Here is a 144,179-nt window from a genome sequence, read left to right as displayed (position 1 = left end):
TTGCATTGACTCTGTATATTGTTTTGGGTAGGAGGGCTATTTTGACAGTGTTCATTCTTCCAATCCATGAGCAGGGACTATTTGTCCACTCATTGTATCTTCTATTTCTTTCAACAATGTCTTATAGTTTCTTTGTATAGATCTTTTAACTCCTATGTTAGGTTTACTCCTAGGTATTTATTTATTTTTTTTTTGGTGTAAATATAAATGGGATAAGTTTCTTAATTCATTCCACTTCCATGTCATTGTTTGTGTATAGGAAGGCAACTAATTTATGTGTGTTGATTTTATACCCTGCTACTTTAACCGATTAACTGTTTCAATTAGCTTTTCCATCAAATCTTGAGAGTTCTTTATGTATATTATCATGTCACTTGCAAATAATTATATCTTTACTTCTTTGTTCCCAATTTGGATTCCTTTTGTATCTTTCTCTTGTCTAATTGCTCTAGCTAAACCTTCCAGTACTATGTTGAATAGCAGTGGTGAGAGTGGACATCTTTGTTTTGTACCAGGTCTTTGTGGAAAAAATTTTCAGTTTTTCACCATTGAGGATGATATTAACTGTGAAGTTGTTGTAAATGGCTTTTACTATGTTAAGGTATCTTCAGTATAGCCTCAGATTTTTTGTGGGTTTTCATCATAAATGGATATTGGATATTTTCAAATGCTTTCATAACATCCATTGATATTATTATATGATTTTGTATTTCTTTTTGTTGATGTAGTAAATTATGTTGATTGATTTTTGGATATTTGAACCACCATTTTATTCCACTAAATAAAAATAGGGAAGGCTCACTATTTCTGGTATGAATCCCATTTGGTCATGGTGTAGGATCCTTTTAATACATTCTTGGATTTGGTTTGCTAGATTTTTATTAAGGAATTTTGGCACTGTGTTAATTAGGGTTGTTAGTCTCTACTTTGTGTGTGTGTGTGTGGTCTTTGTTTGGGCTTGGTGTTAAGTAATGTTAGCCTCATAAAATGTATTTGGAAGTGTTCCTTCCTTTTCAACTTTTTGAAAGAGTTTGAGCAATATCAATATACTTCATTTTTGTAGGTTTGGTATAATTCATTTGTGAAGCCATCTGGCTCTGGACTCTTATTTTTTTGGGAGAGCTTTGATTACTGTTTCAGTTTCCGTGTTCAAGGTTTCCATTACTCCACTATTCAGCCTCAGAGGATTATATAATCTAAGAATTTTTCTATCTCTTTCAGGCTTTTGAATTTGTTCTCACATAGTTGTTCACAGTAGTCTGTAATTATCCTTTGAATTTCTGAAGTATCTGTTGTGCTTTCTCCTCTTTCATTTTTAATTCTATTTACTTGAGATTTCTTCCCTATTTTTCTTTGGTGAGCCTTGCTAGAGGTTTGTCCATTTTGTTTATATTTTCAAAGAACCAGCTTTTGATTTCATTGACTTTTATATTGTCTTTTAATTTTTATTTCATTTACTTATGCCGTGTTTTATTTTTTATTATTATCTCTGTCCTACTGGCTTTGAGATTCATTTTTTATTCTTTTGCTAAGTCTTTGAATTTAGAAAGAAGGTTATTTTTTTGAGCTCCCTCTTGTTTCTTGATGTGGGCCTGTATTGCTATATATATTCCCTCTGAGTGCTCATCCCATAAGTTTTGGATAGTTGTATTCTTGTTCTCATTTGTATTAAGGTATTTTTAAATTTTTCTTTGATTTCCTTGTTCATCCAGCAATCTTTCAGTAATGTGTCATTCATTCTTCATGTATTAGAGGATTTCCCTACTTTCTTTTGATAGTTGATTTCTAGTTTGATGCCTTTATGGTCTGAGAAGATACTGAGTATAATTTCAATATTTGTGAATTTGTTGATGTTTGTTTCATGTTTCAGATTGTGGCCTATTCTGAAAAATGCCCCACGTGTGTTTGAGAAAAAAATATAATTCTTCTTTTTGATGGTGCAGTATCCTGTTAATGTCTATGAAGTCCGTAAAGTCTAATTCTCTATTTGAGTCTATTGTACTCTTGTTTATTTTCTGTCTAGTTGATCTTTTCATTGGTGAGAGTGGGATATTAAAGTTTCCTACTACAAATATGTTTTCTTCCAGTGTTTGTTTTCAGAATTGATAGTAGTTGCCTAATATATTTTGGTGCTCCTTCATTTGGTGCATATACATTGATGAATGCTATGTCTTGATGTATCATTTTCTTAATGGTTATATTGTGCATTTCCCTATCACTTGTTACCTTTTTTAAACTGGAAATCTATTTTGCCTGATAGATGTAGTTTGTCTAATATATGTGCCTGCCTTGTGTCCCATTTACTTGTGGGATTGTTTTTCAGCCCTTCACTTTGAGCCTCTGTTTGTCTTGGAGTTTAGTGTGTCTCCTGGAGATAGTAAAAGGTTTGATTCTGTTTCCTTATCCAACTAGTCACTCTGTGCCTTTTTAATTGATGAGTTCTGTCCATTTATGTTTCAAGTAATTATTGATATGTGATTGTCTGTTGCTGTCATTTTATCTTTATTTTTTGTGAGTTAATTTAATTTATTCCATTCTTCATGTATCTGCCTCTCTTTGGTTTAGATGTGTAACCTCCTTTTAATAATTCTTGGAGGGTTAGTTTAGTGTTTGCAAACTCCTTGAGTTTCTTTATATCTGAAAAGTCTTTAATTTCCCCTTCAGATCTGAAGGAAGAGTTTTGTAGGGTAGGTATTCTTGGCTGATAGTTTTTACCTTTCACTTTTAATTATTTGGAACTATTCAGAACATGTGTTTTGCTCATTGTTCCGTCAGAGAAATCTAATGTTAACCTGAGTGGGATACTTTCATAGGTTATCTGTTCTTGCTCCTTCCCAGCTTCAACATTGTTTCCTAGTCCTGGAGTTTTGCAAGTAGTTTCACTACTTTATATTTTTTAATATGAAAAGCACCATGCTTGGCACTTAGTAGGTTATTGAATAGTATTTGAATGGATAAAGCTTTATAAATTCAGTAATGAATTTAGGGATAATAGAAAAAAATTATTGGATTAAGCCAAATGTACTAAAGAAGGAATACTTACAGTTAATTAAATTAAATATTTACAGTTAATTGTTGCACTGAGAGATGCTCTTCAATTTGGGTACATTGTAACAAAAAACAAAAAGACTGTAATTAATGTATACCCCAGTTCTTTACAAGTAGATTAAAAGTGTCAAAAATGAAAGTGGAAGCTTTCACTTTATAGGTAAAATAAAAGGAAATTTTTCATGTTAATTTTGTATGTCTCACATACATGTGTTTAGACTCAATGCTTTTGAAAAGAAACACAAATCTGTTTTATCTAAAGAGAACATTGGAGCCTCCCTGGTGGTGCTGGTGGTTGAGCACAGAGCAGTGAAACTGTCTGCAGCCTCTGCAGTGCAGGTTCCATCCTGGCTGGCTGCAGAGATACCCACATGGCACAGCAGACCTCTTCTGTCTCGCTTGCTGCTCCCCTTAGCAGTGTATTTCGGACAGTCTGCCTGTTCTGTTCTCCCCTCTGTCTCTGGTGAATCCTCTCACCGTCCCACTCATCTGGCCCACTTCTTGTATGCATGAATAATTAAAATCTTTAAAAAAAAATAGAGGGCCTCCCTGGTGGCTCAGGCGGTTGAGCGCAGCACTGTGAAGCTGTCTGCAGCCTCTGCAGTGCCAGTTCGGTCCTGGCCGGCTGGCAAGAATTCCACGTGGTGAAGCAGACCTCTCCTGTCTCGCCCACTGTTCCCCTCAGCAGTGTATTTCATCAGTATGTCTGTTCTGTTCCCCGCTCTGTCTCCAGTGAATCCTCCCGCACACCTGGCCTGTACCCCGGTTCTTGTATAAAAATAAATAAATCTTTAAAAATAAATAAAAAATAAACAAAGAGAACATTTTATTTTATTTTTTCTAATAAATTTTATTTTTATATTCCCCATACAATTGCAACCCCCTTATTTTGACCCCAATCCCTCCCCTCCTGCCCTCTACCCCCCATAGAGTGTCTCTGGTTCATAGTTTTTTGTTGATTTTGATTTTCACTTTCTTATAGTTATTCATTTTCCTGGTCCCTTATTTAAGTTTTCTAGGTTCCTGCTATGAGTGAGACCATCCGATATTTTTCTTTTTCTTTCTGCCTTATTTCGCTGAGCCTGATCCCTTCCAGCGCCATCCATGTTGCTGCAAATTGCATGTGTTTATCTTTTTTGAATGCTGAGTAATATTCCATGGTATATATGTACCACATTGTCTTGATCCAGTCATCTATTTTTGGGCATTTGGGTTGTTTCCAAAGCTTAGCTATTGTAAATAGTGCTGCTATAAACATAGGGGTGCAGGTGCTCTTTGAAATTGATGTTTCTGTGTCCTTTGGGTAAATACCTAGGAGTGGAATTGCTGGATCATATGGAAGCTCTATGTTTAGTAGGTCAAGAAATCTCCACACAGCTCTCCATAGTGGCTGAACCAGTTTGCACTCCCACCAACAGTGCAGAAGAGTTCCTTTTTCTCCACACCCTCGCCAACATTTGTTGTTGCTAGTTTTTTTAATATGTGCCATTCTCACTGGTGTTAGATGGCATCTCATGGTAGTTTTGATTTGCATTTCCCTGATGACAAGTGATGTTGAACATTTTTTCATATGCCTGTTGGCCATTTGCATTTCTTCTTCAGAGAAGTTTCTTTTTAGCTCTTCTGACCATTTTTGGACTGGATTATTTTCTTTGTTGTTGTTGAGTCTCATCAGCTCTTTGCAGATTTTTGTGATCAGTCCTTTATCATTAGTGTTGTGTGCAAAAATGTTCTCCCAGTTGGTGGGGTTACCAAAGAGAACATTTTAATTTTTCACTCATTTCAAATGCCCATGATATTGTTCTTTTGGGACTGAAGTTATAATGATGACATTTTAATATTTTCAAGAACCTTTTCATTTCTATTCATCAACTTTCTTAATAAAGACATAAAAATAGAAATTCCAGTATTGTTGCTGCAGGCGATCACTCCAGTATTTTTATAATGTCTCTGCACTCACAGTGTCATAGAGAGTAGGCTTGTTGCCCTAAAAATCCTATGTGCTCTATCTATTTATCTCTCCTTCCTACCTCTGGCAGCCACTGATATTTTTACTACTTGCATAGTTTTGCCTTGTCCAGAGTGTCATAAAGCTGCAATGACATAGCATATAGCTTTTTCTGATTAGCTTCTTTCACATAGTATTATGCCTTTAACTTTCCTCCCTTTGTTTCCATTTCTTTTTAAGCCTCAATAATATTCTGTTATATGGAAATATCACAGTTTATCCACATACCTAATGAGAAGCATCTTGGTTGCTTCCACATTTTGGCAATTCTGAATAAAACTGCCGTAATTAACCATGTGATACATGTGCAAATATTTGTGAAGAAAAAAATGTTGAATTAATTTTGGCAAATGCCAAGGAGCATGATTCCTGGATCATGTGGTAAGAGTAAGTTTAGCTTGTAAGAAACTACAAACCTTCTTCCAGAAAGGCTGAAGAAACTTGCATTCCTACCAGTAATGAATGCAGATCTCTGCTGGTCCACATTCTTGCCTGCATGTGGTGGTGTTTTGGTTGTGGATTTTCTGTTCTATGATAGGTATGCAGTGGTGTCTCATTTTATATTAAACATTTTGTTTAAATTCTTGAACATTTGGCAGGTCAGAATTTAAGGGGTTTCCCCCCCCCCCCAAGGAGATTGCTAATAACTCCAAGGCTGGAGGATATTGGGAAGAGGCATTTTGCTCTAGACCAGCAGGGTCAGTAGCTGGAATATAGAGGAGAAACTACTGAAATAGTCACCTACCCTCTCTCTTCCTTTCAGCTTCCAATTGTCCTATAGTAGCTCTTAGAGTTTGCAAACACTAAGAAGATATTGTGGGAAATAGTTTCCAGTGGTTAACTGAGAGGGGAGAAAAGGCAGGGAAAGGAAATGGAACTGAGAATAGGTAGGTATCACTGGCATAATCATATAAATAGTTCCCCAAATGAAAACATGTAAAAATGCAAAAAAGTCTCTGTCATTATGCATTTATAACCTTTATTTTAAGATTCTGCATATTAGTGATACTATGCAGAATTTGAAGGCACTCATCTCAAGTTATATAAAGTGATGTCAAGCTCGTGCAAAATAGTTTCCAGTTAATGGACAATCAAATGATCAGACATTATTTCTTAAATTATAGGAGTATCCTGATTTATTTTACTTAGCATATGTCTCTAGGTCTGTCTATATAGTAGCAAATGAAAAGATTTCATTTTTTTCTCAAGGCTGAATAATATATCATTGTATAATATATCTTTATTCATCTGATGATGAACATTTAGGTTGTTTCCATATTTTGACTACTGTGAATAATGCTGCAATGAATATGGGAGTGCAGTTAAATCTTTAACATCCTGTTCTCATCTCATTTGGATCTATACCCAGAAATAGGATTACTGGATCATATGGTGCTAAAGGGAAAATAGAGGTGATTGGTAAAAGGTTATAAACTTTCAGTTACAAGTTGAGTAACATCTGAGGATCTAATGTAAAACATGGATAACATTGTATTGTATAACAGAAATGTGCTAAGAGGGTAGTATTGATATATTCTCATCAAAACAACAACAACAACAGCAACAGCAACAACAACATGTGAAATGAAGGATGTGTTAATTAACTAGGTGAAAGGAATACTCTCAAAATACATACATATATCAGATAATCATGATGTACACTTGAAATAACTTATAATTTTATTTGTCAACTATACTGCAACAAAACTGAGAAGATAGTTCTTTTTTTTAAGATTCTTTTTTTTGGGTAAAGATTTATTTTATTTATTTATACAAGCACAGAGTACAGTCAGAAGTGTGGGAGGGTGAGAGAATTCACCAGAGCAGGGAGCAGAACAGGCAGACTGACGAAATACACTGCTGAGGGGAGCAGCGGGTGGCAGGAGAGATCTGTGCACCATGTGGGACCCTCACCCATGGCCAGGGATCAAACCGGCACTGCAGAGGCTGCAGGCAGCCTCGTAGCCCAGTGCTCAACTGCTGTGCCACCAGGGAGGCCCTGAAAAGATAGTTCTTATAAATGTAAGTGCTTATTAAAACCAAAGTAAGAGTATTCAATTCTCATAGCCAGGTTGAGTGTTTGTTAGGATTTTAATATATTAGATTTGAACTAATTACCTTGAATTGCCTAATTCTTTTAATCTTCAACAAAGATTTAAGCACTATTATTCATATAATACAGGAAAAATAAAGATTGGTGAGATAAAGTAATTTTCCCAAAATTGTTCAAAATTAATTAGGCAACAGAAATCATATCTGAACAAACTGCAAGATTTATATCTTTTCACAATATCATGATATAAACACAATCAAATAGCTACTAAATAAATATCAGTTAATATAAATATTTATGTTGAGAATTTTGGCTATATTACTTAAAAATAATAATTTACTTAATCTATGCCAAAAATAATAAGAACACAAAAATAATAAGAACACTTTGGTCTCAGGTTCATGTACTTTTACTAACCCAATATTTCTTAGCATGTTCTATGAATCACTTGGGGAACTCATTACAAATTTAGATTTGGGGCCCTTTCTTTAGATATTCTAAATCAGATTCTCTGGGAGCAATGCCTAGGCATCTGCATTTGAAATAAGCTCCAAAGTAAATTCCATGTCACAGTAACTCTGGCATAATGTGTGTTTCGTCATTCTAACTCCCTTATCATGACTTATTTTTATACGATTTCCCTTAAAAAGAGAAAAAAATTGAACAAAGGTATAAAAAAACCCACAAGCTGCCTCAACCTCAAACCAAACAATGCACTGTCTTCCATATAGACCCTTAATTCAAAGATGATAAGCTTATAGAGGTAGGTAGTTTATTTAAAGAATAATGTGTCATACAAAATTTTGGCATTTGACTTGTAAAATATTTGATTAAGTTACAAATATTCCAACCTACTTAGTAATTTTAAAATTCAATGATCTAAATTTGTTACAAAAAAAGAAACCTCAAGATAACAATATTTTAGTGGACAACTTAAACTCTTCCCAGGAAATCATAACTACCAAACAATTATTTCCAGGACAGTTATTACTATCAGAAATAAATGATACAAAGTTCACTCACATTAGAATTCATTTCGTTATCTAAGTCAAATTTGCTCTTATTTGAATCTTGTATTATAATTATATTTAATTTATGAAAAATTGAGACTTTGCCCTAAATTACATATATTTTATTTTTATCCTTCTCATAAAGCTTTCTTAGTATTCCATATTCTGAGAAAATATCAATCACCAAATAAATTAGCTTAATAATATAGAATCAGTCATATAAGACATGATGAATCTTGAGCAATTAACATATAAGATATAATGTCATCTAATCCAACCCACAAATCATTCAGTAATTCAGTCATTCCATAAATACTTATGTATTTATACATGTACACACACACATATATATATATAAAGCTCAAAATTAAATTAATTTAATAATAAATTGTACAAAGATCACGAACTTTGTAGCAGTTCTTAACTAATGGTAATTTTGAACTCATTTTCTTTGTCTTTCTATTTGCTACATTATTTAAAGATATATATGGGTTCAGGTTGGAAACAGCTGAATATGACAGTCCCAGTTTTCTTACTCATACCTGGGAGTTCAACTGTCCTTAGAATATTGCCTCTAAAAGCTGTATTGTTGGCATGTTATATATTTTATAAGTATTTATTAAAAAACTTAGTGTAAATATCCTCAACCTAGGTGTCCAACACAACAGACAATATCAGACCCCAAAAATCCTTTTTCAAAGGGTAAGTTATTATTACTAATTCATTTCTTGCCATAAATCTGGGCGTTAGTCCAAGTGTACTCTTTAAAGTTAGCAAGGACTCATGGAACATTTTGTACTTGTTTTCCATCTGTGAGAATCCTGAAAACAAAATTAAAATTTAAAAGGTGCTATGGAAGTTTCTAGGCACTCTTGTATAAATGCGACATGGAATCAAGAGGAACCAATTTCACCTTCTAGATGTGTTTGAAACATGCAATGAATCTGATACAGCAACTTTTGGTATTTGTATTGAGAATTTCTGAGAAATTGGCTGATAAATTATCTCAGGAAGACTTGTAAATTACTAATGATTCCAGTTTTTGCTCACCAATCAGGGACAGTCATTGAAATGATAAACCATTTCCAAGGCTACCTGGAACTCAAGGCCTCAGTTAAACCAAAAGGAGCAAAAATTTTCTTGACCAGACTTGAGCAAAGTTTATGGAAAGGAGTAACAACCCAAGGTCAGCATACACTGGTGTTATTTACTGACTTGCTTCCTAGGGAACAAGATGAACAGAAAATTCAAAGCACAGTTATCTATTTTTCTATTTCATCTTTATCTTTTTTAATATATAAAATCATCAAGTTTCCTGCTATAAGTGAAACCACCTGATATATTTCTTTTCCTTCAGGCTTATTTCACTGAGCATAATTCCTTCTAGCTCCATCCATGTTGCTGCAAATGGCATGAGTTTATCTTTTTTGATTGTTGAATAATATTCCATTGTGTAGATATACCATATCTTCCTGATCCAGTCATTCATTTTTGGGCATTTGCGTTGTTTCCAGGTTTTGCCTATTGTAAATAGTGCTGCAATAAACATAGGGGTACAGGTGCTCTTTTGAATTAATATTTTTGTGTCCTTTGGGTAGATCCTTAGTAGTGGAATTACCGGGTCATATGGTAGCTCCATTTTTAGTAGACTGAGGAGCCTCCAGACAGCTTTCCGTAGTGGTTAGACCAGTTTGCACTCCCACCAGCAATGTAGGAGACTTCCTTTTTCACCACATCACTTACAGCAGGAATATAGGGAAACCAAATAAGACATCAGTGTAAAAAAAATAATAACAGTACAAAACACAACAAAGCAAAAACTGACAATTATAAATCAGAGACATCCTGCAGGGGAGGAGGAGGGAGAGGCATCAGAGGGTGGGAGGGAGGAGCACAGGGGACTGAGGTGATGGTGCACAGGTGCATTGGTCAAGGAAATTCTGAGGGGGTGGAGGGAAGCAAATATTGTTTAAAAATGAACAACGATGTAAAAAATAAAATAAAATAAAATCATCAAGTTTCATTTTAACCTTTTCAAAAGATGAGCACTTGTTATATACAAAGGAGAATAAAAGAAACAGCTACCAACTGTCGGAAACCACTCCATATCTTTTTCTCTCCTATGAATACAAAACAAAAGCATACCTTATTACATAATGCATAAACATAGCTTTGAACCAAATTCTGCTTCTATTCTGCCCAGTCTGTGCAGTGACCTTTGGCAAATATTTTTTTGTACTCCTTTTAGCAGCTAAAAATGTCAAACTTTTGACCCTTAGTTGACCATCCAGCATTTTTAGCCCTTAGTTGACCCTTAGTTGACCATTCAGCACTGCTTGGATTTCAGAAAAAGGTGTGTTATATAAGTTTTATTCTGTCAGGTTGTTCTTTGACAAAATATTATTTAGAATACACTCTTATTGGGAGTCATATTAAGAGCTAACACATTTTAGGAGAAATAAAACCGTGTTAAAAAAAACTTGTTTACTTATTCCTGAATTGGCTTATATTTATTGAGTAACTTGTATGAGCTGAGCATTTAAATCATTATATGATATTTATTTATTTAAATCATTATATGATATATCTGCTAAAAGGGCCATATTCTTTGTGGATACCACCCACACTCCATCAAGACACTGGGAACTACAAATCCCAGGATCCCCAAAGGGAAGTGGCGAGGACCTAAAGGTGGAGTTAAGCAGCCATTTTTCTCTGTTTATAAATACAAACCAGCCATGGTAGTGGGGTTGGGCACACTTAGCTCATGCTCTTGGCCAGGCAGTTTTGGTCTCCGCGGGTCATTTGGGATTCTAGGTCGGTGGAACGGGTAGGACACATTTAAGAATTTATCTCCCTCTTTTCTCCCTGAGTTGTACATTTCCTCATTCCTCTTCCCTTGTAAATAAACTTTTGTTAATCCTTAAAAAATAAAAAATTTAAAAAAAATTTAAAAAATACAGATTGCTAGTGAAAAAAAAAATAAAAACAAAAGGGCCGTATTTGTGGTGGTTGATAATGTGGGTTCTAGAATTAGATGTATCTGATTTCAATTCAGGTTTCATTATTTACTAGGTGTATGCCCTTGAGCTGCATATTTAAACTGCCTCTAAAGTGAGAATAAAAATTGTACCTACTTCATAGGGTTATTGTGAAGTCTAAATGAGATGATGTATGTGATATAGATAGTAGCTTATATTTCATTTTCTTTAATGTATAAAAATCATCAGAAATGGAATACTACTTTTTTATTCACCTTTTTCCTTATCTTTCTTCCTCTTCTTCCTCTCCAAGGTAGTCTGATAAAATTCCTTTACATCCAAGTAGAGATTGGGATGAGGTATGAAGACCATTTTCTTTCAAGGTGATGGGACGCAGACATGCTGTCCCCCTTATGGCACCTTAACGTTAAAATAAAAGTGTTTGAGAAAATGGCAGAAGGTCTCTTTGAACTTCCTTTGTTATTTTTTCTGAAAAAAGTGATAAAACCCTCATGTGAGAGACGTCCTCCCTATACCTAGAAAAAGAGAGCATTTTTATCTTCCAAGACAAAGGGGCTCAGAGAAGATTTTAAAAAGGGCAACAGCAGGCTTTGCTGTATTTCTGCCAGTTACTACACTTACCACATACTCCCTAACCCACCATATTCATCCACAACTGTCCACTCTTCATCAAACCTAACATAAAATAGCTAGGTCTAATCTAGGCTTCATTCCCTTAAGAAGACTCCAGGGTCATGTATAATTTATTTTAAGTAAATTTGTTGCCTTTTCTCCTGTGAATCTGTTTTTGTCAGTTTAATTTTCAGACCCTGAGAAGAAAATAGTTTTGACTATTTTCTTTGTGTTCATCATGGGAAATACACCAAAGGAAGGAAAAGCAAAAGTAGCAAGAAGGAGGAGAGAGAACTTTCTTTGGTTAGGAAGGGCCCAGAGATCTTTGGGCCCTGAGGAGGAGCAAGGCGCAGAGCCCAGATCCATGGTGACGGTCATGGCCCCAGGTGGCATGGCCCTGGGAGGAGGCATTTACAATGTGCTACTTGGGGGTGCACCTGGACCCCTGACCCTACAACTTGGCACAGAAATGTAAGATCTGCTTGTTTTCAAAGAACCAAAGTGTTTCAGCAGTCTTATGAGAATTTATGATAGCAGCAACAAAGTGGACCAGAGAAAATGGAGGATGTTGTCCATTTTCTGAAAGTATGAAATCCTTACATAGTTTTAGGTGACTGCAGGAAGTAGTGCTCCTTGATAATGATTGAGCTTGAAATTCCTAGTCAGTTTGGTAGGATTGGATTTAGCATATAATTGAATTTATTTATTTATTTATTTTTTTAAAGATTTATTTATTTATACAAGCACTGGGTACAGTCAGAAGCGCGGGAGGGTGAGAGAATTCACCAGAGCCAGAGCGGGAAGCAGAGCAGGCAGAAGGACCGAAGTACACTGCTGAGGGGAGCAGCGGGCGGCAGGAGAGGTCTGCACGCCATGTGGGACCCTCCTCCGGTGGCCGGGGAGCAGCCGGGGATTGAACCGGCGCTGCACAGACTGCTGCGGGCAGCTTCGCAACCCAGCGCTCAACCGCTGCGCCACCGGGGAGTCCCATATAATTGAATTTAATTTAAAGACTACAAAGCTATGGGCCTCCCTGGTGGCGCAGCGGGTTGAGCGCAGAGCTGTGAAGCTGTCCGCAGCCTCTGCAGTGTCAGCTCGATCCCGGCCAGCCGCGAGAATCCCACAACGCACAGCAGACCTCTCCTGTCTCACCCGCTGCTCACCTCAGCTGTGCATTTTGGTTGTCTGCCTGTTCTGCTCCCCGCTGTCTCTGGTGAATCCTCTCACCCTCCCGTGACTCTGACCTGTACCCCAGCTCTTGTATAAAAATAAATAAATCTTAAAAAAATAAATAAAGACTACAAAGATAGATAAATTTTTTATACCAGATCCATGTTTTAACATGGTGCTTAAATGATACCCACTATTATGGCTTCTTGAATTTCTGTAGAAATATTTTTATTACTTTAATCCTTCTAAATTATTGGCTGCAGGCCTCCCTGGTGGCACAAGGGGTTAAGAACTGCACTTCAAAGCAATCCGCACCATAAAGCAATCTGCAGCCTCTGCAGCAAGAGTTCGATCCCTGGCCAGAGAGCAACCCACATGGCCATGCAGACCTCTCCTGTCTCGCCCGCTGTTCCCCTCAGCAGTGTGTTTCAGTCAGTCTGCCTGTTCTGTTCTCCACTCTGTCTCTGGTGAATCCTCTCACCCTCCCACATCTCTGGCCTGTGCCCCAGCTCTTGTATGCATGAATGAATAAATCTTCAAAAATAAATAAATTATTAGCTGCGTGGAAAAAATGTTGAGCTTTCTGGGCTATGTAGCCACCAATATCTGAGTAGTCCATATGCTTTGATGAATTGTAGTATGGGTGCAACATCCACATTGTAGCATAGCAACAGTGTAAAAATATCATATCTAGTTTAAATGGAATATTTTAAGTACATAAAAATACAAAATGAGAATTAACATGTAATGAGCTATCACCCTATTGCTGGCTAAGATTCTTATTCTAATGTTCATAAGCCCAAAATCTGATGCAGCCAGTATAAGACAGCTAAGAGACCCATCAGTCCCTCCCTTCTTTCTGGCTGTGCAGCTGAGCTTTCAGGCCTCATGCTGGAACAGAAGTTGTGAACTGTGATCTGCCGGGGACTGGTATAAACCACTGGGGGTTCTAACCAAGTCCAAGTCTAACCTAGCTTCGGGAAAGCTCAATGTATTTGCTTCTGACAAGTTCCTCCTTCTCAAGGGTTGTGCTGTTACTCCTCATTTCTTGCTCTGACCTGTGGGGCAGTACTCTGATGGTATCCAAGAAGCAAAGACAAACACAGAAGGAAATTGTGGGGTGCTGGCACAGTTAAAATGGAATCGCCAATAGTCCAAACAGCTCTTCCTGTTATTCAAATTACTCTTTGAACAGTTATCATTATATTCGATATAAAGTATCAAATATCATTTTATCAGCAATTTCCAAGTGCCCTGAAATCACCATTCAAGAAGCTTTTTGTTAAAGTAAAATCTTTTGTATTTCTTTTGTAGAATTGCTACATAAGTTAAGCAAGTCTAGCAAAGGTTCATGTGAACTGAACAAACAGATGAGAAAAAGAGACAAAGGCCAATAAGGTGCTCCAGATCATGGTTACACACAACAAAGACTGGTAGCTGTCTGCTCTAGGTCTCTGCCTACATCATTGTGCTAAACTTTCAGTTAATTGTTATTCACATTTCATCGTTCCTTATTTATTTATTTTTTAAAAAGATTTATTTATTTATTTGTACAAGCACTGGGTACAGTCAGAAGCGCAGGAGGGTGAGAGAATTCACCAGAGCCAGAGCGGGGAACAGAACAGGCAGACTGACGAAATATACTGCTGAGGGGAGCAGCAGGCGTGTCAGGAGAGGTCTGCGTGCCATGTGGGACCCTCGCCCGGTGGCCGGGTATCGAACCTGTGCTGCAAAGGCTGCAGGCAGCTTCTCAACCTAGCGCTCAACCGCTGCGCCACCAGGGAGGCCCGGGTGTACATTTTTTTAATTAAAAAAATATTTTGCATCAACATGTATTAGCCTTTTGACACATTGAGAGAATTTATGGTCAGATTATAAAAAAAAAATATTTATTTCCCTTATAAGTTGCTTTGCTCCCACCTTCTTTTTCCTTTTGTCGCCTCTACCCCTCTCTCTTTTGATTCTCAAATCCGTCTGGAATTCATTTAGTACAAGACAAACTCAACTGGATTTTTTGTTTTATCCCAAGAGGTTATGCAGTTATCTACCAGTAAATGTTGGTCAATAAATCTGTTAACACTTTTTCAAACTGCAGCTTTTAATCATATTAAATCCTCATACATAACTTTTTTTTCCCCCAACATTGGCTCTTTCACTAAAACTTTACCAATATTGCATTGCTTTATAATTCTATTTTTTATACTTTGTAATATCTAGTATGAAAAGTTCTTATTTCACTACTTCATTTTTCTTTTTAGAAATAAATGATTTTCTGCAAGTTTATCATTTCAGAGGAACTTAATAATTTTACCAATAATTTCTATTCCCCTCCCCCCAATATCCCTCAAATCCCACTGGAACTGTTCCAACATTGTAAATGAATTTGATGAAATTGAAATTTTTATTTAAGTTTTGCTCACAAAGATGGACCTCTGTATCCACTCAAGTCTTAATAAAATTTTAATCATATTTGTTGCATATTAAATTTATTCAGATTTTGTTTTTTTTTATTTTTTATTTTTTTATAAATTTTATTGTTATATTCCCCATACAATTGCAGCCCCCCCCATTCTGACCCCAATCCCTCCCCTCCCGCCCCCGCCGCCCTAAAAGTGTCTCTGGTTCATAGTTTTTTGTTGATTTTGATTTTCACTTTCTTATAGTTATTCATTTTCCTAAAACTTTACCAATATTGCATTGCTTTATAATTCTATTTTTTATACTTTGTAATATCTAGTATGAAAAGTTCTTATTTCACTAATTCATTATTCCTGGTCCCTTATTTAAGTTTTCTAGATTCCTGCTATGAGTGAGACCATCCGGTATTTTTCTTTTTCTTTTTGGCTTATTTCGCTGAGCATGATCCCTTCCAGCGCCATCCATGTTGCTGCAAATTGCATGTGTTTATCTTTTTTGAATGCTGAGTAATATTCCATGGTATATATGTACCACATCTTCTTGATCCAGTCATCTATTTTTGGGCATTTGGGTTGATTCCAAAGCTTAGCTATTGTAAACAGTGCTGCTATAAACATAGGGGTGCAGGTGTTCTTTGGAATTGATGTTTCTGTGTCCTTTGGGTAAATACCTAGGAGTGGAAGCGCTGGATCATATGGAAGTTCTATGTTTAGTAGGTCCAGAAATGTCCACACAGCTTTCCACAGTGGTTGGACCAGTTTGCACTCCCACCAACAGTGCAGAAGAGTTCCTTTTTCTCTACACCCTCGCCAACATTTGTTGTTGCTAGTTTTTTTAATATGTGCCATTCTCACTGGTGTAAGATGGTATCTCATGGTAGTTTTGACTTGCATTTCCCTGATGACAAGTGATGTTGAACATTTTTTCATATGCCTGTTGGCCATTTGCATTTCCTCTTCAGAGAAGTTTCTTTTTAGCTCTTCTGCCCATTTTTTGACTGGATTATTTTCTTTGTTGTTGTTGAGTCTCATCAGCTCTTTGCAGATTTTTGTGATCAGTCCTTTATCATTAGTGTTGGGTGCAAAAATTTTCTCCCAGTCGGTGGGGTTTCTCTTTGTTTTTGTTATTGTCTCTTTTGCTGTGCAAAAGCTCTTTAATTTGATGTAGCCCCAGCTGTTTATCTTTGCCTTCACTATCACTGCTTTGGGTGATGTGTCTGTAAAGATGTCTTTGATGTGCAAATCACGTAGTGTTTTGCCTATATTTCCTTCTATATATTTTATGGTTTCAAGTCTTATGTCTAGTTCTTTAATCCATTTTGAGTTGATTTTTGTGTATGGTGTGAGGTAGTGGTCAAGCTTCATTCTTTTGCATGTAGCGACCCAGTTTTCCCAGCACCATTTATTGAACAAACTTTCTTTGCTCCAATGCATATTCTTTGCTCCTTTGTCAAAGATTAGTTGACCATAAATCTGTGGGTTTATTTCTGGATTTTCTATTCGATTCCATTAGTCTGTATGTCTGTTCTTGTTCCAATACCATGCAGTTTTGATGATTATGGCTTTGTAGTATAGTTTGAAGTCTGGGAGTGTGATGCCTCCATTCCCTTCTTTTTTTTTCAGGAGAGCTTTGGCTATTCGGGGTTTTTTGTGATTCCATATGAATTTCATCAATAATTGTTCTATTTCTTTGAAGAATGACATTGAAATTTTGATTGGAATAGCATTGAATCTGTATATTGCTTTTGGAAGGATGGCCATTTTAATAATGTTTATTCTTCCAATCCATGAGCAGGGGATGTCTCTCCATTTCTTTGTGTCTTCTTCTATTTCTTTTAACAGTGTTTTATAGTTTTCTTTGTATAGGTCCTTTACCTCTTTCGTTAGATTTATTCCCAAATATTTGATTTTTTTTGTTTCAAAACAAAAGGGATGGTTTTTTTGATTTCTTCTTCTTCAGATTTATTGTTTGTGTATAGGAAGGCTACTGACTTTTGCGTGTTGATTTTGTATCCTGCCACTTTACTGAACTGATTGATGAGTTGAATTAGCTTTTCTGTGGAGTTTTTGGGGTTCTCTATGTATAATATCATATCGTCTGCAAATAGTGATAGTTTGACTTCTTCTTTTCCTATTTGGATTCCTTGGATGTCTTTCTCTTGTCTTATTGCCCTGGCTAGGACTTCCAGTATTATATTGAAAAGCAGTGGTGAGAGTGGACATCCTTGTCTTGTTCCAGATCTTAATGGAATTGCTTTCAGCTTTTCACCATTGAGAATGATACTGGCTGTTGGCTTGTCATAGATGGCCTTTATGATGTTGAGGTATGTTCCTTGTATCCCAAGAATTTCAAGGGCTTTTATCATGAATGGGTGTTGCACTTTGTCGAAAGCTTTCTCGGCATCTATTGATATTATCATATGGTTTTTATATTTCTTTTTGTTGATGTGTTGGATAACGTTGATTGATTTTCGGATGTTAAACCATCCTTGTGTCCCTGGAATGAATCCTACTTGGTCGTGGTGCATTATCTTATGGATACATTGTTGGATTCTGATAGCTAAAATTTTATTGAGGATTTTTGCATCAGTGTTCATTAGGGAGATTGGCCTGTAGTTTTCCTTTTTTGTGTTGTCCTTGTTCAGTTTTGGTATTAGTGTAATGTTGGCTTCATAAAACGTGTTTGGTATTGTCCCTTCCTTCTCAATTTTTTGGAAGAGTTTGTGAAGGATAGGCACTAATTCGTCTCTGAATGTTTGGTAGAATTCATTTGTAAATCCATCAGGTCCTGGGCTTTTGTTTTTGGGGAGGTTTTTGATTACCATTTCAATTTCGCTAATTGTAATTGGTCTGTTTTGGTGTTCTATTTCTTCTTTATCTAGCTTTGGGTGATTGTAGAGTTGTAGGAATTTGTCCATCTCCTCTAGATTGTTAAACTTGTTTCCATATAACTGTTCATAGTAGTTACTGATTATTCTTTTGATTTCTGCTGTGTCCGTTGTGATTTCTCCTCTTTCATTGATGATCCTGTTTATTTGTGCTTTCTCCCTTTTTTCCTTTGTGAGCCTGGCTAGGGGTTTGTCTATTTTATTGATTTTTTCAAAGAACCAGCTCTTGGTTTCATTGATCTTTTGGATTGTTTTTTTAGTTTCAATTTCATTTATTTCTGCTTTGGTTTTTATTATTTCTTTTCTTCTACTGGTTTTGGGGGTTTTTTGTTGTTCTTTTTCTAGATCTTTGAGCTTCGAGATTAGGTTGTTTCTTTGAGTTCTTTCTTGTTTCTTGATGTGAGCTTCTATTGCTATATATTTTCCTCTTATTACTGCTTTTGCTGCATCCCATACATTTAGGATATTGGTGTCCTCCTTGTCGTTCAATTCAAAAAATTTTTTAATTTCTTCTTTGATCTCCTCATTAGTCCAATGGTCTTCCAGTAGTGTGGTTTTTAATCTGCATGAGGTAGGAAAGTTCTTTGCCTTCTTTTTATGGTTTATTTCTAGTTTGATGCCTTCATGGTCAGAAAAGATGGTTGATATGATTTCAATCTTGGTGTATCTGTTGATGTTTGTCTTGTGCCCCAGTATGTGATCGATCCTGGAGAATGATCCGTGTGCGCTTGAGAAAAATGTGTACTCCGTTTTTTTGGGGTTTAGTGTTCTATAGATGTCTGTTAAGCCCAATTGCTCTAGGTCCTTATTTAGAGCTTTGGTTTCTTTACTTATTTTTTGTCTTGTTGATCTATCCATTGTTGATAGTGGTGTGTTGAAGTCTTCCACTACGTATGTGTTTTCTCTGATGTCTGTTTTCAGAGAGGACAACAGTTTTCTGATATATTTTGGTGCTCCTTCGTTTGGTGAGTATATGTTAATGAGTGTTATTTCTTCTTGAAGTATTGTCCCCTTGATCATAATGTAGTGACCATTGGGGTCTCTTTTTATCTTTTTGAGTTTGAAATCTGTTTTATCTGATATAAGTATAGCTGTTCCTGCTTTCTTTTTTGGTCCGTTTGCTTGTAGGATTGTTTTCCATCCTTTAACTTTGAGCCTATTTTTATCTTTTGTAGCTAAATGTGTTTCCTGGAGACAGCAAAAGGTTGGGTTTTGTTTCTTAATCCAGGCTGCAACTCTGTGTCTTTTTATTGAAGAGTTTAGTCCATTTACATTTAGAGTTAATATTGATATGTTAACATCTGTATTTGCCATTGTGTTTGTCTTTCCTTTGATTTTATTTATTTATTCTTTTAATAACTTTTTTTTTTTTTGGCCTTCTTTCATTGTTATTCGTCCCTCTGAGGTTCTGGCTTTAGGACTCCTTGTAGTATTTTTTGGAGTGGGGGTTTAGTTGCAATGAAATTCCGGAGTTTCTGTTTGTCTGGGAAGGTCCATATTCTTTCTTCAAAGAGGAAGGAGAGCTTTGCGGGATAGAGTATTCTTGGTTGGCATCTGTTTTCTTGGAGTCTGTTGACTATGTCCCTCCACTCTCTCCTTGCCCGTAGTGTTTCTTCGGAGAAGTCTGATGTCAGCCTGATTGGTTTTCCTTTGAATGTTATCTGTTTCTTCCCTCTTGCCAGCTTCATTATTTTTTCCTTGTCCTGGATTCTTGGGAGCTTTACTATTATGTGTCTTGCTGTATTTTTCCTTTCGTCGTGGAAGTTTGGTGTTCTTCTTGCTTCTTGTATATCAATTTTCAGCTCCTTCTTCACATTTGGGAAGTTCTCTTCAATTATCTCTTTGAATATTTTCTCTGTTCCTACATCTCTCTCCTCTCCTTCTGGTATTCCTATAACTCTTATATTTCCTTTCCTCATAGAGTCAGATAGTTCCCGAAGTCTTTCCTCGTTCTTTTTCCTTCGTACTTCTCTTTCCTTTTCTGTTTTGGTTCTTTTTATTTCTGTGTCTTCAAGATTACTTATTCGTTCTTCCATTTCATCTATTCTGCTTTCATTGCTTTCCCCAGAATTCTTTAGTTCTTCCATTAATTCTTTGATCTCCTGCATTTCTTTTATTTCCCTTTTTAGGGACTCAATTTCTTTCTTCTGACCATTGTTTTCCTTCTCTAGGGACTCAATTGCATTCTTCTGATCGTTGATTATTTTTCCCTTATCATTGTTTTCCTTTATGACTTCTGTCAGTTTTTTAATCATGGCAATTTTAAATTCTCTTTCTGGAAGGCTCAGAAATTCTTCCAAGTTATTGTCGTTGCAATCTGGGGGCTGGTTTTCTTTTTGTGGTGTGCTTTTTCTCTGGAGAGTTGCTAGGTTGCGTGTGGTTCTTCTCCTCCCTACTGTCTGTTTTCTAATTTGCCGTATGCGTTGGGACACTGTGTTGTTGGGACTGGCCGGCATCTTGGGTGGGCTTCTCTGCTCCCCTCTGGTTCCTCCAGGAGTCATCTGTCAGTTTCAAGCAGTCTTTACTGGAGAAAGGTCCCTGTTCTAAAATGCCGATGTGGGGGCACACTCCCCTGTGCGCCTGGTCTGCCCCGGTGGTGGGTTCCTGCTCCCCCTCTGGGCTTGGACTGCAGGCCAGAGGGGGTCTGGCGTGGGCGAACTTCCCCCGCTCACCTCTGGCTCCTGAGGAAGCCTTCTGCAGGTAGTCTTTACTGAAGAAATGTCCCTGTTCTAAAATGGTGATGTGGGACACACTCCCTGCGCGTCTGGTCTCAGGCACACTCTTCTGCGCGCCTGGTCTGCCCCGGCTGTGGGTGCTCACTCTCCCTGTGGGCTCAGACTACTTGTTCGGAAGGGGCCCAGTGTGGGCTAACTCCCCAGCTGGCCACTAGCTCCTTCAGGAGCCTCTGCTGGCTTCAAGTCGCTAGGTGGCGCCAGAGATCTCTCCTAGAGCCCTTGGGGAGCTGATTTTCCACCCCGTGGGACAGGGAGCAGAGCGGGGATGGTTGGGTACACCTCAATGGCTTTGGGGTGCTGTGTCTGCCTTGTGCCCCACCGTCGTGGGGAACCCATGCCCCTAATTTCGTGCCCAGGGTCTTAGTTCCAAAGCCCTCAGTTCCAGGACGTGGGCTGTAGCCCAGATCAGTGGCGCGGGAATGGGGCCTTTTGAATCCCGCTCCCCTGCCTGGGCGCCTGGTTCCTGCTCACTCAGGGAGGGCCTCTGCGCGTCTCCCCGCAAGCCTAGTCGCAGGCGCGGGGACCTGGGCAGCTCGATCCGATCCGGATCTGCGCCTGCTTTTTCAGCGCGCCGCTTTCCGCGCAAGCTTACCGGGCGGCCGGGGCTGTGTGCTGGTGCTGGTCTCCTCCTGGGGGCGGGGCTCTCTTTAATGGCGCCTGGAGCTCACCTCCGCGGCGGATCCTGCAGGGTTCTCCACAGCTCCCGTTCACGGGGTGTGGTGGCTGAAATAGTTCCTTTCCACTCACAGTCCCACTTGCTGCGTCGTTTGTTCTTGTTGGCCGTTTTGGTTTGTTGTTTTCCTCCTCTGTGGGCGGGGGAGGGGAGCAGGGTTCTGCGCTTCCCTCCCTTCTAGTCCTCTTTTATGGCAACTTTCTTCTTTGGGCAGTTTGCTGGAGTCGTCCGTTTATCTTACGTGTCCCAGTTCTCACTGGGACCTGCCGCTTTTCCTCCCTATTAACTTTTTTTAATGGGAGATCTTACTCGCAGTGTCTCCTCGCCGCCATGTTGCTCCGCCCCCCCTCTATTCAGATTTTGTTTGATGCAGTTATTGTGAATAGTATCTTTAAATTTTCTTTGTATTTTCTAACTCATTGTTGCTGTACAAAGAAAAGTTTTAAATGTTTCTGTGCATTTAATTTTTAGCTATTACTGAACTATTTTTATTTTTTTTTTTACTTCTAATACCTTTTGAGGAGCTTTTGTTAGTTGTCAGGTAGATAATTATATTGCCTACAGTAATGATAACTTGCTGACTATGTATGTGTGGTATTTATATATGTATACTTATTTATGTTTTTTTATAAAAATAATTTTATTGGTTAGCATTTCCAAGCAGTCTTGTCTTTACCCTGATTTTGATCAAATTGTAAGGTGGCATTTTCTAAATTTTCAAAGCTATAGCCCTTAAGTATATTGTCATTCTATCTTTTGCATATTATGTACAGGAAATATTAATTTTTGGTTTTCTGGTGTTAAAATAATTATTCATGACACTTGTTAAAGAGTGGTCAAGTAGACTTTTTTACAAGGAGTCTGTTGTTATAAGCACAGGGTCCACTGCAGTGGAATTTTTCAGTGGGAGAGATTAGGTTCAACTTCAAATAAATGAAAAGAAAAATGGGAATTTATAATCAAGGAATAGGGTGGAAGTCAATGGGTGGACAATAATTGAGGGGAAATATTAGGCACTGTGGGAGAGTTTGACTAAACTGAATTAATAGGATACTTGCTAAGGGCAGGTCAGGATGATCAGATATTACCAGGGGAATAGAGGTGAATGAGGAACTCAATTGGACACTGAGGGTGGGGTGTTCTGACTATAATTAATGACTTAGCAGGATTCTTGCTAAAATTGGACAATGGAGAGATAAGCATGGAAGCCAAAAGTCAGGATCTTGGTGAGAAGACAAATCAGAGGAGCCTGGCTAAAGTGTGGACAGGATGAGAATTTTTATCATAGTGCTTTTCAAACAAACTATGGAAACAATAGATGGATTGCATGTATGTTTTTGGAAACCTTCTGCATCCTCTGCAGCTCCTGTTTGATCCTGGCCAGCGGTGAGGGTCCCACATGGCGCGGCATACCCCTCCTGTTGTGCCCGCTGCTCTCCTCAGCAGTGTATTTCAGTCAGTCTGTCTGTTCTGTTCCCCACTCTGTCTCTGGTGAATCCTGTCACCCTCCCACGCATCTGGCCTGTACCCGGTTCTTGTATAAATAAATAAATCTTTTTTTTTTTAAGATTTATTTATTTGTGCATACAAAGGCTGGGGTGTAGGCCAGAGGTATGTGTGTGGGGGTCGGGGTTAGGAGGTGGGGGGGTGAGAGGATTCACCAGGGACAGAGTGGGGAGCAGAACAGGCAGATTGACTGAAACACAGTGCTGAGGGGAGCAGCAGGTGAGTCAGGAGAGGTCTGCTGCACCATGTGGGTTAGCTCCCCTACTGGGGTTGGAACTCATGCTGCAGTGGCTGCCCTTGCACCACCAGGGAGGCCCCCACCTCCACTTGTAATGCAGACTTTTTCTGTTTCCAGAGGTAACGACTATTATGAGTTTTCAAAATACTGCTTTAGTGTCATTTGTGTTTGTGCATGTCTAACAATGTTGTACACTTAAACGTCTTCCCAACTTGCCTATTTCTTTCCTTTTTTTTTTTTAAAGATTTATTTATTTATTTATACAAGCACTGGGTATAGTCAGAAGCACAGGAGCGGGGAACAAAACAGGCAGACTGACGAAATACACTGCTGAGGGGAGCAGCGGGCGCTGCAGGAGAGGTCTGTCGCGCCATGTGGGACCCTCCCCTGCTGCAGGAGGCCTTGTTGCTCCAGCCAGATAGGATACTGACAAGCAGCTAAAAGAAAAGGCCTCACACCATGGAGCTGAAGATCTGGCATCCCTTTGCCTTTTGTTCTTGGTCATAGAGAGAGAAAAATTTATCAGAAAGTATATTAGGCAATAAATTATATGTATCAGCATACTGTAAGTAAATAGCACGAAAAATTGTTTGTTTAGAAATTAGTTGTTGGGCAGTTTGGCCCACTTGACAATGGGAGATGGTTTATTGAACATGCCTGACAAGCATTACAATACAACTATTATTGTAAGTCCTTTTTTGCCTTCCCTTGAAGTTTCTTGGGAAAGTTTTTAAATGAAGCTATTTGAGTTAAGGAGTTTCTAGGTAAAGGAAGTTCTGATAGCTGAGTAGCAGCCAGCCCCTGCTGTGAAGGCCATTGAGAATAAGAAAAGTCTTTTTTTTTTGCTTAGGCTTTAGCTGATAGGGATGTACTGGCGGCTATCAACTGTCTTAGGTTATTGTTTAGCTGAAACAATGAATTTTAGTGTAAGACTTAGTTTTTTTTATTAAACTTGAAGGTTGCCTTCTTACTGAAAGCACGTAGTGGCCAAAAGCCCATAGAAAAAGAAATGCACTAATTGTTTCTGCTTTGTTTCTATGCACATGATAATGTCATCTCACTGCTTGCTAAAAATGTATAAATAAAGAACCTGTTGAGCCTCTCAGCAGAAGATACTAGCACCTCACCAAGTGTCAGTGTCTCCTCATTCCCTTCCCCTCAGCCCCTAAGTTTCAGCTCTTTCATTATCGCCGAGGCCGTCTCATCCTTTCAGGAACCCCTGACACGACATTTTGCTGGAGGCTGGTCCCCGGCACTCCCCAGGGATCGAACCGCCACTGCAGAGGCTGCAGGCAGCTTCGCAGCCCAGCACTTAACCTCTGGGCCACCAGGGGAGGCCCTTAAATAACTTTATTTATTTATTTATTTAATTTTATTTTTATATTCCCCATACAATTGCAACCCCCTTATTTTGACCCCAATCCCTTCCCCCCACCCCCTACCCCTCATAGAGTGTCTCTGGTTCATAGTTGTTTGTTGATTATGATTTTCACTTTCTCATAGATATTCATTTTCCTGGTCCCTTATTTAAGTTTTCTAGATTCCTGCTATGAGTGAGACCATCCGATATTTTTCTTTCTCTTTCTGGCTTATTTCACTGAGCATGATCCCTTCCAGTGCCATCCATGTTGCTGCAAATTGCATGTGTTTATCTTTTCTGAATGCTGAGTAATATTCCATGGTGTATATGTACCACATCTTCTTGATCCAGTCATCTATTTTTGGGCATTTGGGCTGTTTCCAAAGCTTAGCTATTGTAAACAATGCTGCTATAAACATAGGAGTCCAGGTGCTCTTTGGAGTTGATGTTTCTGTGACATTTGGGTAAATACCTAGGAGTGGAATTGCTGGATCGTATGGAAGCTCTATCTTTAGTAGGTCAAGAAATCTCCACACAGCTCTCCATAGTGGTTGGACCAGTTTGCACTCCCACCAACAGTGCAGGAGAGTTCCTTTTTCTCCACAACCTCGCCAACATTTGTTGTTACTAGTTTTTTTAATATGTGCCATTCTCACTGGTGTAAGATGGTATCTCATGGTAGTTTTGATTTGCATTTCCCTGATTACGAGTGATGGTCAACATTTTTTCATATGCCTGCTGGCCATTTGTATTTCGTCTTCAGAGAAGTTTCTTGTTAGCTCTTCTGCCCATTTTTTGACTGGATTATTTTCTTTGTTGTTGTTGAGTCTCATCAGCTCTTTGCAGATTTTTGTGATCAGTCCTTTATCATTAGTGTTGTGTGCAAAAATTTTCTCCCAGTTGGTGGGGTTTCTCTTAGTTTTTGTTATTGTCTCTTTTGCTGTGCAGAAGCTCTTTAACTTGATGTAGTCCCAGCTGTTTATCTTTGCCTTCATTATCACTGCTTTGGGTGATGTGTCTGTAAAGATGTCTTTGATGTGCATATCCCGTAGTGTTTCGCCTGTATTTCCTTCTATGTATTTTATGGTTTTCAGGTCTTATGCCTAGTTCTTTAATCCATTTTGAGTTGATTTTTGTGTATGGTGTGAGGTAGTAGTCAAGCTTCACTCTTTTGCATGTAGCGACCCAGTTTTCCCAGCACCATTTTAAATAAATAAATCTTTAAAAAAAAACAAAAACCCTGTTCATCTCTTCACTATATAACATGATTCAATTTGTTTAGTTGTTGAATTTTTAGACATTTTGAAAGATGGAGTAAGTTATATTAATAGATCTTATAATCTTGAACTATCATCATATTACTGGGATGAACTCCAACTGATATGATATATTGCTTTATTAATATGGTAATATTTAAGGGTTGTAAAAAGTAAAAAAATGCTTATAATCCTTTTGACATGCAACAAATCGTGTATCTCTTATTGAAATTGCTTCAGGCAAAGTGACTTTTAAGTTTTGATCAGAAATTTAAATAAAGGCAGGAAATCTAAAATTATAAATGAAAAAGGAACTCTGACTTACAAACATTTGCGTTACATGTAATTTCTATGTATTAAATAGCTTTGACTCTAACTATCTGGATACTAATTCCCTGAAGAAGTGTTAACAGGAAATCCCCAGGGATGGGGGAGGTTCTGGGTTCCCTGCCCCACCCTAAGGAAGGGTGGAGCTGATCAGGGAGGGGAGTCTAGGAAGGAGAGGAACGAGAGGGAGACCAGGAGCTAGGAATAGGACTGGAGGAGGCACATGGGAGCAGCCAGACATGTGAAGAAGCTGTGCTTGCTTCTTGGCCTGGACTGGTTGAAATAGATGTGGGTGAGATACCAGTGGGGAGCTTAACAATGGCACCCTTGTTATCTTGACTTGGCTTTGTTCTTTTCCTTCCATACTTTCCTGACCCATTCTGCCCTTTTCCTATGGGTCCCCACCAGAAAGTGCCTTCCATTTGTGGCAAAATTTTGGGCTTCAGCAGTCCTGCTTTGGGCCAACCTTGTTTGGCTGGGCATTTACCCGTGAGGGGATGGGTAACTTTGGGTGCTTGGTTTGGAAAATTTATTCTTTCTCTTCTCCCTATCACACACTAATTGTATTAAAGTTCCCCTCCATTGAAGATCTTGTGTGCTAGAGTATGTTTTGTCTTGATGTGGCAGATAGCAGGACACTTTTAGAGAGAGCAGGTCTCGGGGCCCTGGGTTGCTCCTCCCCCTGTCCTGTAACATAAGGACTTTGATGGTGTTACAGGGCAGCCCCGTTATAAAATGGGTTGCCTGACTGCAGGTCCTCACCCGCACACTTAAAAGGGACTTAATACTCTGCTTCAGGCACACACAAAAGGTTAATAAAAGATTTATTCACAAGGGAAGGGGAAATGAGGAAATGTACAACTCAGGGAGAAAAGAGGGCGATAAGGTCTAAATGTGTCCTACCCACTCCGCTGGTCTGGAATCCTAAATGGTACTCTGAGAGCTGGCCATGAGCCACGAGTGGTGAAGCCAGGAGGCGAGCGAGAGAGAGACCCCAAGGCCCATGTGTCTGGTTTTTATACCAAACCTGGCTGCTTAACTCCACCCTCAGGTCCCAGAAACCTTCCCTTGGTGATGATGGGATTTGTCTTTCCCAATGTCTTGATGGCTTTGGTCTGGAGTGGGGGTGGAGTCCACAAAGCCTGTATGGAATTAGCTCAGGACATCCTTTCCCCCTAACAATGGCACTTCAAAAAAAAAGCACAAGGAAATTTAAAATAGTTGAGCTTATGAAGTTTGACATGAAAAATCCTTTATTTCAGCATAAATCATATTTCATAGAGAAAATTAAAATGAAGAAACATATTGGCTTGGAGAAATGAAAAGTTTATGGGAATCTATGCTTTTTTTTTTTTTAAGATTTATTTATTTATGCATACAAGAGCTTGGGTATAGGCCAGAGGTGTGAGGGGTGGGAGGAGACAGAGTGGGCAACAGAACCGGCAGACTGACTGAAATACACTGCTGAGGGGAGCAGCGGGTGAGTCAGAAGAGGTCTGTTGCGCCATGTGAATAGCTCCCTGGCCGGCTGGGGATTCAAACTCATGCTGCAGAGGCTGTAGACAGCTTTATAGGTTGTGTCTTAACCCCTTGCACCACCAGGGAGGCTCAGCAATCTAAGCTTCTTAACTGTTGCTTTAAGTATAAATCAGTCTTTCTATCAGATACACTCCCAGTATATTGACAATAATGCAGGGTGGCCTACCCAACACTTCCCAAGACTTCTCCATTTCTGATGGCCTATTCAAGTAATAAATCTAGTTATTTAAGTTTAAATAGTTGTAATATAGTTGTCAGATTTCTCAATGTTTTAGGCTGTTCAGGCTGCTAGAACAAAATGCCACAGATTGGGTGGTTTATAAACAACAGAAATTTCATTCTGAAAATTCTGGAAGCTAGCCATTTGAGAATAGGATGCCCAAATGGCCAGTTTGCCTGATGAGAGCCCCCATCCTGGTCTCTACAGAGCAGTCTCTTCACCATCTTGGAAGAGGCTGGAGCTCTGTGGGATCCTCTATTTAGGCCCCACCTGTAATTTTAGTCTCTTTGTTATAGGGCATGGAGTGGGGCACCACAGAGCCCCCAAATCTGCCACTCTAAATAGGTTCTGCCATCTGCCGCATCAACACAAAACATAAGAACTTTAATGAAAAGGAACTTTAAAATAATTAGTGAGCAATACAGAAAAGACAAAGAATATAGTTTCTAAATCAAGCATCAAAGTTACCCATCCCCTCATAGGTAAAAGTCCACCCAACAGGATTGGCCTAGAGTAAGGCCTGAAAGCTGCCACAAGTCTAAAGCACCTTCCAGCAGGGACACACAGAAAAGGATCAGAAACAGCAAGACAAGTCTTGGAGGAAAAGAGCAAAATCAAAGTCAAGGTAAAAACTGCTATTGGTAACCTCCCCAAGGGTATCTCACCCACATCTGTTTCACCCAGTCCAAGACCAAAAGCAAGTGCAGCTTCTTCACAAGTCTCTGCTCACATGTACCTCCTCTATGTCTCTTCATTGCTCTCCATCCTGCTTCCCTCCTTCTTCAGTCTCCTCTCCAGCTTCTTCTCCTACCTGCTCCACTCCACCCTCCTTTGGGTGGGGCAGGGAACCTGGAATTTTCTTTTCCTGGGCACCACTCAGTTACAATTTGAATGGGAGGAGGGCACAAACATTCAGATTGTAACATTTGTTAGAGTAGGTGACCAAATGACTGCTATTTATTTTCTCTTGCAGAGAGGGAAGAAGAATTGAGAGCATGAATAAATGGATTCAGGTAAGTAATACTTAGACTTCAACTTCTTGGTATATTGACACTTTCCAGAGAAATATATATATATATATATATATACACATATATATATACATATACACACACACATATATATATATATATATATATATATATATGTATGTATATAAATTTCTGGATGAATAGCTATCCTTTTATTTACTTATAAGCCTTGGAGAAAAAAACAAGTAAATGAAAATCTGTTAGATTCAGCTTCTGCTAGCTTAGTTTACTGAAATTTTTTGGTAAATCTGTATCCTTATGCCAAAGAATAGAGATTATATACAGTACTGGCCAGGGCCAGGGATAAGAGGAAGGGCACCCATACCTGGTTGCAGTACTTTGATGGACATGCACTTACTGAAGATGAAGGTGGAAGCAAGTTGGGAATGTAGGCAGTCAGACAGGGCCTCTGGGAACCTCAGCCTTAAGATAAGACCCTGGAGAAAGGGAAAATCCTAGGACCTGCCCACCTCCAGAATGAACACTATGTGTTGATCAGGATCCATATGCCATCCAGTCATCCATCCAGATGCCATCCAGATGCCATCCAGTCCCTGAAAACAGGAAACTCCATAAGCTGCCCCCCCCCCAGAGGGCAAACATCTGCATTTGCTAGGAAGAACACCATTCTTGCATTGCAAGAACCAGGCTCGTTTTACCAGCAAGATCCCAGCCCCAATAAATGATGAACGGCCAAAACCAATCAGAGAAAAACCCATTTCTGAACTCAGCCAATCTGAAAAAGACACAGTACTGAGTCACCCCCCCCACCCCAACCCCATTTCAAATAAAAAAGATAAGCCCCTGCTCTTGCCCCTTCAGCAGCTACCTATTTAGGACCCCTCTTGCTCAGAGAGCTTTGCTGTCCTTTTCCTTATCTGACAATAAATCCTTTTCTTATCTGCCTAACTCTGGTCTCAAAATTGAATTCTTTGCCAAGAGAAAGACTGAGGATCGAGCAGCCTTGGAATCTGGCTCCTGGACTCCAGGCCCGATTAAAAGTGATGGTGAAAAACCCACAATCAGCATTTAAAAGTGAATTTATTTCACTTAGAAAAACAATATATGTGTAGTTTCCTAATAAAATGAATAGAGGGAAAAGTTATGATCTCCTGATGTGGAGGTACTAATACTCTTTTTATTGATAGATTGAAAAATAAATCTGAAGGAGGCAAAAAAAGTCAAAAAACAAAGAGGAAGGAGAATTGTGAAGAATGTTTTTCATAATTTTATGATAACAAGCTCATTGCTCTACAATATATAAAAATATTAAAAAATCACTTTTCAGAAATTGTTGTGGGTTGAATTATGTCTTCTCAAAATTCGTATGTTGAAGTCTCAAACCTTAGAACTGCAGAAGTCTCAAACCTTAGAACTGTGACTATTTGGAGACAGTGATGGAGGTTAAGAGTAGAAATTTGGAGGGCCTCCCCGGTGGCGCAGCGGTTGAGCGCTGGGTTGCGAAGCTGCCCGCGGCCTCTGAGGCTCCGGTTCGATCCCCGGCTGCTCCCCGGCCACCGGAGGAGGGTCCCACATGGTGCGCAGACCTCTCCTGCCGCCCGCTGCTCCCCTCAGCAGTGTACTTCGGTCCTTCTGCCTGCTCTGCTCCCCGCTCTGGCTCTGGTGAATTCTCTCACCCTCCTGCGCTTCTGACTGTACCCAGTGCATGTATAAACAAAACAAACAAACAAATAAAAATAAATAAATAAATAAATAAATAAAAACATAAAAAAAAAAAAGAGTAGAAATTTGGAATGAAGGCATCCCATGACTAGAAACTGGATGGAAGTAGAAATGATTAACAGTTGTTAAACTATTTATAGAAATGAAAATCCTAGGCACAGACTGAAATAGAAAGAATAGGCTGCTATAGAAAGTATCCAGAGACCAGACCAGAGTGGGAATATGGAGCTAGGAGGCCATTAAGAGAAACACCAGTCCTTGCAAATCAACTTGTTCACATCCAAGAAATGATTAACAATACATAACAATTCCACAAAGGAGGGACCCTTCCCCTAACCAACACTATCAGTGCAATTTCTTCACTAGCAAGAGGCAGCTCTCCTACCCACTATGGGGTGCCTCTCTTTTTCTAATAAACCTGTCCTTTTAAAATGTAACCTTCATCTTCTTGTGTCTGTACAAACATCTTCCTCTCCTGTGTAAACTTGCCCTGTGCCACGGAGAGGGGGATGCAGTGGGAAGTTATATCAGAGTGAGGTCGGAGGTGCAGGCATGAAAGAATTCACCAGAGAGTGAGGAACAGAAAAAGCAAATTTATCGAAATATACTGCTAGGAGAAGCGGTGGAAGAGACAGAAGAGTTCTGCCTGAGGAGAAGATTTGAGGGCTCTCTTTGGTAACATGTTTTCATCATTGGGGAGTGGGTTTGGACCAATTAGTGCTAGAATGTCTCATCTTGGGCGTTGGCCTTTGACACAGAATGTGTCCTCGCCCTGCTTCAGAATTCCTGAAGCCTGGTCAAAGAGATCAGTCATTATGGTCTGGTTCCCCCGGCAACCGTATCAATTCCCTTTAACTATGCAAGCCTCCCAAACCTGCCTGTTGAGCAAGGGTGGGGCTTAGTTTTTTAACCTTGTAATACCCTGATAGGAAATTCTGTAGAAAATTTTCTCAGAGGAAACCAAGGACCCGGCTCACTGAGCTCAACACCTCATCAAATGAAATCAATAGGACCTTTAAAGAGAAGTCCATGGCCAAGGTATTAGCAGGTTGGTTTCTTCTGAGGCCTCTCCTCTTGACTTACAATCATCTTCATATGGCCTTCCCTCTGCAGGCCTGTGCCCTAAATCTCTTCTTGTCAAGACATCAATTACATTAGCTAGGATCCATTTTAGTGACTTCATTTCAACTTTAAAATATAACCTTCATCAGCCTGTGTCTGTGCAAACATCTTCCTCTTCTGGGTAAACTTTCTGTGTGCTGCTGAGAGGGGAATGTGGTGGGAAGAAATATCGGAGTGAGGTTGGAGGCGCAGACTTTGCAGACTAATACAGAAGCAAAGTGCTTAACCTATTAAGATATGACTGAAAAAAACATAATACTTTGGAAAAAATGTGATATAAAACCACACTCGGTTCCATGTTAATTTTTCCTCTCAATGAAATTTCATTTCCTTGTTGATTGCTGTTGTAAATCTGGAGTTGATGGAAAATCAAATAATGTCATGGGGAGACAGTGGACAATTACGCCCTCATGATAGAGTCATTAGGAACCCTGCTGAAACCCAGAATAATTGTGGCCCTGGGTTGGGGGGTTCTACCTGATCTGTTACAGGACAGGGTGAGGGCATCCCAGAACCCCAAACCTGCCTGCTCTAAATAGGTTCTGCCATCCACTGCATCAAGACAAAACATGTTAGACCTTTAACAATAAGGAACGTTAATACAATTAGTGTGTAACAAAGAAAAGGGAAAGAATAAAGTCCCAAGTCAAGCACTCAAATTTACCCATCTCCTCATGCCAAACAGGGTTGGCCCATAACAGAAAGCCTGCCACAAGTCTAAGGCATGTTCCAGCGGGGACCCATAGGAAAGGGTCAGAAATAGCCAGACAAGTCTTGGAAGAAAAGAGAAAAACCAAAATCAAGATAAAAGCTGCCATTCCTAACCTCCCCACGGGTCTCTCACCCACATCTGTTTCAACCAGTCCAGGCCAAGAAGAAAGCACAGCTTCTTCATATGTCTCTCTGCTCCATGTGCCTCCTCCACGGTCTCCTTCTTGCTCTCCATCCTACTTCCTCCCCACTTCAGTCTCCTCTCCAGCTTTTCCTCCTCCCTGCTCAGCTACACCCTCCTTTGGGTAGGGCAGGGAACCTGGAAACTTCCCCTTTTCCTGGGGATCACCCTATTACAAGTCCAGGCAGGTTTTGCTCAGGGGCAGAGGATATTACGAATGCAGTACTTTTTTTTTAGTTAATATTTTTTAAAGATTTATTTTTTTATTTATGCAATAGCTGGGGTACAGGCCAGAAGTGCGGGAGGGTGAGAAGATTCAGAGACAGAGTGGGGAGCAGAACAGGCAGACAGACTGAAAGCACTGCTGAGGGGAGCAGCGGGCATGACAGGAGAGGTCTGCCTCGCCATGTGGGTTGCTCCCTGGCTGGCAGGGAATCGAACTTGCACTGCAAGGCTGCGGACAGCTTCACAGCGCTGTGCTCAACCCGTTTTACCACTGGGAAGGCTCCGAATGCAGTACATTGTAGAAGGAAATCCAATCTTAGGAAGATGTATAGGAGACTCAAGTGTATCTGCTGTGTGGTGGCTTGCACATGTCAGTTCAATTTTTAGGATTCCCTTTGTTAAGCATGTCAGGACATGCGGCCCTAAAATATGGTACCTTGGGATATAAAACATTTTTTAAAATTATTTATTTATTTATTTAATTTATACAAGCACTGGGTACAGTCAGAAGCGCGGGAGGGTGAGAGAATTCACCAGAGCCAGAGCGGGGAGCAGAGCAGGCAGAAGGACCGAAGTACACTGCTGAGGGGAGCAGCGGGCGGCAGGAGAGGTCTGCGCGCCATGCGGGACCCTCCTCCGGTGGCTGGGGAGCAGCCAGGGATCGAACCGGCGCTGCATAGGCTGCGGGCAACTTCGCAACCCAGCGCTCAACGGCTGCGCCACCGGGGAGGCCCGGGCTATTAAACATTTTAAGCCAAAAAAGTTTGAGAAAATAGAAAAAAGTAGAAAAAAAACACTTGAACTTTCCCCCCTTTTCCACTTTTCTCCTGAAACTGGTCATAAAACCTTCCTGTGAGACCTGGTTTCCTATATCCAGATAAAAGGAACATTTATCTTGGAAGACAAAAGGACAAAAAGAATCTAACAGGCTTGCTAAGTTTACCCCAGTGACTACACTTACCTCCTTAAGTCATCATATAATACTCCATGACTATCCACTCTTCAACAAATCTCACCTAAGATTCTCGTGGATAAATGTTTCTTTGGGTCTTCATTTTCTTATGCAGGCTCTTGTGTCAAAATTTATATTAAATAAATTTGTATGCTTTTTCCTCCCAATCTGTTTGTGTCATTTAATTTTCAGACCCAGCTTGTGACTCTAAGAGGGTCAGGAAACCTGTTTCCTCCCTTATACCTTAATTCCATTCACATATAAGAAATTCTCTTTGAACTTAAAACTCTTAAAAAAAAAAAAGCTTCCTCATTGCTTTCCCTTCACTAGAAATACTTCTGTACACAAAGGAGCAGTAAGGACACAAGCTCTGTCCTTGCCTTTCCTCTCATTCCAAAGGCAAATGAATGGAGATTAACAGGCTGTATTTTATTATATTGACTTAAGCAAATAAAGAAGTGATATCTGTAGGGAATTTAAGTATTTTCTGCTGATCTTGCTTCGCATCTACTTACATCTTTTCCTACCAAGAGTGAAGCTTGTCTTTGTAAAAACAGATCCTTTCAATGTGGCTAAGCTGACATGACCTTCAATGATCTGCCAAGTAGATGTTTGTCTCATTAGACAAGTTACTTGGCCTGAAGGCAATTATGTGAACGTATTATCTGCTCGTGTGGAAAAGCAAATACAAAATGGGTGTCAGTGTATGTGAAAAGAGAATAAAGGAGGCTTTGACAAGGCAACTACTTTATCACTCATTCTGTTCCATCTACATATTTTTTTTGCATTTTTAGATGCAGAAAAATGGGTTCTGTGGCTTTCAGTGATGTTATTGATAATAAAACATAAGTACTTGATGCATGCTTGCTTACAATAACATCAATTAAAACAAATGACTTTGAAATGGCTCGTTCTGTTTTCCTTTCAACTATAGGGTAGGTTAATGCCAATTATAAAGTATGCTTTATGAAAAAAATAATATGAAATCTGTAGAGGAAACTGAATTTTTGAACTACACTGAGTATACATTAGAGAGTTTGATGCTAGTAAGGATTATTTCCTTGTATGTGTTCACATGACTGATTTCAAGAAGCAGGCAAGCATCTGAGCCTGCTCTTTCTGGTAGTTGTGGCTTGTCTAAATCTACTCCTGACTGATAGGACTTCTTAGATCTCATCAATATTTAGTCTTGGATTATAGTAGTGACTAAGAACTAAGAATTGGTGTCTTAGTTGTGCTTTATGTTGGAGGATTTATACTTTTTATGTGGGATAACAAAATAAATAGGATTTGATCTGTAGTCATTTTTGAAAATAGATCTGAGTAAATCAAACTAAAATTTAGATATTGACAGGTGCATAGGCCACCTGAGACTAGAAAAGAATAACCATGTGATGATGATAGGTAATAGTATCACTATACATGGAAGCCATGACTTGAATATCTAACTACCTTTTTGGCCTTCCCATGGATGCCAAATAGTCATCTCTAAAGTGACAAGTTCAAACCTAAAAGCTGGCTCCTCCCCCTGCCTTATTCATGGCCACTCTATCCACTTCAGCATCATCCTCACGCTTTTCTTTCTCTCATCCTTCACATCCAACCTGTTAGTATATTCTGTGGACTTTCTTTTAAAATATATCCTAAATCCAAATATTTCTCAGCCATCCTTACTACCATGTCTTTCCTGGATCATTTTAACAGACTTGGACTTTTCTGCTGTCTTCTTCTTTGGCTGATGCACCCCATGTCACTTAAAGTCAAGTGCTTAAAATGATTTCCAGGTTTTATACTATCTGTGCCCCCACCCTACCTGTCTCTCCAACCTCATCACTGCTCTCACCCTAGTACTTTGTTTCAGCCACATTGACTTTCTCCACGCTTTCAGAAAAGTCAGGGCTTTGCATTTGCTCTTCCCTGTACTTGGAACACTCTTCCTTTATTTACCATATAGGTTAACTGTCATTCAAATGTCACTTCACCCATGAGGGCTTCCTTGACCATTGTAAATTTAGCAAACTCCTTCCTTAGCACCCCCATTATCTGGAGAATGTACTTCCATCTACCCTCCCAGTGGGTGCTTTCTAGCTCTCCCTATTATTTTATTTTCCATTGTAGCAATTGTTACCACCTGGAAAATGTGGGTTTATTTTTTGTTTCTTTATTATTTATTTTATTTTAACACTGCAGCTCAGTAATATTAAATATATTCACATTGTTGTACAACACATGTCTAGAACTTTTTCTGAAACCCTGTCCTTATTGAACACTAGTTTCCTCCCTTCCATCCTCCCCGCCCAATTCTCAGCAACCACCACTCTACTTTCTGTTCTAACTTTTCAATTACTTCATATACTTCCTATGTGTGGAATTACACAGTATTTTTACTTTTGTGACAGGATTATTTTGCTTAACATAATGTCTTTGAGGTCCATCCATGTTGTTGTATGTATAGGATTTCCTTCTATTTATTATAGTCTGCATAATATCCAATTGTACATATACACTATATTTGCTTTATTCATTTATCTGTCAGTGGACATTTGGGTTAGTTCTACTTCTTGGCTGTTGTGAATAATGTTGCAATGAACATGGTTAGCAAATATCTCTTTAGATCCTGCTTCGAATTCTTTTGGATCAATAGCCAGAAGTGGGATTTGTCTTTTTTAAATTATCTTTTTTTTTTGATTATTTGTCTTTTTTTCAATTATCTTTTTTCAATTAACATTCCCCCACCCTGCACTCCAATAGAACGTGAGAGCCAACAGGGTAAGAATGCTGCTTCATGTCGCACCATATTCCCATTGCTTGGCACAGATAGACATTCCAAACATAGCTATTGAAGAATCAAATAAATATGTTATCTTTATTTTTGTGCTGAGTGCCTCTATTCGAATAAAAGTTCTCTGAGGCCAGACTCACTTTTTGTTTTGTTTACTGTAGTAAATTCAGTGCTGAGAACAGCTCTTGGCTCCTGGTGAGCTCTCAATATTTTTTAAACAAATGAATTAATGTTTTGACATGGGCAGATGGGTAACAAATATAAGTTGCCAAGAAATGAACGTGAAAAACAGTTACATACTCACTAGTACGAAGACACATTTATACAGCACCATTTGACTGATCAAATTAGTACTTTTAAAATGTTTTTTAGATTTCAATCTTAATTGTTTCTACTATAGTGAACTCCCATGTACTCTTCAACCATATTTGCCTTTGTTAGAATGCTGCTGATATTTATCTTTCTCTTTCTACATGTGTACACTTATTTATTTTGCTGTGCTATTTAAGAGTTTATTACAGATGTCAAGATACTTTAAAAACTTTGAAACATGTCATAAGAAAAAGGAAATTCTTATGCATAATCACTATTCAGAACCACACTCAGATAATTTATTGTTATTACAATGCCACCATACAATAGATAGGCCATATTCAAACTTTCTAGTTGTCCCAGTCATGTTCTCTATCACTATCATTTTTTTTTCCCCAAAGTCAGAGTCTAATCAAGGACATGCATTGAATTTACTTGTCATAGTTCTTTAGTTTGCTTTAATCTGGAGCAGTTTCTTAGCCCACTTTTCCCTCTTTCCTGACAAACCTTTTTGAAGGTCCAGACTAGTTGCTTTATCCAAGGACTCCCAATTGACATTTGAATGCTTCTTAATCATTGTATTCAGGCTGTTTTAGTCATTTGGTTTGCTATAACAAAATTTCATAGATTAGTAGTTTATAAGCAAAACTCTGTTTCTTACATTTCTGTAACCTGGAAGTCCAAGATGAAGGTTATAGAGATCCAGTGTCTGGAAGGGCCCACTGCTTGATTTAGAGACAGCTGTCTTTTTAGTGTCCACACATCTACAAAGAATGAAGAATTTTATAAGGTCTCGTTTATTAAGACCCTAATCCCATTCATGTGGATTAGGATTTCAACATTACTTTTGGGACTCACATTCAATCACTACAAATTTTTGCAGATATATTACCTAATTTACATTGCCTGCTATGCATCCTATTAGGGGCCACATAACATCAATTTGTTCTAAATTTCAAAAAATTAAATTAAGCCCAGACATAGCAAGAATGTTGTTTTTAGACACTCATGCTGCTTTGTACAAAGCTCATTGATGACTTCCACATTGTCAATTAAAAAAAATTGCACGAATTTAGGTAGCATACTTAGCAAATAGATCTTTCCTTTTGAATGAAGGAAGGTCAGTTTTTTCCCTTCTCCTGTAGCAAAGGAACAGAACAGTTTGCCAAGCAGACACTGTGAATGTTAGCTAAGCGAATTTTAAATTTGAGATTCTGAGCATTGTAGCATTTCCTGTCATTATTGTCCTTGGGCAAATTATTAAGTTGTTTTTCACCTTGTTTCATCTCTAAAATGATGGGAAAGGATGCTGACTGATTGCTTAGTCTCTTTCATGAAAGGACTAGTGTCTTTGTCAAGCAAAGGCATTAGTGGGGCTGTCAATTTTGTAATTTAAATGAAAAAAAAAACACAGAAAGGCAGCACTCTAGTACTATATAGACAGTTTTCATAATTAGTTTAACAGCAATCCTTGGAAGCTGTAATTTCAGTATATTGTACATTTTTAAAAAGTAAACAACGGATGAGCCTGGGTCAAGCATAGCCTCAGTAGCAGAAAAAAACATATATCTGGGGGTGGGGCTAGATGGCAGAGTGAAGACGCTGGGATCCACCTCCTCCACATACTCACAGCTAGATTGCAAGAGAACAAAGCCAATAACTCCTGAAAGAAAAACAGATGATTACAGCACAGGCTAAGAGCAATGTCAGGAAGAGAGGGACTCTAGGGGGTAGTGGAATGGGCCAAGTAGGTAGCCTACCCGTGTGGGCAAGGTGAACCCTAGCAGCAGAATGGAATTGCCAAACCCATTACAAAGCAACCCTTGGCTGACCTCTGTGAACCCTGAACACTAGGACAGGACCCCAAAGCAGCCCCACTCTAGCAGGCTTCCTCAACCTTATAACCAATCTTGGTGCACTCTGGAGCAGATCTGGGGAAGCAGCCCCTTGAACAATAAACCTCAGCAGACCTCAGTGAGTCCCAGGATGGGACTTGGAAGCAGAACCTCCAAGGCAGGCCCCTAGAAGAACTCAGCAAGTATTTGGAGGGTTCTTGGAAGCAACCTTTGCAATGGTAGGCCTAATCAGTGAGCTTTGGGATGGAACTAGGAAGGAGGTCCACCACAGTGGGTCCTGGTGGGCCCCAGGGAACCCTGAAGAGGGTCCTGGAAGCTACCAGACCTGGCAAGTCCTGGCAAACAATGGAGTAGGTCCTGACAAGAGGAGCAGTCATGAGAGACTACTGTTTTAAAAACTGAGGCAACATTGATTTACAACAGTGTTTAAGATTTAGGGGAACAGGTTTACACCTCCTCAGATGTATATCACCATTCCACACCCACCACTAAAGCACCATAGTCCTTTACCTTAGACCATAGGGCCCCTCCCTACTTTGTTCCCACCTATAATCTTCCTTCCCATCTAGTAGCCTCAATTTTCTATGATTTGTTTTGATTAAGTCTTGTAAATTCCTTTGTTTTATTTGACTATGCTACCTATGCGTGAAATCATCCATCATTTATCTTTCTTTTCTGACTTATTTAATTTTGCATAATCTCCTCCAGTTCCATCCATGTTGTCACAAATAGCAAAAGTTCATCATCTTTTTTTTTATAGCTGAGTAGTATTCCACTGTGTAGATAGACCACATTTTATTCCACTCCTCTGTTATTGGGCACTTAAGATGTTTCCATATCTTAGTTATTGTAAATAGTATTGTAATGAACATAGGAGTGCATATAGTCCTTCAAATTAGTGTTTTTGCATTCTTTGGATAGATACCTAGGAGTGGAATTGCTGGGTCACATGGTAAGTCTATTTTTAATATTTTGAAGAACCTCCATAATGTTTTCCATACAGATTGGACCAGTCTACACTCCCACTAACAGTGTAAATGGGTTCCTTTTCCTCCACATACTTGCCAACATTTTGTTTCTTTTCACTGGAGTGAGGTGGCATCCATTCTGGTTTTGATTTACATTTCCCTGATAACAAGAGATGTTGAACATTTTTTTCAAGTGCTTGTTGGCTATCTGCATGTCTTTTTTGGAAAAAGTGTCTATTTAGCTCTTCTGTCTGTGTTTTGACTGGGTTTTCTTGAGTTGTTGTCTTTTTGTTGAGTTGTATGTGTTTTTTGTAGATCTTGGACATTAGCCCCTTGTTGGATGTATGATGTGCAAATATTTTCACTCATTCATTAAGGTGTCTTTTTGTTTTAATGGTAGTTTTCTTCCCTGTACAGAAGCTTTAAGCTTGATGTAGTTCCATTTGTTTATTACTGCTTTTGTTTTCCTCTGTGCTGAATCTTTTAGAAACATTTGCCAAACCTGTATGAACAGAGAATAAGATTTTAATGAGTCTTGTAGGCTGTGCTTTTTGGGATGGTGTCCAAATCTTAATCCTTAAATGTCCCGAAGGCTTCAGGTACTCTAGGTTCTTTGGCACCATATGGCAATTAAAAAAAAAAAAAAAAAAGGCTAGTCAAACCCTGTCTCTGTTGTGATATTATAGTTGCTCAGATGAAACTTTTTATGGAAAGTGCTTTTGGAGCAGCAAAAGAGGACAAAAATCTGAGATTTCATCATTCTTAAAGAATAGCGGCATAAATGTCTCATGTCTATTTGTTGATTGTGGTGGATTGTAATTTCCACAGGAGGCTAAATGATCTTATGCAGTGTGTCCTCGTCACTCTCCCCTCAGGCTGTAGGAGTTTGTTTCCTTACCTCTTTGAATATGGACCAGCTATGTGACTGCATTGTTGATAATTACAATGAAAGAAATGACTTCATGCCAGTTGTGGGTATGCCCTGTAACTGACATGGTGCTGTGGGAAACCCAAGTCACATGAGGAGGACATGCATAAGTGTTCGGGCCCTTGATGAGGTCCCAGCCAAAATCAGCATCAAAAATCAGCCATGTCAGTATCTATCTTGACTGTTCAATCCATCAACCTCCAGAGGCAGCAGATATGATACCTGAGAGAACCCAAAATGAAACAACTCAGTTATACCTCAGAAAGGTGAAAAATTAATAGTGAGCTTGTTTTATTTTTATTTTATTTTATTTTTTTTTGAATAATAAATTTTATTTTTATATTCCCCATACAATTGCAGCCCCCCCATTCTGACCCCAATCCCTCCCCTCCCGCCCCCGCCCCCCTAAAAGTGTCTCTGGTTCATAGTTTTTTGTTGATTTTGATTTTCACTTTCTTATAGTTATTCATTTTCCTGGTCCCTTATTTAAGTTTTCTAGATTCCTGCTATGAGTGAGACCATCCGGTATTTTTCTTTTTCTTTTTGGCTTATTTCGCTGAGCATGATCCCTTTCAGCGCCATCCATGTTGCTGCAAATTGCATGTGTTTATCTTTTTTGAATGCTGAGTAATATTCCATGGTATATATGTACCACATTGTCTTGATCCAGTCATCTATTTTTGGGCATTTGGGTTGATTCCAAAGCTTAGCTATTGTAAACAGTGCTGCTATAAACATAGGGGTGCAGGTGTTCTTTGGAATTGATGTTTCTGTGACCTTTGGGTAAATACCTAGGAGTGGAGTTGCTGGATCAATAGTGAGCTTGTTTTAAATCAGTTTGAGGGAGCTTTTTAAGAGAATAGAGAGAGGTAAAAGTAGTAAGAGCCTATGTTTGTTGCAGAATTTGGTTTGAGATTTGCCTTCTTTATAACATGGTATTGAAGTAAAGAGGCTTAACCCTTATGTACTCATTTATATATATTGTTTACTCTTGAGATACAAAAAAAGAAGAATGTAAGAGTAGTACATAACTAAAATGACTTCTGAAGATGGACATTTCCCACAGTGCTCACATAGCAGGAATTTCAAGGCTCAGAACTTGTGTGATGTGGTTTATGGATGAGCAGAAAAGTAGTTTCATGTGCTTCTGTAAGTTGCTGGATACTGGCATGACTGGGAGTATAAAAATTAATAGTCTTATAGATCTATATTTCTTTGGTTCTGTGGATAAATTGTCCATATATTACTAAGACACTGCATTTACATGATCTCCTTAAGATTAAAGGGAGAACACTGAAAAACCTTCTCAGACACTTCATCCTTATTGGCTATTTTCTTGTTCAGGAGCAGCCAAACTGTAAACACAAATAAATTCAAGTCAATATTCTTATCCATCCTGAAGCTTAGACCAGGTGATCTATACCATATCTCCACCTGAATGCTCCACAGGCATCTCCAATGTGTCATGTTCCAAACTGAGCATATCATATTCCCTCCTAAACCTGCTGTCACTGCTATCTTCTCTATCTCAGTGGGTATTAATCTCCATCCACCTGTTCACCAGATTTCACCACCCTTCTCTCCACGTTTAAGGACTATCCAATGACATCTAATTTCTAAACAGTTTTTGGGAAACCCTTCCTAATGCTTTTTCAAGATTCTAGCCTTGATCATGCCTCATCTGGATCTAGTGGTTCATGCCCAGTTGTGTCTGTGACACTCCCCTCACCCGATTCAACTAGCAGGGAAAGCTATCTAGGGTGCAAATCTGATGTACATCTGGCAGTGTCATTTCTTTGCCCCAAATCTGTTATCCTGAAAACAGCACATGGCTTCCCTGTCACATTTCCTTTCTCAATTCCCACTGATACCGAATGCCCGTCTTGGTTTCCCTTCGCCAATAAAAGGAAACAGAGTTTGAGAAGCAAAGTAGTTTAAATTGTCAGCAAATTGAGGAGGGCAGCCATCCTGCTTTCTAAAAGACCACCACCCTGCTTTTTGACAGAGTGCTGGGGTATTCAGCCAGAGTTACAAGGGAGAAGAGTAGGGGAGGGGAAGAGGCAAGGGTCAGCATCTCATCCTTGTGACACAAGTGATTGGAGATTTAGGTTGGTGCCCTTTGCTCTTGCTATCACCTGGTGGTCAGTAATTTTCTCAGCTTGTTCTTTACCTTGAAATGTAAAAGCAAGGTTTTAAGCCTGCAGGGTAAATAAAGGAAGTGGGGGAGTTTATCTGGTCGGGCAGAAAGGGAGAGACAAATGATTCATTACTGTTTCACCACCTCTGTCCTCACAGCAGTGGAAACATCTAGAACACAAACCCTTGCCGAACTCATGCCCTGGTCCTGCATCATGCACCAAGCTCTTGCTTCAGTCCTGTTTTCTGCTTGACATACCTTCTGCCATAACCTTCTCCATCCTCTCTGTTCTCAGCTTGGCTAGCTTCTGCTCATTTTTTTAAAGACTAGAACTTGAAAAGGCCTCTATGCCTGGGCAATACCCTGGGCCAATTGCAGCAGAATTTATGCAAGCAGCTCCCAGAAAACAGTATTTTTTAGAGCTCCCCAGGTGATTTCTGTGGCAGCTAAGGCTGAGAACATGGCTTTAGAATCATGATGCTCCTTTCCTCTCCAGATTGAAATGCTCTTTTATGATCCCATAATGTTCTGTAACATCTCTATTATTGCACATTCCACAATGCATTATAATGAGCTGTTTACAAGTTTTTTTTCCCTGTTTCTTTACAGCAGGGGCTGTGCTTTTTTAACATTTGTATTTTCAGTACCTAGCTCAGTGGCTGGTAGGTAGGAAACATCCATTGCCCTTTATAAAAGAATAAATGAATGAATGGGAAAATAGCTAAATACATGTTAATAAATATATTTAGAATATTCATATAAAAAGTAAATGAAGGTGTCATCCTATTTTATTCCAGCATTATTGGCTATTTTTTGTAAGCCCCCAGTCCATGGACATGAATAGAGTAAGAAGATTACATCAAATTTGCTTTATGACTTAGAATTAACAAACCAGTTCAAGCACAGCAGAATTTGAGACTTGGCCAGTCAAAGAGGTACTGGTAACCCCAGGGATGTGATAAAGGCTGGTGGGTAGGCAGTGGGAGATAAAGTCTTGCCTCAAAGAGAGAAAAGGGAAACGTTTAAGATTCACTCACTAACTTTCTAGAAAAAAATTTCCTCCTATTTATCAATACTGTAGTTTGATAAGAAACAGCAATGGGTTGAGTAATAGGCTATAAATGCATAGTTTTGAGAACTGAAAACACTGTAAAGAGGACAATATTAGTTTAGAGCAGAATATTGAAGAAAATGAGAATGTTAGACTAAAATCAACCCGTAGAATAACATTTTGGAATCACTTCAATTCAATTTACTAATCCATTTGTATTCTTTTTTTTAAGATTTATTTTATTTATATATGCATACAAGAACTGGGGTCTAGGCCAGAGGTGTGTGCGTGGGGGAGAGGATTCACCAGAGACAGAGTGGGGAGCAGATCAGGCGGATCTACTGAAATCCACTGCTGAGGGAAACAGCGGGAGAGGCAGGAGAGGTCCGCTGTGCCATGTGTGTTAACTCCCTGACTGGGGGTCAAATTGATGCCTCAGTGGCTGGTGATTGCTTGATAGCACTGAGACTTTAACCCCTGTGCCATCAGAGAGGCCCCTCACTAATCCATTTTTAAGCATCTGCATTTCAAATTTCTGTGATCTTGAATGAGGAAGTCCCTCATGCCAAGAAATGTGGTCTGTAATAATGATAATAGGAACACTAATATGAACACACATTTTAAACATCCACTATGTGCCAATATGCCAGTTTTGTCCAAAGATGTTTATGTGTATAATGTCATCTGATCTTCATAATAACTTATGGTCAATTTATTATTCTCAATTTTTATAGAAGATGAAACTAAGGTACAGGAATATCAAGGCATTGGCCCAAGGGTGGTAGAACTAGGATATAAACTCATTGTTTTTTGGTTTTAATCCATTCTGCCTTCCTAGTGGGGGTCATTAAACATGAACATCAATGATACAAGTTAAATGTGTTATGTTCTATAAAACAAAACACTGCAGGAAACATAGTATCTGATGCAGGTCTTACATGAGGAATAGAATTTTGTTGCTCTGAGTTTAGTAACTCTTCCGAAGTTGTTATTTTTAGTAGTTTATTTTGAAATATGTTTGTATTTATAGCAGAGTTGAAAAAATAGTACAGAGTTTCTTTATACTATTCACCTAATTTCCCCTCATGTCAACATCTTACATTATTTTGGCATAATGATCAAAACTATGAAATTAACAATTGTGAATAATACCGTTCACTAAGTTGCAGATTTTGTTCTTTATTATTTTCCCCACTAAAGTCCTTTTTTTTTTTTTTCTGTTCTAGCTCCAAAGAATGAAATTTGATCAGGAGAAGATGAAAGAGGAAGATGTTCCAGGAAAAGGGAAGTCTCTAAACAATGACAGGTGATACAGTCTAAGGTCGTTCTTCGAAGATGATCAGTAACATTTATCAAATCTAAATGACTCTATTTACTATGTTATAGCAAGTGGAGAATTCTCCACTGTTGTTTCCTTTCCTGTCAGTCAGCTTTGTCTGGTGGGACATAAAGTGACAAATAAAGTAGAAAATAATTCATGTCATTCTCTTGTTGCACTGCTGTGTTTTCCTACTGCATCACCAGTAATAGAAAATTAGGCTGTGAGTGTTTGAGTGCTAATGTACTCTCAATTGCTATTCTGTCTTGGTCTGACAGTTCTAGCCTTGTCACATTATTCCACAGATCTGAGTAAAATATGCCAGTTTCTGTTATGTTTTCACAAATAACTTTTTCATTTTGTGGCAGAGAAAGGACCTACTCTATAAAATAGGATGAACAAAGCCATTAAGTTCATCTTAGGCCTTCTTTCTGAAAGGTTGTCAAAACAGCCATATATTAAAAACCAAAACCAACAAATACTCCACAGAGCAATAATATACAAGACATAAATTTAAAGACTTGTTGCCATTAAAAACAGCTCTGGCAGAATCATTTACCTGAGTCTATGAAGATATATATATATATATATATATATATATATATATATATATATGATAGAACCTTGGCAAGTTCTATGTTAAGAAGGAAGAGTAGGTAGTAGGAGAAAGAGAAACTATTTCTCCAAGTTAATCTGCTTTCTTCTTATTGTATTTCATTAAATTCAGACATGTTCACTTGCTTTTCCACCTTTACCCTTAGATGGCTCATATCATCACCATTATCTTCATTTTAAAGGTGAATCGGGAAAAGAGGAATGTTTTTTACTTTTTTTAATGAAGGAATTGCTGTTGACTTTCTTTCTTTGACTGTGAAATAAAGTGTGTGGACATATTTGATGCAGTGCAGATGCAGGCTGTGAGCTCGATGTGCCCACATTATCACAGACAATGCTTCAAACGTTCCTGGTCATCACCATTTCCTGTTGGTGGGATTGCAAAGGGGCACATTTTTAGTGACATTACTCATAACCACACTGGAGGTGGTTAAATTGGTAGGAATAATAATGAGAGTAATTTGTGGGTAATTAGCTTTCCTTTCCACCTGACAGTTATGCAAACTGGAATGAGAATGAACAGTAAAGTCGTGTGTTGCCTCAATTAAGAAAAATTTCATGAGGACTTTGAATAATGTGGGTAGACTATAAAAATGCTAGGGGAAAAACATGAAATTGTTTAGACTTTAAAAAAGTTTTATTGAGATATAAATTAGATATTATAGTTATTCAACCCATTTCAAGTATATGATTCAAAGAATTTTAGTATATTTATGTGATCTATCAAAATAAGTACAAGTGAGAACATGTAGCTGATCATTCTTATCTTCTGGAAGGTATAAGAAGGTTTTGTAAGTGGGATATAAAGGTTACAAAAAGATGTCCCCAGAAATTATGATCATTAACTATTGTACTAATCTGGTATTAGGATGTAGAGCTATTTGGCTCTGAATAGTTCTATCCTGCTGGGAATTTTCAGTTTATGAGGTTAATTTTTATGACTTTCCTGTCTCTTCCTTTCTGAATCTGTTCATTATAGTTTTTATTCCTCTCACTTCTTTGAACATGCAGTTTCATATCTGGTGAGGATTTAGAAAAACAGATAACATAGAATTATGATTAGTAATAGACTGAATATCAGGCTCTGCTTAAGAGCCTGAGAGATTCTTTGGGGATAATTTAAGAAAATTTTGCATAGATTTTGTGATACTTATTTTGGCTTCAGAAGCCTCTTCCTTGGTTCTCAGGCTTTTAGAGCAGAGGTTTGAATATAGGTTTGAAGACAGATTTGGGTTTAAATCCTTGCTCTGCCATCTTATTGCTTAAGAAAAATATCACCCTATTTTTTCTATCACCTAAACGGGGATAAGAATATATTTATCAGGGCCTCCCTGGTGGCACAGGCGGTTGAGCGCAGTGCTGTGAAGCTGTTGGCAGCCTCTGTAGTCCTGGTTCCATCCCCGCCGGCTTCGGAGCAACCCACATGGCGAGCAGACCTCTCCTGTCTCGTCCGCTGTTCCCCTCAGCAGTGTATTTCGTCAGTCGGCCTGTTCTGTTCCCCATTCTGTATTCGGTGAATCCTCTCACCCTCCTGCACATCTAGCCTGTACCCCGGTTCTTGTATAAATAAAAAAAAAGAATATATTTATCACTGTGTGACATAAAATAAGATGATATAACTGAAGAACCTTATATAAGCACTCAACAAACTGCACATTATTATCTTTTTATTATATAGAAAGAGCTTTATTAATATCAAGTTCTCAAATTGCTCTTTGGTGACATATAAGAGTAGGAAAAATACAAACAGTTTAGACAATAAAGAGTGTACTACATAGTTATATGTTTGTTAGAACAAGAGGGCCTCCCTGGTGGTGCAAGGGGTTAAGCACAGCACTATGAAGCTATCTGCAGCCTCTACAGCACGAGTTCGATCCCTGGCTAGGGAGCTAACTCCCTAGCAGACATGGCACAGCAGCCCTCTCCTGTCTCCCCCACTGCTCCCCTCAGCAGTGTATTTCAGTAGATCTGCCTGTTCTGTTCCCTACACTGTCTCTGGTGACTCCTCTCTCCCCCCTGCACCTCTGGTCTACACTCCAGTTCTTGTATGTGTAAATAAATAAATCTTTAAAAAAAATAACAAGAGAGGAAAGAATGAAGAACAAGTATTGGGGTTGGTGGGAGGTGGTAATGGTAGGAATAGTGATAGGAAGTATTCCAGGAAAATCAGATAAGGAAAACTTGCACATTCCTGGAGGGCTGTACTATCAAGAATACCCTGAATGGGACTGACGCATCACCAAATTTGGGGTTCTCAAATTTTATCACCACCAAGGGTTTCTTTTACTAATTTTTCCTTATTCATTATTTTGAATAACTGACAAACAGTGCAGTAAAACTATAAGGTATATGAGCTTGTTAGCAACTCGGGGACTGGGCAGTCCTCATGGCTTTGCAGAAGTCCGCAAATGTGTCTGCAACTAGGGTGGTGGTATTTACAATCTTAGATGGATTTATAGACAGCAGATACAAACCAGGAGAGAAGAGGTCAAGAAAAGAATTTCACTTGCTTGTGGGCATTTGTGTCACTGCAGGTATTCTCAGAAGTAGCTATGGTTACTTATGAATAAGTGTGGTTATGACTATGCAGTATTGTTACAGAAGGTTGTGATGACTAAGGAGGTGACTGAGTTAGATGAACTACAGATAATTTGTACAGATAAATTAGATAAAATAAAATTTAAATTGTAAGACAAATTCAAATAAGTAGAGCAGAAACATGCTAAGATTTTGAATTGTGAAAATAATTTACAAACTAAGACAAATCAAGCAAATTTATCAATGTATGATAAAATTACTAATCATTGTAATTTTATGTTTTCACTAATAATTATATAATTATAATAAAAATATTTAAAATACGATGCTTTCATTAGCATATGGCTTGTTATTCATACATAGACCTACTGTAGTTCACAGATCCTTTCTGTTACATTCTAGCTGTCTAAGGTGTCCAAAAAAGATAAACATATAGTGTAATATGTGATTTATATGTAATATATATGTAATACTGTGATATAATCATCTCTTTCCATTCAGATATGGATAAATGAATCCTATATGATAACACTAATATTAGAACTTAGGTCTTGTTTTCTAATTCAGTATTTTTTCTATTCTTGCACTCTGTACTCTTCTAGTCATTTTAAATACAATAGTACTTAGCCAGTGTGTTACAAGAAGATAATTCAGCAAATGTATAGCACCATTAGTGAATGGTACAGCTGTCAAATATGCTGGTAGCCTATTTTACTCATCTCAGTTCTAAAGGTGAACTATTTTGGTGTTTTGGGTGAACTGGAGGAAAGAGATGTGTCAGGTTTGTGGCAGAATGTCTTCTTGATTAATAATTGGGCATGGCAACTATCATCGGCTTTCTTAGCACTACTTAAAAAGTCACAGTACAGACCTCAGAAGAAAGAACCAGCATGGCTGGAAGGAGCAGTTGGAAGCAGGGACAACAGATGCTAGAGCTACTAGATTAAAGAGTTTTTGTGGGCTTAGTGGGTAGCAGGGAGAGTGGAGAACCCCTCTCTGGTTTCAATCCAGGAGTCTCTGTGGACTGTCATCCAGCAGAGGGCAGTCACAGCTCTAGCATTCCAATCCTTGGGTTTTACCATCAGGACAGAGCTAAGAGGGTGGCTCCCTCTCTTGCAGATGAGGCGTCTCCAACCTAGGAATTAATTGGGCCTCAAATTCCAGGTCTGCAATTGGTGGAGATATATGTACATTTTCTCATGCAGGACACAGAACTGTGTGTTCATTTGCATAGGTTTTTTTTTTTTTTTTGCTTCTCTGCTTTGCTCTTACTAGCCCTCTGAAACAGGACTGCTCAGAATTCAAAATGATTTAGACAGAGGCTTGACTTAAGTTATAGTTACTTAATTAAAATTTCTTGAAAAAAGGTGATTGAAGGTAGAAAATTTAAAGTATTTAACAGATTTAAGAAATGTATGAGGAAAAACAACACCACCAAATGAAGGAACTTAAAACACCTGTTCAAATAATTATTTTGTTAGTGATTTTTGATAATGAAGAGTAGGCAAAATATGTCACCCTGAAATCTAATGCTGGAATATATTGGTTATTTTGAGCTGCCGGCATTTGAAAAACAGCAAATGTAAGGAAAGGCCTTCTCTTAACTCCTTGTATCTACCCAGAGTCAGGTTCTCCAAACGAAACTCAACTCATAAACTGTCTTCACCCATGTTTCATCAGTCAGGGAAGAGTGACTTTCATCATAGAAGAGGACCTAGAACTAGATATCACAGCCTGACAAAAAGTTGAAAGCTATCATACCTCTCATCTATTCTTCTACTGGCCCCTCATCTTTTCTAGAATCATCTGTCTACTCTCCCCTCAAAATTCTATATCCCTTCTCCTTTTCCCTATCAAGAATGTATTTATAAAGCCTCCCCGGTGGCGCAGCGGTTGAGCGCTGGGCTGCAAAGCTGCCTGCAGCCTCTGCAGCGCTGATTCAATCCCCAGCTGCGCAGGAGAGAGTCCCACATGGCACGCAGACCTTTCCTACCACACCCGCTGCTCCCTTCAGCAGTGTATTTTATCAGTCTGCCTGTTCTGTTCCCCGCTCTGGCTCTGGTGAATTCTCTCACCCTCCCACACTTCTGACTGTACCCAGTGCTTGTATAAATAAATAAATAAACAAATAAATAAATAAATCTTTAAAAAAAAAGAATGTATTTATACTTGAGTTGTATGCCACCTCAGAGAGTTACTCATTTTTCCCTGCGTTTCTACCATTTATATATAAGATACACATGTTAATAACCTTCTGTTTGTTTTTCTCTCATTAATCTATCTTTTATTAAGGTGACTTAAGCCAATACTTCAGAAAGATAGGTGGAAAACTATTTTTCCTTCCCTACATTAATTTATTCAAGTCCATAGTCTGTAATTGTTTATTAACTTCATGTTTAAAAATAAGAAACAACATTATTCTATTCTTACCAACAACTTTGTTTTTGATCATGATATGGCACAAATGATTTCAATTAATTGCTATTTTTCTATTTTTTGAAACTGGGAGTCAATATGTACTTTTTAAAAATGAGTGACGTATCATTATTTTACATCCCTGTGTGCCTTTTTACAGTACAGGGTATCTCCCCTAAGGTGTTCAATGTGTTCTTAGCCAAATTATCCAAATGGCTTTCTGTTCCCACAGTGAAGTAAATTCAAGACTCACCTTCCAATAAACTACCAAGTAGCTAACTTTATAGACTTACCTATTATATTACTAATTTAGTACATTTAAATATTATTCATTTCTGCCCATATTTTCATGATGGATATAATGTCACTATTTACTGATATTACAATGCAATAAAGTAACACTTTGGTTCTAAATTGTAATATAACCCATTAGAAATCATAGTTTATCTTCCTACAATTCCTGACACTATCCTTGGTTAGAGTTTCCCATTGATGGATTTATTTAGCAGAGAAAAGTTCATAATTTTCATGTTTCTATTAGAGAGAACATTTTGTCCATTCTTTTAAGAGAATGAGTAAATTTATTTTTTCTATCTTTGAATCAGGAAATCATTTTATTTCTAAGAAGTGGACCATCATTACTTTGCAGGGAGGGTGACAAGTTAGAAATGATATGTTCCAAAAATGACCACAACAATATATTAATATTCATTCTCATATGCTTTTATTTACAAGATAGGTAAACACTATCTTGACACTCCTCTCAGGGGAGTTTATGTTGTCTCCCTTTGAACCTGGGTAGGGTTTATGACTCCCTTGATTTTTTTTAAAGATTTATTTATTTATGCATACAAGAACTGGGATACAGGCCAGAGGTATGGGGGCTGAGAAGAATTCATCAGAGACAGAATGGGGAACAGAATAGGCAAATCTGCTGAAATACACTGCTGAGGGGAGTAGTGGGCAGACAGGAGAGGTCTGCTGCGCCATGTGGGTACCTCCCTGGCCACCCGGATATCAAACTTGTGCTGCAGAGGCTGCAGATAGCTTCACAGTGCTGTGCTTAACCCCTTGTGCCACCAAGGAGGCCCATGACTGCCTTGATTAATAGGGCTATATGATTTGTAATGCTTAGTCGTAAAAAAGGATGCAATTTCTGCCTTGCTCTCTCTTTTAAAGGAACCTAAGAGCTGTGTGCCCAGATGTAGGGGGCAGTAAGGGAGGAAAGGTGTCGACAGCTACAAGCTCCAACAATAAGGTACAGGTTTAAATGATATGCAGCATTTGGGCTCAGAGGATTTAGTACTTCTGTTAATCCATATTATAAAAGAAGAAACTTACTGAAATTTACAGATCATGTAGTCAAACAGTGAAGCAGTTTGTACTTTATGGCCCTCTGAAATTAAACGCAGAGAGTTTTAGTTTTGAAGATGCACCAGTATCTCAAGAGTGGATGTAAAGTTTGAGAAAGACAACCCAGGCCACAGCACCAGGACTTGTTCTATGATGAATACAAGTGCAATACACAGGGTATGCTTCCTGATGTAGAGTTGTGCAAACTTTGTGTAGGACAAGATTAGAAAAGACCGATGTTATTTCTCAGTGACTTGAAAATACATGTTAGAGCGTTTTGATTAATGGCATCATTTCTGATTCATCCTTGTTGCTTCCTGGCATCTCATTTGAGTTTTATCAATAACAGGCAAGACATAGAGAGCGAGGAGCCCAGTCCTCTGAACAAGACCATGAAAACACATTGGCATCTCCTATTACACAAGCATTATCATTAAATGGTTTCTGTCACAAATCCTCACATGCCAAATTCCTGATGGCTGTATGAGGTGATGGCTTCCCTCCCCCCATTTCCAGGACACATGCTGAACACCTTGGAATGAATCATACTAGAGATCCCACACTGAATGCAATGAGAAGTAGACATTCCTAGTTCACACCAAATTAGTGCTGGTTCACCTGACTTCTCCATTCAAGAATATCATGATTTTTTTTTTTGTTTCTCTATTAATGAACCTTGAAAACTGGTAGGTCATGTTTTTAATCCTGAATCGATATCCAGCATGCTTGTGTTCCAGAGATCACAAACACAATAGGTAAAAATAAAGGGAACAAGGGCCACAAATGTTTTATAGAGAAAAGGTAAACTCTTAAAAATTATTTGGGTCAGGTGTGCCTTCCTCAACTGCCTTGACTAATGGAAACTATTTGTATTTTAATCAAAATTATGTAATTTATATTTCTGTTTTCACTGAGGTATTAATCCAGAAGATTCACCTCCCAGTTTGATTTAGGGGCTTTGGATAATGGAGATTCAACCGTTCATATCATGTCATATCCTATCTCATCCTATATCACCTTCTCCAGTTTTTACATATTCATATTTTAAACAAATTTTCTTTCCTTATTCAATCACACAAGGTTTTATTTGTGATACTAGCCACTTCAAAAGATAACATCTTACCAATTATCTTGTGCCTAAAAAAGTACATTAAATGAAAATTAAAGTTAAAATATTAAGGTGTGGTAATAGTATATGTCTAGTGACAATTTGTGTATTATAATGCAACAAACTGTAAATATGCAGAGGTGCAAACAGACACACTGACATTCAATGCACTGTGTTTTCCTATTTCCACTGTTTTCTTCTTGATGGGCCTGCACTTCATCTTCTGGGCACCTGTAGTATCTGACAATTGCTATTTTATGGCTCTTTTGAAGTTGCTGTGTGTAGTGGTTTACATATCCAAGAACCTTTGAATGATAAGACTTGTGGGTCATTCATGCTTCTAACACCTGCTTGTTACAAATGTAGTTGATGCAGCTGCTTAATTTATGTCTATTGAATGTGTAAGAATGATCTTTTGGTATTATTTTGCTTAAATCTAATTTGGGTTGTTAAATTAACATCCTGGATGATATTTGACCTGATGTAGAAAGTTCTCCAAATTATAGTCAGGGCTGGTCAGTATGTCCTAGAGAGTTCTCAGGAGAAATCTATTTCTGCTTTTTAAAAACTGAGAGTTTATCTACCAAGTCATCTGTGTTTATGCTTATTTCATAAGGATTTCACAGAGAGGAAGTATTAATATATCATGCCTATGGTTTCCTTCCCCTTTTTATCCACATGTTCCTGACTCCTGTGTGTCATAATGTAACTCCTTGGAAGATAAATCAAAATCCTTCTCAATCTGAAGTATTACATCACTTATAAATTTATAATTACTTTATGTCTCAGTGCATACATTTAACCAATATTGCTAACATTTGTGTCTTTAGATGAACATTTCACCTTCAAGGGGAAAAAGGAGTTACAGCAGGCTTTGGTTATTTTATAAGGAAGGCTATAATTAAATATTTATAACTTCCAATGATTTTATTAATTATTTTAAAATATGCTCAAGGCTTGTTCATATAATTTATAAATTACATTTATAAAGCTCATAAAATTTAATTGAATAATCAATTATTAAAGCACTGGTAAGAGTAGAAAGTAATCTCATTTGCTACAAAAGATATGAAAAAACTTTTAATCAGTTTGTGCAATTGTACTTCAGATTGCACATAAAGTAATACCTTTGTATACCAGTACTTTCTTTCTCTTTTCTCCAGAAAAAGGCAAGTAATTTTATTAGTTTTAGTAAGTTTTCTCCTTTTTTTGCAGTCTTTGCATAAATTAATTATTATTGTAAATATGAACTTTGCAAAGAATATAAATGGATATTTTGAGAGCTGAATCCAGCTTTTTCTCCCCTCCCATTTTACGTACTATTTATAGGAACTATATTAGTGTGAACCTCATTTCTTCTATATACACTAATTCTACATTTCTATATTATATCCTTTATTAATAACAAGGTACATCAAATACATCAGATAAATGCAATCAGAGTTAATAAAACTTGTAAAGACCAATGAAAGAGACAGGTCATAATGAGAAAACCATTAGGTTTCACTGAAGTAGTATCTGACAACCTGAATATCCTTTTTTTTTTTCTTTTTTGGTTATCAGCATTTCATGTAGAGTAAGGTAGACATAGTGATCTAGTTAGTTAAGATGATGACACCAGACTTGAGTGGGTTTAAATCTTGATTCTATCACTAATGAAAATAACCATTTACAATTTAGTTAAGAAAATCTTATAAACTTATGGTCTACCTTATTTATACCAACAAATGATTTTCAAATTTTATGGAGTATTTTTCCTAAAAGTAACTGAAAATAATATGCTGGGAGGTGAAGGTACAGAACTGGAAGAAGTCAACCAAAAGAAAGAATTTTATCTGAAGTCTCATATTTTCTCATTTAAAAAGGATGAATTTGTCCTTTCATTGCTCTATCAGTCATATCCTGGTGGGAAGAAGTTGGCATTTCCAAATTGAGTAATGAGGAAAATTTTATAAAGTTTATTTATTGAGGTGTAGTTAGGCTGAGGGGCAATCACAAAGTGGTAGAGCAGCACCATCGGCTCATAGCCGAGCATATGACCCTTAGGCCCGGGGAATCACAGAAAGGAGGGGTAACCAGAACCCAGTCAGCTGGAGACAGAGAGGTCTGTTTGGCAGGAGCAATGGTTTTGTTGAGCATGACACAGACAACACAAGGTACCTTGATAGAGGCAATCCAGAAATATATGCCACAGCCTTTTTCTTTCCCTGCCACCCTTCGGCATCTAGCACTTCTGATGGGCTTAACAATGCATAACAGGATTAAGGGAACCTGCAGGCAAACCCTGTCTGTGAAGTCAGCCTCCAGTGCCCAGAGTGGGGTAAGTGGGGTGATGAATGATGAAGGAAAGGTCTCCCCAAGATGTCCAGAACAGGCATTCCCACAATGTGATGTTTTGGCATGTGGATTATTTCAAGTTGAGGTCAATTGAAATCCTGCAGACTCACAAATAACTTTACTACTCCTTTAACTATCTAACAATAAAAACGGGGGGCATTACTCAGAACTAGCATTTTTATTAGAAATAACCTTTTTACTGGTGAAACCTATCTATATATCAGGGCAAATATCTAATAAAGGAACATATGATCTTCACCCTATGAGTCACCCTCTCCTCTCTTGAAGTCCCTGACTCCTACCCCATTCCTTACCTCAGGATACGTACTCTTGTTTGCCCCATTAGCTTCAAAGTTTACATTCATGTGAATTCTCCAAACGTATTTGTTCTTTTCTCTTACTAACCTGGCTGATGTTTTGATTTCTGGATCAGCTTGAGGCGAACCTTTATGGGAAGGGGAAATTTCTTTTCTATTCCTACACTAGATAGAGAAGAGAAAAAAAAAAAAAGCTGTCCAGCACTGCTATATAAATTTATGTTTGCTTTAGTATTAAAGTGACTTAAGTACTTACCATTAAAACTACCATCAGCTGTTTCAGTGAAATTAAAATGTCAGGATACCCGTGTTCTAGTTTCTGGTTTGAATAATTTAGATACACATTCTTGACTATAAAACTGAACTTTGGCATTTTCAAGTTCCTAAGTGAATGCTGTTTTCTTTTTTTACATATTCATTTTTTATTTATTTATGCATAAAAGAATTGGGGTATAGGCCAGAGGCACGGCGGGGAGGGGTGAGAGAATTCACCAGAGACAAAGTAGGGAATAGAACAGGTGGACTGACTGAAATACACTGCTGAGGGGAGCAGTGGGTGAGTTGGGAGAGGTCTGCTGAGCCATGTGTGTAGCTCCCTGGCCGGCCAGGAATCGAACTCGTACTGCAGTGGTTGTAATAGCTTCACAGTGCAGTGCTTAACCCCTTGAGCTACCAGGGAGGCCCCATGAATGCTGTTTTCTATTGCCATGTAACAAGTTACCAGAAACTTACATCAGTAAAACTGTATCTTGCTGTTTCTGTGATCACAAGTCTGGGCATAGTGGGCCAGGATTTTCTGCCCTGGGTGAAATCAAGGTGTTGGTCAAGGCTGCGGTTCTCATCTGAGGGCAGGAATATTCTTCCAGCCTCATTGGAAGAATTGATTTCCTTATGTTTGTAGGACTGAGTAGCTGTTTTTCTTGTAGTTATAGCTGGAGATTGCACTCCTCTTCTAGAGGTGTCTGTAGTTCCTGGACTTGTCGCCTTCATTTGCAACTGACGACAGAGATGCCCGTTCTCTTCAGGCCATCAGGAGACTGCATCTCTGACTTCTTCTGGGGCCAGGTGGAGAAAATTCTAGCTTCTAGGTCTGCCTAAAATAGACACCAATAATGTCTATTTTAAAGTCAACTGATTTGGGAACTAAAATATATTTACAAACTCCCTTTGTAGCAGAAATGATTGAATAAATGGGTATTTGTGTATATTACATGCCAAGAATCTCCACCTACCAGTAGAGGTCTGAAGAAATCTCAGTGAAATCACTGGAACTCTCAATTCAAGCTAATGGAGAGTCTCAACTTCAAAACCAGTGGTGACGTGGGGGCCTCGGGATTGGAGGGAGCAGCAAATGCAGATGCCTTCAGAGGCCAAGCAAGTAGCATGGCTCAGTCACATGATCTTTCAATATTTTCTGTCCACTCAAAACTTTTTTTGGGGGTGGCAAAATTATCATTAGCGACATTGTCTTTCAGTTTTGGGGATATCCTTTGATTCAGCAGTTACAGGTCATTCAAAATTGCAAATATGGTCTTAATTATTTTAAATGCCCAATCTCATATAACAGTTATTCTGTTTATAACTGAAGTTTCTTTTTGCCAGCTTTACAGACCCATATGGCTGAGGGGGGTGTGGTTTAGATTCTTTTTTCTTTCCATCCCTCAGTGATTATATTTCTGTCAAAAACATGGTTGAAGACCACAGATAGAGGACAGAGAGAATCTGGAAATTTCAATCCTTCCTGAGAGCTGTAGTTGTTTCCAGTTAAACTGCTCACGCAGCTTTCTGTGGCTTCTTTAGAGAAGCCTCTCACTGCATCCTTTCCTCCTCCCTTACATGTGCCCATTCACTGCTCATGGGTGTGTACATAAAGGTGCATGTCATCTGTCTTCCTGTCTCTGTTTCCCTGTCTCTGTCTCTCCTATAAGCACATACTCACATCAACCCTTCTGCAGGGATCTCCAAGTTGCAGGTCTCTTAATGCAGGTGGGGTACTTTTTATCAACATACAGCTCCTAACTCAGCCCCTTGTGAATCTGGAAGGCCTCCTCCAGCAGAAATCAACTGTGGGGGATAGAGATTTATTAGTGACATTGAACATATTCTCCTACATTTATGATGCTTGCTTATACAATTTGACAAATCTCTCTGTATTGTGCATTTTTTGTAACTGCTTTGTAAGTCTTATTCTTATTTTCTAGATTCTAGTATTTCGTCAGTTATATGAGTACTCTTCTTAATTTGCATGTGGAGCTTTTTTATCATGTCTGTTTTAAATCTTAGTGTGGTTAAAGTTACCAATGCCTTCCATTTTTCCCCTCCTTTTTTGAATTTGTAATATTTTTATTAAAATTTGACTTTCTATTTTAAAAATTATATTTGATGTGACACTAAACAATTAAAATCTTTTTCTAATTCTAAAAGATCTGACAACTAAATGCTTGAATATATTATCCTTATGCTTTAAACAAAAAGGAAAATATTTTAAAAGTCACATTTTATTTCTCATAGTCATATTTAACTACATTCAGTATTAATCTCAATTTATAAAAAGTTTTTTTTTTTAAGTAGGAAAGAAAAAGGCCAGATGCCAGTCTCTTTACAATAGAGCAGTAGAGTTCAAGCAAAAAAATAAACTCAAAGAAATAGGGGGTGGAGCAAACTTTGTTTTCTCATGTCACTTAATCCACACAATTTTGCAGAGTCTGTATTAATAGCCTTGACTTACAGATGAATGCACTGAGCCTCAAAATGATTGAACAACTTGACCAAGGTATTTAGCTTTATAGTTGATATTTAAAACCAGGCTTCTTTGGTTCTAAGCCTGGGTATTTACAACCATATCTCTTTGATTCTCCAATTTATATGTCTCAAGTATCTGCTACTGGAAAATAAAATGGACTGAAAAACAGTGTGCTTTTATACACAACATCACCCAACGCAGAAATACCAGGAAGGATATTTGGTTTATAGTTATTATTCTTTGTATTATATTGTCTTTGGGCAAAAGAAAAAAAACACATAGATATTAAGCAAATACTTTCCAGTCCTTTAAGAAGTCTTATCTTGCTTCTAAACACCTATATCTTTGAGAGTATCATTCTATTTATGAATGGTAATTCAAGGTTCCTTTGCAGTTTGATTGAGATGTGTTAGTGGGAATATAAAAAGATATAGATATATCATCCCTTAGGTGTCAGTACTCCCACCAAGAACCAATTTGAGCACTTTCAGCTTTCATCTCGACAATTTGAATTTCAACTATGTTAGTCTTCTATGATATATTTAGAAGAGACAACTGCAGAACAATAAGAATATTAGTTGTGGGCCTCCCCATTGGCACAGCGGGTTGAGCGCCGCGTTGTGAAGCTGTCCGCAGCCTCTGCAGCACAGGTTCGATTCCTGGCCGTCCCGAGAGATACCCACATGGCGCAGCAGACCTCGCCTGCCTTGCCCACTGCTCCCTTCAGCAGTGTCTTCAGTCCGTCTACCTGTTCTGTTCCCCGTTCTGTCTCTGGTGAATTCTCTCACCCTCCCACGCCTCTGACTGTACCCCAGTGCTTGCATAAATAAATAAATCTTTTCTACAAAGCAAACATTAGTTGTAAGGGTCTCAAGATTTTAAAACTCCACAAACTAGCTCAGTGATAGTCTTTAGGTGGTGGTGGAGAAAAGTAAACATTGTTGGTATTCATGAGTTCATTAAGAATGTACAGTAGACTGAGAGTGGTCTATATAGTTTGCAAGAAACAAGAGGTATTCTGAGTTCGCAGATTATGCGAGAAGGTTGCTTCTGTGTTCATTGCTCAACATTAAAGATGTAGATGAATGAGAAAAGTTGGTTGGAAATGGCACCTAATAAGACAAATGACTGCAAGTGGGACATAAATCCCTACCAGGCAGAAGACAAACTATCTCAGTCCCCCGAAAAATTTGCACGATTTAATTTCTCCATGAATAGTATTTATATCTTTGGAAATGTTTGAGGTTTAATTTTTCCAAGAATGAACTGTCTAAGTGTGTAAACACAACAATCATTTTAAACAATCACTGTTAAAAGTTCATGGAAAACCCAGTAATTCATTTTTAAGATTTGGGGTTCATAATTCTTTCACCTTTTCACTATATAGTTTCTTGATGAATTGAGTACAATTCAAGGCAAAAGGGATAGAATTTAGTGTTAATTTTATTAATTGTATGACATGGATGGGCTTTTATCTCCTTTTAGAATCCCAGATTGCAAGATGTAGAAAGACTGGAACTGCACAGCATACACCTGGATGATCCTGGGCAAGAGGCAACTAATACTGCACATGAAACGGTATAAGCTTGAAAAAGGTGGTTCATGCTGCCACAAGGCAATTCTATCTCAGTTAGAGGAAAACATGCTTTCATTGTCAATATTTTTCAGCTCCACCGCAAATGCTTAGCAAAAGTATGTCATATGGAAAATCAACTGAGTCTAATCAGCTAGCTAGAAGAACAATTTTGATATTAGTGAAAAAGGCAATAACAATAACAACAAAAGACAGTAAGTTTTTACTTTATATTGCATTTATTATGGAAAGTGAAATGCAAAAAATCATACTTGAAATTTTTTAGGGTAAAACTAAGTCATCAGTTGAATTTCAGTATCTTAAACATCCATTCATAATCAAATGTAAATGAAGGTGCTAGAATATATAATTCTAAAATCTTGATCTATCCTTAGATAAATCATAACATTCCTTCTTTTTTATAGAAATATTTATTAGTAGGTAAATTCCTACTAGGGATTAGAAACATTCTTAAATAAACCATTTTATGACCTTTGAATATAGGTATCATAAAAGACATAACTTTAAGTACTAATATTGCTACTACATTCATAAGTTGAATTTCATCTTGAATATTATTACTTCTTTAATGATTTAACATTACACTACACTTTTGGTCTCTCTCAGCTGAATATTTACACACATAATGATTCTCACATTGACAGCCATAATTTTTTTCAGGGTGATACTTAATAAACATTTCCCAAAATAATTACATAAGTTTATCTTTCAAGTAACAGTAAATACTGATAAACACACAAGATTTCAGGTATTCTGCTCATATAAACAAATATGTTTTTAGTAGTCAAAAAGCCCTGCCAACTATCGTTGTAGTTGTAGTGTACTTATGGTTGGCCAAACTTTTATTTTTATCTAAGCTATTAAGATGTACATTCATTCTCTAAAACATGAATATGTATTAAATGGTACTCTTTTTACTGGGGAGTAGTTATATTTGCATTTTACCAAACAATTCTCTATTAATGGGCAAATCTGGTATTTCTATTCAAATCTTCAACCTTTTAACCAGTCAACATAATTTTTGCTGTTGTGGAATAAGGGTCAAATCAGACTAAATTTAAGAACCAGATCTGTTTTACTCTCTACTATAGTATTTACTTTTAGAATAAGAAGAAAAACTCAAATGGCAATTCACTAATTGGAATTGTGAAACGTTAACAAAATTTGTGCTGCACTGACATTCGCTGATTAATAAATCTAATCATATTTTAGAGATCAGGCAGCATTACCTGCTATCAATTATAGTAATTTCTTATTTGAGTTCATCATAATGAACCCCCAAGTGCTCATGTCCAATTACTCTACCAATATAGTCTATAATATTTTTTTTTAGTCTGTAAATTTTTTAATAAATGTTCTGCTTGACTTCTCTTTGGTGTTGGTAAACATTGTTTTGTTGCTCTCAAAAGAAGAATGTTTGCATTCATTTTCCACTTTGTAATTATACCCTTTTGAAATCTAGGGATATCTCTAAATAACTGTAGGGTTTTATCAGTCTGTGCAAATAAATACATTAATACATGCACAAATGGAGTTTATAAAACATAAATTGCAGTCCCCAGTGTTTACCACTTCCAGGTTAAAAAAAAAATAGGTGCTTAAAGAACAGCATTAAACCTGCTTGGGTACCAGTCTGTGCTTCCAAAAATTTCCATGGCACAATGGAGCTCGGCTTTCCTAAGCACTACTACATCTGCTACTAGGGAGGGAGTAACACTCAGTAGGGGAGCATCAGATCCAATATTAATATATTTAAAACAGAAAAGTCAATGAAAGATAGTTTTGAACTAGCTTTAATTTGATATATATGAATATACCTGCATGAATAAAATGCATTTGTGTGCATATATATATATTTGTGCATCTATGTGCATAAATATATATATATGGGCTAGCTATTTACACTTATGATATGTATACATTTTTATGTGTAGAAAATGGAAATACACATTAATTAGCCCTTCTGAGGCTTTTGAACAACTGTTTCTCCTTCCTGCCTTTTTGTTTTGAGGATTTAAATAATTCATACAAGGTATGTACACAATCACACCCATAGTATGTACAACCTAGTCACACTTAACACAGAGAGGATGTGTGAGGAATGTAAATCATCCCGGTGGTCAAAGAACAGACCTTACCTGTGACTAATGGTGTGGTTAATTAGGTCTGGCATATTAGTTAATATGCCAGTGTACTTATTACTATATTCAGCCTTTGTGATAATTATTTATGTTATCTACTCTCAGAGATGATTAAAAAACAAAACAAAACAGCCCTTTCTGACCTTCAAAAACAAGAGGACAAATTCTGTTACTGAATATACATACACACTTGTTGGCTTATTCATTTTCATACATGCGCCTACCTGATGACAGAATCTGACCTTAAAATGGGAAACAGCATGTTATTATTTTTCTACACATAAAAATAAAGATCCAACCACTTACAGACTCTACACACTTACAGAATGTAGTGACATACCACGGCCAGCTATATTATGCATAATATATTGTTTACACACTAGTAGAACAGAGATAAATACATTAAAAAGTTTAGTCTTGCTACTTGTATTTCTCACTTGAGTTTTCGGGTCACATTGACCTTTTTCAACCTCAATAGAAGGCATCTCAGATACCTTCAAAACAAAAATTAGCCTCTCCTCTCCTCTAGGGATTGAGAAGTATGACTATAATACTGCAATCTCCTGATTTACCATCAGTTTAAGACATGATGGAGAACATTAATGAAACATAATTTATTTAAAGATGTGGTCTAAAATAAATGTTAAGAAATGTACACTAAAGTCACTGAGATAATAATAAACATGGGCAATCCCCTTCTACTCATTCAATAGTTTGCTCTATAGATTGCCTTTATAAAATATTAAAAAAAAACAATGATACAAATCAGAAAAAAAGGTTTAATTGCTTAGCAGTCTTAAAGAATTGACAATTTAATTTTTAAAGTAACAAAGAGTAATACTAGCAGCAATGACAAAAAGCAAGCTATCATTTTCACCCTGGAAATAAGTGGACGACATCTCCACATGTTAAAAATCAAGAAAAGTTAGCATTTCTATCCCATTTAATTCTCTTAACACTCTTAAACCACTAGGGAATCTCATCATAATTATCACCATGCTGGTTGATCATCAGTATCTTTTTCTGAAGTGTGAAATATGTGATTTTTATTCCTTCTGTTTTACAGCCAATTTTGAGTTCTAACTCGTAAAGATAATTGATGAGGAGTCAGTATGTAGAAATGCTCATCTGAAACATTATTTTCTATAAGGCATTATTTGAGGCCCTTTTGGTACAAGTACTCTTGTTTCAGTTATTTTACACTTGGGAACCCATTTTCATAGCTAAGACTGGTAATCCTCCAGGCAGAGTTAATTGAATTGCTTTTCTACATGCTACTGTACAGGAAGAATAATCACCATATGTTAACCCCTCCATTCCAACAAAGTTTCCAGATGGTATAGTCTTGAGTTTTAAACAAAACTTTTGGTGACTCCTTTTCTGTATTGGCTAGCATTAAAACCAAGATGTTAACCATACTTTACTAAGGCTTGCTAATGTTGTACCTTTTTATGCTGCTCCTTACAAGTTTTTACAGCAATAAAGCAGGAATTATGTCTTTGCTTATTTTATCCTGTGGGTTACAGTCAGTCTTCAGGGAGCAAACCATAATTATGTAATGGCGTGCCTAGAATAGATGTACTTGCTGGTATAACTGCCTCTTTTTGGCACTTTATTGCTTGGCTTTAATTTCATATTCAACAGTCTTTAGTCACATGATTAGGTTTGAGATATATGTTCTTAAAAAAACAAAACACCAAACTTGTAAATAACATTTTGTTGCACTATTCTGGCCTCTACAGTTATTTCACCAAATGGTTATTTAAGTGTCCTTCATAATTATCATCACCTTGATATACCTAACAGCCAACAGCAACTTTTCAGGATTGTTTCTTATGTCTATCTACACATATTTACAGATGCACTGGATTTACCGTGAGAGAGGTTATTTGATTGTGGCAAGTGAATCATTTGGCTGGTGAGAGTTCACAGTTAAAAGTAGCTTTCATGACCTCTGCAGATGCCATTGATTACTTCTGAGACAGAATCTTTCCATCTTCTCCATCCTCATTTATGTCATTAGTCTTTGCAAATTATGCTTATTTGATTTCTGTTGCCGAGGAAAGTTTTTGTTTCCAGTAAAGTTCATAGAAACCGGTTTCAGTATTTACAGGAATATGTTTTCCCCTTTTACCAAAATGTCTACAATGTTGACATCTTTAATCTCATGTGTCTGCACAGATGACATAATTGCTTAGCCAGTTGCAGGATCTCATTATGAAGGATATAGTTACAGGATAGACAGGAGATTTGGCATTATCACCTATTATTTGCTAGGTGGCAGCAGCCAACTCATAGTTGGAAAGATGCAACCAAAAGAGTCACACATGACATCAAATAACACCGCTAACAGAAAACAAAATGCTCAGGTTGGAGTATAAAGTAGCGAACACTGAAGCAAATGTGGACAGGCCTTCTGAGTCACTTTGCTGACAAATCAAGGGTGGAGACAAGATTATCAGCTCATTTATCCAAGATCTGCATTATTATCACAGAGGGAAATTCACAGGACTCATTTCGCAAACACTACTTAGGACGGAGCAGGAGGGAGTAAACAGTGTCATCCCCATGGCAGCATTTTATCAATAGACAGAAATCAGGCAGGTAGAGGCCTACGCAGGTTACAAGTGCCCAATTTTTAGTAAAAACACATGTACACATATGCAAACCTTTTCCTAATGTACTGTTTTCCTGTATACTGATTTTAAAAAGTACACAAGAGATTTGGTGAATTATACGGTACTACAAGTAGACACATTTGTTAACACTTTCACAATATGTAGGAGGAAGAGAAGACAATTTCTCACATTTTGGTTGCAAAACAGTAACAGAGTGGATACAGAAAGGTCAATAATTTATATTAATAGCATACTCGTATATACTCATATATCCTCTGTAAACATATTTTAAAGTCACAACATGTTCTATTCTTGATGCAGTATATACAGATATTCTCAGAATTAATGGAACTCACAGAAATGAGGGAAATAACTTTGGAATAAGCTAGAAACAATAAAACCTCAACATTCTGGGATGCAACTATTTTCCTCTTCTGCGTCTACTTTATTTCAATTTTGATATTTAACCTATAACATAGAACACTGGTATTCAAAATAATGAATATTCAAGATAATGAATATCAAATCAAGAATCATCAAAAATCAAGTTATATTCAATATAGATGAACTTATCAAAGTAGGGAAGCATACTGATGTAGTTTACAAAAATCTCATTTATAATGACATTTAAAATGATGTCAACAAATATATTTCTGGGTAACTTTCACCTAACAAAATGTTCATCTTCTGTCACTGATCTAAGACACAAAGGTTAATTAAGATTTTACTATGTGGGGGGGCTTCCCTGGTGGTGCAGTAGACCTCTCCTGTGGTGCCCACTGCTCCCCTCAGCAGTGTATCTCAGTAGATCTGCCTTTTCTGCTCCCCATTCTCTCTGGTGAATCCTCTCACCTCCCCTGCAACTCTGGCCTGTACCCCAGTTCTTGCATGCATAAATAAATTAAAAAAATCTATATAAAAAAGATTTTACTGTGTGTAGAGTAGTTGGTCTGTGGTATCGGAGCCAACAATCCAGAAAGACATATTGAGAAAAGCACAGAAGATAAACATGACAGCCGAAGCAATGACATTTTTCTTATGGTCATAAAACCAAAACCAATAATCAAATTAAAAATTCCAACATTCACCTTATAGCATGTTAACATTTTAAATGTGTCATTATCTAGTAAACATTATGAATCTAACTCATCTCTTATACTACTGATTTCAGAAACGTATTTATTTACTTGATAAAATATTTCAACAACTAAAATGCATTAAAAAGAACCAGAAACAAACCTAAAAGACACCAAGGGAAAAAACAACTTTCACCTCAAGTATAACTTGATGGCAAGGTAAGGAACAGTTGAATTAGTTTGAAGAGTCTGCCAGGAAAAATGTTGTGCAACTTCATTTTTGAATGAGCCTAAGCAGTTAACAAATAATGTACTGAATGAATGTCCGTGTGTATCAGATCACAGTGATGGAAGCATGTCAAATAAAGGTTTTTGTTGTGAGAGGACTTAGGGCATCCAAATACAAAAACACTGCTTCCTTGAAAAGGCTCCCAAACTTATTTATTCATTCGATATCTATTGGTGGTACTGCTTTAAAAAGCTGTGCATTCTGTAAGTTTCAATAAACAAAAAATGAGAAAGCTTTTGTGACAACCTCTAGAGTGTGCTGGAAGAAAAGATGAAAAATAAAACTTTAAGATTAAGAATAAAGATTAGTTCCAGCATCAAGGAAAATCATTTGAAGATTGCTACATCAATATCAAGTTTTATAATAGTTTTCTCAAATTGCACAACTACAATATTGAATTTAGTTTTAATTTATTGAAATTAACTTAATTACCTTTATTAATTTATTTGATGTGTGATAAATGCCTACAATGATCTTAGGTCTCTGTTTCATATATCATGGATTTACTCCAAACTAATGAAAATAAATATTATTGCCACATGCTGAATTCTTCCTTTTTTCCTATTTTATGCGGGAACAACCTGTTCTAGCCACCTCATGGCAAGGGATTACCTGGGGCCCACCCATCTGGAGTGGGTACTGTTGACAGCTGCTACTGTGTACACAGGGTGTTCTTTGTAATATACACAACACGTATGCCAATGTGTGAGTAGGGAGAGGAAAGAGATTACATTTTGGCAAAGGTATCTTCCACAGAAGTGACATCACTGCCACTACAAATGATACTGAAGGCCAGGTTTTAGATCAAATCCCTAATCATTAATAGTAACTTATTGCTAATTTGATCATTTCTATTTTATAATAGTCTTAAGAGAGGTCAGTCGGTAAGAAACTGAAAAATGTACCTTATTTAAAAATTCATTCTAAGCTCCAAGTGTATGACTATAGTTAGCAACTCTGGCTCTATAAAGTAGACCATGGCCCATTTATAAGGGTTTCACATATAGTCCAATAATTCTCTTAATTTTGAAATAAATCAACGGCTATTTACTAATTTAGGTTGTGCCCCCAAGTAGTTTATGGTATTAAAGTTCAGATCTTTCCCACATATATTCAAAATCTGCAAAAGAGAATTAAAATGAAAAAAAAATCAAAGCAGAAAATGTGAATGTACTGCTTAAGTGGTATTTATGCATTTTTGGAGAGAGACTACATGGCAAGCCACTCTTTACTGGCTCAGCAAGGGAAGTGAGTTCAGAGAATGAATCAGTAACCCTCCCACATCTAATAGTACAATTTCCTAAATGCTAGGCAGAGACCAGCACTCTTCCTACAAAGAATCCCCTTCCTACAAAGAATCCAGGAAGGGGAGTCTTCCCACATTCATACTGGTCATTCCAGCCCAGTACCCTGAAAGACACTCGTGGGTAACAAGGACAGACTCCTCTTGTGGAGACAGATGAGGGCTGAACTCCAACAGGTATCTATGTTCTCAGCAGCCATTGTCTACCCACAGCTCAAACTGTTCTTTTATTGGGTTTAAAGGATAAGAAATGATGGTATCTCTTAAAATCAATATATTCGCAGAGGCTATGCTTTTACTATAGATTATAAATAGAAGCAATTAGATAACTTTATGTACAAAATCTATAAGGAAGCTTGTATTCTATTTGGTGCTGGCTATATTTTCTATTAGGAGCTAGTGAACCAAATCAAAAGAAAAACACAAACCGCATCCTATTTACAGGAGTCCAAATTAAACATACTGCTTTTGTTACTCATGAGGCTTTCTTTTTTTCAACTTAGAAATAAGAGTGTTTGGAATTGGCTATTTATAATTCCTTACCAGACATGTAATATTCTCAGTAGACTGTTTTGGGAGAACACATGTACAACACAGAATTTAGTAATATCAATAATTTGATTACTTTTTAAGGATTCAGCAGCATGTACTTCCTCTAGGGTAAGAGAACATGAATTTAATCTAGTCAGAATCACAGAACTGTACCTTGCATTCAGTGCAAGAATATCTGTGTATACATAAATTCATATTTTCTGTGGGCAGTATACTCAAAAGCTTAGCTAAGTTTTCTAATTTAACTTTCTTACATTTATTAACAGGTATAACGGGGCTTATGAGAAAGGGTTATATGTAGGTGTTTAGAAACATTAATTCCTATTTAGTGTTTTATGCATTTAAATGCTTTTATTTAATATCATCTGGTCTAGGAACAAGTTCAATTAGTTTCCATTTTTACATTATAGTTCTTATCAGCTATTTGAGTTTTCTGTGGTAACAGCATTCTTATTGCAATAGGACTAGAAATCATAACAGTGTTTTCGCTAACAGTGTTTTTGCTATTTGTAATAAATATAAAGCAGAGATTTTAATGGGAATACCTTAGTTGATAAATTGAGGCAGTGATACAAAATAACATGTAAAATGATAATGCTAGTTTTATAAGCAATATCATATTAAAAAAAAAAACCTTAGGGAATATTATCCCTCTTAATTAAGGTCAGAAACTTTTAGTAAAGTTTACTTCTTTTCTGTGTTTTCCTGAATTGAAATATTTTTATTTATGGAGCCCCCGAAGGACCCCACAATTCTCAATAGACGTTTCTAGAGTTATTACTTGTTTTCTCTTCCTCATGTCTCAGAAAAATCTAATTACACTTTGACATAGACGGGCACTTACGAATCAAATATATACAGGAGCTCCCTTCAATCTAACACGGAAGAAGGGGCAGGTCGAACACAGCAGTTGGGGCGCCGAAAGTTCTGCAGCATGGACTGGAAAACACTGTGCTGCCTTCCTTTGAGCTTTTTATTTGATGAAGTATCCGAAGAAATGGATCTTCGGGTCTGGCCATTTTGAGCTTTGATTAATTTCTCATGTTCCCTGATTTGTCTTTGTAAATGGTTCTGGATGGCGATCCCCAAGGACTCTGCGTCCAGCGACGCACCGTACACTTCCCAGGTCATGCCCTGCTCGTCCCACTTGACGTCCCTGACACGCTTGGACTGTTTCAAATGCAGCTTGGAGTCGGAGCCCATTTGCTTTTTCTTCTCTCCTGGAGTAAGTCCCACCTGAGCCGCAGCTGCTGTCACGTTTAGCTTTTGCTCCTTGAGGAACTCGCTGACGCGGCTGGCCCGGCGCGGGCTGGCTTTGACTGAGCGCGAAGGGGTCCTCTTGCCAGAACCCGGGCTGGAGTCACCCATAGAGTCAGACGGCAGGTTCAGGCTGGCGGCTGTCTTGGTCTGTCTGTTTTCTTCTACAGCGCCCTCCTGGTTCTTTCTAACTGGGGAGGGTGCAGTTGATCCGGTGCCCCTGCTTTCCTGAGAGTTAGGATTGAGCAGGAGGGGTTTGGCCTCCCCACTTGCCCTGATATGGGGACTATCAGTGCCACAGGGTTCTTGCTCTTTCACTAGCTGAGGAGACGCAGGTTTCTTCTCCATTGCTTCTTCTTTGAGTGTGGCCTCTAAGCGCTCAGACTGGTCAGCTTTGCTGGCAGGGCCACAAGAGTCAGGGAGTTTGCAATCTGGATCTGTTTTGAGGCCATTTTTGGTTTTCACTGCAAACTCAGATGACTTGGTTTCAAATTTCCCTAAGTCATTACTCGTTTCAGCTCGACTGTCTGCACTGATAGAAATCTGGTCAACAGGGCCAGCTTCCAGGGAGACAGAATTCACACCGTATTGCTGTCTAGAGGTGGGCTCTTCCCTTGCGGGAGCCATTCCTGCTGACCTCCCATTCTCTTTACATGCATCCTGAGTATTAGTGGATGCCATCTTGACTGATGAAGTTTTAAGGACCTCAGCTGGTAGGCTCACTGATTTACCTTCCCCTTGAAAAGCTGAGGAAACAGCTGCAGCTGCTTGGGCCTGGGCCTCCGGCATGATGCCAGGATACTGACCTGGCTCCTGGAGGGCCTGCGTGTTGTCTGACAGCTCCAACAAGTGAACCCCGCTTCTGCTGCTGTGGCAAATGACATGCAGCTGTTCTTGTTGTTCTAAATGCCCAGCAGCAGGGATTTTCTTTAAGAAAGCAGCAAGGATGCTGGGGCTGGTGGAGACACTCCTGCTCTCGACGCTTGCCACGGCCTGCACTTCAGCATCTTGCCGAGCCCTGCCGGGCATGTCCTGGGGCTCACTTTCAACTTGGTTGGTCATTGTACTTGCTTCTTTGAACTTTGACACCTGCTGCTGTGCTGGCAGCAGCACCTTGTCGGGATCTGAAGGAAACATGCAATTTTTGCTAGGGAGGTGGGGTGGCTGAGGCGTCATGATCTGGGTATCTGAGGCAGTGGCAGAGAGCTGCTTGTTCCCTGAACATTCATCTTCTTTTGCTGGGGATTCACAGCGCTTTGTCTGTGAGTCACAGATGGCTTGCTGCCTTTCCCCTTCAGGTTTGCCTATGGGAGAGGAGGCATCACCACAATCAGACTCCTTGGCTGCTATATTAACAGTCTGCACCATTTCTTGGACAGTTTCTTGAGAAGAAAACTCACAGAGCACTCCGTCGTTGCTGCTATTCTTGATGCCTCCTGCAGGACAGCTTGATTTCTCAGATTGATCTCCATCTGAGGTTCTCTGTGAACTTACCAGCGTGGCTTCAGGTCCTGCTAAGGGACTGGCATTGGGCTGGTCCCCCGGACTGGCCTGGTGGATGTGTTGGTTGGCTGGCATTGTAAATGCTGCTTGTGTAAGATCCCTTCCTGCTGCAGAGCACGGGGTTGGTGCTGTGGGTCCACTGTTTTCTGTTAATTGAGTATTGCAGGGAGAGTTGAGTGTGGGAGATGCTTTCTCCACCTCATTGAAGATGCCAGGAGAGGACATGTCTAGCTGAGTGGTCTCATGCTCACAGACCTGCATCAGGGTCTTGTCAGCTGCTCTGGGACTAAGGTCTTTTTGTGCAAGAGAGTGGGAAAAGCCATTGGTGTTTTTACACAGGAGGGCTGGTCCAGGTTGCGGTGAAGCTGACTTCTCCTCTCCTAGGTCCTCTTCTTTTCCAGAAGCTTCAATCAGGAAAGTTCTAGCTGATCTCAGAGGATCAGGTACAGTCCCCATGGAATTTCTCTTGAGGAAAACCTCTGAGCTCTCCCCTGAGTCGTGCTCCCTCTGGGATGGAGTCTTATCTTAGAGCGTAGACACAGTCAGGGCTGATTCCTTTGAAGGATCAATCTGCAAATCAAGGCAACAGCACCATTAATATGACACAGCATGGAGGGATTGAAAAATATACCACATTGTCACTTGTCTAAGATATTAGCAGCATATTAAGACTTTCTTGCCTATAGCTATTGATATAAAATCATATCTTGTGAAGAAAGATTTTAGAAAAAAATCTTACTAGTACAAGTATTATTTAGATATATTAGCTGCTGCTTGCATCCCACCACATCTAGCAAATAGGTTTTTTTTTTAAGATTTATTTATTTATACAAGCACTGGGTACAGTCAGAAACTCGGGAGGGTGAGAGAATTCACAGGAGCCAGAGTGGGGAATAGAACAATACACTGCTGAAGGGAGCAGCGGGCACAGCAGAAGTCTGTCGTGCCAGGTGGGACCCTTCCTGGTGGCCAGGGATCAAACTGGTGCTGCAGAGGCTGCGGGCAGCTTCGCAGCCCAGCACTCAACCGCTGCACCACCAGGGGAGGCCCTAGCAAAGAGGTTTTTAATGTATTTGCCTCAGCATTTGTGATACTCCAGTTATTTGTGTAGTCTGATTTACCAAAGATCAAAAAAAAAAAAATCCCTAAAGCTACTGTAATCAAATAAATAAATATTGAAATAGGCCTAAACAGATATGTAAAATACAATACCTAGAAATAGACACACAAATAAATGAGGATTTAATAAATAACAAGAAAAAGACATGGCAGTTTAGTGGTTCAAACATAGATTATTTAATATGAGACTGTCAAACTTTATTCAACAGGAAGAAAACTAGGTCTTTTTCTTTCACCAGTTCCCAAACAAACCCTAGATGAATTTAGATGGACAAAAGTTAAAAATGTAGAAAAATAATTTATTAAATAAAAAAAATCCTGCTAAAGAAATGTAGGAACCATATAGTCTAGGGGCAGGGAGTTTAGGCTTCTTTTGGTGAGGCAGAAAATACAAGAACTGTAAGAGAAAACGTAATCAGAGATGACGGAATAAAAATGAAAGCTCTTGCTTGGCAAAAGAACATAAACAAATGCAATAGATTTGAACCAAAAAATGTTTGCAACCCTAAAGAACATACAAAGTTTCTTTAATATTGATAGAGCTTGAAAGTTTACAAGGAGATAAAATAGTTTTTTTGGAAAATGGATAAAGTACATCAAAATTTAATTTATAAGATATTTAATGCAAACAGTGAGTGAGTTTTTGAAATATGATCAAATTATTTTATAGTTAAAGAAATATAAATAAAGTAACTGAGATTTTACTTTACTCCTATTGAATTGGAGAAAAAAAAATTAAAAGAGAGTTATAACATCATGGACTGGGGTGACCTAATGCAAGGAAGTATTTTTGTGAATTGTAGGTACAAAGCAATTTAGTTTTTAGAATGAAAATATATAAATCCTTGCTCTGTTGATCCCAACTCTATCAATAGAAATAAAATAACAGCATATATAGATATAGGTACAGGAATGTTTATTGAAGTAGTATTTGTGAGGTGAACAACAGGAAACAATCTATTTTCATGAATAGTTTGAGTCATGCTCAATCTAGAATAAATTATGACATACATATTGAAGAGCATTATTCAATGATTGAAAGGAGCAATTGATTAGTCTAAGCTTTTCACTTGAGAGGTGTTTCCCCAAAGTAACATTAAATGAGAAAAGCAAGGTACAGAAAAGAATGTTTTCGTTTTTATAAATCAGTAACCTAAAACACTATGTGTGTGTATACAGATATTTTTATATGGTCATATAAATTCTAAAAATATTTAGGATGAGACATGTTATGTGTGAAATGAAGGAGTATGGTGATTTGGAAATGGAAAACAAGAGATGAGGACATTCAAATGTGGGGAAATAATGGATTTTAATATGTATGCCAGAAAATTTATATGTGTTCGTGTATATATAAGCATCTTTTGGAAAGGATAACCAGGTTGTATGGATAAAGCAATGTTTGAGAAACTAGTGGATGGCTGTTTTTATATTACCTCTACCACTACTAGCTCTGCAAACTCATGCTAATCGCTTAACCATGGACATGATTTCTAAGGCTCCTTCCCACTTCCAAATTCAAGGATCCTACTTCTTTGCATGTGCCAGATAATTCAAATAGCACAATCTTTTTTTTTTTTAAAGATTTATTTATTTATGCATACAAGAGCTGGGGTGCAGGCCAGAGATGGGGGGAGGGTGAGAGGATTCACCAGAGACAGACTGGGGAACAGATCAGGCAGACTGACTGAAATACACTGCTGAGGGGAGCAGTGGGAGAGACAGGAGAGGTCTGCTGTGCCATGTGGATTAGCTCCATCGCCAGGGATTGAACTCATACCAGAAAGCTTCATAGTGCTGCTTCTTAACCCCTTGCCCCACCAAGGGGGGGCCCTCAAATAGCACAATCTTAATGCAGGAATTAGACATCAAAATAAGACAAAGGCAAAAATGGTTGGGCCCAGATTTTGAGAATACATAATTTCATCTTTTGTTTCCATGTTATTTGGTTGCTCTACTATCACATGAAGTTTAACAATAAATTGGAATTATTTTTCTGCCTCAAAGCAGCTCTCCTTCTAACTCCATAATTCATATGAATGGATTGAATATTTTTTCTCCTTGGTCTTGAATTCTCTCTGCTTAATTAAATCACTCCCAGGTTTACTTGAGTTTTCTGTTGCAATCACTCTGTGCCCCAAGTCCATCTTTCCTCTCCCTCTTTTTATGTGCCTTTATTATATCTTTTCTTCTACTCCCTGTCCCCTCAGCTGCAAAAAGCCTCGCTGTTCTTCAAGGCCCCATTCAAATATCATTTACTTTCTGATGTCCTCTAAAGCCTTCATCATAAAGTCTTTTAAAAATCCTACAGCTATAGTCATCTTTGTCCTTTGTATTGTGCTTTTTATGTGCTGCTTTTTACCTTTGTTACTTGTATAAATGTCTCATTTCCCCCAAAGTAATTCAAGCCCCAGGAGGAAAGGGGACAAGCTTATTTATTCTTTTCTGTTCATGCCACAGGACACACTACAGGGTCTTCAAATTAGAAGTTTTAATTGATCCCATTTTCCTCTAAAATAGCCATTATTAACATCCTGCCAAACTTCAAAATAGCAGGAAGTTTTAACCCATGGCATTAACTGTTAATGAAAACACAATTATAAAGTGTTGTTTTGGAAGTAAGAAAATGGTTGTATCTTATTTATTAAATTTTATGTATCTGTAATCAGGTTTAGAATATCAAAGATAAGTACATAGGACACCTGTTACAAAAAGCTCTCATAAAACCAGGAGTACAGAATGTCTTCTGTTTTATGAGTTTGGAGCCAAGAAAGCTGGTTTGACAAGAGGACTGTAAAATACGATGTTCAAAGTTCAGCAACTAAAAGTTGGAAGAACGCCTTAGAAAAAGATGACAGACTTCATAAACCTCTCAAAAAGTCAACTGCATTTACTTCCATTTCCCACAGATAAAAGATTGTACTAGTTTAACTTTTAAAGGTTATTTTGTTTTGTTAATGGAGGCTAAATTATTCATCAATTCAAGAATCAAGAAGAAAAGCCCAGATTGCTGGCTAACACCTGTAATTGGAAATCTCTTGATTTATGGGTAGATAGGAAATTAACCCAACTCTCAAACATATCTGCTAATGTAATTGTCATAGCACCTCCGTGTATCCAGGGAAGATTGCCTAAACTGTGAGACTATCCCTGGCCCCTAATTTCTCCTCATCTCCCCAGCCAAAGAACAGGTATCTATCATCTCCAATATGTTAGACACATATGACATTTCATAAGCATGACTACCTGGTGGTTTAGAGTAAGGAGGTTATGTCTTTAAAATCGACAAGGTTCCCTTATACTACTACTTAATAATCTCTGAAAATTAGGTTGCAAGTAAGTGAACCACAGACTGCAAGACCCTTTGCAGGGTGTGTGTGTGTGTGTTTGTGTGTGTGGTGTGTCATGCAAAGTTTTTCCTTCCCTTCCCTTTCTTTCCTTTTCACCTTATTTATCTTTTGAATCGAAGAGATCTTTCACAGAAATTAGATTTCTCTCTTCTTGATTCTCTTTAAAAACACAGGAGTTTTGATTTGCATTTCTCTAATAATAAGAAATGATGAACATCTTTTCAAGTGTCTGTTGGCCATCTGTATGTCTTTTTGGAGAAATGCCTATTTAAATCCTCTGCAAATATTTTAATGTTTTATTGTTGAGTTTTATGAGTTCTCTGTATATTTTGAATATTAACCCCTCTGTATATTTTGGATATTAGCTCCTCTCATTCAGTAGGAAGTCTTCGTTTTAATGCGTTTCTTCCGCTATGCAGTTTTTTTATTTTGATATAGTCCCATTTCTTTGTTTTTGCTTCCCTCTCCATTCCCTTACCAAGTACCCAAACATATCCCTAAGGTTGATATCAAGGAAGATATTATCTGGCAACTGTGAGAGTAGCTATTGTCCAAAAAACAAATAAAAACAAGTGTTGGAGGAGATGTAGTGAGGGAGAACTCTCATATATTCTTGGTGGGAATGTAAATTTGTCCAGTCATTATGGAAAGCAATATGGAGATTCCTCAAAACATTTAAAATAGTAATTCCATATTTTCAGCTTCCTAGTATTTACCTGAATACTCAGCTTCTGAGTATTTACCTGAAAAGTATAAAACATAAATTCGAAATGATATATGCACCCGAGTGTTATTGCCACACTAAAAACAATAGCCAAGGGCTGGAAACAACCTAAGTTTATTGATTGAGCAATGAATAAAGGTCTCACAGACACACACACACACACACACACACACACACAGAGATACTATTTAGTTATGAAACCAGAAGAAATTCTGCTAACTGCATCAACATGGATAGAACTAAATGGAATTGTGCTTAATTACATAAACCAAAAAGAAAGAGATAAACAACATATGATTTCATTCATATTTGGTGTAAGGAGAAAACAAATAGATGAGCTAAGTGAAACAAAATTAAATTTTTGTACTATAAGACCAATTGGTGATTAGCAGAAGGGAAGATGGTAGAGGGATGAGCAAATCAGGAAAAGGGACAATGGCATAGCAAAGGATAGATTTGGACTTTGAATGTTGAGCTTCTTGTGGTCTATACACAAACTGATTCTCTACAATGGATGCCTGAGCCTTATAAAGTGCTAAAATGCAATGTTAGTTTAAAAAATTAACAAAATGAAAACGAAACAAAAACCCCTCAAAATTAATGCACTTCTAGATGGTCACCACTAGGTGGCGCTGACAAGGCCTGGTCCTTTGATGGCATGCAATTTTCAGGCGGCCATTTCCAGCTTGCCTTGCTTCACTTCCTTTATATTACTTACTTGGGCTCCTGTAGGTAGCTAAATTTGAAAGCACTGTTCCAAGAGTACTGACAGAATAGATTTCCTGACTGAACTTTTAGTCTGCTGAGGACAGTTTGAACATGAACCCTGGGGTCACAATCATAAGATTCAAATATCACTTCCACTAGTTATTTCTGGCCCTGTGATTTGGAGCAAGTAATTTAATGCCTCAGGGTTTCCATTTAATCTATAGAATTGAGGACAATAATAAAACTGCCTCACCAGGATGTTGTAAGGAATAGATTTAATGTCTAGAACAAAAATCCTCTTGGCACATATTAAACACCCTATCAGCGCTTCATAGATGTGTCTCATTTGAAAAGCTCAATATTTTCAACTTGATCCCACATTGAGAACGATCAGCTATCAAGGGTGGGAGGATTCTCTCTAAACTGGTTTAGAAGGATTCTTGCTAAAACTGTATTTTATAAGAACAGACATGAAAGCCAAAGACTGAGACCTAGTCAAGAAGAGGCTCAGAGGAAACTGACTAAAGTTTGGACAAAGAGGGTTTCTTTGCCAACCTGCACTTGTGAAATGGATTTCCTTATAAGTCTCTGTACATTATGATTTCCTTCTGAATTGGGCATGAATCACACAGAAGCTAGTGGCAACTCTAGATGATTTTGCTTTAAGTTTGATTGGAACTGGACTCTTGATAGCAGCTCTCTTTAGTGCTCTGACCTTAAAATCATGATCAAAGCATGAAAGCCTTGTTCAGCAGTGCGGCCAGCCTGAAACTAGGCCCAAAGGTCAAGTAACTGACTCTAGGTTGAGTACCTATAATTTCTGTTGAATTGAATTCTAGTGGATGCTAATGCTTGGGCCGCATCCACTGTGCTTCTTTATTATCTGTTACTCTGGAAAGAAAATGAAGGAAGGGAAAATTTAAAAAGAAGGAATATATTTTCTCTTTCCAAGTAGTTTGCAATGCAGGAAAAACCAAGCTGTCTTGTACGCAGACTACAATGATGCTTATAATGGGTTACTTTTTGAAAAACCAGACTTTTTGAAAACCAACACCACCACTGCTCATTCTGAAAATAAGGGGTTCCATTACTATGTTCTGCTGCCTACTTCCATATTGACACCCACACTTAATAAGACGACAGCAGGGAATCAGAGCCCTTTGTGACTTCCCTCACAAAGTGGGTGGGCAGAGCACTAGACAGAAAGGATGGAGAGAGGTTTGGTAGTCTGAGACCAGCAGGTTGCTGATATACTGTAGCTCATGTCAATAATCCTGTGGGCAGCAATTACCTTTGCCCAATACAGGGCTGCCACAGTGCTGGAATGTGGACTCCAGGCTGTCTTTCCATCTCTAGTGAAATTAAGGAAGTGTTACAGGGGAACTCCCTGGTGGTGCAGGGGTTAAAGCCTCAGCGCTATCAAGCTGCTGCCAGCCATTGAAGCATGAGTTCATCCCCACCAGAGAACAAACCCATTGGCACAGCAGACCTCTCCCAGTCGTGCCTGTTGCTCCCCTCAGCAGTGTATTTCAGTAGATCTGCCTGTTCTGCTCCCCACTCTGTTTCTAGTGAATCCCCTCACCCTCCATACCTCTAGCCTACACCCCAGTTCTTGTATGCATAAATAAAAATAAATAAATAAATAAACCTTATAAAAAGAGGACTTGGGAAGTTCCCCTTACAGGGACTTGGGGAGAAACTTGGTGGGTACCTCCGTCTCCAGACATCCAGACATCTGACTGCAGCTTTTAGCCTTCACATGGATGAGTCAAAGATGTTCAGAGAACAGGGAAGCAAAAGGTAGATGACTATTAATCCTTAAGAACAGGAACAAGAAAAAAATATCTTTTGGAATCCTAATCATTCTTATTTTGTTTGCTCCCTGTAATTGGGAAGCTTTGTTGAGATCATTTGCATTCTAAAACAAGTAATCCCATCAGTGCACAGTTTTAAGGAGAGGTGATTCAGTCCCAGGAAACACCCACGGGCTAGGAAAATCAGCTCTTTCTTTAAAAAAAAATCATACCTGCACACTAATAGCTGCCTCAAATGCACTTTTCAAAGATACTAGCTGAAAAAGTAGTTTTTCTCTTTGAACTGCCTCTAAAACAAATCAGATAGCTGGAGAGAAAGAGGCTGCTTTGCTTAGTGCCACTAACAGTGTCATGAGGACTTTCATGATAACGGCTACTTTAATAATGGCTCCTGAGAGATGGGCTGCATCTCGTCTCCCCAGCCAGTTCTTTTGTTCTAGAAAAAACGAATGCATGGCCTGTTATCTCCCTGACTTCCACTGTGAGCAGGACTGGGCAAGATCCAAGAAGTAAGAAAGGGCTTTAAGAAGGAGGAAGATCCCAAATATCCTCCCTCTTTGTCAAATACGATTTAAACAGATGGCTTCTAAGTTCACAGCAGATGAACAGCATATGGTACAGCAGACACTTATATATTGCTTTCTGTATTCCAGACACTGTTCTCTATGTGAACTTACTTAATCCTCAGAGCAAGTCTGGAAGGTTGTTCCTACTGTGAGCTCCACTGTGCAGATATGGAAACTGAGGCAAGGTCGTGCAAGCAATAAAGACCAGATTTAAATACAGACTATCTAGCCCAAGAGCCCACATCACTAACAAGTTTTTTCTGGGAGGGACAGGTCTGTTCTGTGAATACAAGAATTATTAGAAAACAGAAAACTCAAATAACATAACCTTCAAACTACAATAAATAGGCCTACCCCCAAATGTTCATAAAAGCTCTTTCCAATATGCACAGGGCAGGCTTTCCAGTGTCACCTGGGCACATGTCGCTTAGGTCCATCAAGGCCCTGGGGGTCTCATGAAAAACTTACCTTTACCTTAGAGAGTGAAGATTACCCAGATTTATGGTCATCTCCAGAAATAATCTTTTTATTGGAGAAACTTATTCTAAGGTAGGGTAAACATGTAGAGCATCTTGTTCCATCATATGAAGTCAACCTGCCCTCAGCATGCAAAGATTTCCTCCTCTCTCCTTGATGCCCTAGATTGCTATTTCATTCCTTAGCTATTCAACTTTACAAACACATACTCCTTCATCCTAGCTCTTTTCTTTTTCTTTTTCTTTTTTTTTTAAGATTTATTTATTTATTTATACAAAAACCAGGGTACAGGCCAGATGCGGGGGAGGGTGAGAAAATTCACCAGAGACAGAGCAGGAAACAGAACAGGCAGGCTGACGAAATATACTACTGAGGGGAGCAGCGGGCAAGACAGGAGAGTTCTGCCTCGCCATGTGGGACAGTCCCCGGCGGCCGGGATGGAACCGGCGCTGCATAGGCTGTGGACAGCTTCAAAGCACTGAGCTCAACCGCCTGCGCCACCAGAGGAGGCCCTATACTAGTTCTTTTCCTAACTGATTTCTGCCTTTTGCCCAAGTTACCACCACATTGTGGGATTCTTTTTTAAAATCCACAGCTCTGCTTTTCTTTGGCAAAGGTGACTTCCAGCTAGCCGGTGGGTACATAAGTGGAGAATCCTCTATTTTGCTGCAGACTGAGGGCATATTGATAATTTCTGTTTTGAGCTCATATTGAACATTGGCAAGGAGTATCTCCTCAAGTTTCCACCTTGGGTCTTTAATCATACTGAATGATAGGTAAGTGTCTGGTGGCAACATTTAATTGATGAAAATATACATGAAAAGATGCTGTTCAGGGAGCTGGTCAAGTGGGGTTCTTCTACACCCATAGAACACAAGGCCAATTGGTGCTTGGTTCCTGAGAATAAACGTATCTTCTCCTGAGGTCAGGAGCTCTTTTGGGTTTGGTCTGTGAGTTATGATTGAGAGAGAGAGAGAGAGAATCAATCTGTCACTCTCCTTCTTTATAGTCTAAAATACTAAGTTAAGCATCATGAATTGCTTAAAAGTTTTGACTTTTTTCCTAAAAGAGATTTCAGTCCTTTTGAGGAAACAAGCAAATTCCATTAGAAGTTGTAAGTGAACAAGACTGTATATAATTGACTAATCTTGTGTGATAAACACTTTATAGAAGTTTAAATTGAAGAAAAGTCAATATTCTTATTGAATTGACATTTCCTGGTAGAGTTCTTCTACAGGCTAGAAAAGACTTGCCTGTATACGTTTAAAGAAAAGTGAATTTTTAAAAATTTTTATTTATATATGTGTATTTTACTTTGTTTTTCATTTTTGTACATTGTTTGATTTCTCCTCTGAGGTGTAATCCCCATAAAATTCCCACCACCAAGACACCCGTGACTCATCACCGTAGTCTCTTGTGCTCTTTCTGCCCCTATTTTAATCTCTCTCTCTCTCCCTTCCCTGCTGAATGTCTCTGATTTATAGTTGCCTACTAGTTTTGTCCTTTTTTTCTTTTTTTTTTTTTGATCCCTAGTATGGTTTCTCTATGTTCCTCCTGTAAATGAAACCATCCGATATTTTTTGAAAAGTGGATATCTGAAATTAAGAGAAAGGTGAAGCAAGTATGAGTAAAAAAGAATGTCTCTGATTAAAACATAAAATACTCCTGCAAATCACACTGAGACAATTAGGGTTTGCCTCAACTGGATATTAGCATCCAATCACACATTTAATAAGCTGAGTGCTTTCTCTGAGCCAGATATTAAGGATAAATAAGACACACACATGTTTTTGAGGTGCTCAAAGTTCCTGAAAATCATTAATTTCAATTGTAGGGGAGGAGAGGAAATTTTCCCCTTGCCCTAGGTTTTCTCAGATTGGTAGAGCAAACAAATTAACATCAGAGAGATTAGTAGGAAAAAAAGAACACATTTAATTACATATATCTAGAGAATTAGCACAGATGCAAATTCTAAAGGAAATGGGGCCAAATTAGGGTTTTTATCCCAAGGTAGGGAATGGAATAGGGGCCTGGAGCCTCAAAGAGAGAGGTTCTTGGGGCCTCCTGAGGTGGCACAGGGGGCTAAGCACCACACTGTGGGGCAATCACAGCCTCTGCAGCAGAGAGTTTGATCCCCTGCTAGCCAGGGAGCAACTCACATGGCTCAGCAGACCTCTCTTGACTCACCCACTGCTCCCCTCTGCAGTGTATTTCATCAGTCTGCCTGTTCTGTTCCCCACTCTGTCTCTGGTGGGTCCTCTCACCCCCCGCATCTCTGGCCTGTACTCTAGCTCTTGTATGCATAAATAAATAAAACTTAAAAAAAAAAAAAAAAACAACAGAGAGATTCTTTTATGAGAAGAACCAGATATTTGGTAACTAGGTTTACTCTAGTATACATATGTTTCTCTGAAGAAAAGTTATTTATGAAGGTAATGTTAGATTTGGGTATAATCCTAAATCTCATCCAGTTTTCATTCCTCTAAGCAGTTACAGAAGCGGTACAAGTTTTCCAGGAGCCTCCAGGGTCTTGACTGATCTCAGCTAGAAGTATGACAAAGTGACTTGTCTTTGGGAAGGCCTATTCTGAATATCTTGGGAAGGCCTAATCTTCACAATTCAATATATATGTTGTAAAAAAAAAAAAAAACCAACCCCAAAAAATGTACTTTGGAAGCACAAGAGACCTGTCATTTTATTCATCATAGACTTGAGAGATAGTACAGAATCCTAAGCTTTGTATTATATGTTTCCTATGAGAGGAAGCAGATGTTTATCTAAGACAGTTTCTCATCTCAGCACTACTAACATTTCGGACCAGATAATTCTTTGCAGGGGGCTTAGAGGGACCGACCATACTCCTCATTTGAACCTACCCACGAGAGGTACTGGCACCTCCACTCACCAATTGTGACAATCAAAATTGTGTCCAGACATTGTGAAATGTCTTCTGGGGGCCAGCTGCCTAAGTTGAGAACCACGATCTGGGAGATGAATATATTCACCTTTTATGGAGAGAAGCATCCTTAGACTGAAAACCTGTGAGTTGATGTCAGAGATCTTGAACTTATTCTAGCTAGCTCTGAATTAACAATACAGTTTTCTGCTCTCAAGTCAAAATAGTGCTTTTAACGCTTTGCCTGTGGGAATGCAAATTAGTATAACCTCTGTAGAGAATAATTTGGCAATATCTGTCAAAATTACAAGGTCACATACATTTTGACTCAGCAATTCTACTTTAAGTTCTAATCTTATAAGTAAAATAAATAATTGTGTTTATTGATATATGTACAAGGTTATTCACGGCATGAAATAACAAAAGATTAGAGGTAATCCGAATGTTCATCTATGAGGTTACAGAAATTATGGTACTTTATATAATGGTATATTAAGTAGCTATATTTAATAGTGCTAAAATGATATATTGGTATATAACCTTCAGAAAATTTAAGTAAAGCAATAGCAACAAATAAAACAAACACTCAATGGCAATAAACTCCCACCTAAGATACAGAGCAGTATTTTAACACTCTGTCATTTGTATTAAAAAGGGAAAAATGAATCTTTCCTTTTTAAATGTATTTACATAACTATCTCTCTAAACACAAATAAGAAATTGCTGTCAGAGAAAGGGAATGAGTGCCTGGGGGATAGGGTGGGTAAAAGAACTTTTACTCTCTAACCTTTTGTACTTTTTGAACTTTCTATTAAATAAATAATAAAAATAATAAAAAATTTAAAAGCTGATGCTCATCTAAGAAAACTGAACATGCTTACACCCTGAAGCTTTTCTATCAACAATGACAGATTTTTTTTGCAGGTCTCTATACTTTATACTGCTCTATACTTTATCTGCTCTTTGCTGTACTAGGACGCCAGCCTGGCCATGCTACTAGTTAAAGGAAACCATAATTTCCTTATCCATCTTGGCTATCTACAAGCTCCCAGCTAGGCAGTGTAATTATTTCTCAAAGTCAACAACTGAGAAATGCTATTTAAAGTGATGTCTGTTGGGCCACATACAAAGTTTACTTAAGTTTCTTTTCCCAGACTCTCTGACTCCTGTTTATCAGTTGATTTCTTTTTCCCCTCTTTTCCTATTGCTGGTAGCTCTAGAATGTGGAACGCAAATCATATATTCTTTGTACAGTCGCTCCAAGGACGACCTAAAGTCAAACTTTGAAGTTGTGTCAAAACATCAATGAGAATGATTAAGAAATTAATTTTTCGTCTAAATTTTGAGAAGTGACTGAAGTTTTAAGGAACATTTTAACCACCAATGATCAAGCCCACCTTTTCTGTCACTACCAGATTTATCTGAATTATCATGTCTCACAACAGTGTATAATCATACTGTAGTTGTCCCTGAACAACATAGTTTTGAACTGTGTAGGGCATGTATAGGTGGATTTTCTTGTAAACAATGTAAACTTGAGGTATTGATAAATACAGCACAGTACCATAAATATATTTTCTCTTCCTTATGATTTTCTTAATTATATTTTCTTTAGCTTACTTTATTGTAACAATACAATACATAATACAAATAACTTATGAAATAAGTGTTAACCAACTAGTTATTTTATTGGTAAGGTGTCCAGTCCACAGCAGACAATTAGTAGTTACGTTTTGCAGGAGTCAAAAGTCAAACAAGGCCTCCCCGGTGGCATAGCAAGTTGAACGCAGTGCTGTGGAGCTGTCCACACCCTCTGCATCATGGCTGGCCAGGGAGATACTCACATGGCGTCGCAGACCTCTCCTGTTTCTCCTACTGCTCCCCTCAGGAGTGTTTTCAGTCCATCTGCCTGTTCTGCTCCCTACTCTGTCTCTCGTGAATCCTCTCACCCTCCCAGGCTTCTGGCCTGTACCCCAGTTCTTGTATAAAATAAACAAATCTTTTTAAAAAAAGTCAGACAAAATTTTAGATTAGGTGGGGTTTAGCACCTCTAACTTCTGCATTATTTACGGTCAACTGTAAAACTTCAATGTCAATTCAAAAAACTTACCCCCGGCTTGCTATTGATGTTACCTTTCTAAAACAAACATAAAAATAAACACTTTTCTGTGCAAAAAAATTAATGATTCCTCACTATGTATAAAATAAGACCCATCCTCCTTGCACAGTTGAAAAATGTTCTTCACTGTCTGATTTATTTCTCTTTCAAGACCGGTGTCCTTTCTCATTATCATATGCCAGAAAACTTACATGTTCTTAACTGTTTTTGTAATAGGGTGATCCCCAGGAAAGGGGGAAGTTCCAGGTTCCCTACCCCACCCAAGGTAGGGTGGAGCTGAGCAGGGAAGAGGAGAAGCTGGAGAAAGGGAATGAGGAAGGAAGGAAAAAGGATGGAGAGCCAGAAGGAGTCCAGGAGGAGACACATGGAGAAGAGAGACATATGAAGAAGCTGCACTTGCTTCTCAGCCCTGGAGTGGTTGAAACAGATGTCGGTGAGAGATCCGTGGGGAGGTTAACAATGGCAGGTTTTTTTTTTTTTTTAAAGATTTACTTATTCATGCATACAAGAACTGGGGTACAGGCCAGAGGTGTAGGGGGAGAGAGGATTCACCAGAGACAGAGTGGGGAACAGAACAGGCAGATTGACTGGAATACACTGCTGAGGAGAGCAGCAGGTGAGACAGGAAAGGTCTGCTGTGCCATGTAGGTAGCTCCCTGACCAGAGATCGAACTTGTGCTGCAGCAGCTGCAAATAGCCTCATAGGTTGCTCTTAACCCTTTGCACCACTATGGAGACCCCAATAATGGCAGCTTTTATCTTGATTTTGATTTTGCTCTTTTCCTCCCAGACTTGTCTGGCTGTTTCTGCCCCTTTTCTATGGGTCCTCACTGGAATGTGCCTTATACTTGTGGCAGACTTTCAGGCCTCAGTGGCCCTGCTTTGGGCCAACCCTGTTTGGCTGGGCATTTACCCACAAGGGGATGGAAAACTTTGGGTGCTGGATTTGGAAACTATATTCTTTGTCCTTTCTTTGTTGTACATTAATTGTATTAAAGTTCCTCTCCATTAAAGGTCTTATGCACTAGAGTATATTTTGTCTTAATGCAGCAGATGGCAGAACCTACTTAGAGCCTCTCCCCTGTTCTGTAACACTTTTATAAGCTTCAAAAAAGTACCATTGTTTTTGTTTACAGATGAGAAAATGAGTTGGAGTGGTTAGCTTGCCAAAGTTGCACATTAAGTAAGTGGCAGGGGGGCCTCCCCGGTGGCGCAGCGGTTGAGCGCTGGGTTGCGAAGCTGCCCGTGGCCTCTGCGGCGCCGGTTCGATCCCCGGCTGCTCCCCGGCCACCGCAGGAGGGTCCCACATGGTGCGCAGACCTCTCCTGCCACCCGCTGCTCCCCTCAGCAGTGTACTTTGGTTCTTCTGCCTGCTCTGCTCCCCGCTCTGACTCTGGTGAATTCTCTCACCCTCCCATGCTTCTGACTGTACCCAGTGCATGTATAAACAAACAAAATAAATAAATAAATAAAAACATGCCTCTATAAAAAAAAAAAGTATTATAAGTAAGTGGCAGGGTTGGAATTCAAAACCAGTTGAGTTCAATTATCAAACTCTACAGTCTGTAGGAGAAAAATATGTATGTGTATAAAAAGAAAAGATAGAAAGTGGGAGTAAATCTGAAAAGCATTTTTGAAAGAGAACTTTATCCTAAGACATACACCAGAAGCTATTGTCAACCCCATCATGATGTCAGAGTCTTTCTCCTGACTTATTTTGCTTATCATAATCCCTGCAAGTTCCATGTGCTCTCAAATAGCAAGAATTTTATCTTTTTTTTTCTTTAATATCGCTGAGCAGTATTTCCATTTTGTATATAGCCATCACCTTCCTAAACCAATCATTATCCTTGGACACTTAGATTGTTTTCATAACTTGACTGTTGTACTAGTGCTAGGGGTGGAAATATCCCTTTGAATTAATGTTTGTGCATTCTTAGGTGGATACTCCTAGGAGGGGAATTGCTGGATCATACAATATAGGACAGAAAGACAAATACAAGATGGTTTCAACCTCCATATATTTGATCTATATCACCATGGAAATGGTGGAAAAAAGTGAAAGGGGGGAATTGTTAGGGGAAAAAGGATGTCCCAAAGCTAATTCCATATAGGCTTTGTGGACTCCACCCCCACCCTAGGTCAAAGTCAAAGACACTGGGAACTCCAAATCCCATCATCACCAAAGGGAAGGTGGCTGGGACCTGAGGGTGGGGTTAAGCAGCCAGGTGGATACAAAAGGCAGACACGTGGGCTTTGGGATTCCCCCATTTTGGCTCTCCACCAGCTCGCAGCGTCCGGGCAGCTCTGAGAGTGACTTTAGGTTTCCAGGTCATCGGATCGGGTAGGACGCATTAAAGACTTTATTTCCCTATTTTCTCCCTGAGTTGTACATTTTCCTTATTTCCTTTTCTCTTGTAAATAAACCTTTTATTAACCTTTTGCGTGTGTCTGTAGTAGAGTATTCATAAGTCCCTTTAAAGCGCGCGGGTGAGGACCCACAGCCAGGAACCCGTTTTAATATTGGGGTTGCTCTATAACATGTGGAATAGAGAGAAACAAAACAAATGGTCAGACAAAACCAAATATAAAGCCCACCCTAGAAATCTGACTGTAAAATTGAGAATATCCGGGGGAGCGAGGGCAAGTGGGGAGTAAAGTGTGGAGGTTGCCCAACAAACTACAGTAGAGGACTATGGATGCCTTAGTGGCTGGTGTGACATACATGAGGACAGTAAACCTGTTAGGGAGGTACCACGTTTCCTGCCCCACTTAATGAAGGATGGAGCCGAGCAGCCAGGTGAAACCTTGTATCATGGAAAGCAGGAGAGTTACAGGGGGAGCTCTTGCTTCTGTGGCCTGACTTGCACCCAGCTGGGAAAGAGACACGGAAGGAGACACATGGAAGAGAGACATGCAGAGACACTTGAAAGAGATATGCAGGTGAGAGACAAGTGGGGAGGCTGACAATGGCAGATGTTGTCTTGCTGTGATAATTCCTTTTGCTCCAGCCATCTGGGATCAGCTTCAGAATCCCTTTTTTTGGTTCCCTGTCAGAAAGTGCCTTTGACTTGTTGCAAACTTTCGGGCCTCAATGGCCCCTTTACAATGACCCCATTTGGCTGAGCAAACAGCCAAATAGGTGTTTTATGGGGAGACTATTAGTAAGATCCTCTTTTCTCTTCCCTTTCTCTGCACACTAATTTTATTAAAGACTTTTTTTTAAAAAAGATCTATTTATTTATTTATTTATTTATTTATTTATTTATTTATTTATTTATACAAGCACTGGGTACAGTCAGAAGCACGGGAGGGTGAGAGAATTCACCAGAGCCAGAGCGGGGAACAGAACAGATAGACTGACGAAATACACTGCTGAGGGGAGCAGCGGGCGCAGCAGGAGAGGTCTGTCGTAACATGTGGGACCCTCGCTGGTGGCCAGGGATGGAACCAGTGCTTCAGAGGCTGCAGGCAGCTTCGCAGCCCAGCGCTCAACCGCTGCGCCACCAGGGGAGACCTTATTAAAGACTTTTCATGTTACAAGTCTGCTTTGCCTTTGTGTACATAGGTGGCTGGACCCCTTTAGAGAGTGCAAGTTTGGGGACCCTGGCTGCCCTTAAGTTGTGCACTAACAAACCTATACCTTTGAATTATAGATGCTGTTGTAAACTAAATGGTGTCTATAATCAATTATAGATGGTGTTGTTACCTCAATAAAAAAAATGTTTATGTTAATGAAAATTGTGTTTCACATAAAAAAAAAAAAAGCCATTGTCCCTTTCCCCACATCCCTTAGCAGCAGCTTGTTTATTGTTTCACACCTCAGGGCACTTTGCGGTTGCCTCATCTTTTGTTCTCCAGTCAGCGGGAGGCAGCTAGTTGCAGGGTGTGGGGAGAGGAACTCAGCCCCAGAGCTTGTGAGGAGGGTAGAAAAGTAGCTGGAAGGATGACACAGGATTTCTTTACATCTAGCTCACCTGTCACTTTCTCAACAAGGTTCCCTTTATATCTCTTTGTTAAGCTGCAAGTCCTCTGACTTCTGCTCTGTCACTTCTGAAGTCCTACTGCTAGTATTTTTTTATTTTCCCCCAAAGCCCTAATCATATTTAAAACTACCAGAACATTTCTCCACTTATTGTATTGTTTATGTCTTCCCCTGCTGGAATGCAGACTTCCAGAATGCAACACTTTTGTCTACTTTTGCTCATTGATGCATCCAAGTGTCTGGTTCGGTGAACAGCCCATAATAAGCTCTTAACAAACATTTGTTAAGTGAAAGAATATTGCTCTTTTTACATTTAGTAAGGCTTCAAGTATGCCATAGTTTGTGCAACATTCATTAGCTTTTTTACTTCACTTTAGGGTAGGCTTTTCCTTGAGGAACACATATGAGCAAAATAACCCACATTTGGGATGATTTGGGGATAACTGGGTTACAAAATACTGAGTTGTAGTACCAGCGTAAGTATTGTATTTGTCTCAATTTCCATTGGTCTTAATATGAAATTTGGTTAATTTAGACAAGAATATTGTGTTCCACTAAAGACATCTGCCATGTACGGAGGGGGGCCATTTTTAATTTTTTTTTTTGTGTGTGTGTAAAAGAGGTGTGGGGCAGGATGAGAGGATTCACCAGAGACAGACTGGGGAGCAGAACAGGCAGAGCCACTGAAATACACTGCTGCGGGGAGTAGCGGGTGAGACAGGAGAGGTCTGCCGTGCTGTATGTGGGTGAGCTCCCTGGCCAGGGATCAAACTCAGGCCATAGCAGTGACAGTGCTGAGACTTAACCCCTAGGCCACCAGGGAGGCCTGAGAGGGGCAGTTTCTAATTGTACTCCCCCATGGATACACCTTATTTGGAGACCTGAAGGTATAGGATAAGTCTCCCCAAAAAGAATCAGATAGAGGGCCTCCCCGGTGGCACAGCGGTTGAGCTCTGGGTTGCAAAGCTGCCCACAGCCTCTGAGGCGCTGGTTCGATCCCCAGACGCTGGCGAGGGTCCCACGTGGCGCGCAGACCCCTCCTGCCACCCGCTGCTCCCCTCAGCAGTGTACTTCGTCAGTCTGCCTGTTCTGCTCTCCACTCTGGCTCTGGTGAATTCTCTCACCCTCCCTTGCTTCTGACTGTACCCAGTGCTTGTGTAAATAAATAAATCTTTAAAAATAAAAAAGATAAAAAAAAAAGAATCAGATAGACTTTTCCCATGATGTCCAGAGTTGGTCTTTTCTAATACATGTCACCTTGGTAATTAGAACTCAAGTCAAGTGAGGTCCTATGGGCATGAGAAGCTTTTACAATTACTTAAAGAATGAAGGTTACATAGATTAGGAATATCAACCTAATATCAACCTTTTTATCAATCAGAAACAACCTTTTTATTAGAGAAATCTATCTCGAAGGAGGGCAAACATGTAGAGGCATGGTGATGTCACATGAGGAAGTCATCTTCATAGACAAGAAGATATCATCTCCTTAATCATTGTGCTAGAACCAACCCCTTCAGGTCCTGAATTCCCCAGGCTCTAATCTCATTCCTTAGTATGGAATATGACCCCTAGTTTGTTCCATTTACCTTAGAATATATTATCTACATATATGTTATTTAATTGGATCTTCTACTAATCTGTCTTATGTAAATTTGTTCATCTAGGCTCAGAACAATCTACAGGGGTGAGGAAATTTTCCCCTGTGCTCCAACATAAGCAACTAAGTACACTACCACAATGCTCTTTGTTACTGAAAAGGGAACGCAACCTGTAAATAAATTTGTAGAAATATAGTAATAAGTAATAAGTATAAGTAATAAAATAAGTAATACGTATCCTTTCAGATTTATCTTTCTAACTTAGAGAATACTTAGGATTATCTGTTCCTTAAATAATTTTTTGGAACATTTGAAATTTTGTGTTGAATTCACTGAAGTAGTAGTGTTCAGGAACACCGCTAACACTAAGATTCAAGATTACTATGTACAAGGCTCAACAGTTCAGCTGATGTGTACTTACTATACTATTAAAGGACCAATCTCTCTCCCCCTTTCCTTCTTTCCTTCCCATTACCTCTTCCCCCTTTTTTTGTTGGTGTAGGCCTAATATAATTTATTTACCAACATTTTATAATAGATTATAAAGTACAAAAATATATCAATATGCTGTGTTTCATTACTTAAATATTGTAACTATGTAATATACCTTATAATTATTAGATACAAACATTTTTAATATATTTCCTAGGTGAAGCTTATATTTCAACAAAGTTGAGGACAACCAAATTATTTAATACCACGTTCAGGTATATTAATACTAACCACCATATTTTTGCTTATTTAATAGGTAAAGATTAAAAATAACATTCAGTGGTTGTAAGGATGGGGTGAGAATTGCATTTTTTATTTTGTTTATTGAAGCACAAATTGGTGAACTGATCAAATACATTATAAATATCTGTACCCTTGAAGCAATAATTCTACTCCTGGGGATTGAGCCTAAGAATGTAAACAAAATAACTGGTAAAGGTTTATGAGCAATCAAGTTCATTACAGGGATATATGGATGTTCTCTAAATGACCTCCACCTAACTTGGGAGCTTTCTATTTCCAGTGTGAGGTTTATTGATGAAACTTGCAGCTAGGAGACCCCTCTCTGGGGGGCCTGTTTTTAAAATCTACTCTTTTTTTTGTAGTTTCAAAATGCTGTAAAATAGTTTTATTTCAATTGTGTGAAGTACAGCAAAAGATGTAAAGGAGAGTAAGACTGGCGAACAACATTCTTACCAAATTGTATCTCATCACCCTAAGGTTTCCCATTTACAATCCCTGTTAAATCTTACAATTTTCCCATTGCTAAATTTTTTTTTTTTTTTGTAGGCAACAGGGTGATACTAGAAGTTTTCCAACAGGCCAATGAAACAAGAAGTCTACAAAAGAAACAGATTTCAAGCTCCACTGGCTATCAAGGAAGAATCTATGGGTAGCAAGATCAATTATAAGGTTATTGCTGTATTAGCGATAATGAGGAAACCATTCAGGTTTTTACTATAAAGAATATAAAGAGAAAAGGCTATAAAAACTATGGCAGAGGTGACATGGTCAGATTTAATGATTAGTAATATGCAGGAATTAAGGTTAGGGAAGGAATCTAGGATGATTCCAAGATTTCCAATCAGAGTGACTAGGAGAATGTTGGTAAAATTGCCATAATGGTAAAAGATGGAAATAATAGACCTACAACCAATACTGTGCCGGAGTTGGCTTATACAACTGGCTGAGTTCATGTTCCCAACAATCTGATCAGTAACGTCATGTTGGTAGCTGGAAACTGGCCATGGTGGGAATATTTACATCACAGAAATTAACAAACTGCAAATCCTGGTGTTTTTCTTCCAGAGAGTCAGTTTTTACTTATTGATACCTCTCTTGAGAAATTGGCCATGGATAAGAAAAGTAGTGAAGTTTTATATAAGCTCTTGAAAGACTGTAAGGTAAAGTATAAGAATATTGATTTTGAGCTATGCTTGATATAAATGACTTTCAAGGTCCATGTATCAAGGGTGGCAGGATTAATTCACAGAGGGACTTCTAGACATTTCTAGGTTAGTCATTGGTTTCTTGAGGGAGAAGTTTCTACTGATCTTTAAAACATTATTATGTAACTCTCCACTACAAATTATATTTTTCAAAGATGTCCTTTTGTATTTGGTTCCTGCTTCTCATTCATCCTGGTGTGATAGTTCAGCGGGATATTCTCTACAAATTAGATGATCACAGCAACAGAGCAATAATTATTTTTTTCTAGAGGCCTTGCATGCTGAATGTGTGAAACAATTATTAAAGGGGTAGAAAATTACCTCAACAGTGTATTGCTAATCTTTTTTAAGGCACCATTATGCAACTAGGTCTGTACTGAAATATCTACTGCACCCCTCTACAACCCCATCTGTGGGTCTTTCTCTTCCCTTCTTCAAAAGGTCAGGGTAGTTTGTAATCACTCTTTTTCATAATGAATTCCTTCTAAGTCTTAATTCCTCAGCTGTAAAATTTTTTACAGAGATTATTTTATTATTATCATTTTGGGATTGCATTTTTACTCTTCCGTATGTGCACGTGTTCCATTCCCCCTCCACCAAACCATGTGTGTCAGTTACCCATACACTTCCCTCCCTCATCTTCTACTTCCTTCCCTGTTCTCTCTGCTAGACAATAAGTTAGAGTTAGTTTTCATTAAGTGCAAGATTTGTTTCTTTTGTGTTTTGCCAGTGTATGTTTTTTGCTTATTTATATTCCACAGATGAATGAAGCCATCCACTATCTTTCACTTTCTGACTTAAAGCACTAAGCATAATCACCTCGAGGTCCATCTATCTTGTTCCAAAAGACACTATTATGTCAGAAATTTTTAACTAGGGCAGGCATGATGTGAGAAATGATTATGCCTAAATGATGTTTTGGCTGGGTTAAGGTTAAGAGAGGCATAATTTACAATTATATTCCCCTACACAAAACAAAATGCAGTTCTTAAGCCACCTCAAGTGTTGGGAAATGGAGGAGTAGGAGAGGAACTGTGCAGACTGTATAATAAAGATTCAATTTTGATTCTCAAGAAAATTACTAGGCACTATGAAAGAATCCACTCTCTTGCTATATGGCTTGCTACCTAGTTGGTGTTCAAAAACGTTTGTGAAAAGAATGTTTTTCTGTCATATAGGGTACCATTGCACTAAGTTTTAATTTCAATATTTGAACAAGGCAGGGAATAACTGTAAATTTTATATATTGTTTTTAGACTATCGGATTAATGTATTCATTCTATAGCATGTAAACCATAGCATTTATTCATTTCTTTCTTTTTTTTCTTTTTTAAAAAAAGATAGATTTATTTATTTATTTATTTATTTATTTATTTATACAAGCACTGGGTACAGTCAGAAGCATGGGAGGGTGAGAGAATTCACCAGAGCCAGAGTGGTAAACAGAACAGGCAGACCAACGAAGTACACTGCTGAGGGGAGCAGCGGGCAGCAGGAGAGGTCTGCGTGCCATGTGGGACCCTGGCCTGGCATCCGGGGATCGAACCGGCACTGCAGAGGCTGTGGGCAGCCTTGCAACCCAGCACTCAACCGCTGCGCCACCGGGGAGGCCCATCATTTATTTCTTTATTAAATTTATTTTCTTGCATCGTTAATTTTTGGACAGTATTTGATTTCTCCCCTCAGGTGTAGTTCCCGCAGTTTGCCCACCACCATAGAGCTTATGATCCATCATCAGGTCTCTTGTGTTCTTCCCACCTCTGTTTTGATCCCTTCTTCTCCCTCTCCCCTCCTGTATGGCTCAAATCTATGGTCAGCTTAGAAATTTTGTCTTTTCCTGACCCTTTGTTTGGTTCCCTTATATTCCACTTATAAGAGAAGCCATCTGATATTTATTTTTTCCTTCTGAATTATTTCACTTAAAATAATCCCTTTCACCTTCCGTTATTCATTTTGACAGTATATTTAATTATTATTTGGGGAGAAAATATATCATAAGATCTGTTATTAATTATCATTTTAAAATTTCCAAAACAGAATAGTGACATTGAAAAGGATAAATGAACTTTGGAAAGGGATGTGGTAAATTATTCACCTTCAGTAGGACAAAAGGGGTGGGAGAAATAGAGGCAAAATAATTTTTCTTTTGGTGGTGGTTGTATAGCTTCTTAGGATGAAGAAGGTAAATTAATAGTGATGACTTCTGAGGTTCATATAAAAGCTGACAACTAAGTAAAATCTCTGCAGTTCCCTTTTATGCTAAGAAAACAAAATCAGTTAACTGGGATCAAATAAAGTATCAAAGATGTCATATAAGTCTCACTGAGTTTGGAAAGACAAATGGCTCATCTATTTCTTATTCTCTCAAACATTTCTCCCCTGTATGCACCTACATCAAATTTAGCCTTTTTATTTTTATTTTTTTTTGTTTGCTATGGTTCCTGTCCCATAAATCTCATGCACAAAGGAGAAGTGATGTCTAATCACATATATTGCAAAGAGCCAAGAGCTTGAAAGAAAAAAAGAAGTGTGGGGCCTCCCTGATGGCCTAGAAGTTAAGTCTTGATGCTGTTACTGCTATGGCTTGAGTTTGATCCGAGGCCAGGGAGCTAACACACATGACGCAGCAGACCTCTGCTAACTCACCCACTGCTCCCCTCAGCAGTGGTTTTCAGTCACTCTGCCTGTTCTGCTCCCCACTCTGTCTCTGGTGAATCCTCTGAACCCTCCCACACCACTGGCCTACACCCCAGTTCTTCTATGCAAAAAAAAAAAAAGAAAAGAAAAGGAGTTTTCTGTATAAGTTGGATCGTAGTGCAGCCAAGAAGGAAAAGTACGCTTTGTAGAAGTAGTAATTGAAGGAGAAGACAAACATTTCAGAGGCTATAATGATCAGAGATAAGTAAAATGATCAGACTGTGAATCAGGAGTATGTGACTAATATAAATACGACATGTCAGGCAGTGGAAAGTTGAGTAAAGTCCTGCAGAGCATACAAACCATGTAGATGAGTGACATGCTGGGACGCAGAGAAAATGTTATTGAGCATTTATGTTGCTGTAGTGCACTCACATTGTGACTTCATAAACATTATTTAAGACTCACAACAACCCTACAAAGTAATAATCTTTGAGCTTATTGTTGATGAACTTGAACTTCAGAAAATTTATATAACTTGCCCCAAGTCAAATAGCTAATAAGCAATATCACTGATTTCAGAGCTTGAATTTTTTCATCTTAATGAAGTTCTAAGAGTAAGAATGAAGTGCACAGAATAGGAATGGAAACACTAAGGCCCAGTTGGCAAAGCAAGGGGTATGGGAGATAGCCTGGGACAGTGGGGTAAAGGAGATGAATAGGTGGTGAAAACAATAGTGTGGACATGCAGTGAGAAGAACAGTGGAGAGAGAAAGACAAAGATACAAGACATCTGTTGAAAGAAGAATCAACAGAACTGGACTCTACCTGGGTAAGGAAGATGATGGAGGAAACGATGGGGACCTGGAGACTGGGCCCATAATTTGGTAGGAAGTTGTACAAGTGAGGTTTTGAGAAAAGACTGCAGGAAGTAGGTTGGAAGGGGAAGGCAAGAGAGCCACAAAATGGCAGCTCCTGCCATTGCACCACCACACACATCTCTACGATTCCACAAGGAATTTTCCTTTGGAGCTTCATGGGCTGTCATACCACATGGCAGTCATGATTATTATAGTTCTCTCTATTTTAAGATTTATAAAAATGAAATTTTATTTTCACAGTCTCAATTATTGTGTGGGTGCTCAACTCAAGCTTCCATTTCCCCTGATTTTGTCTGGTACTTTTCTGATGCCACATCTAATTGTTTGAAAATAATTATGGTTAATGGGATTTTTTTCTTTAATGGAATATTTGAGATAGCATGAATTTTCTTTGGTTGTGGATCAGCTATACTGGTGGACTTCAAGCTTTTTGGACACAAACCAGTGTAAAAAAATTATATCACAATCTAGTACACATTTTCACATCCAACTGTTTATGTAAGCCACTAAAATAAAATGCTAATAAAAATAATATTTGTCTTCTGATAATCTCTGGTTCATTCCATTCCATTTAAAATACTGACTGTGTCCCATGGAACTGCAATCCATAGGGACCTAATGGTTGAAAAGCAGGGAGTTAAATGCAGTTTTATGTAAAAGGTGACCATCTGTCTAGCTTGGGCCCTCTAGTGCAAAAATGAAAACAGAAAGCTTTAGAAATGCTGAAAACAAGAAAGGTGGGGGTGAAGGGGATCACTTATTTTTATTAATTTAGAAAAAGATTTGGCAAATTCATTACATGGTAACTTGCTCAGTTTGCACTATCTGCAACTTTAGCAAATTTCTTCCCAAGTCCTAAATTCAAGTTAATGGAAAGTCTCAATTATATCATTAACCCAGTAGGCACTACAAATCAGGGTTTAAAACTCTTGAAAGTCATGTTCACATGTAATCAAAATATTACACTGATATAGAGAATTTTACCAAGTTGCAAAAAGTTAATTTGGACTAAAACAGAAAAACACAGAATTGCTAGAACATATGGCAATTAAAAAAAAAAGGTGCCTGGTGATTACAGACACACCTTTCACACACTATTGTATTAAGCACATCTGTGACTTGCAGATGACATGTGTATCTAAAATCAATGACTTGGTAGGCATTTTCAAATGACATAATTTCTGCCTTGTTATATTCAATTTCAGTTTAATTCAACTAAATAATCACCAATAGTGTCCTGAGCACTAAACTAGACACTGGAGACACAAAGTGATTAAACTGGACTCTACCCTCAAGAAGCGAAGCAAGAAAGACAGATGTCTCCAAATGATAACAGAGAGTGTGAAAGACCAACAGCAAGGAGACTCCTCACATCAATGGAGGAGGTTTGGGTAAAACAAATGGGGACTACAGTTGACCAAGACAAAGACTCCAAGTGTGTGGTGCCTTTTCCTCCTATCACACACGGCAGCACAATGAGTAACTGGGTGCTGATGAAGAAAAAATTACCCACATCTTTTAAAAAAATATTTTGCTATGGAAGTGCAGCATTCTTATATTCAACTTTGCTTGTTCATGGATTTTGTGTATTAAGATAAAACATGTTTATTTTCTTTCTTTTTCTTTAAAAGATTTTTAAAATTTATTTATGCATACAAGAACTGGGATGTAGGCCAGAGGTGCGGAGGGAGGGTAAGAGGATTCAGCAGAAACAGAGTGGGGAGCAGAACAGGAAGATCTACTGAAATACACTGCTGAGGGGAGCAGGGGCGAGACAAGAGAGGTCTGTTTTGCCATGTGGGTAGCTCCCTGGCCAGGGATCAAACTCATGCAGCAGTGGCTGGCAATAGCTTGATAGTGCTGACACTTTAACCCCTGCACCACCAGGGAGGCCCAAAGCATGTTTATTTTCTCGTTGCTATTCTCACCAATGTGGGATCCAGCAAGAAAAACTCTCTATTTCAGAAGTTTTCCACGTATGGTCTGTGGGAATCTCTTTCTAGGGGATCTGTAAGGTCAAACATCCTTTCATAATAGCACTGAGAAGTTACTTGACTTTTTGATTATGTTGATATTTAAATAATATGGTACGAAAGAGTAATTATTTGACAATAATCATGTCACATTTCATATGTTTTGATATTTCCAAAAGTAAGTTTGCAGGAAGGCATACTGGGGTAGTAGGAAGAACATTACTATTTAGTAGATTCCAGCTTTAATTGAGAGCTTTAGTAAATCTTAATGTAGGAAATGAGAAGCCTCTCTTCAATCCATGAATCCCAAATTCAGCCATCCATCAGACCTATCTGGTCATTTTTAAAACAAACAAACAAACAAGAATACGCTGCACATTGTGGTGCTCCCCCAGCTCACAAAACCAGTCTATGTGTTGACTAAGAACAGTTCCAGATAAAAGCCTGCCAAAATGGAGGTGGAGCTTACATTCTGTTATGGAATCTCAAGAAGTGTAGGTGAGTTTTTTGCTTGAATAGTGGGATCATCCCTCCTGCCAAAGGGACTTACCATTCACAGGGTGAAAAATTTCTTCAGAAAACTATTTTAGCTCTGCCTCAAAATTATATTCTAGAACATAACGTGTGACTGCAATAGTATAACCCTGGAGTAATACTAAGTGAGCGTGATCAAACACCCGCAGCATAAAATAATCTAAATAAGGCACCATGGATTATCTAACATTAAGCAATACATCCACAGGACACCTAGGAGATACTGTTGGCTCCAGTTCCAGACCATGACAATATAGCAAATATGGCAATAATGTGACTTACATGAAGTTTTTGGTAGCCCAGTGCATGTAAGTTATGTTTACATTATAATGTAGCCTATTAAGCAGACAATGACAATATCTCTTAAAAAAATATACTGGGGGGAGGGAAGCAAACATTGTTTAAAAATGAACAATAATGTAAAAAATATATTAAAAATAAAAAAATATACCTACCTTAATTAAAAAATACTTTGCTGTGAAAAAAATTTGCTGACCATCATCTCAATGTTCAGTGGAGGGATTCTTGTAAAAAGTATGGAATGGAATAAAGTGAAATGAGATAAAACAAGGTGTAACTGCACTTGGCGAGCACAGTTCCAGGTAACTTAGTGAGTTGGTTTCCTGTGTCAAAGAGGTGAGGGCTTGTGCCCTCTGCCCTGTCAAGCTCTGAAAACCCAGACTCTTTTATTCCTGGCCACTGATAGAGGTGCAATGACCTGGAAGGGAATTCAAGAGTTGGCAGTGGGCCAGCAAGAAGAGGTGTAAAAAACTGAGGTGGCAGCAGCTCATGAGGAATCAAGGTCAGGTATTTATGGGACCAAGTGGGAACTGAGACCTCCTGGGAAGATGCAGTAGATGGGAAGTGTGAAAATGGACTGTCAACTGTTATTTCTCTCCAAGCTCTTGCCTTCCTTCCAGAAAATGTTTCCCATGTAATTAGATTATCAGTGCCAAGAGGGTGTGGAGACCAGGTGACTGCTCTCCCTGGGAGTGGTCAGTTACTGGCAGATAATGAAGCAGGTGTGGATGGCTGGGGTTTGGCAGTTAATCTGACCTGGGAGCAGGGCAGGCACAGGGAGTACAGATGTAAGCAGAGAGGGACTTCAGCCTCTTGGCAAGTATCAGTTTCTGGTGTTTTCTGCATTTCTCAATAAGGGTCAGACTAAGTCTCTGTTTGTGGGGTGTGTGTATGTGCAGTAGGTGGTGTGTGCGCCCACACATGGGAATGGGGTAGAAAGCAAATAATTGAAGAGTAAAGCAGTGCCTCTGTCTGAAAGAGAGATTAAACCCGAGACAAGTTTGGTCTTGTGATTTGACTAGAACAAAAGCTGGATATCTAATTAAAAATGTGTTTACCAATAATCTCTACATTTTGCTATTTAAAATATCCTAATCAATAATAAAATAATAGCACCCTGCCTAGATAGAGTCAGCACATTCTTTGACCTTAGGTTGTATTTGAGTATCTTGGAATCAGTAGTAAAAAGGAATGAAAATAGATACAAAAGATAAAAGGAGAACTTTCCTCTTTTTTAAAAAAATATTTTTGCATAGAAGAACTGGGGTGTAGGCCAGAGGCGTGGGGAGGAGAGCAGAGGATTCCCCAGAGACAGAGTGGGGAGCAGAACAGGCAGATCTACTGAAACACACTGCTGAGGGGAGCAGTGGGCAAGACAGGAGAGGTCTGCTGTGCCATGTGGGTTAATTTCCGGGCCGGGGATTGAACTCAGGTCATAGTGGTGACAGGGCTAAGATTTAACCCCTATGCCACCACAAGACCCACTTTCCTCTACTTTCTGCAGAATGTATTTCCCTTCAGTTGGATGGGAACTGCTGTGGCAGTTCTATGGCCTGGCTTACAGTAATTGTGTTCATTTTTGGAGAAGAGGAATACAGCTCTTTCCTCTCACTCACTTTCTACCTGTCCTGGAAAAAAGCTGCAGGAAAAAATGACTGTATAACCCCTTCCTCAGTTGTTATTTATTCCTTCATTAATGAAATAGACCTTCGGTTGCCATCTTGTCCACGCCACCAGTAATGAGGATGTATAGTGCTGTTACGGTAATGCAATCTGGTCTCCTGATAAGATTGGGTAATATTTGACACATTTCATAAAGAAAAAAGAAAAACAAAATTCCAATCTCCCTAATTGATGTGAACAGTGAGTTAGTTTTATGTGAAGCTCTAGCAACATGATGAATAATGTCTACAATTAACCTAGGTCAGGCAGACAATTTCAAGGGATGGTTTTTGAGCCTAACCTGCCTCAAGAGAATTGAATTCCAGGAAATTCTTGCTTAAATTAGTGGAACAGTATGACCTGTCTCAGAACTCAGAGCTATCTTGTCCTTGTGCTGCATAGCAAATAATATAGAACATTTTCATACTAATAATGAGTTACCAACCATTTTTTCACAAATATTTATGGATCACCTACTATGCATCAGATATTATATGTATAATTACATTTTATACGGCTTTGACTACTCCCTCTTATTTTACCTACTGTCTATATATTGATCTTTAGATTCTTTCAGAATATTTATTTTAAATTATTATACAGTTTTTTTAAAAGACATTTATTTATTTTATACAAGAACTGGGGTACAGGTCAGAAGCGCAGGAGGGTGAGAGGATTCACCAGAGACAGAGCGGGGAGCAGAACAGGCAGATGGACCAAAGACACTGCTGAGGGGGGCAGGGGTGAGACAGAAGAGGTCTGCTGCATCATTTGGGGTTCTCCCTGGCCGGCGGGAATCAAACTGGCACTGCAGAGGCTGCAGACAGCTTCGCAGCACGGAGCTCAACCACTGCGCCACTGGGGAGGCCCTATACAGATTTTATTAATGACATTCTAATTCTTTTCTACAACCTTTGTAATTATAGATCCCTTTCATTAATCAATATTGCAACAATCACTTGTATTATTGCCTAGAATTTAGATTTTTTCCTTTCCTTATTATACATATGAAAAGACTAGCTGAAAAAGACACCATAAGCAGTTAGTTTCTTTTAAAAAAATGTTTATGCAATAGAAATAGGTATTTTTCATAAAATACTCTTTTTATAAGATTAATTTATTTATGCTTACAAGAAGTAGAGTACAGATCAGAAGTGTGGGGGGTGAGTTGTGGGGGGGTGAGAGGATTCACCAGAGACAGAGCGGAGAACAGAACAGGCATATTGACTGTAATACACTGCTGAGGGGAACAGCTAGAGAGTCAGAAGAGGTCTGCTGCGCCATGTGGGTATCTCCCCGGCTGGGGGTCGAACTTGTTCTGCAGATAGCTTCATAGTTTGTGTCTTAACCCTTGCACCACCAGGGAGGCCCAATATCCTTTTTATAAAAACATAAAAATGGAGTCATGAGGCCCATGGGGAAAGGGAGAGAAGTATGGTGGAAGGATAAAGAATAGTTATTATTTAACTAAGTAAAAAAAAGTCCTTTACAGACCACTACCATCAACTAAGCTGAATGAAGGAGTATGATTAATTTAACCATTAACAATAACTAGAACTATGTTTTAGAATACAAAAAATTTAAAGATGAAAGTTTTGAAATTCCTAATCTCACTATCTAGAAACACTTTTATTTATTTTTTTAATGATTTTATCCCTTCCAGCCCATCCACATTACTGTGAATGGCATGGATTTATTTATTTAAATTTTTTTTTGATGCTGAATAGCATTCCATTGTGTACATATACCACTTCTTCTCGATCCAGCCATGTATTTTTGGGCATTTGGGTTAAGTTCATATCTTACCTATTGTAAAAAGTGCTACAATAAATATAGGGGTGCAGGTATCCTTTTGAATTAATGTTTTTCTATTCTTTGGGTAGATTTGTGGAAGCAGGATTGCTGGGTTACATGGTAGCTCCATTTTTAGTAGTTTGGGGAACTTCTACACAGTTTGCATTCCCACCAGCAGTATAGGAGAGTTCCTTTTTCTCCACATCCTAACCAATATTTGTTGTTGCCAGTTTTTTTTTTTTTTAATATGTGCCACTGAAATTAGTCAGAGGGAAAAAGAAAAATACTGCATGATATCACTTACAGGAGGAATATGGGGGAACAAAGTAAGGGATCAAGACAAAATAATGATAATAATAAATAAATAAAAACAAAATTAGCAGGCAACTATAAATCAGACTCATTCTGCAGGGGAGGGGGAGGATGAAGGATCAACAAAGGGGTGGGAAGAGCATACGGGACTATGGTGCTGGTTCATGGGTGAATTGGTGGTGGGAATTTTATGGGGAATACAATGAGAGGAGAAAGCAAACATTGTACAAAAATGAACAATGATGTAATATATATAAATAAATATTAAAAAAGATTTTATCTTTTTTGAGCAGTTTAATGTTTGCAGCAAAATTGACAGGAGGGTATATGTATTTTTCACACCCCTGTTCCCACATAAACATAGCTTTTCTCTAGTAGGGATTGCTAACATTCCCTACTAGAATGGTACATTTGTCGTAACCAGTGAATCTATATTGACACAGTATAATCAGCCCAAGTCCATAGTTTACATTAGGGTTCACTTGGTCTTGTATATTCGATGGGTTTAGACAAATGTATAACAACATTCATTATCGTTATCATTATTGTACCATATTTCCACTGCCATAGAGATCCTCTGTGTTCCACCTGTTACCTCCCCAACTCTCTACCCTCTGAAGAACACTGATCTTTTCACTGTGTTCATAGTTTTGTTCTTTCCAAACTGTCATATAGTCGGTATTATACAGTATGTAGCCTTTTAGATTAACTTCCTCTACTCACTAATATGCATTTAAGATTCCTCATGTCTTCTCATTGAATAATATTCCATTGTCTGAACATGCCAGAGTTTATCCATTCACCTATTGAAGACTATCTTGATTACTTCCAAGTTTTGGTAATTATGAATAAAGCTGCTATAAACATCCACATACAAGTTTTCATGTGGGTATAAACTTTCAACTCCTTTTGATTAAAAAAAAAGAACACAATGGTTGGATCATATATTAATAGTATGTTTAGTTTTCTAAGAAACTGCCAAAATGTCTTCCAAAGTGACTGAACCATATTTATATTCCCATCAGTCATGAATGAGAATTCCCGTAGCAGACATCCTCATTGGTATTTGTCATTGTTTAGGAGTATAGTCACTCTGCTTGGTGTACAGTGGTATCATTGTTTTAATTTGCATATCCCTGATGTCATATGTAGCATCATCTTTGCAAATTTCTTTATATATTTTGAGTTAACAGTCCTTTATCAGATACATCTTTTGCAAATATTTTCTCCCAATCTATAGTTTATATTCTAATTTCCTGATAACCTCTTTCTTATAGCAGAAGTTTTTTGTTTTAATGAACTCCAGTTCACCAATCCTTTCTTTATGGATGGTGCCTATGGTGTTGTATCTAAAATGTCATCACCATGCCAGAAGTTATCTAAGTTTTCTGCTATGTTATCTTTGAGGAATTTTGTAATTTTGAATTTCACATTTAGGTTTATGATCCACTTTGAGTTATTGTTTTGTGAATGGTGAAATGTCTGTGTTTAGATTCATTTTCTTTTTTTTTTTTGTTAGATTCATTTTCACATGTGGATGTCCAGTTGTTCAGCACCATTTGTCAAATAGATTATTTTTATTCCCTTGCATTGTCTTTGGTGTTTTGTTGCAGATCAGGTGACTGTATTTATGTGGATCCATTATGGACTCTGATGACAAATCAGTGTTTCATGTATCTGTCTATTCTTTCACCAATATCAGGTTGGCTTAATTACTATAGTTTACAGAAAGCCTTCAAGTTGGGTAGCATCAGTCCTCCAACTTTTTTCTCCTTTAACATTGTATTGGTTATATTAGGTCTTTTGCCTCTTGCTATTTACCTTATAATTGGTATATCAATATCACAATAACTTGCCGGAATTCTGATTGGGGTTGTACTGAATCCAAATCAAATTGGAAGGAACTGACAATATCAAGTCTCCCTGTCCATGATCATGGAATATCTCTCTATTTAGCTCCTTGATTTTGTTCCATGATGTTTTTATAATTTTCCTTATATAGATCTTCTACAAATTTTGTTAGATTTATATCTAAGCAATTTTGGTGCTCACATAAATGGTGGTTAAAAGTAGGAGGAGTCTGCTGTCAACAAACTGGGCATTCCAGAGGAGGATACAGGACTCCTAGATCTGAACAGGCTGAACTGTTTCCTCCTACAGAATCACTTATTTTTGCATGAGCTGACCCCAACATTGTACATGACTGTCTGCCCATCATCACTCCACCCATCAGAAGACAGCTTGGTTTTACTGTCTTCATCACAAGACCTTGCAGTCAGTTGATAATGCTGACCTACAGACTGCCTGTCTACAACAAAGAGATTTTTATGTTTGCCTGGTCCACCAACTGACATGGACATCTTAGTCATTTCAAACTCTTTTTTTTCCCCATATTCTGAAGTCCTTGGGCATATTTTCTTGTCACTGGTTGGCCATTATTTGATTAGTATGGCTTAGCCTTCATCACTGGATTCCATGTGACATAATAGAATCACTGATGACCTTGATGTGGATGAATTCAAAAGACTATCTACCTTTAATTTAGTGACTGCTTAGCCACATTCATCACATTCATGTTTCACCTTTGAAATGTATGCCTCTATTGACCGCCATGACCCACAACATATTAATTTTCTTCTGCATTTCTGTCCAGTTTGTCTTGGGTAGTTTCTTCTCCTCAGATCTAAATGCCAGAGTCTGCCAGATTTATTCCTTGGCCTTTTTCACTCCCACCTTTCCCCATGAGTAATGATAACTAATCCCATAGTTTAAAGTCTACATTATCAGTTACATATTGCTGCAATATTGCTGTGTTACAAACTACCCTGAAACTCAGTGTCATTCAGCAGTGAACATTTTCTGAGTAAGGAAACTAAGATTCAGTGAGGACAAATAGCTTCTTCTAGTAGATATAAGTAATGTGAACCTCCAAATCTGATTTTTGGTTTACTGCATTTTCCATTGTATTATGAACTTAGAAAAAAGAAGCTATCATATCCATCTCATTTACACAACTAATGCACAACAGCCATATTTTAAAATTATTTTTTAAAAACTCTTTCAAGGGCCTCCCTGATGGTGCAGGTGGTTAAACGCTGCACTGTGAAGCTGTTCGAAGCCTCTGTAGTGCGGGTTTGATCCTGGCCAGCCGGCGAGAATCCCACATGGCAAAACAGACCTCTCCTGTCTCACCCGCTGGTCCCCTCAGCAGTGTATTTCATCAGTCTGCCTGTTCTGTTCCCCTCTCTGTCTCTGGTGAATCCTCTCACCCTCCCACTCATCTGGCCTGTACCCCAGTTCTTGTATAAATAAAATAAATCTTTAAAAAAAAAACTCTTTCAAAGTTCTATACAAACATGTCATTAATGTTTCTTGTTAACCTTCTTTGATTCCTAAATGAGAACTTTTATCCATTTATCACAATTATAATAACATATTCATATTTTCCTTTTCTTTCCAAGCCATTGTAAATGGTCAATCCCTGAAAATTATTAATTATCTATGCACAAATAAAATGTTGTTCATTTGGAAAAAAGCAGGTATCCATTAGGATTTTTGGTGGCATATAGCCACATGATTCTGGATCAATTAGACAAAACAGGAATTTATTGGAATATTAATAACACCTATAGCATTTTATTTTATGAAAAGCACTTTACTAATTAATTCTTAGAAAACTCCACATGTAGGCACCATGACAATTACCATGTGAAAAATATGGAAACCAAGGCACAGAGAAATTAAGTCACAAGTTCATGATCATGCAGTTAGGATAAGTCAAACCTGGATTTGAACCAACCTCAGCTGTGTTAGAGTTTTAGGCATTGATGCCTATCCAAGAATATGGCATAGTCATAGAAATGAAGGGATGGCTACAGAATCAGGTTCATAAGAGAGGAGAAATTAGGTTATAAATAAGAAATGTCACTGGGATAAATTAACTCTAAATACCCAACCTCCAATCCCCAGAATTAGTCAGAGTCAAGTCTTGGGAGAGAGGCCCAGTTGCTTTTTGCCAAGGGAAGGAAGGGCATCTTCATGATAGTTCTACCAGGGCTGCACTCAGAGGGGGAAGAATCAGCATCCCAAAAGGAAATGTGGCAGTTGCTAATGGAAAGACAATGGATTCAGGAAGGGTAGGCAGCAAAATATAACCATTACATGGAACTTGAAATAAAGGTTTTTATTCATATTAATTACAATTCTGTGTGAGAAATCCTCCAACTGCCTTAAGAACATGTTCTCATAGACTTCTTGATTTGGAAGTGATATCATTACCCCTTTCTCACATTTCACCCCTGCACCAATGCCACCTTATAGAGCCTATATTTTGTTACTTACGTGTATCACATCCTCAAATATCTGTCACCAGGGAAAACTTTTTCTCTAACCCCCGGTACTACAGATTCCTACATAACCCTGATTGCTTCACAATCTAAATACTTGAAGTCAGTCTATAGTCCTCATATTCCTTCCCTCCTGTACAATCACACCTAAACCTGCCATTTTATTTCTTCCTCTGTTTTTCTTGTCATTCTACTCAAACTGCTTTTGCTCTTGTCATTCTACTAAAAGTGGATTTTGCCAAAACAAATGCTTTTCTCTTTTTATCTTTGTTGACTTTTCTGTAACATTTGACTTGCTTAGTGCTCTGTTTTTCCAAAGATCTCTCATCTTTAATATGTTATAATTAAGTTTTCCTTTTTTCTCTACATATGACTTTTCTTTATGCCATTCTTTTATTATTTTTTCCCCAAATAACTTCCTAAATCTTGGTATTTCCCAGACCTTCTGCTCTTTTCACTTTATACACTATTACTTATATATAATTAAGATGCAATTATATGTTCAAGAATCTTAAATGGATCTCTAGCCAGAACTATTAATCAATCTCTTAAAAGTATGATTGATACCTCAGGTTTAAATATGTCCAAAACTCTATTTATCTCTAAGTATGTCCCTCATTCTTAATTGTCTCAGTGAATTTCTCCTCTAACTCCTGCAGCAAGCCAGAAACTTCAAAGTCAAACTTTTACTTCTTCTCATCTAACCAACCACCAAGTCTTATAGATTACAAAAAAAAAAAAAAAAAAAAAAAAAAAAACTCCTATAGGGCCTCCCTGTTTGCGCAGCTGGTGGAGCGCCACACTGTGAAGATGTCTGCAGCCTCTACAGTGCTGATTCGATTCCCGGCCCACCGGGGAGATGCCCACATGGTGCGGCAAACCTCTCCTGTCTTGCCCACTGCTCCCGTTCTGCTCCCCACTCTGTCTCTGGTGAATTGTCTCACCCTCCCGTGCCTCTGGCTTGTGCCCCAGCTCTTGTATAGGTGAATAGATCTTAAAAAAAAAAGACCTATAATACCTCTTCATTTAAAAAAAAATACCCCTATATCTACCACCTCCTCTCTGTTCTCACTATTGATGATATAATGCAAATGCTTATAATTTCTTGCCAGAATTATATCAAAGATTTCCTATATAATCTCTATCTTTAATCTCTACTTTCTTCCATTCTCTGTACTGCTGCCAGAGAGTTTTCTAAAATGTAAATGTGACCATGTAGCTCTCAGAATTAAAATTTCTCAAAGACATCTATACATTTCATGAGAAAGTTCAAATTTCTGAACTTGGCATAAAGGCTCTTTGTATTACCTCTTAACATTGAGATTTCTATAGTCTTTCAGTTCAACCATTGAGAGGATGTCTGGTTCTCAAACATTCCAAGAGCTCTCCACCATCACCCATGATGCTTCCAATCTCTTGATTCCCTTTCTATGGGTCGAACACTGTCTCCCCAAAATTTCAGTCTACCTGGAACCTGTGAATATAACCTTAATAATAAATCTTTAGAGATATAATTGAGTGATGATAAGGCCATACTGAGTTAGGGTGGGCACTATATATAGTATGACTAGTACCACAGGAAGAGAAAAAATTGGACACAAATCAGTGGAGAAGGTCTGATAAAGTGCTAGACGCACGAGACTGGAGTAATGAATCTACAAACTAATGAACACTAAGGACTGTTACCAACTTTCAGAAGATAGGAGAGGGACATGGATCAATTCTCCTTCAGGGCCACTGGAAGGAACAAACTATGCCAACACCTTGATTCAGACTTCTAGTCTTCAGAATAGAGAGAGAATAAATGCTGCTATTTCAAACTACCCAGTTTATGATATTTTGTTATGGCAGTTCTTGGAAATCAATACATTGTTCCTAAGTCTTTCAGCATTTCCTCCTCCAGGAAGCCTGCCTTGAACTTTCCAACCCAAGCTTTTCCCAGGCACCAACTGAGATGCTGCTGCTGCATTCTTCAACTGCATCCATACTTTACTAAAGGGGATTGCTATGCTGTCATCATTGGGATTTTTTCTTTGTCAGATGATTAGCTACAAATGAGTAGAGAAGTACCAACCTGAGAGCCCCAGTATGCTGCACAGCACTGACTAGAAAAATAGATCTGTAGCTAACATTTGGTAAATATTACCAGACCTCCATAGAAGTGTGATTTTATTTCCTTTAAATGGCATATTAGAAATCACCAGGTAGAGTCAATATTAGTTAAATAAGAAAAATAAGACCTCACACTAGATGAACACTATGCAATGCATTGTCAACAAAATTACTTTGACATAATTCTATTTCTATACAGAAGTTAATTTTATTCACTAGCAATGATGAGACTTGTGCCCATGCCAACTTAAATCATGAATTCTTTGCTTTTCTTACTGCTTTGACTAGTGGTTTATAACAAAAATAAATATCACGTGACTATCTAAATAATGGAAATATCTTTCATAAACAACAACATTAATAGAAGTCAGGAAAGTTTACTTTGTGTCATGTTAGTCTGTTGAGCAGTGGTGATTTCTCACTGCTTCAATGGTGCACACCCTTTACTGGGAAAAACCCACAGATTCATGAAGGCTCATTAAGAAGGGATTACTCCAAAGTGTGTAGAATGTTAACCTGAGAATTGACTTGTTTGAAGAATTGACCCTTCACTCACTAAAAATGATCTCCTCTTAGCTTGAAGTAGCTTAGTGGGCTAGTCTCATGTTGTTATCATGGGGATTATGAATCAGTTTCAGAGTTCATGTAAAGACCTCACACATTGGTAGCACATCACTTAATAAGGAATAACAAGTTGCACTTGCTTACTTTTAAGAATTCATTAATCTGATTTTTTGTTTTACCACTGTCCATGGTAATGGAGGCCATTTTTTTTCTAAAAGTGATAGGAACATCATTCACATATCTTTGTGTCCAAGAAGACCTGTTATTAAGATTAGCAAAGCTTGCCAAGGGATTTAGTATTTTACTTATAAAACCTCTTGCTTAATTGGAAGCTAGAGATGAAATTAGAGCAGGGCCTTCACAGTAATTAGTGTTCTCATACAGCTACACAACAAGCCTGAACTATTAAACATGAAATGTATGTCTTACTTTTTTCTTTCTGTATCAAACTGTTTAACATATACTATGTGCCAAGCCTATGGTAGGTACTAGACAGCTGCAAAGATAAGCAAGACTCAGTTCCTGCCATCAGAGGTTGGCATCTACTGGAAAGAAAGGCAATTTCAATGCCAGAGATTTCAATAGTTACACAAGAGATGAATGATTTCTTCCAATTGTGCTGCAATCATGGAAGGCTTCCTGGAGAGCAGGGAAAATCTATAATACTGGGAGGAAAAAACAGCAGAAGCAGTGTGAGTAATCACACCAACTATGGTACAGAGAAGACAGGCACTGGGAATAGCTTCAGTTAATTAAGCCTCAGGAGGAAGGGCAATAGAAGGACATCAGGTCTGAAAGATGGAAATGTTGCTCATTTGTATATGTGACATTTTAACTAATTTATTAATTAATTTATAATTAATTTATAATCATAATATTAAAATATTAATTATAATCTAATTAGTTTATCAAATATTTATTGAGTAGCTGCTATTTACCACGCACTGAGGACTTGATGATCGATATACCAATCTTCACTTTCAGAAAGTATCTATCTAGTGGGAAGGCAGACATCTAAAGGGATGATTGGAATACAAGAGAGTAAGTATGGCACAAGGTGGTATGAGAACACACGGTTGGTGCAACTGAGACAGGAGGTATCCAGGCCTCTGAGTGAATGTAAAAAACAGCAAAGCTGCCTTGAAATCTGAGCAGAAGTCTGTAGTGAGAAAAAGAGGCCATTTTATGTGCATATGAACAGCAAGGTGTGAATAGATGCATAGAAGTGAGAGACAGTCTGTTGGGGGGAGTGGCTTTAGGTGGGGGTGTGGTTGGAACAATAAGTAGCTGAGCATTGTTGGAACTCCAGATGCATGACTGACTGTTTAAGTTAGCCATCTGTCAAGAGATGAGGCTAAAAGGAGCTGAGAAACAAAGCAAGATTGCTCTGGGCCTTGTAAGCCTTTATCCAGGGCAGCCACTGAGAGCTCAGGGGCAGGTGACCCTGAAAACAGAGGTCCAGCCTAGCAATGCAGGAGCTGTTGTGGAGCTACTGTGAGAGGAGCTACTGTTGTAAGAGCTACTGTGGCTATTGTAGGAGCTACTGTGAGAACAATGGTGTCAGCAATGGTCACAGGAACAGAGGAAGGGATAGATCTAGAAATACTGAACTGGTAAAATCACCTATATTTGACCAAATATGAAGAACAAGGTAGCAAGAAACCCAATGTTTTGAGATGAAACAGAAAGAATATTCTTTGGTAAATGCTATCATGGATGTATTTAAATGCTATCATGGATGTATTTAGAGGGCAGCAAATATAAGCCTGTGGGTAAAGGACTCTGCCTGCCTTGAGGAGGTGCTGATACCTGAATTGGCAGGCCTAGTCTCCCAGCCAGGAACAGATCCCAGGCTGCAGGGGCAGCGCTGAGTCCCAGCCACTAGACCACCATGGGTTGGTGTCTCATGAAGCCACAGCAGGAACTTCACAGACTCTCAGGCAAGCAAGCAAGAAGAGACAGGTTTGTTTAAAAGTTTAAAGAAAGAAAAAGTTTATTGAGGAGAAAAAGAACAGAAAAAAGTGGGACTCCCAGGCCATGAAACCAGGCCAGGGAGAGGCAAGGAAGCCCAAAGTGGAGTCGTGTCTCAGGGAATATATACCTTCTTTCCCTAATTATTCTAAAGCTCCACCAGTCTCTTTGTGATTGGTTAGTTCTCGGCTGTCTCACTTAATCTACTTTACATTCCTTATCTAACAGGTTTGTCTCTCCCCATTTGTTGCATCTTCTCCCTTATTTGATAGTTTTATCTTTATGGCCCAGTCATCTGAATGAGCACCCCTGCATTTCAGAGAAAGTTAAACATCAGCTATTGAAGAAAAACAGGCTGCTGCCCACCGGTCTCAGTGCTGACCCCTTCTCATCTCCTCCTTGCATAAATGAATCTGCTGCCCTAAATAAACCACTCTCTGTTTCCCAAACTCCACCATCCTTTATCACCTGAAGGAAACCAAGGCCAATGTTAACACATTCCTCTAGCTGTCCTTATCTCTGAAGCCTTCCTAAACTCTTCAGAGGTCCCCTCCTGCAATCTCCCTAAAACTGCCTAAGTACCCTATCTTGCCCCCGGATTCAGTGCTGGAAAGTTTGGTTGAGCAGGATGACCCCTGAGGTGAGATTTGAAGGATGAAAAATTAGCCATGTGAAGGGAAGGGTGGGCAGAAGGAGGCCATCTGAGGCAAGAGAAACAGCATGAGCAAGGTAGGGGGCCCTAAACACAACATAAGCAGGAAGTACTAGCAGTTCAGGATTGCTGTGTCCCTCACCTTCCTGAAACAGTTTTCTGTGTGAGAGGCATTATTAGTACGGTGATGAAGAGTGTGCTGCTAGGATCAGAAGAATAGGATTCACACCCACTTACCAGCTGTGTGGCCTCGGGGAAATTACTAAACTCCTCAGTGCCTAAGGCTCATAACTAAGGGATGAAAATAGCATCCACTTCATAGGGCTTTTGTGAACTCTTAGAAGAGAGCTCCGCACAGTGTTAGCAGGTGATGACAGCAGTATTGGAGCAAGTGATACTAGAATCACTGAGCTCTTCCTAATGCAAAGCCCCATCAGGTTTTCCCTGCAAGTCAACTGCCCCTTCTCTACTTCCTTTTTCCACTCAATGTGCCCAATAATCTCAGAATAACCACAGGATCATGCTCCATGACCTAATATTTTAATCTGAAATGTGTTGGATGTCTCAAGCTGCCCTGCAAAAATCTCAATTGTTCCCTCTATCATTTAAGTTGCTTCTTTTTACTTTTCTCAAATCTGTGTCCATTCTTCACCCATATGTACCTGTATGCAAATCAGATGACACTGAGAAGGAAAAGGGGTATAAAGTCAGTGTGTCCCAGGAGAGCGGTGGAAGAGCTGGCATTTGGGAGGAATCACAGTGAAAAGTCGCTTGTTAGAACGTGCCCCCTTTGCCTCAATCTCTAACTTTTCTGCTCCAACTCCTTAATTTAGCCAGGGTTGAAAAAGAAGGAATACACCAGTTTTTTACTTAATTATTTTCTAGCTTGATTTCATCAGTGGTCTTATTTTCAGCTCTCTCCTTCTGTCTGTTGTCTCCCTCTTTCCTTAGAGTTTCTTTTCTGTAGAGGTTGCTCAGTCACACTATTTTTTTTTTTAATAGAGGAATATGTTCTCCTTATGTATATACACATAAGGGCCTCCCCTGTGGCGCAGCAGTTGAGTTTGATCCCCGGCCACTGGCAAAGGTCCCACATGGCACGCAGACCTCTCCTGCAGCGCCCTCTGCTCCCCGCAGCAGTGTACTTTGTCAGTCTGCCTGTTCTGTTCCCCTCTCTGGCTCTGGTGAATTCTCTCACCTGCCCATGCATCTGACTGTACCCAGTGCTTGTATAAATTAAAAATAAATAAATAAATAAATAAATAAATAAATAAATAAATAAATAAATAAAATAAATGTATATACACGTAAGAGTAGGAGACCATGAAGCTTGAGTAGTTCTCATATTCTTTGAATGTCCTCAAAAGAGTAGCCCTAGAAGTAGAAGTCAGGAGGAAGAAAGGATGAAAAATGTTCATTTCTAAAGCTGACCTTGCTTTCACAAAAACTATGGCTTTTGCTGAGTGCTTGCTACATTTGTATAGATCATATTATTGAATAAGTGATGCTCATTATAACCACTATAGGATGATGGCCCCAAAATCTTGTGCTCAGTGTTTTGATTCTTCTTTTTCTGCCTGGAGCTTCTTCAGAACAGCTTTGATATCTTTCAGCCAAATCCACTTTCAAAGTTGATTTCTTATATTCTATCACTTCAGATGTTCCTCTTTTTCATCTGAAACTCTGAGAATCCAACACATAATCAAAATCTTAATTTAAAAAATACAATAGTTCTCTTGCCGCTTCATGTTTAAAATGTAACCCCGATTTCAATTTATTTCCATTTCCCATATATTACATGTCTTCTTCTTTAAAAAAGAATATTTATTTATTTAAGCATACGAGAACTGGGATATAGGCCAGATGTGTGGGGCGGGGGGGGGGGGGTAGATGGGGTGTGAGGATTCACCAGAGACAGAGCAGGAAGCAGAACAGGCAGAAGAATTACTGAAGTACACTGCTGAGGGGAGCAGCGGGTGAGACAGGAGAGGTCTGCTGCGCCATGTGGGTAGCTTCCTGACCAGGGATTAAACTCGTGCTGCAGTGGCTGTGGACAGCTTCACAGTGCTGTGCTTAACCCCTTAAGCCACCAGGAAGGCCCTATTACATGTCTTCTTATATCTCATTTTCTTATGTTTCTTTTACTCCTTGCCTTTAATTCTAGGAGTTTCTTGACTTGCAGAATAAGTCGAAAACAAAAATCTCTAAGAAGAAAATTCACCAAATTCTGACAGGGAAAATACATGCTTACTCACATACATTGAAGACCTTATATACAATAAAAGCTTAGACACAATAAATATACTTAAAAATTCCAACTATTAATCTTACATGAATTTGGAAGGCAGTACCACAAAAATACTTCCAAAACAAATCATTTTTTAATTTTATTTTTTAAAAGGCAACTGCCACATGAATCATTTGGGTGTGTCTGGACTCTTGGAAGGGTGACTTCTTGTAGTATCCTATACATGGATTCAAGAGCTCGTTTGGAGGTTCTGACAGGGGTGTACAGGAGACAAAGTGTTCAAATAACACTAGTGTGAACTTAAAAGGTTTTGGAAGTTTTGCTAAAGATAACAAAATTCCATCTACATATACAAGGCAAACAAAAGCAAAAATAAACAAATGGGACTACATGACACTAAAAAGCTTCTGCAAAGTGAAAAAAAATCATAAAAACAAAAGGGCAATTACAAATGGGAGAGGATTTTCACACATCCAACAGGGATTAATACCCAAAATATATAAAGAACTCATACAAAAAACTCCCAAATGGACAGAGAATTTGATTAGACATGTCTCCAAAAAAGACCTACTGATGGCCAACAGGCATATGAAAAAATGTTCATCATTACGTATTATTAGGAAAATACAAAACCACAATGTGATATTACCTCATATCTATGAGAATGGTTTCTCATAAAAAGACAATACATTTTGGTGAGCACTTGTGAAAAAAAAAAGAGCCTTCATACTTTGTTGGTAAGAATGCAAATTGGTGCAGCTACTATGGAAAACAGTATGGAAATTCTTCAAAACAATTAAGAATATAAATACCATATGAGTCAATGATTTCACTTCAGGGTATTACCTTGAAAATATGAAAATACTAACTTAAAGAGATAAGTACACTCTGATGTTCACTGCAGCACTACTCACAATAGCTAAGATATGGAAATAATCAAAGTGTCCATCAAAAGAAGAGTGGGTAAAGAATATGTGGTATGTATACACAACGGAATACTACACAGCTAGAAAATGATGAAATTTTGCCATTTGTGACAACATGGATGGATCTAGGAAGTTTTATCCTCAATGAAATAAGTTAGAGAAAGACAAAGATTCCACACGCATGAGGAAAATAAAGAAATAAAACAAATGAACAACAACAACAAAAGCCAAATACAAACTGTTAGATTATAAGAACAAAATAGTAGCTACCAGAGGACGAAAATAGCAGAAGCGTGGGTAATTTGGATGAACGGATCAGTTGTATGAAGTTGATGTAAAACTAGGCTTTTGGTGGTGATCCTAATATAATATGCCAAATTATAATATTATACACTTAAAACTTTTTTTTAAAGATTTTATTTATTTATTTATACATGCACTGGGTATAGTCAGAAGCGTGGGAGGTGAGAGAATTCACCAGAGCCAGAGCAGGGAACAGAGCAGGCAGAAGGACTGAAGTACACTGCTGAGGGGAGCAGCAGGTGGCAGGAAAGGTCTGTGAGCCATGTGGGACCCTCACCCTCACAGGCACCGGCGCCGGTGCTGCAGAGGTGTGGGCAGCTTTGCAACCCAGCGCTCAACCGTTGCACCACCAGGGAGGCCCCTATACACTTAAAACTTATATAACATTTTCAACCAATGATACTGGAATAAATTTCTAAAAATAAATAAATAAAATATTTTGAGCTCAGGAAAAAAGAGAGTCTTCATACAGGAAGTGACATTTGAGGTGAGTTGAATACTAAGGGATGAACAGCACTTTGACAAAGGGAAACAGAAAGAACTTTCAAGGGAAGAAGAGCATTGTAGCAATATATATCATTATTGTATAACTCTATATCTATCTATCTATCTATCTATCTATCTATCTATCTATCTATCTATCTATCTATCATATATCTATCTATGTTTACAGTTTTATTTCCATAAGCCCTTGAAAATTTGGGAGTTGTTTGTTATTAGAAGCTAATATGCTATACCTAGAACATTGAAATGGACCAAATTGGAATGTGTACCACTTTCTGGAATAGGGTGAAAATTTGAGTTGGGTATAAAAAGTTGAATCACTAAAGCAAAGGGGAGAGTTCAAAGACTCAAAGAGAGGAAGTTATAGACTGATGATGGTCCATTGTACCTGAAATTTAAGAGTATATAGAAAGGACAGCTGCATCTGGGTTGTGAATGGGTATGGGTTGGGGTACTCATTGGGAGACACGGCGCTAGGCTCAAGAATGAATAGACTTCAATGCCAATTTAAAACTTTAGACTTTATGCCAGAAAATATTTCATAGTGCTATACCTTGAAATGAGTGAAAAATGAATGACTCTACTAATTAAAATGTGGAATGAAAGAAAACAAATGTGTATATTGGAAAGTGTTTTACAATTTTAGGATAATCATAATAAATCCTATAGAAAGATTGGCAGACTGATTCCATGACTATCTTGACTTTTACAAATATAGAAGAAAGTTTTCTCTAGTTTCAATGTTGGGTCAGCAAACATCAAATGATGGCAAAAAGATATTTTATCAGTTGCCTTGAGAGTTCACACAATTTTTGACTAATCATTTGAATACATGGAATAATGTACCACTGGATTTCAGAGACACAAAGGGCCTTAAAGATCACGGAACCTGCTCCTATACCAGACAGTTGCCCTAGTAACTGCAGATGTCCCTGAACTTTTCTGCTTTCTCACTATGTTTTCTTAATTGCATACATTTTCACGGTGGTTAATTGGAGATAAAACAAAAGATATGATTCTGGAGAGCAATTTTTCCTCATTGAAAGCAAACTGGGTTGTACATGAGTTAAAGCAGAAATGATCAGCTTCTTGATTAAAAAATTTTAAAATAGTAAAAAAAAATCAATGCAAATTTGATGATTGTTCTGTGTTGTCTCGGTCACTTATTCATAAGATGATATGAAAGTGTGTATTATCAAGCCAATGTTTTTTTCAATTTTTTCCCCACTCCCATTTCTGGATCAAATACATTTTAATGGCTACCTTCAGAACTGGATTCAACTTCATTTCTATATAGATGATACATTCCACACTGGTGCAGAAGGAAGCAAATTCTTGCCCTCTGTATCTTGGTATGGTTCACCTTTGGACTGGATGAGAAAAATTTGTTTTTCCCTGCAGGCACCCTCATGAAAGTTACCAACAGATACTATACTTTTGTCAGAACAGTAATGAGTGCTTCTAGATTAGGGGGTAGAACTACATTTTACCCTTCAAAAATCAGGAGGTATTATTATGCAACAAATTTATCTTATGATTTATCTTTTGAAAAGGCAACATCAATAGCAAAGATATGGAAACAATGCAAATACCTCAAAACAGATGAATGGATCAAAACGTTGAGGTATATTTATACAATGGAACATTACTCAGAGACCAGAAAAGACAAAGTCATGCCACTTGCAGCAATATGGATGGAACTGGAAGGGATTATGCTAAGTAAAATAAGTGAGAAGGAGAAAGTTAACTACCTGATGTCACTTACATGTGGAATATAGAGAAATGACACAAAAGGTCAAGAAGACAAAACTTGCAATTGACCATAATTATGAGGCATATAGCAAGGGAGGGGGAAATTGGAGGGTTAAAACAGGGGAAGGAAGAACACAAGGGAATATGGTGATGGTTCATGGGTGATATGGTGGTGGGAGAACTATGGGGACTACAATGTGTAAGAAAAATATTTATTTTTAAAGATTTATTTATGCATATAAGAACTGGGGTATAGGCCAGAGGTGCAGGGGGTGAGAGGACTCACCAGAGAGAGAGTGGGGAGCAGAATAGGCAGATTGACTGAAATACACTGCTGAGGGGAACAGTGGGTGAGACAGGAGAGGTCTGCTGCACCATGTGGGTAGCTCCCTGGTCAAACTCAGGCTGCAGAGGCTGCAATAGCTTCATAGTGCTATGCTTAACCCCTTGTGCCACCAGAGAGGCCCAAAATTTTTTTTTTAAAAAGGCAACATCATACACAGACAAATCTCACAAGGTTAGGCTACATTTTAAAAATTTTTAAAGGTTGTTGAGAATGAGAATTAATCTTCACTAACAGTACCAAAAATAGCCCCTATGTTAAAATCTATAAGGTACTGCACCAAGTGCTGTCTCTTTTTTACTCTCCATAAGTCCATAAGGAAGGTATTATTTTCTCAATATTCAGTTGAGGAAACTGAATTTTATTCCTCACCCTTCTCAAACTCCTGATTTGGTTTCATCACTGGTATTCTTTTCCCAGATACCCTCCTTCATCAGCTCTCCTTTCCACTTTTGATCATCCTTTCGTAGCCGTAAGGGACTTATACTATTCATGAACCCTAAATATAGGGTTTTTTGAGAATTCTCCTCTTTAGTCCACTTCTTTCCTGTCCTTGGTTATCTCTATCACTTAGGAAATCTAATGGTACCAAGCAAATGTCTGTCATTCCAGATATGGCATTAAAAAATGCCTGTTTTGAGTCACATTTGAGTGGGTATAGGTGTCTCAGGCATGGTCTCTACCGCGCTCCAATAGAGCTTATATAATTGCTAGTACTCACTGCCTCCTAATCACTAGCTGATGGCATCAAAGACAGATCTGTTGACATCACTCTCAGCTCAAAATTCTGCAGAGGTTTCCTATGCTGAAAAATGTTCACGTTACTTACCTGGGCACTATGAGCCCCCACCAGTGTGATTTCAACACTATTTTTGGACATTGCTTCCCACAACTGCCCTATACTCTAGTCAACTGAACTAATTTCAGTTGCTTAAACATTTTCTTCTGTTAAGCCCATGGCCACCTGGAATGTGTTATGTTCTCTGCTTTTGAAATACTGTCTTTTCTTTCTTCCATGAATTAATTCCCAAACACTGATTTATGAATAGCGTATTGGAGGCTGGATAGATATAGGAGAAAAGAAGTGACTATGACAGAAAGGACCCATTTTGCAAAGAGTTTAGGATCTACAGGAATCTTCAAGTTTAAGGCAAATGCCATACTCTAAAAAATCAGCCTATTCTGATACCCCTGGTGGGAAGTGATGACTTCCTCCTCTCCACATCACACTGCAGTGAGAAAATCTCTACTGTAGGATTTATCATGATCTAATTGAATCAGAGTTATTAAGTCATACATCTTATCTCTTATCCTAAGCAGTAATCTCCATTTTTGAACTCAAAACAGTTCAATATTTAGCCCTCACAGCATGTAGTATAGTACTTCTCATAAGAGACCTCAAATAATATTGGAATAAACCATTTTTCTCAGAGTCGGTGAATATGAGATTGGGGAGAATGTGAATGTTCCATTCACACACAGATAGTTGAGGACACTACTCTTTTACACATACCATCTGGATGGTTAACATCATTATTTAGGGAAAGGAATTATCAGCTGATACCCATGGTCCCAATATACTTGCATCCATCCATTTAAAGAGTTTTCCGGCCATGTTGCTGACATAATTTCTCCAATTGAAGAGAGGTCAAAGCTAACCCAAGATATTGGGACATTAGAACATATATTTTTAGTCTGCACATTTTTCTGAGTCATTAAGCAGAGAATAGAAAGATGGCCTGCTTTTCTAATCTGATAACTAGAGGATGGAATACTCTGTACTATGATTCTAGGTAGCATTTTATTTTTAAGAATTAAAAAAATGTATATAGTGTTATGCTTATTCTTTTTGGTGTATAGTCCTATGGTTTTGACAAATGCATAGTATGTCATTATAATCAAGATAGTTCCATCAGCAGTCAAAGAAATTTTTCTTTATTCTTCCTTTCTAGTTAAACACTTTCTATTCTTAACCACTTACCTGTATGCCACCTATATAATTTGGCTTTTTCCAAAATGCCATATCAATATAAAAGTGCACAACTGTTTTCAGTCTGACTTACTTAATTAGCATATTCATGATGGATCATGTTTATCAACAGTTTTTAGTGCTCAGTAGTATTCCATCGTGTGAATGTGCCACTATTTGTTCATTTATTCCCTACTTGAAGGATATTTGGGGTATTTCTGATATAGGGTGGTTATGAATAAAGCCATTATAAGTAGATTTTTGTGCTTCTACACATTATTATTTCATTTATACAAGTGAATGTTCAACTTATAAGAAATTATCAAATTATTTTCAACTATAGATATTCCATTTTGTTTTCTCACTAACAGGATATGAGAGCTACTGTTATTTCACATCATTGTCAACACTTGTTATTGTCAGAGTTCTTTTTGTTTGCATTTTTTTTTTAAATTTTTGGCATTCTAGGTATGCAGTATGGGATGGAATTTTAAAACTTCATCTTTTGGGGACCATTCCACTTCCATATGAATCCCACACAACATTTCCTTCCTACTCTTCACTTGTATCTTTGCATTTTTCCTACTAGGTTACAAATTCCTCTGTTGATAATGAAAAAAATCCTAGCAATAGCTATATATTGGATGCACTACTCCAAGTGCCACTCTACTGCAAGTGCAGCATTTGCAACAATAGCCAATAACACAACTTAAATTCTCCTATAAGATCTGATTAAATCAATACACAATAACATAACTAGTCCATACAAAATACAGGATTAACTAATTTTATCAACTGTTGTATACCAAAGGAATTTTAATAAAACTATGCTTCTTTTCTACCATTCAGGGATTTTCCATTTTCATTGCTTTTGAAACAATTTTTCTAAATTATAATTTCTGTTTTCTTGCTTCACCAAAGGAGAAAATTAGAAAATGTGGTTGGAATGGTGAAATATTTGAATAACAGATTTCTTGTGCTTATTTGAAATCCAAAATTTTTCTTTCATGTACTTCAGTCAGAGATTTTGAATTATTATACAATGACTTACTTAATCTTCAAAATTAGATCACTTGTTTTTCAATGTGTTTTTTAGGTGAAAAGAAAAAAGTAAGAATTACAGGGTGGATCATCCAGTAATTACAATTTAGCAAGTGAATTGGGACCCAAAAAAAAAGAGGTTGAAAGTCACTGATATAGACTCCAAGTATCTCAAATGAGTCTCAGAAGCCCCATAGATCAACCTCAGTCTTTGTAGGAATGTAGTGTCTGGTTGGCAACTTCCACTACTGCTAAGCTCACTACTTCATATAGCACCCCGCATATATTCTTATATAGGCTAAAAAGTCTCAAAGCAATTCAAAAAAATAAAAGAAACATTGGGAGGGTGGTTTCTAACTAAGCTTTGATTTTCTGTAACACTCTGCAGCACCTACGGAAATCTAAAAGTGAAGTTTAGAATCTATTGTGGCAGAAAATATATTCATCGTTACATCACCAATCCATGTGCAGAGTTAATCTCATTAACTTTCATATTGCAAGATGATATATATTTTGAAAAGATAAACTTAGTGGCTTAAATAGCACTTAGAATTAGTCCCTTTGAAACTTTAATTTTTGAACGGAAGTAAACCAACAACATACCATTGTATATAGAGGAAAATGTGTATACATCTATAGAATAAAATGTCCTAAACATAATCTATGAGCAAACTGGATTCTCAGCCTTTCAGCAGAAAGACTGTGTGGATCTGAAAAAACAAGAAACTTTCTGACCTTAGACACTTACTTTTCCATCTGCTAGTTTCTGTGGTGGTTTTATACTAAGTGTCAACTTGGCAGTTGGAAATCCATTCCCATAATTTCCTTCCCTAAATGGCTCATGACAGTTGGCTACAAGGACTGTTTGGATGTGATTTGGATGGCAGAAATGAAGCAGCACACCATGCCTGGAAGGTGGTGCTGTGTGCTAGGAGCTGCTCTCTGACCTCTGAGCTCATCTGGGTGACATGAATCAGGACCTTTTTCTCCCAAGAGGGTTTCTCCTCCAGCTTCTGGGTCGGGTGCACGAACAACTTCACTGTTAAGAATGTTAGCTCCTGGGCCTCCCCGGTGGCCCAGCGGTTAAGCGCTGGACTGCGAAACCGCCCGCAGACTCTGCAGCGCCAGTTCGATCCCAGGCCACCGGCGAGGGTCCCACATGGCGCGCAGACCTCTCCTGCCGCCCGCTGCTCCCCTCAGCAGTGTACTTTGGTCCTTCTGCCTGCTCTGCTCCCTGCTCTGGCTCTGGTGAATTCTCTCACCCTCCCGCGCTTCTGACTGTACCCAGTGCTTGTATAAATAAATAAATAAATCTTTGGGGGGAAAAAAAAAAAAAGCTAGCTCCTTCTATGGTTTTCCCAAGCCACTGAGGTTCAAGGAGGAGAGTCAGTGCAAGTTCCGGTTTGTCCTCACAGCTTCAGTTCTGCCAGGTTATAGTTTGTGCTTGCCAGGCTCCACTTCACATTCAGTTTTTCTTGCCAAATGTGAGCTCTAAGAAGATACAGTGGCTTCAGGCCCCACACCACATACAAAATTCACTATTTCTCACAGATTTCTTCATAAGTTCCCATACTTGTGTGAGACCAAAAAAAGCTTGTAATAAATTATTCTACACCATCATGGTGGATATGCTTTTCTTACTGCTATGGTTCCATTAAATCTTACCTATTCAGATACGTACTTGGTTACAAATATTCTTTGCTGCATGGCTCTCTCATTTGAAAATTTACAATAGTATCCAATGCAATAGACTGACTTAATTAAGTCCTGGTGCATCATTTTATTTAATGAAATGGAAAAGGGACTTCAAAATTTTCTTTTGCTCAGTTCTCCCCAAAACTATCGTGATTGTGAGTTTGGTCCAGGACTAGAAAATAGAGGGGAAAAAAACAACAACAAACTATTTGAACTGTGGTGCAATTACTAGAGTTAGAAACCATCTCGGAGGCACAGGTGGTTGAGCGTAGCGCTGTGAGGCTGTCCGCAGCCTCTGCAGCGCCGGTTCTATCCCTGCCACCGTCGAGGGTCCCACATGGCGCAGCAGACCTCTCCTGTTGTGCCCGCTGCTACCCTCAGCAGTGTATTTCATCAGTCTGCCTGTTCTGTTCCCCATTCTCTCTGGCGAATCCTCTTTCTCTCCCATGCACCTGGACTGCACCCCAGTTCTTGTATAAATAAATAAATAAATCTTAAAAAAAAAGGAACCCTCTCGGCTGTTTCTTCAAAATAAGTCTTAGTGTGACACTTGGAAAAACACAAACACTAAAAATTTGAAAACTTTTAATTAATCAATTTTTATCAGAATGTATGCGCTTGAGAATAAACACTGCCATGAAAACTTCCATCTCTTTAATACTTCTTAATATTAAGATTTTGTGGACTTTAAAGACAGAACTTTATCTTTTCATTTTTATAATCCCCCATACTGATAAGTCCTTATTAAACATCAATGAACTAAGTTAAGAACGGAATTCAGCTTCCTGTTTTTTACAAAAGAGAAAAAGCAGCCAACAACCACAACCAACTATATCCTCTGATGCTGTTTTCACTATTATATAGAAACTCCAGCAGGAAACCACAGTTATATCCTTTTCACAACTGTAAAATAATCTTACTAATTTCTGACAAGCCTAAAACAGCGCTACTGACATTGGAAACTGGTGACAATTCATTCCTACGACATTCAGATGCTGTACATTATTTTTGTGAAGTTGCTCAAGGATAGGGAAAAAAAAACAGTTATAATAGTGGTTAATCCTTAACTGCTTGTTTGGGGATAAATTATATAGAAAAACAATGATGTCATTGAAACGCAAATCCTCTCTCAATGTAACTGATAAAAATAAAAAGCTGACAACTATTTAAATCCCTCATTTGACTCACACTTTAAAAAAAAACCTCTCAATGACCGAAGATGCATAACCCTTTACTCAAAAATCATGAAAGTTCCAATTTTCTCCTTTTGTAATTAAAATGCTCCAAGAATTAAACCTTTTTATCTATGAATTGTAGAAAGCCCTTTTGTGCTGTCTCATGCATAATCCTATTCAGGATTAACACATCACATTTTTAAAATTTGTAATATGAGCCTTTATAATACATTTTTATCAATGAAGGGACTTTCCATTGAAAATCTCTTTGTCATTCAGGAAGCACAAAGCAGAGATTGTGGCAGAAGTCCAGGGCTTTCAAGGACTTAGACTTCAAGGAGAATCACAGATGTGTATGCTCACTTGACAGAGAAATCAGAGGTAGAGGACTCTGTAGTTTTCCTTCATGTCCACACAACCTAGTACATAAATTCTTCAGAGGATTTTTGTTTCATGAGTATATATGTAAATGAATGATTATATAAATATTTGGCCATGACAGGGAGGGGGAAAGAAGAAGGGAATCTTTATGTCCCAGAAAAGATTGTAGAGACCACAAATTAAGAAAACAGTCTTAAGAATGAAGGGGAAAATGCAACACTGTTAGAAAAACTGCATCAAAACTAGAATTGTTCTTCGAAGGATTTGGGGGATCATCATTTCTAGAGAGAACCTGAGGTGCTTTGGGCAATGACATGAGTACCCGTATCACTTTGACAGACTGTCACATTTGTGTCCCAACCTCATGAATTTTGCCTTTTCTTCTTCTTATCGAAACTATTTGTTTTTTAATGTTATCCATTTAATTGAGTTTTATTGGTACACTAGTTGACATTAGCCAAATCTTAAGAAATGATATTTTTAAAAATCATAAGTTCAATGTTGCTATAATATATTTTCATATATATTTAAAATTATACTTTATTTTTAATATAGTTCATATTATATGCACAACTATTAATATGAAAACTACGTTTGCATACTAAGATCATCTCACAAGTCACTGATGGAAATCTCCTGCACTTTGAAAAGCAGTGCATGTTACCCCTGCAACAAAGTGTTTGGATTTTTGAAAGAATGCAAAGTGGTAGATATTCCAGATGAATGCCAACAATCTAATAATAAAACTAATACCTGTAGGTGAGTTCTGTCATTTTTTTAACTAAGAAAAAATTTATTGCTTATTAAAGAACTAAACAATAATTAGGGCAGAAGTTATGATTTTGAAAACAATTAGTGAACTTTCATCTTCAAAATGGACAGAAATATTTGTATTTACCCTCTTGCAAGTACCACTCATTTATTAAGAGTGTAGGTTTAAGAAGGAACTTGGCTTGCCTGGGCCTTTTGTACATAGCTTATCTTTTTTTTCCAACCTTCAATTTGTATGTAGAAGACTTAGTTGAAACCTATAAGCAGTTGCTCAACTTTTGTAAGTAAATGACTGTCTATGTTTAAAACATCAATTACGGAAACACTAGTTCTATAAATAGTTTCTGAGTCCAAAGTCCACGGGTAAGGCCAAATGCAGACAACTGCCTGGTTTTTCTTGTTATGTGTGTGCGCACGTGTGTGTGCATGTGACTATATGAAATGTATTTGGTTGTTCTTTTGAGAAACAGAGAAATGTTGTTTGCTGAACATATGTGTCACCTGGAGATTTTGATAAAACGCTCTGTTTACCAATTTTACTGCCTATACAATGATTTATAAAGTTTTAACTTAAAATGTTTAGACTAGAATTTACCCTGTTTGTTTAAGAAATGACTTGTAACTGATTTAGCAGCACAAAATGAAATCCAAGATAGGAGAAAACAGTGCCTATTCCTCGTATTTTGACCTAAATAATGTTAACATGTTGCAGAATAGCACAGAAAAGAATAGTGAGGTATGTGACCTATGAATGTGGAAAATTGAATTCACATACGGTTCAGTCAGTTTCTATCTAAGGGACCTTGAGCAAGTTATTTATTCTGTTTTTTACCTTGTACCTATAAAGGGGGAAATCATAGTGCAAACCTCATAGACTTGTTTATATGAGAAATGGATTTAGCAGGATGCCACTGGCAGAGAAGCCTAAAAAATGAAGTTTTGAAAGAATTAGAGCTCATTCGTTATACAGATCATCTGGAGTCTCTCCATCAGCTATTCCTTACAGTGATAAGTAAGTGAATAAAGAGAAATGTATTGAAATTCTCTTAAGTCCTAGAACCAAGATGACAAAGAGCACTAAATCTTTCCTTTAGTCTCTAACTCCTCCTTTCCCCCACTAGCCACCAACAGAAACTCTGAAGATTTCTTAATTGTACATCTGCCCCTCTTAGTCACTTTTTTGCTACCCTCCTCCTTCTGAGTTGTTTTTAACAGAATAAAGTTGCAAATACATATGTCTATATTTTTATTTTCGATGACATTAAGGAAGCGTGGGGTGAGAAAGCTTTCCGCTAGTTTTCAAGTGGGTCTCACTGAGAAGAAAGGAACCCAGGTGTGTGAACAGGTGGTGGAGGTGCCAGGAGGAACGGAAATTAAGTTGAAAGGCTCAGGTCTACAGGAAGGAAGAGAGAGGTACAGGGGTGCTTGATTTGAACAGAACGGGAGCTTGATTAGTAGACTGTTAGGGGAATTCCCTGAGATCCTGACCAGGAAAAGAGCCCACCCTAACTTCACTGATCCAGAGTTACTATTAAGCTTACCTGGTCCAGCACTCTGGATTATTTGAGAGTTCAGACTATGTTTTATTCAACTTTTAAATCCCACACGGTTTACTGTACATATCAAGTACTGAGTGCATATTAAATGATCCAAGCACCCATCTCCTTTAAGTCAGAACCTTCCTCCAATTTCCTTTCACAGGGTACACTTTACCTAGTAAGTAAATTCCTATCACCAATTTGAGGAATGCTTTATTTGACTTGCAAAGCAGAAGTCACTTGATAAACCCTCACCCAGTCTGTGCAGGTTATTAACTTTTATCATTCCTCCCGGAAACTTAGACTGCCCACTCTGAAAAGCCACAACTTCCAGAAGGAAGCTTTTTAAAAAAACTCATCATTACAAGTTGGGACATCAAAGTAACCACCAGGGACACAGAAGAATAGTTTCCTCATAAGAGAGCATAAAAGTTTCAGTATATCTAAACATATGTTATTTAAAATCACTAAGAACAACATGTGTTATCCCTGAAGAATTTTAATGCCTATAGTCTTTTATGTATTAAGGATAGACTTCAGTGACCAGACGTCTAATATTTAAAAGCCCTGAACATCATTCTTCAAGGAGGTGGATGTTCACCCAAAATCAGAGTGGATGCAGCTCCGTGTCCTCTGTTGGCTTCCACTGATACTATTCTCAGCACTGTCTTCTCAGAGTGAGGCTGCTGAAGCACCGACACTTTATGATTAATAATTAGATGTAAGGATGTTTTTAGAAGGAAAGTAGGAGGCTTGATGTGGGGGTGGTACGCAGTGAAGTGTGCATCAGAAGGAAAGTGGCAGCAGAAGTTGAAAAAGAATGAGATTTCAGACAGCTATTAAGACAGTTTTCTCTTCAGAAGAGGTCTGCCTCTTTTCCATCTTGTTGTCTCAGAAGGGCATTTGTCTCTGTTCACAACATGAATACATCAAGCCTGACACCGACACCTCATTTCTAGCCATATTAACAGAGTGGTTTCACACCTCATTTCTAGCCATATTAACAGAGTGGTTTCACACCTCATTTCTAGCCATATTAACAGAGTGGTTTCACATCGGCAAGTGGCTAGGTTGTGTGGTGCTCTAATTTCAGACAAGGCTTGAAAACACAGTCAACTGTCATCCTTAGATAAGAGTTTCTCAACTCCATCATTACAAGTTGGGACATCAAAGACACAGGCCCAAACTGGAATGTGAGTTGATAGTATTGTTGGAAGTTATTCTCAACTGCTAAATCTACTAAATACAAATGCCTCTGCTTGAAAGATTGAGATAGCCTTTAGACTTTCAGAAGGTTATGCAAGTTTGGTGTATACTTAAAGAGCTGTACATAAAACAAGGATAAAGTGCATTCAAAACTACATGAAGTATTTCAGTATAAGTCATAGTCATTGATTTTTAAGGTAAAGAGTTATTGTTTTACCTTATTTTTTTCTGTGTGTTATATGTGATACAGAGAAAAACAAGTGTGCAAACAAAAAAAAATCACTATTCTCTTATTAACAGACCAGGTCAATCAATTTTATCAATTAGCCTTTCACAGCCTTTATATAGTTTGCTAATGCAATCTTTAGACTTTTATCCTAATTTAATGAGAGTTGACCCTATACAGTACAGTGATTTCTCTATTTGTAGAGTCCTGTCAATTTCATTACTTCATAGCATTGTAAACTGGATAATACTTAAAGAACATATAGTATGTACTTCACAAACTCAATACTATGGATTTCAGGTATCTAGCACAATTAGATGAAGCTGTTGTATACAAGTGACTTGTGTCACTTGTGTTCTTGATACCAAAGACACAAAAGGGAGTGTAACAGGGTGGTCCCCAAGAAAGGGGGAGGTTCCTGCCCCTCTCCCTGCCCTATAACAGGAGTAGTGGGGACTGTAGTGAAATAAAGAGATAGCACATGATATTATACAACTCCAGTGCAGAGCATGAGTTGGTGTTTCTTCTTTTTTTAAAAAAATCCGATATTTTAATATGGATTGATTTAAAAAAATACCTGCAGGACAAATAAAGCATAATCTTTAGGCTAGTCCCACAAACTGCCAATTTTCAGTTTCTGATCTAATCTCAAATGCAAGCACAACTCCCAAAAGCACAAGCCTGAGGTCTGAACAGGTTAAGGTAAGTGCGCTAGGTCTCTTAGATCATAATTGCAAAGTGTTTCTCTGCACTTAAAATCGATGTATAGTCAAGAAATCATCCCCCATGTGAATGGAGATTACACAAACATTTTCACTCACTTAATCAGAGCTCAGCCCCTGACCCTGACATTGGCAGATGTCTGTTCTCTGATTGCTTCAGAACATGTCCAACATGAAAACAAGACCAATTTCCACACACATTTGTCATAAGCAATTTTTACTCATTCAAGGATGTAGGGAAAATGTTTTGATAAACATTAACATTCTAGCTTTATTTCACCTACATTTTTCAAAGAGAAATAACTAATTGGATTCAAAGAAAAGTATGCTCAGAGAACAATGTATAAAACAGTTATAAACAATCTTAAGAATCAAGGGAGATTTGCTGAAATAATTGAAGTTTAAGCCATGTTTTGAGGAGCTTGAGTAACTGATATTGGATGAGGAAATGAGCATTCTAAAATGATATAATGGCGGTGTCAAACACCAAAATTCAACAGAGCAGAACCCACAATGAATCAAATATGGGTTGCATTTTTGAACAACAAAGTTTTTTAAGAAGTGTATTACAAGTAGGCACATTCATAGGAAAAGGAAGAAAGTTAAAAATTTCTGTATTATATTCAACAGCCTTGTTCTACACAGCTGTGGTTCAGAATAAAAAACCTGGAGGTGATACAAGATTCTGCATCCTAACAATACTTGCCATATTGTACTTACGAAGACAGACATATAGGTATAGGCTACTATATTTCAGAAAAATTGTCCTTAAGAATTGAAAAAAAAATGCTCTGATTACTCATAAAATACAGCAAATGCTAGCACAACTCCCTCAAGCATTTCATTTACCCAAAGTTGTACATTATAAAGAAAAGGAAGAGACTCTAATAGATTCAGCATGGTTATTTACATTTCAAGCTATTTACAAATCAATATCCCTGAAAAGATAAACAAGAATCTATCCATATAAAACATCTTGATTATTCTTCCTAACTAGATCTCCCAATTTTGCAGGGCCATTTGCAATTCATGCTTAAAAAAGGGATTCTCTGCAATTCCTTTTTCTCCAGAAAATTAGTAGAAGCAAATGTGATTTTATTTTTTTTAAGGCACTTGGGAGCTCTCTGTCCAGCTGTCGGTTCCTGAATTAGCAACAAGCACTGAGGTCCCTGGAGGTGCTGGGACGGTGGATTTTGACTCTCCAGCCTCAATCTTTTTCAGAGTTCAGCTGGTTCTTGCAAGTGTCACAGGCTGTGACAAAGGAGGAAAGGGATCTTTCTCGAGTGGCTTTAGGATCCAAGGACTGACATTTTAAAATTGAATCTAGGGTGTGATACCAAAAAAGCACCCCCCCTTTCTCAGGTCATATTGCTGACCCTCATCATTTTCCTGCCACTAGACTCTAGGGACTAGATTGCTGCATTGTCATTTAAGAAAGCTCAGCACATTGCCTTTCAATTTTGTAGGAAGGGCTGCTGGGCAATTTGCTTCATCCTCCCTATAACACTCAGGGGCTGTCAGACTTAGTTCTTTCTAGCCTTGCCCCTTTTTCTTAACCTAGAATCTGGAGGATTAGAAAAAGCAGGTTTAGGTTTTAGACCCCAGTACTAACAGTGATTTAGGAGAAATTATTAACTTCTCTGGGACTCATCCATAACCTTTATTTCCTTATAAATAAAAGTGGTGGTGTGTAAACCTGGCTGTTGGAATTCTTTGGGGAACATTATAAAACAGATTCATAAACCCCATCTCAAGATTGGGACTCAGTTTTAATAGGTCATAGCATTTAATCTTCCAGTTAAGGGCCGGTTTCTTTCCCTGGTAATAATTATTTGGGTTTCAAATTATGCTGCTAGTTTCAAAATAATTTAATTACAAAGCATGAAAATTAAGAAAACTGTTGCTGTGTTGCCAATTCCTGTAGTCCCAGCCTAAAAGCTGTAAAATTTTTTCTCACTGGTATTCAAGACAATAATAAATCTAAATTTACACTCTATATTGTTAGAATATATACATTCCCCCAATGAAATTCAATAGATGTCTTCTCAATTCAAACATAGCTTCTCCATTCAAACATTCAAACATAATCAAACATTGATTTATGTTAGATTATCACTAATAAACATGTCATGTGGCAAAGGACGATGAGAGAGGAGTCAAAGACATCTTTGTAGAAAGGGTGACCTTCCATATTTGACTACACTCCAAATCAACTGGTTTAAGCACCGTCTCTAGTTTAACTGGTAATCTTCTTCTGGTGAAAGGCATTGCTTTAACCAAGAGGGTATTAATGTTATAGCATTGTTTTACCCCACATTAAAGATAGCAAGAACTGAAAAAAAAAAGCCCACCAAAGTTTTCAGAAACACCCAGTGAACACTTCCTTCTCTGATTTTATTGCCACAAAATAACTAATAGACTACAGTAAAAGGCTCTAATGTAAATTTCTTGATATACATATAAACATACTTAAATATTTAATTGAAATGATGGTCAAATCATAGAGCAACTGAAAAGAAAAATTTGCCAAACTCTGCTCTTCCTTTGGGAGTTAGGATTACGGTGTAGTCTGGTTCACCTTCACAGGGCTGCCACTCCTAGTGAAGTATATTACACTAAGAAATTAGACTTATTGAAGAGAAAAAAATTGATTTGTTTGATTTATGAAATCACTCGATTATCATTCCTGCCCTTCTGTGCCAATGATTGTACTTGTACTCTGAGAAATAAAATAATCCTGTTATACTGTAGAGTATCACATAATTTCAATAATTCAACATCGAATTCAAATGAAATAAGACATAGTAAATTATTGCAAAAGAAATAAAAAGATAGCAAGATATGACAGATTTATGACATTATGGCCATTCTGTCTAGATTTTTTTGAAAGTACTTGTGTTAGGAAATTTTAGATATAAAATAAATAGCAATTTGAGTAATGTTTTAGCTTAAACATAAATCTGCTTTAAATTCTCTCCTCCCCATTGATAGTGATTTTTTCTTTTCTATATGATTCTTTTTTTTTTAATAGGTTTATTTATTTATACAAGTACAGTCAGAGGCGCGGGAGGGTGAGAGAATTCACCAGAGCCAGAGCGGAGAGTGACAAAGTACACTGCTGAGAGGAGCAGTGGGCAGCAGGAGAGGTCTGCCAGCCATGTGGGACCCTCGCGGGCAGCCGGGGACCGAACCTTCACAACCCGGCGCTCAACCGCTGCGCCACCGGGGAGGACCTCTACATGATTCTTAAAGGCTTCACATTAGGTCACTCATTCTTTACTTCCTTCTTTATTGCCATTCTTTCTCACTGTCTATACAGATCTACCCAACTCTCAAAATCTAGCTCAAGTTTCCCCTCCTCCTTGAAGCCTTTCTAGATTAATTAAGTCCAACTCACAATGTTTTGTTTTCTCAAGGTAATCTTGCCATTCAGAGTATTACATCAAACTTCATCCATCAGATCTCTGAGCTGACTCTTGGGGTTTTGCAGATTGGAAGCATCTCTTCTTTGTAACATTTAAAGCAGTAGCTTTTAAACATTTTAGAACCAGATGCATAACTAAACTTTCTACAACAGAGTCAAGTCTGTGCATACATATAAATATCTATTTAATTTAAAAGTTCCCGAACAATATTTATTTACCTTCACATTTACATTCACATTCTGTTTTTCTCTATTTTATTTATTCAAAGATAAAAATGCAGACCTACTAAATTGACTTTGCAGAGAATGACCAATTCTAGAAGGGTTCTTGTTAATTATTATGGGATCGCTGTAAATAATTTCTCCCTTAAAAATAATGTAAACTTTTTATGTAGTGTTGGGTTCCCTTTAGCCATAATCCTGAGGGTTATTGTTTTGTTCATTCAGTTTTTCATATCATCATATTTGTGCCTTTTGGTGTCACTTAGGACAATTAAGTGCTGGAAACACAGTGTTTTGTGTCCTTTTCCTCTAAGCACTGTAATTAAAATAAGATTTCTTTAGAACACGTTTCTATAAAACTCAACTCTCCATTCCCTCAATCTCTTTTATTTTCACAATATGCAAAGTACGGACATTTCGTGGATAAAGAAATGAGTCACAGAGAAGTATGACTTTCTCAAGGACATGCCTCCCCTTAATCGGGCCATTGTAAATTAAGATAAATATGGTTTCTAAAAATTTGAAGGATATAAACTTAGATAATGCAAACAAAAGAGAGGCTGAATGGGACTGCATTCCCCTAATTTCCAATCAAATGGTTTGTTGAACAGATGAGTTAACAGCTCTTTTGAATTTCAATCTGATGCTGGGTCTGCTTTTTTTCTCCCTCCTCATCTTCCCATCTCTGTCTAGTTAACCACCTTCAGCTATTTGCTCTTCCTGGGCCTCAATATATTTTGTCCCTGTACCAGGACTGCCCTTCTCTTTCTTCTTTATGAGGCTTCAGATCTCATCTTTTAGGTCTTTGGGAAACCTTCCTGTCCTCTCCAGTCCACCAACCTTCTTCCTATAGCCCAGAGAACCAGCTCTTCACAGCACTTAACTCCACTCCCTCCCTTCCAAATTTTGCAGGCTGAGACTGTGTCTCCTTTGCTCCTCTATTCCACAATCCAGGCTCATGTGGAGTTCAAGATAAATAAATGCTGAATGTATCAATACATGAATTGATAAATTATAGAAGGCACAAACAGCTACCATTGAAAGAGCCTAGGATGGAAATTGTGTGTCCTGACTCTTTGAGGCCAATCATTAATGATTTTGTGATTTCATGATCAATATTTTAGTGCTTTCCCCATAGGCTACAAATTTCGTGACTGAAATTCATACAGTGAAGGTAGCTGTATCTAAGATAGCCTTTAAATATATTGGATGCACAATCAATGAAATGTAGCAGACAAATAATTAAGTACATTGAGGCAGTTATACAAAGCACCCATTGGAAACTACCCTATTGGAAATTACCTTGGCTTCCAATTGAGACTGTGCTGAATCTAATCATTCAGTCCTCCACTCCCTATATGAATTGTACTTGCAATTTTGTCCTCTGCATTTTTATAAGTCGGGTTGGTGATTAGGTGAAGCCTCACTGCACCACAAAATACTCTACATGGATGTCTACATGGTTCCTCTGCTCTGTTTCCAAAATAAGTCCCAGTGATATAATATTTAGACTTGCAATGGCAATCACTACTTTATTGTTTTTGAATCAACATCCCCCCTCATTAGACATACACAAAAACTTGAAAAATGTGCATTCTGATTTTATTTCAAAAGCACATTCTCTGATACCTGCTCCTGCCATTTGTGGACAGCAGCAAAGAAGATTTTCTACTTTAAGCTGTGACTCATGTGTCTTTATACCCCAGAGTTTTACTCTGGGCAGGGCCAATGGTGAACACAATGAAAAAGAAAGAATAGTTTATAACTGGAAAATAAGCACATTTGAGAGAAGTAAACTAAAAGCATTGTCAAAGTAAAATATGCAGCAGCACCAGCAAGAGCAAACAAAAGCCCACGCAAGTGATGTGTAAATATTTCATGAAGCTAAGCCTTAATCAACTCTCTCGCCAAATCTTCCTGGTGTTGTAAACACTTCAGTTTCTTTCAGTTCCAAGATGACCCAGATTCCTTGCAAAATCAAAATGAAAACAAGGACCAAAGGATCTTTAACACATGTGTTGTGACAATTATTTAGATGAACACATCTACCTATACCTTTAAAAAAAAAAGTAGTTGCTTCTCCATGACTCTCAAAGCTCCGTTTTCTCCTTCCCTTGTCAAACACTTGCCTTTTCCTCACCTTCTTAGCTGCTATCTGGACATTCACATCATTTTAACCTTGAACTACCTATACCCCTGCAGAGATTTTTCCCAGTGCCCAGTTAAACCTGATCCTACAAACCCAATCCAGATTTGTGCATTTCCACCACTCCAAAATTCACTCTTCAGCATCTAGTATCCTCATTCACTGTCCATTGTTGTGTCTGAAATTTTGTCTGCATATTTTTGATCTGCCTGGAAACCATGAAGGTCTGTTGTGTGTATTGGTTGGCAGTGTTCAGATCTTTTCTAAAGCTCATCTTCAAATAACCTTTTATAGCCTTTAGTTTCTACCCTGATTTAATGTGGTTCCAAAGTTCACCTAAAGATACTAAACAGATCTCTAGAATGATTTCCTTTATCAACCTCTGCCACCCTTCTCTCTCTGCCTAGGGCAAGAAAAACTAAATTTAGGTAAATGTGTGCCTGTGTATACACACACACATAAACACAAATATAAGTATAATTAATGTCTTGACCTAAAAGGGAATAAGCAGAAAGAAAAGGAGAAAAATGCCAGTGTAGTGCGCGCGCGCACACAAACACACACACACACGCACACACACATGCAATTTGGACATTCAGAGTCCAGACTCGATTGACTGTAACCTCCCCCACATCCACACCCCCTACCCAAGAACAAGAATAGCAGGCCTCTTCTCTCATTTACCTTCAAAGCCAGAGTCTAAGGAAGCAATGACCTTGCAGAGAAATTCATCACCTGTGAGCAAGACGGCCCCTCCTGGAGTGCAGGATGGCATGGGATCAAGAGCAACAGGCAAAGGCTCGCCACGCAAAATGTAGGACTGAATCCACCCCCCCATCTGTACCTAACACACTGCAAAGCTCGGGTCCATCGCTGGGCGGGGGTGGCGCGGGGGGCGTCTCCTTCAACCGCCGAGGGTCGCTTACCTGCTGTCGCCAGGCTTTCCCCAGCGCCGCGGGGCCGCTGCCTGCGCTGCGGCGGGGGCTTCCCGTCTCTCATCTCAGGCTGCGTCTCTCCGGGCCACACCGAGGGCTTCGGCTGACTAGTGAGCAGCGGTCCTCTCCAGACCCGTTCCGGGAACGAGCAGTGTGCTTGCAGGAACTGAAATTACTATGCAAAGAGCAGAGGCAGCGCGCAGAAGCCGGGCGGAGACCGCGGGGGCCGCCCTACCACGGGGCTGCAGCGCTGCTGCCGCCTGGCACACAGCCAAACAGGAGGTGGGAGTTCAAGCTCTGTCAGGTCCCGGGAGCGCCCATCTGTCCAGCCAAGGCAGCGCCGCCGGGGCTGAGCATCAGACCAAGGGGCGGCAGCTTTGCGGGCCGCGGCCAAAGCAGCAGGACGCCGAGCTCCGCCCCCACAGCACCCCAGCCGGCCTTCCAGGTCTCGGGGGAAGGGGATGCAGCGGCTACAGCTGCGAGCCGCGGGGGAAACTGGGCAGGGCTGGAAGGTTCTGCTGCAAGATGTGGCAGGACGAAAGTTAAAAGGGGTATTTGGGTAGAGGGCTAGGGCCAAGAGCAACTCGGCAGGAATGCTGGCCCTCCCACAGGTCATCGGACTCTGTGACTGTGTCTAGACTTAGCAGACGGTTCTAATAAAGCCACGTGCAGTGGAGATCGAAAAGCACGACTCTCCAACGTTTAATGTGTGGAGCAAACTGCACAGTGTCCTGTGTAGTTGGAGATGGCTTTGCTGGCAGTATCCTATCCCTTCCCTCCCCCCGCCCTGCATGAATGGCCTTGGAAAATTGTCCCTGCTGAGAGGCTTCAGGGTGACTGAATGGATGAGTAGCATAGTTAGCAACCGAACTTGGTGCAAAGTGTTAACAAGGAAAAAAGTATTTTTAACTGAATGTTTACTGACAAGCGTTCTGCAAAATGCCTTAAATGCAGATCTTTAACTCTAATAACCACCCAATGAGGTGAATATTATTCTCCATTTTATTGATGAGAAAACTGAGGTTTTAATGACTTAGACACTTTCCCTGAGGTCCTAGAACAGACCCTGGGGTTCAAACCACTTGTCAATAAATCCCCTCAACAAGTACTAGAACAGACCCTGGGGTTCAAACCACTTATCAATAAATCCCCTCAACAAGTACACAAGACTCATGCAGAGCTCTTGTAAAAATGCAGATTCTGACTCAACAGGACAGTGGGTGGAGTGTCTTAGAATTTGCATTTCCATCAAGCTCTCAGGGGATGGCCATGCAGTTAGCCAAAAGAATGGAACTTTTTAAATCATTTGGTCAGGGATTTTCAGTAAATTCTTTCATGTCTGTTCTAGGCTTAAGAAGGATTCCAAGACTGTGCCCTTACTTTTTTTTTTTTTAAGATTTATTTATTTATTTATATAAGCACTGGGTACAGTCAGAAGTGTGGGAGGGTGAGAGAATTCACCAGAGCCAGAGCGGGGAGCAGAGCAGGCAGACCGACGAAATACACTGCTGAGGGGAGCAGCGGGCATGGCAGGAGAGGTCTGCAGTGCCATGTGGGGCCCTTGCCAGCGGCCGGGGATGGAAGCGGCGCTGCAGAGGCTGCGGGCAGCTTCGCAACCCAGCGCTCAACCGCTGCGCCACAGGGGAGGCCCCTGTGCCCTTACTTTTGAGCAAAGAACGCTGCAGTTGATTAGCCATATTCAACTTGTATGACCAAGGGGGTCTGCTGGCCATCCCTGGGCAGGCAACCTCTGAAACAGCATGGTGATTACAGAGGGGTTCTGATGTAATTTTTAAGGCGTGAGCACTCTTAGGACAGGTAGGTTTTCATTCCAGGTCTCATCCTCATTGAGAAAACCTTCAAAGTTTTTCATCTAACATTTGTCTAACACAAAGCATTTTACAAAGTGCTCATGTGAATAATGTCATCTGTCTTCATAACGCTTTAAGGCAGGTATAATTTCAATTTATAGGAAATAAAACAGAGGTAGAGTGAGTTTCCTGATGTTACATAATTAATATGCATGTAGGAACTAGGCTGTGACAGATCTGTCCAGGGCTGTTTTCACTATACTGATGTATTTGTTCTCTACTGTTAATGTGGCGCATGATCACAGATTTAGTGGCTTAATGAGACACAATTTATTATCTTATAGTTTTGGGGGTCAAAAGCCTAAAAAGAGGTTTAACAGGGCTGCAATCAAAGAATGGGCAGGGCCACATATTCCTTTTGGAGACTAGGGGGAGGATCTTCTCCTTCTTCAACTTCTCCAAGGAAGCTATTTAAAACAAATCAACAAATCACCTCAAGATTCTTTTTTTTTTTTAACATTTTCTTTTCTTTTTTATTTTTTACTTATATCTTTTACATCATTGTTCATTTTTGTACAATGTACGCTTACATGCTTTCTCCTTTTAGATGTATTCCCTGTAAAATTCCCACCACCAATTCACCTGTGAGCCATCATCATGGTTCCTTGTGCTCTTCTCTCCCCTGTTTTGATCCCTCTTCCTCCCTCTCCCTGATTTATGGTTGCCTGCTAACTTTGTTTTTTATTTTTTATTATCATTATTATTTTTTCCTGATCCCTTATATCCCCCTATATTCCTCCTATAAGTGAAACCATCAAATGTTTTTCTTTTTCCTTCTGGTTTATTTCACTGAGCATGCTCCCTTCTAACTCCATCCATGTTGCTGAAATGGCATAAGTTTATCTTTTTGATTGCTAAATAGTATTCCATTGTGTATATACACCACATCTTCTTGATCCAGTCATCTATTTTGGGGCGTTTGTGTTGTTTCCATAGCTTACCTATTATAAATAGTGTTGCAATAAACAGAGGGGCGCAGTTATCTTTTTAAATTAATGTTTTTGTGTCCTTTGGTAGATTTCTGGGAATGGAACTGCTGGGTTATATGGTAGCTCCATTTTTAGTACACCTCAAGATTCTTAATGCTGGTCTCTTCAAGATGCCCCACACTGACATGCAGCTTATTTTGAGTTGAGAACAAAGGCTCTGGGGGCTACATCTAAAAGTATCTATCCTTCCCATAATCAAAGAAGTCATCTCGTTCTCTTTTACTACTGAGAGAATGTAGTTGGAAGATAGCCTCAGGAACAGTTTTACCTATAGACTTGTCCTTTATATATAAGAAACACATTTTTACTTTTTTTTAAGATTGATTTATTTATGCATAGAAGAACTGGGGTACAGGCCAGAGTTGTGGGGAGTGAGAGGATTCACCAGAGACAGAGTGGGGAACAGAACAGGCAGACTGACTGAAATGAAATACACTGCTGAGGGGAGCAGTGGGTGAGTCAGGAGAGGTCTGCTGTGCCATCTGGACTGCTCCCTGACCGGGGATCGAACTGGTGCTACAGAGGTTGCATCTTAACCCCTTGCACCACCAGGGAGGCCCCCATTTTTACTTTTAAATTGACACAAAATCATCTCCTCATCATGTGAAGTCCCCCTCCTCTCTTCTTGGGTACCCAGGTCCTTACCCATCCCTTAGTTCAGAATTTAAACCTTGCTCTCCTGACTGAAATTGGAATCTGCATAATCATTGTAACTCTCCCACAAATTATTAAATTGATCGTTTCCCCTGCCAAGCCACTTGATACTGTTTGGATTACTTGACCAACCTGAGAAGAGAATAAAGGAAGGGGGGCCTTTCCCCTGTACCCTGACACTGGCTTCTAGAGGCAACTTGCATTCTTTGGCTTGTGATCATATTACTCAGACCTCCTCACCCTTCATTCTGACCCTCCTAAATCCCTCTTGTTAAGACCCTTGTGAAAACAGTAGATCAGTGGAGAGATAATCCAGGATAATCTCCCATCTCAAAATACTTGACTTACACCTGCAAAGACCTTTTTTGCATGTAAGGTAACATACTCATAAGCTTAAGGAACTAGGATGAGGATATTTTGGGGGGTCATTATCATAATTAGCAAGACCTCACTTAGTATTTATCCTATAATTTCTATTATATCTTTACTCTTTCTTCTTTGCTTGATTTCTCAGACTGACAGAGAGTTCTTTAAATTGAGAAATTCACTTAAAACTCATTTTAACAGATGATAACAAAGATGTATGCTCCAAGAAATACACCAAGGTTATGGAAAGGCTTTGATGATACATAGCATTACAATCACGGAAAGAGCACATAGGACTAGGAGCTACTTTTTGGTCTGAACGATACTGAGATAATCTTTAGGGCAAGTCCTAACCACAGTTAAAGACCCAAATTAGCAATAAAGAATTCTTCAAAATCCTTCTTTGCAGAATATGTATTGCACCACGAAACATAAAGCCATTTAAAATTTATACAAAATTGAGTGTGATACTATATTCCAAACAGAGTGATAATTTTCAGAATGATGAGAAACAAACCAGTATGTGAAACAAAAATCAATAAATACTACTGAATATTTCCTATGCTTGAGGTACTTATAGAAACACTGATATACAAAAGTATTTCTATTCATTGGGGAACACAAAATTTAGGGAACATGAAATAATAAAGAATTCAGAGAGAAGAAACAATAGAAGTAAAATGAGATGGTATGCGATTAATTGTCCAATGAGTTAGGCAAGGTCAAAACTAAATTTGGGAGTTAGGTTAATACAGGGGAGTGGACATAAAGCTATAAAGATAGCATGGAATGTTTGCGTTGTAGAAGAATCTTAATTGTGAAGCAAAGGAGTTTAGATTTAATCTGCAATAATGATGATCATGAAATCTTTTGTTTAGATAGTGTCCAGTAATTTCACATATTTTCAATCATTTGACTACTTTCTCTATTCCCAGACAAGCAGGCAGTTATGTGCATACCCCTTCCCCCACCCCAATCAAAGATATGTTATTACCACTATTCATAAATAGCAGCCCACTTATCTGTCATGTTTTCTATTCTCCTTGACCTGCTTGATGTTCTTCCATCAGACTTAGTACTACATCTTAGAAAGCATATATTTGCTTACAGTATATTTATTGTGAGGGCAGGAACTTTGTCTCTTTTGTCACTACTATATCCCTAGTGTGGAAAGGAGTGTCTATCACTTATTAAGGGCTAATTAGATATTTGTGGAATGTATTATTGTTACCAATTTACAATTCAGGAAGCTAAATTTCAACATTTGCAAGGTCTCACAGTTGTTAAGGACATTTGCCAAGACTAAAGCTTAATGTCCAGACCAATGATTTTATTGATACTGTGTTCACTTTCTTAGTGAAAGTTGTCAGTGGTATTTAAACAGAGCAGCAACATATTTAAAATTATAAGAATTTGAGACTCTATGGACTCTTTTCTAAATGTCACGTCTTTCCTAAAAACTTCATCAGTTTAGCTGGATTGGCAAGGAATGTTGGCAGGATGGAGTTACCATCAGTAGATTCTGGAGGGCTGCCATCAGTTCTACATTAGTTGGCACTGAGTAATACTGTAAGTTGTTTTGTAATTGTTCTCAAGTTAATTCATGCTTGCATGTCTTGACACTTGATTACAGGCTTTTGGGCTCAGGGACCATAACATCTACTTCTTTTCTATATCTGCATTCTGCCTGGTACTGGGCTTTAAATAAACTTATCACTTCATGGTTACAAGATGGCTGCCACTGCTCCAACAATCATTTCAAATCACATCCCAGACATATCCCAGACATCCCAGAATATGCTGTCACAAATGATGTCATTTTGGTATAAGGATTATTTTGAGTTGGAGACAAATGAGAATCAACAAATGCAGACAGAAAAAGCCTTGTTGGAGTTTCCCTTATATGACTGGAAGCCAGAAACTTTTGAAAAACGAGTGTTATAAATCCCACTCCTGGGGAAGATTTACAACCATGGAAAAAATGGCCAGTTGGCACCAAATAAATAAATAAATAAATAAATAAATAAATAAATCTTACCAAAATAATCTTTACCTTCTATTAAGTTCCTCCTCTATTTTACCATCCCAGTTTAGAGCCCTAAAAGCCTAAACCCCCTTTTTCCCTTTGTCTTGTCACTTTTCTACTAATTTATTTTTCTTTGCTAAGATGGTATATAGGCCCAAGTTCTAATCACCCCTTTCGGGTGAGTTTCTTCACATCTATGCAGTATACACATGCTAATAAAATTGGTTTCTTTTCTCTCTCTTTTTTTTTAAAGATTTATTTATTTATTTATACAAGTACTGGGTACAGTCAGAGGTGCAGGAGGGTGAGAGAACTCACCAGAGCCAGAGCGGAGAGTAGAACAGGCAGAGTGACGAAGTCCACTGCTCAGGGGAGCCGCGGGCAGCAGGAGAGGTCTGCGCGCCATGTGGGACCCTCCCCGGTGGCGCTGCAGAGGCTGCGGGAGCTTTGCAACCCAGAGCTAACCCGCTGCGCCACCCGGGAGGCCCTCTTTTCTCTTGTTAATTACCTCTTGCCTGTGAAATTGATAAGGCCCCAGCCAGAAAATTTAGAAGGATAGAGGGGAGAGATTTTTTCCCCCATGAGGAAGAAAATAATTCCAGTGGAAAAGGAAAACAATTTTTTTTTTTCCCCATGGAAGCAAAACTATTTCCTAAAACCCACTCTCCCACTGCCAGGTCATTGGCAAGAATTGAGTCACCAAATCACCCAGGGAAGCTGTGAAAGTGAACACTTAGCAAGGCAAACTCAATTTTTCGTTTCAAAGATTTATTTATTTATGCATACAGAACTGGGGTACAGGCCAGAGGTGTGGGGAGTGAGAGGATTCACCAGACACAGAATGGGGAGCAGACTGACTGAGATACACTGCTGAGGGGAACAGTGGGAGAGACAGGAGAGGTCTACTGCGCCATGTGGGATTGAACCTGTGCTGCAGTGGCTGGCCATAGCTTAATAGCACTGTCTTTAACCCAGGGAGGCCCCAAACTCAATTTTTAAAGGACTTACTCTGCTCCATTTGTGCTAGGAATTTTAAAATTTATTACTTTATTTAAAGAGATGGAAGATGGATATTTTATGACAAAATATTTCAAACTAACTGTAAGAGGCAGGACATGACACAGTGCAAGTTTTCTGATCCCATGCAGACCAGGTAAAGGAGGAGTCAGAGTCCTCAGTAGTTTTTGCAGGTCTTTTATTGGGGTTCACCAGGCATATGGCAGGCAGGGGTGCTGGCTGGGAGGCCTCCCAGCCCCCAGCAAGTCTTCACTCTATCTGGGCTCTCTAGCGTTCGTTCTGCTGCTTCTTGGCTTCTGCTTCGGCTGCTGCTACTGCTGCTGCTGCTGGCGTCCCCGTGACGCCGCCCTTAAAAGCACAGTCTTAACTCAGCTGAATCCCATCTACCTATGCCCACACCCTATTCCAGGTGCCCCCCATCAGGCATGCATTCAGGACTACAAGGATCCATCATCTATCCTGATGGCGGAAGGGCAGAAAAGCCTGACATTTTCTTTACCGTACACTAACTTTAAGAGAAAGGAGAAATTTTAAATTGCTTTTAGACCTGAAAATCGTGACTGTGTCTATTCTGTCGTGATGGGTACCAATGTGGAGTTGTTTGGTCTTTATACTTGTAGGGGTCAGGAACAGACACGGTGCAGGTTTTCTGATCCCATGCAGACCGGGTAAAGGAGGAGTCAGAGTCCTCAGTGGTTTTTTGCAGGTCTTTTATTGGGGTTCACCAGGCATATGGCAGGCAGGGGTGCTGGGGGGCCAGGAGGCTGGCAGTCCTCCCAGCCCCCAGCAAATCCTCACTCTATCTGGGCTCTCTGGCGTTCTCTGCTGCTTCGGGCTGCTTCTCTTTCGGCTTCTACTGCGGCTTCTCAGTTCTCTTTCGGCTTCTGCTTCGGCTTCTACTGCTGCTGCTGGCGTCCCTGTGACGCCGCCCTTAAAAGCACAGTCTTAGCTCAGCTGAATCCCATCTACCTATGCCCACACCCTATTCCAGGTGCCCGCCATCAGGCATGCATTCAGGACAAGGATCCATCTTCTATCCTGATGGCAGAAGAGCAGAAAAGCCTGACCTTTTTTTACCCTACAATACTTCATTTTATGGCTTCCATTTTAGCCATGTAAACTTGTCGGTTATTATCAGTTTATTTAAAAATTGCGTGTCATGCATGTGAAAATCTCTTTCACACAGGATAATTTTTCAAATGATTATTTTTGCTTGGTTAGGCTGTAAGGAGCAAAACATGTGCTCAATTGAGCTCAGTTAATGAGGACTTGTTTAAAGGACACTGGATGGCAAAGACACACATGGAACCATTTATGGGAGGCAGCTGCTCTTTCTGTCTTCTCAGCTTCCATTCACCCCTTGTCGACATCTTGGTTGTCTATTGAAGAATCACACCTCAGTGCATGTGATTAGGTGGGGCTGACCCTGATCCAGAAGTGAACATGTAACCTAAGACAGAGCGATAGAACCACCTGCCTGCCTACAGAGATTAGTTCATGGATATGTGAAACACCTAAACTATTGCTGGAAATCTTGAGAATGATGGGATTCCCCCTAGCTAATCAAATCTGAAAGTGAAAACTACTTGGAACAAGTTTCCATGAGGAAGACAT

The 144,179-nt window shown here is 38.5% G+C and overlaps 1 protein-coding gene across 1 annotated transcript; it reads right to left on the bottom strand.

Annotated features, from left to right (window-relative positions):
- Positions 1 to 69,188: 69,188 nt before the first annotated feature.
- On the bottom strand, positions 69,189 to 71,534 carry GPRIN3 (GPRIN family member 3; the record flags this gene model as incomplete). Its single annotated transcript, XM_084233724.1, has 1 exon — positions 69,189 to 71,534. One exon carries the CDS (start codon positions 71,532 to 71,534, stop codon positions 69,189 to 69,191), a length of 2,346 nt encoding a protein of 781 aa, XP_084089850.1.
- Between the last annotated feature and the right edge of the window lie 72,645 nt (positions 71,535 to 144,179).

This window comes from Talpa europaea, assembly GCF_964194135.1.
Source record: "Talpa europaea genome assembly, chromosome: 5".
Lineage (NCBI taxonomy): Eukaryota > Metazoa > Chordata > Mammalia > Eulipotyphla > Talpidae > Talpa > Talpa europaea.
The sequence above is the reverse complement of the archived record's forward strand: the minus strand, read 5'-3'. Positions and strand labels throughout refer to the sequence as shown.